We start from the raw sequence: 108,430 nt of genomic DNA, 5'->3' as shown, positions 1-108,430 counted from the left end.
TCTGGCTAATAATTCTTCGGTTCAGCTCCAAGTCCTGGCTAAATGGAAATGTTTGGTCGAAAAAAAACAACACTATTTGTTCGTTATAAGGTTATTGATTTGCTAAACTTGCATAGTAATTTTTAAAAAGCTTTTCGAATTTACAGACAAAAATACAACTAAAGTAGCATGTCCAAGGGTCGCGAGAAACCACCAAACAAAATTTTGGTAAGTATTTGGGTCGCGTCAAAAAAAGGTTGGGAACCACTGCAATAGAGCACTGTAGAGCACATTAGTGCTCTATGGTGGTACGCGTGGCAGTGCAGAGCGTCCAGGTGGTACGGGATCGTAAAAAGGTTGGGAACCCCTGCTCTAACACCACTGGTACTACAGGTTGAGAACCGCTGCTTTGGTGTAAATATGTTGCTATGTTTTAAAACAAGTCAAGCTCCCGAAAAAACCTCCAAAGTGGTGAAAGTATTTTGGCTTCAGTTTTTGTAAACCATGCAGTACTACGAATTATTGTGTCGACTGTAATTGTTTCGTCCCAACTTTGTTGTAGTGATTTGGGGGTATTGTTTTTAGGATGCTGAAAACCCCATGCAATGAGTCGAAACATTGGACGTGAAATTTAAGTCGCCATAGAAGAAACAAAATTATGACAATTTTGAAATAATTTATTTGTGTTTAGATAATATTCGTTTCATAATTGTAAGAAAATATCCTAAAACGCCGGGAAACCCCAACTGTTAGAACAAAAGGTCTTATCAGCCGCGCATCAAAGAAACTATAAACTGCCCACGTGTGAGTTACGCGAGGTCCTCATGTCAAAAAAAGGAAATCAGGCCATCGCTAAAGATATTGGAAATCACTACACAGAACACAAATAAACTTTGGTCGTCAGAAGTGTTTTGTGATCAGCACTATACAAGGACGCTGAACCTTAAGCATAGAAACGTCATGAAACAAATCATCGTCATCCGGTGGAAACTAAGGTACTGTGACGTAGACAATGATTGGACAGTGAGTGTATTAAAAATAGGTCCTAACCTAAAAACATTTCACCACTTGTGCATTTGTAGTCTGTTGTTAATCAAAGGTGGACGTAAGATTGATAGTTTGTCGTTAACATTTTAAAGAACATTTTGCAGTATCAAGATGGAAAAACTGTTGGTTTCGTTTGCTTTGTGTTTTATCTCTGTTGCAGGTATGTACATGCCTTTTAGATTTGCACTGTGCGCGCTAAAATCAATTTTATTGAAAACAATAATAATTTTTTTAAACCCAAGGCAAGTTTAATCCCAAATATAAAATTGCAAATGTTAAAGAAATAGTAAATTAATAATGTTTCAACGTGATATTCAAAACGTACGTTGTTTTCTTATTGATTATTGTTTAACCATGGTTGTACCAAAACGAAACTTAAAGTAGAGTCATTTTTGACCATCATATTATTTTTATGATATAGTTCTTATAGTTGCATAATTTATCGATTTCAGTGACTTCGGCGGAACTGGCACCACCCCCACCACCTGCACCACCAGCACCCCCAGTACCACCATCTCCTTACCATGATAACCGAATGGCTTCAGTTGGTAAGCGACAAACAAATAGCTGTAATACTAAAGACTTTGCAATTTTGGCAAATAAACCAGAAAATGACTAAATCACAAACTTTTAACCTGCTAAACACAGTTTCCCATTTTTGGTATGCAGGTTAATATTCGAGGTAAGAATAAGGGTATTTGGTTGCAATTATTATATACGGCTGTACAACAGTTGTAAAATAGGTGATATGACATACAAAGATGATTAAGCAAAGTAGGTGATTGCAAGACATTACGCGCCATTCGAAGTGACTAAACATTCCACAAACAACAACAACAGCAATACTGATCATATGACATCACATCACACATCAAAGGTGTAAACTGAAAATGTGGGGTCACAAATAATCCACTTATATTTTAAATAAATATATTTTGTGATTTCAGAACCCTGCGAAGACACTTCAAAGTAAGTGGCAATAGTGTTCAAATGTTTTGTGTGAAAAGTTAGTCATTACAAAAAAATCGGTGGCTGCTAAAAATCTAATCTACTTGAAGATCCATAAAATTGCAGAAATATCCTATCTTTTCTGGGCCCCGAAAAATTGTTGTTTAAAAATGATTGCCAACAGCCTAATTAAAAATTAACCGTATTTTTATCCGCGTTTAGATTCTGCCCCTACTTTTCCATGAGCGGCTATTGTAGCAATCAAGCATTTGAGGCTTACATGAAGATAATGTGCAAAAAAACATGCGGAAAGTGCGGCGTTTGTGAGGATGTCAGTGCCAGGTAACCCTCTACGATTTTTTGTACGGTCATATAAGGCAGTACTATTTAAACTATATGAGCTAAAAAAGCAGCTAGATTAACATATGTTCGCATGTAAGTTGGCCGATTATTGAAGTGTTTAGGCCGAAGTTCAACCATTATCCACCAATTGTGCACTTCACTGTTTCGCGCTCTATTACGTTTTAACGTTGCGCAGCTATTTCCGGTTTGGTGATTGTTTTAGTGCTATTGTGTCGCTATGTTCACCAAGCGAAAAAAACATCTTAAGTTCAGATCATTTGCAAACACCTTGGCAACAGATAAACAAGTACCAATTTGGACAAAGTTTAAAACCAACTTTGTAAATTTATCAACATCAACACAAAACTTCCCTTTGTTTTTCAGGTGTGCAAATTTCGCAACTTTTTGCAACCTTGAGTCGATGAAAAAGCATTGCAAAGTTACTTGCGGCCTTTGCAACGTGGCACCCGAACCTGAAATCCCTATGCCACCTTACTTTTAGGCGGTTTATGTGAAATATTAATAAACTTGTAAATATAATTTTTAATGTTGATCTAGTTGTGTTTGTGACATGTAATAAACACTTGGTATACAATATGCAGCTGCATTCGTTTTATCCTTGTTTTTGCGCCAGTGTCTTTCTCGTGTTTACCCTTTGGTGTTATAAGAACGAGCTGACATTACCCTGATGAGGACCGTAAAGAACGTCGAAACGTCGGATGACTTGATAATATTTTCCGGATGAACAAAAAGTAAAGTTTATGAAATATGCCTGGCAACAATAAGGACATTTTATCAAAGACATTTGTTATTTATTTATCATTATGAATAAACAAAGTGTAGTCAAAGTTCAAAACTGTCAGTTTATAGGTCATGTATTGTTTACACAATCTAATGATCATTAACTTAATTACTAACAATCAAACAACTGGTTGCCGTTTCCGTACATCCGACAAACTCATCATGCGAATTTATAAACATGTTTACAAAGAAGCTTCAAAAACAGTAGTCTCAAACTTTGCTCAAGACCAAATAACTTAAATGTAGAGAAATCCGAGGGACACACCATCATAAGTTTAGTTTATTCGGTACAACCAAAAAAGGCTGTTCTGACCTATAAATTTCAGTTGGTTTACAATATTATGCAACAACAAGTACGAAGAAATTTCATGGAAGCTTAAAATGTATACGATGGCTTAGGTCCTTTTGTTAAGGGCTAATAGGTAAATCTCAAACGTAAAAGATAAGAGTGACAACAAATATACAATGTAAACCGCAAAATCCAAAATACAACAACCATACTACTGTAGCGGTCTGGGGTGAACCGGTGCAAGGTTTTATGGACCTTGGATTACAGGTTTATCCGTATCGGGCAAGCGGGAAATTTTGTAATCGCCTTTGCTGTGACGTGGGCGGGCGATCTGGTTCCGAGAAGGAATCAACAGCAAAGGCTACAAAAGCAAAATCATGCTATCGCAGAAGCGTGTACACTGTGTTTTGCAGAAGCGTTGGTTTGTTTGCTTTAACCAACAAAGGCCCTTGCAGAAACTTACAAAGTGTTTCTTACACTACAGTATTGAATCTGGATCTGCATTGTCAGAAGTAATCATTTTTCTGTAAAAGTTGATTAGTTCAAAGCGTTGTGTAACCTGTTAGCACAGAGAGTTTGAGAAGGGTTGAAGTATCTTCATTACATCGAATAAGCGAGCAATAACGCAAGATTTGTTTACGCACTAAGCTGTCTTGTTGAACAAGCCAAAGCGCAAAAAGCTTTAATTTGCGATGAGATTGCCGGTTGCTGTCTAATGTGTTACAGAATGGGAAGCAAAGCTTTTATTTGGCAAAAAGGTTAAACAACTGCATTTCATGGCGTTTCCACAATGCCGTACAACTAAAAAATTATGTCCTGCCAAGTTAAAATATGCCAGTTCATCACTGTACATTCACGCACGGCAAAACTCAGGTTCTAAACCAACATGTCAACTTGGACTTGCAACAACATTCAAGAATACAACAACAACAACAAAACCAGAAGTGCCCGAGATCAACAATGCCCTATAAAACAACCGTAAGAGTCTCCGGCAACGAACGAGAATGAAAACGTTGCTAAATTTCATTTCCTACTCATCTTCACAGCGGAAAATTTACGACGTTTACTAAACAATACTTCAGGAAACAAGTTTTTATGACATCACAGGCCTCACGCGACTTCCATGTTTACGCAACAGGCATTGTGGCGTCACAAAGGTAATGACCGTCGAATGTCAACAAGACGAAGGAAGTCTAGGGCGCGCGCGATTAATCACTTTCGGCGCAATGTATTATTTAGACACGGGCAATCTGTGAAACGCGAGTTAGCGCCTAATTACCAGACTTCCCGCTGCGGAATCGGCCAGGAGAGACTGCTGTTTCCTGCGGCATAGCACTGAGCAAATATTTGAAGTCGGGAGGCAGCGAATAAAATGCCGCCCTATACCTGTGGTTATCGTTCAAATGTGTGGCATGTCGGTGGAGAAGGGGTGGTTGGAACTAGTTTTTGAAAAGTGTACGAGGTAGTGAGAATTTAAAGAATAGGGTTAATGCAGTTGGTGGTGTTGTTCTTTTTTTAACATGCCAGAAAGGTTGACATAAAAAATGCTGCTCGTTGATGGTAAAACTAATAGTCGAAGGGTGCCTTACTTTCTAATAGCAGTGGCAACTACACAAAGAGTATCTAACTGAAGGAATTCAGAATAAAACCACGAAGCAATAAATGTTGTGGTCGTGCAAATACATTTTGCATACAATAAGAAAATTGTGAAGGCTTCACAATGTTGCACGTATTAAGGAAATGCGATATATAAGTTTATACATCAAAAAAATAAAAACGCGGTAAAACGCGATAGTTTTTTAACAAGCGCACAATGCCACGAAAACGATTCGGAATTTTCGTCATGACATTCCAGGCTCTTAGAACATTTCGGCGCACATGCATTGTTATGCATTACAACAAGTTTCCAACTGTCGTGTTCGCCTGTTACAGAGTAAAACGTGCGATTCGGTTATGTCCTCAAAAATATGTTTGTTTGTTTCATGAAAGTCAGTGTGCGGTGCCGATAACCTTATCTAAACCAACAAGTCGTTATCCTCCTATATTATAAGAGGTTCGTCCATATGTCAAAGGCAATTTACGAGCGGTTTATTCCACAGTAAATACTCCTACTCTTACCAAACAAACAAAACGCTTGCGCGCCACTTTATATTTTTAAACAATGCGAAGAGTTGCACTGGGTCGCGTAGCAATTACCTGTAATAGCAATTTGTTGATTACCATTAGTCACACCTTTGACTTTTATTGATTTTTTAATGTTTTGGCAATGAAACTGTGTTAGGTCAAGCAGGTTGTGTGATTTTCCTAGCGCATCTTGCAAGTTGGTCAGGTAGGCACTGTCTTCTTGTTAACACTATGTTATGTTGTTGTTGAGGAAATAACCATTATTTGAGTATTGCACTTGTTTTATCGGAGTTTGGGCAACATCATAACGACATACACATTAGCATCCGTGTAAAACTAAATTAGCTTCAAAAACGTAGTCTTGTAGGCAACATAGGAGACAAGTTATCCATTCTAACAGTGTTTTTTTGTTAGAGACAATATAGTTTGAAACTGAACACATGCAAAAGAATGTTAATTTAAAAAAAAACAGAACTCTAATTAGTTTTACCCCGTAATTTATACACCCACCAACCGACGGTCTTGTTCAGACTTCAAGCGATAACAATGTAAGCTGGTATGTTGTTGATCGCCTGACCTGCCTGTTGGTTTAATGGCGCAAAGCCGCATGTCGTCACCGTTTGTTCAAGATACCAGTATATATAGTTGCAACAGCGAGGCCCTTACCGAAAGGCTAAGTATAAATTACGACTCGTGCTGTGCTAACTAAACGTTGCAATTGACATGGTTTGTTGTTTATTTGCAACGGATTGCAGTTAATATAAGATCAGTGAGCAATTGTGCGAGAACACGTATAGTTAGTCTTTGAGGCGTTTTTTTCCTATTTTACCTTTAAATTCGAACCAATGCTGTTTTTTCAATCAACTGAAACTACAGCATCACAGGGTAGCCAAGTATTGTTTGATATATTCCACTTTTAGATAATTTTAAAACTATGTCTCATTTAAAGCGTTTGGCGGTCTTAAATTTGTTTTCCAACACGCTTCAAGTGGAGATTATAAACAGGTCATTGTGTGCAAGATGCAGTATAAAGGTCAGTTCAAAAATAAATCGACATTTGATAGCAAACTCGTGACGCAGTTTGGCGTATCTACTGTATCAAAAGGGATTTTCGTTGTGCGTACGAAAGGGCAAAGATACCGCCTGTATGATGCACTTCATTGTGTGAAGTGAGGAGAATTTCAACACCTTACTATTTCGAATAGGCAAGCAATGTCATGACTGTTTGTGTCAATAGTAACGCGCGAAAACAAATAATGAAAAGTGCGAAAACTGTTGTCGTAAGAGAATGTTTCAATTATAAAGTAACATTATAAAGTCCAAAGAGCGACCGAGTTAAAAATTTATTTGAAACCTATTTGTAAATGTTTGAAATAGATTTAGTTGCGAAAATTGTGCCCGTAATAGCAAACAGGAAAAATGTAGCGCATGTAAGCATTTCTATCAAGTAAAGGAAGTTGGGTGTAAAACGATACAACACACCTGTGCATTGATTCCTTCGTTGTCACGACATATTACTTGGTAGCGTGTTATGAAGTTAAAACCAGAAGTAACTTTTCGTACTCAAAAAGGCCTTTAATAAGATTGACAGCCACAATTTGATACATGTGTAGCGTATCAGATCAGTTTGATTAGGTTTAATCCTTATATCGTAAGATTTGGCGTGGTCAATGGTTTTAGAAATTGGTGCAGTGACTTATGAAGCAGGTGGGCATTAAATCCAACAGTCACTTGACCACTTTTGCCGTCGTTGCTTTCTCCCAGAGGTGAACCGCAATGCAGGAGGGATCAAAGTTGCCAAACAGATTACGAAATCGTAGAGATGGATTGTAGCCTGTGGTCGAATTCATGGTTGCTGGTATAGGGCACTTTAACTTTTATCATTTAAGCCAAGCAGCGATAAGTGGGCAAAAATGTACCTTGTTTCAGTACCTTGTTGGTGTTTAGGAAATTATATCCTTTTGGTGCATATCATGGCAAATAGTTTAGGGAATCGTAATGTCTTGCTATCGGATATTATTAAACGGTTCGTCGCTTTTGATGAGGTCAGACGCGTTAATGTGTCGCCACTCGTCACAAATTAGTTTACCCACGTGACCGGCAGATTTCATGCATGATTAGACGCATTGTTACCGAAAGGAAATACTCAGTAAGGAATGTTGTTCAGGAGGATATTTGGCGCCGAAAAGGTATTTCTAACTAGACCTAAACGTGTTGTGCCCAGTAGGTAAGTATATTTGACGATAATTCGTTTTCAATTTAAAAGCCAAGTTCAAAATTAAAAACTAGTCTACAAGTCGATAGCGTCGCGGTGGCATTAAACAATATTTTAAGAAAAAATGCAAACAAAAGTTGGCAGACAAAACGCGCTGGGCCGCGGTCCCTTTAGACGCCCCAATACCAATTGTTCTGATCCCAGTGAATTCAGAATCATTTGTTGGAGCACGGCAGCGCGCACCACGCTGCAGAGATTTTGTTCTCAAAGTTTGGAAAAGACTTAGCAAAGTCTCCATGTGGCGTCCGACGGGATAACAAGCAATTATGGATCAAGGAAAGTTTTGTGCGAGGCAGCGTTTTTTTTTTCTTTTTATCAATGCTAGCTTTTGGAACGGACAAAGCAAAGGTCTGTCGCCTGGATTCAAACACTCAGCGTGTGGTGGTTTTGTTGGTGGCGACATGTAGGTTACGTTTTAGGACAAAGTTTTACTTGTCTGGCAAATGTGACAAAAAACGTTTCGTAAACAGAAAAGGACAATTTAACGAAGGCAGAGCAAGAAGAAACTGTTACAAGGTAGTTGTGGATATGTAAATACCTTATAAAATTGCATTGCTATGTCTTTTTGGTTCACACAACAATGGGTAGAATTTCAGGTCAGTAAAGTATAGTTGAGAAAAAACTTTTTGAAGTCCTCGTTTGCCTTTAAAAGAAAAAAAAATAAGTTTTGTGTTAAATATTTGTCAAATTATTGCGATTTTAGTGTTCAACTTTACATTGGTTTTAAGAACAGAATGTTGTTTTTAGGTTCAAGTTTGTATTAGATTAGATGGTAGTGGAAACAACCACAGATCGACAGCAACAAAATTCAACTATTATAGGGTCGTGCTACCGCCAGTAAAACCCCAATCCAGTTTAACAACCAACAATACAATAAAATTGGTACTTTTTACTACGCTATTATAACGGTATAATAGAAGGGTTTAGTTTAGTGTAAACAGAAACGAAACAATCGATTTGGGAATACTAAAAGCCATTGCGCAGGACAAAAAGGCTCTTTCAAAGACAGTAAAGTACAAAAACATTTACTAAGTCGTAAATAACAAAGCGTAACCTGCCAAACCTAACAAACATGACCTTACGTTGCAATGGCCAAGCGTCATCACGGATAAATACAGTACGGTAATATATCAGTTGTCAGCGTGCGAGTCGCGGCAAAGGCTTGGTTATTGGCAAGGGGATAAGGAACTGTATTGGTATGACGGGTATAGGATCGCGATTTCAATGAGTGTCATTGCGATCAAAGGGCCGTGGGGAGAGGTCCTTGGTCGGTCAAAGTAAACAGTTCAAGCGCGTGCGCGGCCTGTCAAATATAGCGCAGATTCGCAGAACAAATATGCGACATTACAAAGGCAATTCTTTTTTTTACCAGAGAGTCGAGAGCACTTTGTTGTAAAGTCAGTACAGCTGTTCAGCATAGTTTAACCGTACCCGACCAACCAACAGATTTCATATACAGTCTCATTTTTTGGTATAACCATCTCTTAACGACAATCTTTTGTATGTTTTTTGTGGCACTATGGCAAAACTTTTTGACTGAAACCATCATTAGTTTTTTTACGCATAACGGTGTAGAATGTATCGTAGTTCCTTAGCAGAGAAATAGAACATTAGCCCAAATCAATCTAAGGTCGCACAAATAGACTGTGGTGATGCACATGTGCAAAATCACAAGTGCGCTACTTCTGACAATCGTAATTCGATAAAACGTTTTTACAATTTTTAAAGCAAAGATTGAGATAAACGTTTTTATCGCATACCATTGGTTACAATTTACACGCAGCGGTTAAAAGTAAATGACAATCGTTCTTGACGGCGCCTTGGTAACATTTGATTGACATTCAGTACCAGACCTTGATTATTCTCCGTTTCGTTTACCAAGAGGGCGGTTACGCTTGAGTCCAGTTTGGAAAGCTGCATTGGCTCTAAGTGAAACCGCCAAACGCAATTACAAACATACTTAGGTGGTCCGCGGGATGCGAAAGAACGCAAGAACTCTCTTATCGCTCGAATCTGTAATAACGTTGCACACGTGAAGGGTTTATTATTAAAACCGCCGGTTTCACGCAGCTGGATTCGCATTTTTTAGTTGGAACCCTGGTGTGGGCATTTTTTATCATTGGAGTTTCGACTTTGTTAGTTTTGTTAGTGAAGTTTAGCTTAGAGCGTGTTAAAGGATATTTTAAGTTTGAAAAACATAGAGCGATATGATCTATAAAAGTTGGAAATTATATTTGCTAACGTAGAAAACGATAAGCGTACTTGATTTTTGCATTTTATTCAATACTACGTAAATAGGCTGTTTTGAAACAAACGGTAATTTCGATATCATTAAAGCAATTTTAATTTGCTTAGATTAAAAACTTGAACGCATTCTATTGTAAATGTGCGTGGAATAAAACTTTAATGCACTTACACTTTTACAACATCATTCACAAAACTTTTTGCACTATAATTGCATTTGCATTGACCGCTGTACTCACGTAAACCCAGGACACAAATAAGCAAATCCGTCGGGCAATTAAACGGACAAATGTGCCAATATAAATCCACGTCAAGGTGATAAACCGTCTGATTACATGAACGCCGATTGAGGTCGTAAATAAAAAAAAGTTGACAGCTGTGACTTATTCCATAATAGTTAAGTTTACATGCAAGATTTAGTACCAGAACGTACGTCCTTAAGTTTGCTTTGAGTAGCCAAACATTTATGTTACATGTATGGAAACTGTTTGATGTGGAGTAAAGAAGAGGTTTGTGCTTTTCATGAATATGCCTAAATAGAATCTAAGCTTGGCAACGTTTTTAGATGAGGTTTAGTGCTACCTAGTTCGTGAACGCGCTTCACCCATGCAAATGTAACAAGATTCAATCAAAAACAACATTTTTTTGCAATTGATTTGCAACCGTATGCCAGTCCAAATGCACAGGATTGAATTAAAAATCAATAACAAACATAACCAGTGCTAAAAGTATTATTTTTCTTTACAGGTTGTTTAAGTAAAAAAACACTGTTTGTTGTATCTGACTGCCGCTAATTACTATATACTGGACATGACGACCGTGATGGCACACACAACAGCTCCATTCCCCGTTGCCACAGAAACATGCAACTTTGAAGAGAATTTCTCAGATTTTGACAAACTCAAGGAGCTATCTGAAAAACTACAACTCACTACGCGCCGACCATCAGTAGTGCAATGGAAACAGGTACAAAATTTTGCAACTATGTACTTTTACGTTTTTTTAACATTTTCTACAAATACACACGCTTTCATTTTGTTTCCGTTGTCAATCGTCAAACGAGTTTAACAGTATTGGATTTCAAAAATTAAACGTTTTACTCATGTTTGGTCAAAACAAACAAATGTTTGGGCTTAGTGACGTCATGCAGTGCGAATGTGACAAAACCTATTTGACGTCATTTTATATTACAGATTATCGAGTACCGGAAATCACGTGGCCAGTACGTCACCGCACCCAAACAGAAGCAAAATTCGGGCCCTGCAGCTAGACCAGAAATTTGCAAGCATTTGGACCAGAGGCAAGAAACGGAACAAATAAAGTCATCCTCAGAGAAACCGTCCAAAGAGGTAAGCGACTTGAATTTTCGAAAATTGTTAGTTTTTTGCATGATGATCTTATTGTGTTATCACGAATTTTGTAGATGACCTCAAGTGACCTTCACCGGACCCTATTTGAAGACAACCAGCACACGCCCACAAAAATGACATCACAAGGCCCAATGTCGACCACGCCCACTCCGACGCGGCGATTTCGGCGAATCGGGCGCTGTATTCCAGAGCTAAACGAAGACATCACAAACAACGACGACCAGCAAGTGACGTCAATTCCCAAGGATGCGTCATCACAAGGTGGTGACGTCACAAACAATGACACGAGCGCGAGATACAGAAAGGTGTCCCAGATGCTCGAACAATTGCGCACTGATCTGGTAAGGGCAAGTTTAGAAAAACAGTTGGATGTAAGCAAAGGGATAGGGCATTGAAAATCTTAATATATCATCGACACTTAATGCAAACTAGAATGCAAATCGATTAACATCTGTCTTTGTTGTGTTGTAAACACCGCCATCAATACGTGATGATAAGGATTGAACAGCTAAAAACAAAACTGGCAGCGCAAACAATAAGTGCAAATTAAAAAACGAATGGTCAACATTAAACCATATAATAAAGTTATAATATGCACCGAAGCTAAAGTAAGAAGTTTCATCAGAGGTTCAGCAACGCGGGCTAGACTTAAACAATGGCTGCTAAAATACCATCAATACAAACATTACAATATTGGAGTTATTAACCAGAAATCTCATTTTTCGCTAGATGATTATGCGCATTGAGGACAACAAACTCGCACGGAAACTTCTCGACGTTCGCAGCGATTTAAACCTCGTAAGGGCGCAACAGAGCTGCCAGGAGCACGCCGAAATGATCGACGACGTCACGTATGAGATGGAAGAGGAAGAGGAAATAACTGGACTCATTAAAGGTAAAAAATGATGGAACTGTTAACACGTTAGTCCAGTGGTTCCCAACCGGGGAGGAATTTTATGAGTTCAAGGGAGGAATTTCATAAAAACTGTAAAAAAAATTACATTGGAAATGTTACAGAATATTTTTGCACATATACATTATTATGTCCATTATAATTAGGACCCGGTTCACATTGGAACCGGTTGTAAAGGATTCTGAAATGGACAGCCCTAATTATAAGGTATATTTCAAACTGCTATAATTTTTTATGTTATATTTGTTTTTCGTCTGATGGGGGGGAATGAATAGTTCGAAAATGGGCAAAGGGAGGAATGTAACAAAAAAGGTTGGGAACCACTGCGTTAGTCAAAAGCTTGCTAAATACTGATAGGTGGCGCAAATAGCCAAATGATTAAATTAGAGTTAGGGATGGGGCTAGGTACTACGTTTACTCAAGTTTTAGTTGGAAACTAAAATTTAAAGTTGGTATTAATGTATGTATATTTATTAAAAATCCTACCCCAAACCAAATATCCACAACCGGAAGCATTTTACATAAATATCCTTTTAATTAAACGCCAGTGTTCTGCGCGTCACTTAACGGTATTTAAAAAATTTTAGACTGACAAATTGCAAACACATACAAAGGTTCCTTATCTCGATTGAAATCACAACTATTGCAATGATTCTGAAATTGTTACTAATAATGTAAATGTTACAGCTTGCGACCTGCCCGACCATCGCCCAGGATCCCTACTTTCCGCTTTTTCGCCGCTTCGACACATCGGTCTGAGCAGAATGAACCTCAACAGACGCCGTTTCTCGATCAGATAAAAATATTATCATTTTAACGGGTGCCGAACGTACTGCAACAGTTTAACCGACTGGTAAATGACTAATGTGAAGAGAAAACGTAATTCCAAGCCTCAAGTCAAAACACCAGGGAATCTCGAGATTTGTAACGATTTTGTGATTGCTGTATTGAGTGCTTATGTTTTGTGTGCTATCGATTTTTGTGTACCCTTCCACTTTACGCAATCATTGAATCTATTTTCCAACAGTTTCATTTTTAATAAACGCCTCCTTTGGCAACATTGGTGTTTCTATTACTAGTGTACTTCCTCTAAAATTCGAACAGCTTGTACACTTCTGTAAAATTAAGGAACTAAACAAAAATAACCAAAGTTACATCACTGGGCTATCGGGTCAAAACACAAGTTAAAGTGTCCCCTCCGATCAACATATGAAATGTGAGACTTAACTGACCAGCAATGAGATCAAGAGTCCAAAAAAAAAAGTTTAGAAAATATGGTGCACAAATAAAAAACATGCAATTTTCATGAAGTTTAATATATTTAATGATTTTACCAGTCTAACACCACACCAGTATGGCTTTACTTTTCTAATGAAAGCGTTTGGTTGAATATCGATGGTATAAAGTTCACAATGGTTGCAATAGATTTAACAAGTAAACTGCACAAAATGAAATAATAGGAAGTATATAAGTCTTACAAATATGAAACTGCTGTGACTGTAGTTGTATAAAGCATAGTTGTGAAGAATATATAGATATGCAACAATGAACAGTGACATAATTGTAAATTGCACTTGTGAAAAATGAATAATTTTGCATGATTGTTTTTGTTGTGAAGCACCGATTGATTATGATTCAGTTTTAGCCACTAAAACACAGCTAGGATCACCAATCTAATGAAATACACAAATATTTCACTTTTCTTTGATAAGATTCTGCTTAAAATCATGACTTGTGCTTTCCTTCAGTGCATCAGCATACATGTCATGACGAGCAGTCATCTGCAAAATATTAAATACAGATTGCCAAAAAATACAACTTGTTTTTCAAAACATTCAATTGTTACTTGTAAACAAATATATTGTTTAGGTTCTAACCTTTTTGTATACAGGATAAACATCTGCCCTTTTGCTTAAAATATGCCTTCTTCTCTTTTTCCACTTTACTGGTCCTTTTTTCTTTCTTTACTGTTCCTTTTACTTGGTAAACTTTTTTCACACATAACCCAATGTTATTTAGCTTGGCTATAGTACCACTGAATGCAAACCTAGCCAAAACACCTCTTTTCCTTGATCATAAACTGCACAGAATATAGCCACTTTCAAAATATCTTAGAATATGTAAGTGTAAACTACAATAAGTACAAAAATGTACATAGAACATATCCATATTCTTGTAATACTTACGACCAAAACCTTTAATCAAACACTTCATCGCTGTATCTTTAAATGCATGTCAAATCTTTGTGGCCAAAATATCTTGATCTTTAATTATCCGTCTCCACCAGTAATATTTTAGCTGCTGTTAAGATTTTATATAACTTGCGCAAATAGTCAACAATCTATACACGCAGTATATCTGAGATAGTGATTCTGGCCTATCTAATATACACAGGTGCAAAGTGCTGCAAATAAACTGTTCACACACAAACTGTGAAAAACTTTAAATGGGTGGTGCAACTTACTCTAAAACACCATTTGTCTGAAATCTGCTGGCACATGTTGAGGTCAACGGTGGTGACAAGCAATCCATCTCTTGTTCTACATAATCCGGGTGTCCTTGTCCCATCAGGTGCAGCAACGTAACTTGAACCTAAAAAGAGCATTGGGATTAGATCCGAACTATTGAAATTGTTCTGACTTCTGTGGTCAATGTATTCATTTAGTACACAGTTTGTCATGGTCACGAAAATATAACTTAAAGCTAACCAGTGCATTAGGATTGGACCCAAGCTGTTGAAATCTTTTTGACTATTAAAGTAAGTGTATCCAGAACATTTTTATGGTAAGGAAATTATTCGTTATGTATATTGCATTTACAGTTAGTTTGGCATCCTTCTGTTTTTTTTTTCATTGTTACACTGTAGTTTCTGGATTTGCTGTTAAATGACATGCAACAAGATGTAAAACATACAATAGAATATTACAAACTATGTCATGCAGGACAAAAACCATCCTTTCACAATCAAAAAGGTATGTTACACCAAAGAGTTAATAGTTTTACCATAGAAATGACCGAAGTCTTTATGCGCAGCCTTTCCATCTCCAGAAGTAAACTCATTTGGGAAAGTTTCCTACAAAAACACAATGCATGATAACAAAAGTGGTACAAAAATAATTCACCACAAACTCACAGTGCCAACTCGATTTATTGCACAGGTGAAGTAGTGATTAGCAATCGCAGCACATCTAGCTTCAATGGGCCACATAGGCTCCGAAAGAGCACCAACGGTTGCTGAAGGGTTGAACACAATTTCAGCACCATGCACTCCATACATCATCCTGCAAAAAGTGGTTAAGATTCTTTTTACTTTATTAAATGGCAGTCCGGCAACTACCTTATGATATAATGTTAATGCTTTGTGCTCAACCTGCTATGCTTAGTACTGGTGTGACGCCACACACTAGTGTGCTGTGAGAGATTTTCAAGTGTGTAACGAAATATTCCCTATTTTAAAGTTCAAACATACTTGGTGTTTAAGGACCACATGACAAAATACTGGTGTGCATAACAAATTTTTAAACCTCATATGCTGGTTTTTGGTATTTAAAAACATTCTTACCCATCACAATAAAGTTATAAATTATAATTTTTAAACAACTTTGTTATGTTTACCTTTGAAGTGTGCCACAGAAGAAAATTTTAGTTCTTTAATGACCCATATGCTTAAAAATTTTAACCACTGGTGTCGGCCCTCAGTAGTGACAACCACCAACGAACAAATGCTTTCTGCATTGTTTACATTTAAATTTTTGCATTGTTTACATTAAATTTTGGTTACAGAAAAAAGTTCAAAAAAATATTTTTGTCTATTTTAAACTTGTTTCTAAAATGAAAGAAAAAACAGCAACATGAAAACAATGCTCTAACCAATTTAGTGGGTGATGTCGACCATAGCATATGTTGACAGCAATTTTTCCAAAGGCTGTTTGAAAAACTCTATGCCCTGTGTCTCCTTCCATGTAATATGTTGACTGTTAAAAGACAAACAATGGCTTTAAATAAATCATAAAAACCTCTGCAGATAAAATTAGGTATTTTATGAATTTAAAGGATAAAAAAACGTAGTCACAAAAACATGTTTTTGGCCATTTTCAAGTGACACCAACGATAACGGATAGCTCAATGATACAGTTGCGAACATTTTGTCAAAAATTGTTTTCAGATAAGTTTGATCGTCATAAGCTTTTTGTGTTTGTTTCATTGTTAACATAAATAATAATAAGGATACCTCATTAAAGTCTCCAACTCTGGGAATGTGGTTCTTTCTTGTTTTCCCCAACACAGATCCAGTGTTAGAAATTACAACAGCAGTGTTCCATAAAACTCCACCATGTGTAGAATCTCTCTCGAGGATTGGTGATATTATAACCATATTGAATTTTTTTGACAACTAAAAACAACATTTGTGTTACTATTACTTTACTATAACTACAGAGAAAACAAATTGTAAGAAACGCACTTGGAGCAGTAATATACAGTATGCTGACATTCCTAAAGGGTACCAAGTGAGTTACTGTCACGGTTTGCCTGCCTTGCATACACGTGAGAGTTCGGACACCTTACTTCTTAACTTGTTCTGTTGTATTTTATATCAAGCCACACAGTTACAACACGTGGTGTTTTTAACAACTCAATAATAGAATGAATGTCCCGTATGTAAACAGCATCACACCACATATCGGCACAATCAGCTATGTGACGTAACAACGGTATGACGTACAACGAAGGGAAAAAGGCAGAACATTACTGTAAGGCAGAACATTACATTACTGACACCGTTGAATATGTGACATCACCCCCCATTTTAGGACAAAATTTCAATTTTCGACAAACACAACAACACAATTCAACGACTTCGTCACATAAACGTTTAAACATCAGGCAATCTACTCAAAAAGTCAGCACCAACATTGTCGCGACCTTTTATGCTTTCAAACACAATACGATAGTTTTGCAAAAACATGGCCCACCGCATCACTCTGGAATTCAAAAATTTGGCGGAGTCAATATACACCAATGGTTGATGGTCGGTTTGTAACTTAAATTCAACACCATATAAGTACAATTCGAACTTGCGAATCGCCCACACAATAGCTAAACACTCGCGTTCAATAGTAGAATAATTTCGTTCCGGCGCGCTCAATTTGCGACTTGCATAACGAACAGGGAACAACTTGTCGCCGTGCTTCTGTAATAGAACGCACCCGATGCCGACGTCTGAAGCATCCGTACGCAAGACAAACTCCTTGTGCATGTCAGGCAGACGCAGAATTGGAGCTTTCGACAAATTCTCTTTGAGTGCTTTAAATGATTCTTCTTGAGCAGCACCCCAGCGGACGTTATTCTTTTCGCCCTTTTTCGTTAGCTCTGTCAATGGCGCTGCAACTGTGGCATAATTCTGAACGAAGTCGCGGTAATATCCGGTTAAGCCCAAGAAGGAACGCACCTCAGTCTTGTTGACTGGTCTGGGTGCTCTCTGTATCTTCACCATGTTATCATCACTCATACCCAGTTCATTGAATTTAACGGAATGTCCCAAAAAACTCACTTCTGTCGAAGCGATCAAACACTTTGAAGGCTTTGCTGTTACCCCCGCATGACGAAACCTTTCCAGAACCGCTCGAAGTACGGACAAATGCTCATCCCACGTCTTTGTGTGCACTATGACGTCATCAATATAGCTTTCCACCTGTTCCAACCCATGGAGCAATTTCCGCATGGCTCTCACAAATGTTGCGGATGAATTCATCATCCCGAAAGGCATCTTTGCAAACTCGTAGGTGCCCCCATGTGTCACAAACGCAGTCTTATAGACATCAGATGCTGCAACCGGTACTTGCCAATATCCCTTAGCCAGATCAATAGTAGAGAAATACTTGTCTCCACTTAATTTCCCAAAAATCTCATCTGCAGTTGTCATCGGCTCGGGGTCAAATAATGTGATCTTGTTCAATTTTCTGTAATCAACACAGACCCGATTCGTGCCGTCTTTCTTGCGAACCACAACCACCGGTGAGGCGTACGTCGATTGTGATGGTCGAATGATACCGAGCGAAAGCATATCCTCTAAATCACTGTTTAGCTCGTCACGCAACTTGTACGGTACTGGGTACGGCTTCGAACGTACAGGCTGGTTGCTTGTCAAATCTATCCTATGTTCCACCAAGTTTAAACTTCCTGGAACGTCACAAAACACTTCTTCGAACTCCTCAACCAATGACTTCACTTCTTCTCTCTGGTATTTCTCCAGTGATTCACCATATTTCACGTCCCTCACAGTTTCATTGGCCGAAGTACAAACACACTCGATCAAACTGGATTCGTCTTCCAATCCCGAATCACCAACTTCGCCAACAGCACTCACGACCATGCCTTGGGCAAATTCCTTATTCCTGTCAAAATATTTTTTCAGCAGGTTAGCATGCAGCACCTTTTCTTTATTTCCGATCTCAAGTTTGTAGTCGTTGACTCCACATTGCTTGAGAACCTTGAATGGACCCTTCCACTGCATCAGTAATTTGTTACTGTCATCAATCACCAAGTCACCAGGGGAAAAAGTACGTCGCTTCGCTTTTCTGTCGAAGTACTTCTTATACCGGTTCTGTGACTTTTCCAATTCTTCCTTTACTTTCATAAAAGCTTGCTCCATCCTTTCACGAAGTTCAAAAACATATCTGTAGCTGGTCAACACATCTTCATCCGTATCTGGATTCGACCACATTTCGCGTAGAACGTGCATTGGTCCCCTTACAGTTCTCCCATACAATAATTCAAATGGGGCGAAGCCGGTTGATTCCTGAGGCACCTCGCGATATGCAAACAGCACAGCATCAATATAACGGTTCCACTGCGTTGGTTTGTCGCTGCACAGTCGTTTTAACATTTTCTTTAGTGTCCCATTAAATTTCTCCGTAAGTCCATTACATTGTGGATGGTAAGGTGTCGTGCTCAAGTGCTTTATTTTCAGCAGGCGCTCTATTTCTTTCATGCAGTCAGACACAAACTGTGTGCCGAGATCACTTAAAATTTCCCCGGGCATACCGATTCGGCTGTAAATGCTGACCAACGCTTCTGCAACAGCTTCAGTTGTAATCGATTTTAAGGGCACTGCCTCGGGGTATCTCGTAGCGTAGTCAACTAGCGTTAATATGTAGCTGTGACCAGATTCACTAGCAGGCTTTATCGGCCCAACCAGATCCACCGCAACCCGCTTAAAGGGGACGTCAATCACTGGCATGCTTTGTAGAGGCACTTTCGACACTGTACCTTTGCCCACTGTCCTTTGGCACACATCACAGGATCGGCAAAACCTTTTAACATCTTCTCTAAGTCCTGGCCAGAAAAAGTTGCTCATGATTTTGTCAGCAGTTTTGTTGACGCCTAAATGACCACCCATGATTGAGTCGTGAGCAATTTCCAACGTTTTCAATCGCAATTTAGTCGGCACGACCAGCTGTCGAATCCACTTTCCATTCCGCATTTTCGGGTGACTGAAAAATCTATACAGTAACCCGTCTTCTTCGCAGAAGTATGACTTATAATCCCCCTTTTGACGAATCTTTTTCATTTCCCAAATCTTCTTCAATGTAGTGTCGTCTCTTTGATGTTTTCTGAACTCTGCTTCATTCGAAGCTGGCCATTCTGTTTCTTTGGCAATTTTCAAAGGCTTTGCATCTCTGTTGAATCTTCCCTGGGCACGAGTAGTCACAGCCGACACCTCAACACTTAATTCCATAGGGTTGTCAGGACCACGCGCGCCATCCACGTTGCCGATCACCAAATCGTGGATCGCATTCTCAAGACATAGTGCTTCGACATATCCAGATAAGTAAGGCGTCTTCACTTTAATCTTCGCTATCGGGGCTTCGAGTACAGTACCATCTAAAAGCTTCACATAACCCACCTCTTCAGTAAGGTCTTCGTCGCTCACAAACTTCCGCTTGACAACAATTCCCGTGCAGCCAGTATCACGTAGGGTGTCAACCACGAATGAGCCTACATATCCTTTTTTCACCGGCAACCTTTTTGCCTCTGGTGTCTGGTCGCACTTATTACTCAATGTGGAACGTTGTCTTTTGATAGATGCCGCCGCTGCTGACTGCCCCGAACCTTGAGACTTGGGCAACGTCACTCTTGCCCTGCAATCTTTCGCTAGATGCCCTGTTCGGTTACAGATGAAACATCTACGAAAGTTATTTGGCGGCCCCTGCATGCGACATTCTTTTGCCTGGTGGCCTGTCTTTTTACACTTAAAACACACGCCTTCTCGATTTTCTTCCTTGGCAGGTTTTTTTCTTTCTTCTAAAGTCGCCAAAGTCGCTTCATGTGCATTTAAGAATTGATCAGCAATTGCAGAAAGACCAGTGATGTCTTTGGGAGCATTTTCTTTTAAATGTACAGCCAGACTGCTTGGGCAAGACTTTATAAATTGTTCCTTGACGAACAGATCCCGCACTCCATTCCAGGAAGTGCCACACCCTGCCATATCAATCCACTTCCCCAAGTAATTCTTCAAGCGTACTATGAATTGCTCAGAGCTCTCTTCTGCTTGAGGACGCGCTTCGCGAAACTTTAGGCGATACCCTTCTTCTGTCAGGTCGTATCTATTAAGCAAAGCTTGCTTCAACATATTATAATCATTCGCTGACTCGTCAGACAATCGCGAATATACATCAAGGGCTCGACCAGTCAGCAACGCACTTAATGAAGTTGCCCAGTCGGCCTTATCCCATTTACTCACAGCAGCAAATCGCTCAAACCGAAGCAGGTAGCTGTCTATTTCATCCTTGCCGTCAACAAACGTCGGTAACTTCGGTGACTTTGCTTGCACAACAGGGTTTGCCACACTCGCAGCAGAAATCTCTGCCAGATGAATCTCCATCTTCTTGAGCTCTAGCTGGTGCGCCCTTTCTGCCGCTTGAGATTCCAGTTGTCTCGCTGTCTCATCTGCTTCGAGCTTTCTTTCCTCAGCTCTTCTAAGCTGCTCATCTCTTTCCAAACTCTGTTGTTCGTTTACGAATTCTTTCAGTTTTTCGCCTTCTAGGCCTAACTGCTGTCCAGCTGCAATTAATCTGTCAATGGAAGACATAGCCTGATATAAGCACTAACAAGTTCTGTTTGAAGTGAAAGATATTCCCGGACGAGCCCCCAGTTGTCACGGTTTGCCTGCCTTGCATACACGTGAGAGTTCGGACACCTTACTTCTTAACTTGTTCTGTTGTATTTTATATCAAGCCACACAGTTACAACACGTGGTGTTTTTAACAACTCAATAATAGAATGAATGTCCCGTATGTAAACAGCATCACACCACATATCGGCACAATCAGCTATGTGACGTAACAACGGTATGACGTACAACGAAGGGAAAAAGGCAGAACATTACTGTAAGGCAGAACATTACATTACTGACACCGTTGTATATGTGACAGTTACCAAGAACTAGAAAAAGACTTACACACTTTTTAAGACCTATAACCGATATTTAAAGCTGCTATTTTGTTTTCAGTAAAGGCCTAAATGAATACCCTTTTACAGCAAAACATCCACTTTTTAGTAAAACGTGAGCGTTAGGTGATTGTACGATAAACTATCAAAAATTATAGTTCCAAAGGTCATCCTTTACTTTACGTACAAGCGTAAGTATTAATATGTAAACATAGAACTAACAAAAGCCAGACCATTAAAGCTCGGCCAATCTCTACCAAAACATTAAGTGTCAATTTATTGATATCATGTTTAGTGATGGGACAAGTACCCGGTACTCAGTATCAAACGATTTCAGTGGTATCAATACTCGTACTCGGTATCGAAATATTTTATCTCAGTTTTCGATACCATAGTTCGATATCGAAGGCCGGTTTACACCATAAGAATATGGGCAACTTTTTGCCTATATTTGCTTCCGACAGCACAAAATCGGAAAAAGGTTCCACAAGGTTACTGATATTTTTATGCGCTTTTGTGTGGAGATTACATTTTTCTGCATGTGTGTGTGCATGCTTGTACACCAACACCGGTATCGGTACTCGCTTCAAAACCTGGTATCGTCCCATCACTAATCATGTTCATTGCAAACCAAGGCATTGGCATTTCAAACTTCTTTATTTAAACAAAGTTACATTTTTCTACTTAAATAATTTATTTATTAAATAGAGGTCAATGGGTACTTTAAAACAGATTTAGCAAAACATGGGCAAAAAAGTTTGGGACCCACTATCTTGGACAATTTCTAGTTAAAACAAAGTTTTATTACCTGCTGACAAAACTTAGTAGTAGGGCCATCCTCAGCAGATTCTGCAAAATCAGTCCATGGAATTTTCTCACGAGTACAAAATGCAAATGGCATCGCTGCAATTGTGATAGAAAGCAAGTTCATTGCAATATTTTAGAAGGTTTGGGTGGTTAGCAAAATATGAATGCTTTAAAAAATTGCTAACAAATGTTATATATATAAAAAATAATAATTTCAGCACTTACTCCATGCTTCTTGGAAACAAAGAATGTTCACACCACATAGAGCTGCAGCTTCAGTTATGTCACCAATGCGCTTGTGTAGTTTTTCGATCTAAAATGACATGAAAACAAATAAATGATGAAGATGATTACACAAACAGTCCAAAATGCATAGGCTATAAGCAGGGTTGCCATACCATACTTGTTTCTAAGATTTGTCCTTAGTTCGAAGGGTAATGACTTAAAAAATATATTTTTCTTATTTCCGAGAAATGCCCTTGTTTTGACTAGAGTCCTTTGTCTTAGTTTCAACATCTTTTTCCTCTAGCATCTGGTGTTGCGTTATATACCAAAACATGTTTTTGCAGGGATTTTGTCATGTCATATTAGAAAATATAAAAAATTAGGGCATGTGATACGTCATGACCTGTACAAATGCAAAGATTTTTTCATAACATTTGTTTCGCTTTGTACAAAAATTTAGTTCTTCGGTTTTTTTTTGGGGGGGGGATCCATGTTGATGGCAACCCTGGCTAAAAGCAAGACTTGTCAGTTGTCAATTAATGCCATAAAATACCACATTCTACAACCTATATTAATTTCTGTAACTACATTAGCCAATACTGCTTATCAGTTATCACCAGCTGCACTGATGAGACCTTATAGGTCAAAACAGTGTGCACTGTCTGCAGAAAATTTCACTGCCTAATAAATTTCCCATTTTAGGGGTTAATTGGGTAAATGGTGGGGCTGCAGGCTGAAACACAACAGACACCATCTAAAACTGGTATATGTATTGATTTCAAATTTGACACATTAAAAGGGGATTGCAAGGTTATCCTGCAGGAGTTGTTCTACAGCCAAAGTCAAACACTAACCACAATGACCCATACATTCCACAAATATTTTGTACTATTTAGTCATTGTGTAAAAAATTGACCACTTGAGGTGTTTGAATTTCAAAGTCACATTGACATGTACTATAAACTATTACATATTTCAGAAATAGATTAAATGTTTGACCAAATTTGATGGAACAATAGGGTGTAAAAAAATTAAAAGCATTTAACGAAACCACTGTACCAATCACAGTTTGGGTTTAAATGCATTGATATTTATCAACGTTTTTACACAACTACCTATAAATGTTTAGCAAATTGCTACAATACTTGTGAAAAAAGTCAAGGTACAAGAACACAGTGTTTTAATGGTTAAACACCTGGTCAGGTATAGGAGCATCAGTTGGTGCAACAATCTGGTTTTGGATAAGGCCAATTGTGACTTTGCGTGGAGATTGTGTTGAAACATTCGGAACTTCATAACCTTGTAGTTCAAAGATTTTGTCTTTTGACAAAGATTGAGCTTGATCAGGAATCTTTAAAGGCCTAAAACAAAAGGTAAAAACAAATTAGAAATACACCATTTGAATAACAACAAAGTTGACGTTTTCCCAAATATAGTCAAATAAGGTAAAATAAAATTTGCAGAAGTTGGGGTAAAAAAAGAACAACACCGTCACAGCTAAACCAAAACTTTTTTTAAATGCGTTCTTTTTCATAGGATGTATTTATTCTGTGCCTAAACAATAAGCCATAAACCATTCTCAGATTTTGTTTCTGACAATGTTCTGCAGGTTGAAAGAACAGTAGTTAAATTTGTATGTTAAAAAGTCTTCAACAACCTTTAGAAACTTTCCTGCAGATTTTTTATTACAAGTTTGGTGCCAATGACCTTTGTTCTGTGTTGTGTCATAACTATGATCTATTAAACAAAAAAGACTCCACTTGGCTAGCTTCTAATTTTTTTCAGATATCTTGTTGTTCGTTTTTATCCCAAACGGTTCTATAGGAATGGGGTAATAAAAAACTATGTATTTTTTACACCTTTATGCTGTAAGTTTGGTTTGCAAAACAATGTGACTTGTGTTTTTTGAGAATATTCATTGTAACAAAGTTATAACTGAAATTTTTGTCTTATCTTTGACTTTAAGATGGTTCATTAAGTTCATGTATTTGAATTGAAGTTCCAAATGCCACTTTATTTTTTAATGGTCCTAGGTCCACTTGTTTTTTTTTACCCCGACACTGTTTTTTTTAACCTTTTTCGGGTTAAAAAACAACAACACTTTTTGTCAAATATTTTGTTTGTTTTTTGGTAAAAACAAAAACTTGTCACAGAACTATAAAAGTAGTCCCATCAGCTTTGTTGGGAAGAAAAACTGACCTTCTGTTGCCTAAAATAAAAGTTTGGCAACAAAGTTTCAAAAAAATGTTTTTTTTTACCCCACTTGACAGTCTTGACTAGGGATGTTCAAAGTAGAATAGCGAATCCTTTGGATTCGAATCCAGTTAGATTCGAATCCATTTTTGCCGTTTATATTGGGTAATTGGAACCGATATAAATGTGTGCTCTCGTCGTTGGCAAAAATGTAAACACATGTGTTACGTTTTTACGTCGACGCCCGGTCATTGTACCAGTTGCAAAGACGGCAAGTGTATCGTCGCCGTCAAATCAGTGAGCGCTATACAACGTTATAACGCCAAGTCACGAGTCGCTATAACAACGCCATACCGACGGTTGTGCGTTGGAGGCATAATTAACGATTAGCGCACTTGTTACGCATCTGATCACGTGATTATGCTTATGCCATCAAATGACATACCGGCGACTTTTTTCAACGTCCTACCAGCATCTAATTATTTCCGACTTTTTTTTCGACACAACAAAAATTTAACGGTCATGGGCGGCGTTAGGCAGCGATTGGAAGCATGGGATTGTCTGGTAATATCGCAAAAACATTGACGGAATCCCATAACATATGACGTTTGCCTCATTTTTTAACCCTATACGAACATAAGAATGCAGTTAGTACACACTGCAAAGTTCACATTTTGTGTTGCAAAATCGCTGGTAGCTTAATTGGAATTTCAAATCACCCAATGTCCCAGCTTCACATCACCCAATGTTTTAACTTTGCTAGGGTGCCTGTTTTTGCAGTTGTTTTAGATTAACAAATGTTATATATTAGTACACTATTGAGTCTATGTCAGTTCTCTACCATCAACAAATCAAATTACCACAGCATGCTTACAACATAGTTACTTCTACTGAAGGCAATAATAATCACTAAATAAAATCGTAAAAGTTGTTTTTTAACCTTATGCTAATTTTTCTGGCTTAGTGGATTTTGGGTCATTGGATTCGATATTCTACATTCGCATCAATTATTCTAGAATACCCAATTATTCTACTTTGAACATCCCTAGTCTTGACTATACTACACTTCAGCTAATAAGTAATAACATTTTCGATAAAGCTGTGCATTAATAAATAAAATAATACGATCAAAATGGCAGTTTCATTACTCAAAAGTACATCAAAAAATCCCCAATAACGTAAGTTAAAAAACAACAATAACAAGATGAAAGCATACTAAACTTAAAGGAATAAAAGCACACAAAAGCTCTCACAGTTTATGTTATATCTGCAACCGTAAAAAAAAACTACACTACAAAAAATAATGGCTCACTAACGAGCCGATTTGGCATATATTAATGCATACTGGCTCAATGTTCCGACATTGTGCTCATTTGAGCACAAAGTCTTATGGCTCAGAAGCAGCCATTATTATTGGCTAACATTGAGTCGGAAGGTGGCTAAATCTCGAGCCAAATATTTTGTTCTCTAGACTAGCCATAATATTTTGTTCTCCAGGCTAGCCATAATATTTTGTTCTCTAGACTAGCCATAATATTTTGTTCTCCAGGCTAGCCATAATATTTTGGCTCATCATCCAGTTTAGTGCTTACTATTAAAAACATGCAAATTGTATTTGGTGAATGTTTATTAATACCCAATCAATAGTTTACACTGAAAGGCAATATTTAAACAATAATTTTGTGGTGTCCTAAGGACTGGAAGATATTTTTTCACAAAAAAAGTGGTAAAATTATGTTGAAGCAAAGCACAATGCCACACAACAATAAGTTAACAAGCAACGAAGTCAGAATCGCTGTATGTACATTGTGAGCATCAGATATCACCTATTTCTAATCATCAGGTAATAATATTAGTTATACTTGGGACATATTTTTTAAGAAAAAGTGGCAAAAGTATGTTTAAGCAAAGCTCTGTGTAACACAACAAGTAAAAAAGCAAAGTAAGAATGGCTGTATGTACATTGTGAGTATCAGATATCACCCATTTTTAATCATTAGGTAATAATATTACTTATACTTGGGACTTGCTTTTTTGTGGAAACATGGAAAAAAGATGTTTAGGCAAAGCACTGTGTAACACAACAAGTAAAAAAGCAAAGTAAGAATGGCTGTATGTACATTGTGAGCATCAGATATCACCCATTTTTAATCATTAGGTAATAATATTAGTTATACTTGTGACATGCTTTTTTGTGGAAACATGGCAAAAGGATGTTTAAGCAAAGCACTGTGTAACACAACAAGTAAAAAAGCAAAGTAAGAATGGCTGTATGTACATTGTGAGCATCAGATATCACCCATTTTTAATCATTAGGTAATAATATTAGTTATACTTGTGACATGCTTTTTTGTGGAAACATGGCAAAAGGATGTTTAAGCAAAGCACTGTGTAACACAACAAGTATAAAAGCAAAGTAAGAATGGCTGTATGTACATTGTGAGCATCAGATATCACCCATTTTTAAGAGCAAATAGTCAGAGAGGTAATGTTGTCAGTTATTATTGTACATGAGCCAATAACAGATTGGCTTGTTTTAAATGGCTCATACATGAGCCAATAACATATTGGCTTATTTCAAATGGCTCGTGTATGAGCCATAATATCTAAGACAGGCTTAAGTAGAGCCAGCAGCATCATTTTTGGCTTATCCTGAGTCAAAATTTTCCATTTTGGCTCGTGAGTGAGCCATTATTTTTTGTAGTGTACAAACTGTGTTTATATTTCGGTTTAAAAATAACAATAAACTTCACAGTTCTTACCGACACGGCTTTCCATACAATACGCGATTGACTTCGACCAGCTCATTTTCAGGAATATATTTTCTTAACGTTTCCTCTACGCTTGCAAATTCCATTGTTTGATTGAATATTCTCTTGAGACCAATATGAATAAATGAAGTGTTTACAAACACCAAAGTTGAGGAAAATAAGATCTACATGCGGACCTTTAATTATAAAATCCGATGAGAGAAAAGTAACTTTTGCGAAAATATATTGTAGCGATTTTAGCGAAACGTAGTGTCGTACATTTATTGTAGTGTAAGTGGATTGCAAAGTGGCGTGAAACTAAAACAGGGGCGGGCAACATACGGCCCGCGGGCTGGATCCGGCCCGCAGACAATTTTAGGTCTTACATGATAAAGTGGCCCGCGGCCACATTTTGCCGCAATACCCCACTACTTGCTTACTGCGTCAAATTATAGTTGTAACGGACAGTAACGCTCCCCAATAGCAAAAAACTTGCCCGCCGTTGTTACCATTGCACCATAAGTCCTTTGTTACGACATAACCGCCAACCATGTGTGTGGCCTGCTTTCACGGTTTCCTTTGTTTCCACACGTGTAGCCTAGCTAGTGTTTCAGCAGTATCTAAGTCTGCGGTGTATGCATTAAATTTGCTGTGGTGAATCATTTTATGTTATATCAGTTAGATTGTTTGGACTGTATTGTATTTGTGATGTTCTTGAATGTATTTGGTTTAGGTGGTCAAAAATCCGTTTTAAATCACTGGATAAATACGCGATTAATGTTTCGATTCAGGAATCCGGCCCGCCAAGTACTTCATTTTCCCATACCAGGCCCGTCGACTGGAGAATTTGCCCGCCCCTGTACTAAAACTATTTGTCTCGAGCAGAAGAAACATACAAGACAACTTGTGAACATCGGGTGGTAACGCGTGAAAACGACTTTTTTTAATTTAAAAAATGCAAATACAACCTTTATGTTATGGGCCAGAAGAGTTCCTATTGTTATCATTAAAAGTCCGCATTTGTAATCAGGCCGAAAACCCAATAAAAAAGGTTAAAAATGTCTCACAGCACAGTTGGAATTTTCCTGCGGCACAAAGTGCAAGATTGGAGCTGATTTCGGACTGGAAGCTACATACCACATGTGGGTAGTACCAATTAAATTACTAACGATTTACTGCGGCAGGATGTTGTGATGTAGCCAGTGGCGGCTCGTGCTAGGGTGCTGCGGAGCTGCAGCACCCCCTAGATATTTTCACCTAATATTCCTACCACAACAATACAGATAACTTTCATGATACTTGTTTTTTTATTCCTAAGTATAATTTTTATAAGTATAATTTCCGCCTTGATCGGCATTTTTTTCATTAAAAAAAAATTATGGCATTAATATGTTATCTATGGTGGAACTGCAGCTCCAGTTTCATGACGAATCGTGACGTTTCATGACGTTTTGCACTTGTGCGCATGCGCACTTGGAAAAGCTACATGCCGGGCGAAATAGGCGACTGGGTGCTGCGGCTCGCGCAGCTCCACCAATCACGCAGCGTGTGAACCGGCCGCTGTAGTTGTGTTGTCTGTTCCGGGTCTATATTGTGCTCCAAAACCAAACCCGTTTGCTATATTCTAAGTTCGACAGTGAGTACAGTTAAACATTTTTTTGCCATGTTTTAATTTATTTGTTTGAAGGTTAGTCGTGCATTTTTAAGATGACTGTAAGTGGGCTTCAGTTTTTGCAGTTATCATTGAATTGGAAAGTGTATCTACCACCTTGAAAAAGAGAAAGGTCATCTAACACTTTGAAAAGTCACGATTAACCTTTATAATAAAAACCTGAATAAAAAGTTAAGAAAAATTGGGATAAAACATCTTCTATTCCAAATATGTCATGCAGGAATAAGCAACCACAATTAAGAACTACTCACACTGTGAAGTTAAATGCCTCACTGAAATTGAGGCAATATTAAATGCAGAACAAACAATTGCACAAGCAACAGGAATTTTGAAATACCTTAGTGATGACAACACAGGCAACAGGAATTTTGAAATACCTTAGTGATGACAATTTCAAGTTTTGGTTTCTTAACACACCATGTGGACAGTATTTGCAACCAAGTGCAATCCTGTGTATTGATATAATGGACATGTTACGGTATGTTTCTTTAAACAGTAGCTGCTAAATTGCTTCACAGGAAATGTTTCTTAAGAATGAACATTCTACAGGGGAGATAGTAGTGACCACCAAACATATCCTGTTGTTAGAAAAGTTACTGAAACTTTTAAAGGAAAAGCCAGTTAGCCAGCAATTTCCATGAGTCTCTCAAAGGCAAAACGGTTCTTGAAAAGGATGTCAACACTGAAAATGATGCAAACTTTTCTAAGGAACACTATTATTTCCAAAAAGACTTGCACTTGCAGTGATGGCACTAAATAGAAAAAAACAGTTTCTTGGTTGTCACTTGGAAATCAAGGAAGAAGCTATCAATTATTTTGCTTAAACTATAGCTTTATGATTCATTTTGGTTCTAAAATAGAAGCACAAGGTTTAATAATATGTTTTAAGTTGATGTGAGAGTGTTGTAATTTTCAAAGCTTGCAGAGTTTTGTACTTCAAAAAAGGAATTATAAGCTATTTGCCACCAAATAAAGCAGCAAGTTTAGCAGTTGAGAAACTTACAAACAAATAATAGTTGTACACAAAAATTAAGTAAAGATGTTGAATAAACAAGTTCTGACACAAATGTAATGTGGTTGTTGAATTTGTCAATTATGATACAAATAAAAAGCTTTATGGCTATTTTTTGTGTGGCAATTATAATCTGTGACGTGTAATGTAATATGTTGAAAATGCTGACGGTGGCTATAAGGTACTTAAATGATACATGACCATATTAATGACTGAATAGCAAGTGTGTTAGTTAGTGGTCATTGTTATAACCAGTTTTACTTAAATGTTGTCCAATTGAAATACTTCGACCTTTTTCGACTTATTTATTAATATTTTTTTCTATATACTGTTGTTGTGTTTTACCGTATTTACAACCGCTTTGTTTCGAGTCTGTGTCACGTGTGTTTTTGTGCCACATTATTACTGCATGTTATTGAGTTTGACCCGTCGCTGTGCAAGTAAACAAAAAAAATTCCCCCAATGATACCGTCTGCTGTTTACACCCGTGTGCATTATTGCGTAACAACCATTACGTCACAATGGAGTTGCTAATTAAGATTTGTATTACTTGTTTTTCTACACAAACAATGACTAGAAAACTAGAAATGTGGCTTTTCTATATATTGGCAACTTATATTTGTCCAATAAAGGCTAAAAATTGGAGCAGCACCCCCAGAAATTTTAGGCACGAGCCGCCACTGGATGTAGCTATGAACTATAGGTTTTGTTTGATTCCTCGTTTCAATGAGCCAAAGTGTTGCACACTGTCAAATGATTTAAGCGCATGCATGGTTCCTCAAATTGTCACTTATCTCGATTTTAGCACTATGCAAGCAAGTGGTTTAAAAAATGTTTTACTTTGACACGGTAGTGTTACCCTTTTTAATCATAATTAGTGCCTTGAACCGGCGCATTTTTTTTCTTGTAACTGTACATTACTACACAGCTATAGAGTTTAACGACGTTTATAAAAGTACTGAAGGTGTTAAGTCAACAATGCGATCGCTGACAATAAGCAGATTCAGGATGTGGTCTTATATCGCAAATGGACGCAAAAATGTGCACGATTATATAGGCGTACATTTCCAGAAAAAAGCGTATGCGCACCATTGTGTGCGCATTGAACAATGGTGGTTGCATTAACTACTTAATTTTGTTTGGTTACCCGCAAGTGTTTAATTGTTTCGGTAGCGTTGGTACTATCTTTTAAAATTAATAAGTTAGGTTACTTCAAAAGAGTTTGATAGCGAGCTGACCGTTCCGAAGTTTACATTGATCTATGTTTGCTTAGGGTAACTATTTGTGTTGCAATGCAAATGGCCAGATAGGCGATCGCATAACGTAAAACTGCAAGCTCAGACATGCAAAGAAACTCTATTGACATTCAGGTTAACTAGTTGCGTACTCAGTATATGTCTTGCAGAAAACTAAGTTGAGTGTAATAACAAAAATTCGTAATGATCGAGTTTGACAGAATTTTGGACCGAATCGGTCATTTGGGAAGATATCAGTTATTTTTGTGTTTTCTGGTCTATTGGCAAGGCATACCTGCAGGCCTTCACAGCATTGCTTCGGTGTTTTACGCGGCCCCAGTTTCATACAGGTAAGCGATATCGCCACTGGCGCAAACCTGATTTATAATAATGAGCTACAAATACGGGTATATTGTTTCAAAAAACATACGCATTGACCGGTCTGCGCGAGAAAACTATGTTGACTGCTGTTTTCTAACTGTTGTACAAATGGTGCCATTTGTTTAGCGTAGTTATTTCTAGCTTAGTTGTAGAGCAATTGTGTCGCTGTGTATTTTTGCTCAGCGAAACAAACTTAACTTAAATGCTTCATAGGCTAAGTCTAAAAAAATTTTGAAATTGTATTGTTGTTTGTATTTTGGCAGATGCAAAGTCCCGCCTCTGGATAACTCGACATTGTACCCTAATCTCACTGAAGCTGAAATTGTCAACTACACTGTTCCCAACGGGGACACATGCTTCAGGTAATGCATGATCTTTGGAGCGTTTCTAAGGTGTTCCTTGTGGAATAATTGCTATTTCTCATTTGATATCAACGTTTTGGAAATGTTGGTGTCACCAAACGTATTCACATGAAAACGCTGCGAAATCACGTTTTTGTCTTTTCCCTTCAATCCCGCTTGGATTTTTGCTGTCTTCTTGGGATGACATCTTACCAGCAACTCCTAACTCTTAACCGCTCTTAGCTCGTGTCCAGGGGCGTCTGTAATTGTTTTTATCACATGGATAGGTGTGTTGAAAGTGTTACACCAAATCAAGTCGGCCTTCTAGGCAGTGTGGCAAGAAACTTATAGTTGCTGTGTTTTATTTAGGTAAAGTAAACTTAGTCATTTGTACTTGTACGGTATGTACGACCAGGTCGTTTGCCGCAACAAGCACCTATCGCTATTTTTTTAATGTCAGAAAATCGTAATGTATGATTCCTAATTTAAGCTTGTAAAAATACGATGGCTATTGTTTTTAGATACGGTTACAATCTGTCAACGTGCGAACCACCATCAACATCATGCGTGAATATGTCGGCATCGGCAATGCGCTGCGACCAAGGTTACGAATACGACCCAACACCATTTTCATCCACAGTTGATATGGAGGTAACGAAAACATGCATTGTTCAAAGTCAAACTAAATACAGTTGATTGTTTCGTCAAGGTTGCACATAACCTAGCTCAGAGGTCGGCAACCTTTTTTTCACTGCGGACCGGTTTGAAACTGAAATTGTTGTCACGGACCGGCCGTTAAAAACCACAAATGTTCAGCACAGAAAACTAATTACGATTATTACAACTTTATTCAATGTAAACTTTCAGAAAGTTTTCCGCGGTCCGGTAACGAACCCCTCGCGGACGGCACTGGGCCGCGGCCCGCTGGTTGCCGACAACTGACCGAGCTGAAATTTAAAAGCCTAATTGCAAACTTGTAATTTAATAACTTCTGGGGCAATGGTCATTTATTTCCTAAAACATTTTTGGGTTATGTAATCTAAAGGGAAAGCCGCGGAAAATTTTCCCTAAATCGTTTCCAGGTAGGAACCCTAGCTGCTAAGTTTATGATGTTTAACGACTGGAAATAGCAATTTCCTTTTCGTGTCAGCAGCCTAATATTTTTAGCAAAGTAAAGACTTCATTTCCCACAAAATAACCCAGTTGCAAGTTTATAGGCAAACAGTAGCCTATCTGTCGGGCTAAGGCTGTTTTACAACGATTGTACAGCACTAGCAAACTGCCCTTCGACCCTCAAATGTTAACCTGTTCAAACACCCAAAATGCCAGACCTCATCGTCACTTTAGTTTTATCTGCGTTTTAGCGTACCCACTCCTCTCTTGGTCCAAATCAAACACATTAACAAGTGAGCAGCAAACACTTCCGAATTAAGTTGCAAACACAGCATGTCGTATCATACGGAAGCTGTTGTCCATTTGTTTCATCAAGCAGGTCTAGTGCCGTGGAAACGTTTGTTTGCGATGCGACAAGGATATTAACACTGATCCTTACCAATTGTAAAATGATTGTGCTTGGGTATAGAGAACTAAATCTATTTGTATCCTAAATTTAATCTTAGAAAAACTGAGAGCCTAAGTTCAATGTTATCACACTTATAGCGTAAGTTTATTTTTGTTGCAACATTCCTATTTCATTGTAGTGGAACCTGGTGTGTAACAGAAAAATCCTCGGCACCATGGCAACGTCGTTCTTTTTTGCCGGGATGTGGACAGGCGCGGTGGTGTTTGGATATCTGGCTGATCTGTAAGTTGCCAATACCAACTTTTTATCTATTTGAAGACCAAAAGTTGATTAAACCGTTCGATGCCATTACCATAGTGGTAAAATATGACATACACATGTAATACAAATTTACACTGCAGAAAAGTTATGTGGCATATGTTTTGCCATTTGCCATGCACTTAATTAATTGATACTTCTACACTTGTCAGTAACGTAGTCGCAGTAGCCCATTCTTTAATTATTGGATTAAGATACTGCGGATTTCACCGCAACGAGGTTTTCTCGCGCTTTGTTTTTGCCGTGTTGACATTCATTTATTACTCAGTCAAAGTAAGCTATATGTCTGAAAGTATGTAAGAAAGTCAGTTACCACAATGGGTTATTACACCGTTTAAAATGGTGGCTTTTCCATATTTTTTAAACATAGAATTGGTCGGAGGTACACGATCCTCATTGCAACAATCGGGACTCTTATATCTGGAGTTGCAACTGCTTTTGCACCTTGGTTTGAACTGTTCGTTGTGCTGCGTTTCTTCTCGGCTGTTTTCTCGCATGCTGGCTTCCTGTTCATGTTCGTATACGGTAAGGTCTGCTACCATTAAGTGTATCTTCTGTAGAGCTTTTCAAAAATTCAAAACGTCTGTGCCACATATACCCATACTCTTTTGACGGTCGAAGATATGAATTTTCTCAAAGGAAATGGGTGTAAAACAACATAAATAAAAAAAACTGGAGTAAACAAGAGTTAAACAATGCTTTATCCGATATATCATTCATAACACATCCCCCAGGGCTCTTGAAGAGGAAAACAATGTGCAGACGGGAGACATTTTTTTTACTTTATTGAACATCAGTTATATCACGATGCCCCCTCATTTGTATCAAACATAGAGAGCCAAAATGCTATACTCGGCAATATATTTTAGCTATAAGGCACCTACAAACATGCATATTCACAGGCCCCTTGGACGCCATAGGCCCTACTGCAGCGTACCGGCTGCAGGCCCGCCGAGGTTTGCCACATTCCAAAATCAAATTTATTTTTCACAAGAACAACAGTGTGGACAAAAAGAACTGCACAAAGGAAAGTGCAAGCTGGCTTGAATTAGTAAAATAACGTAGTCGCCAGTTGCTTGCACCGCAGGGTTTGTCAAATATTTGATTCAAGTCGCTGCAAAAAGAAAACGGTCCGGAACGTGCAAGAATAATGGCAGAATTGTTTTCTTAAGTGCATGATTCACGATTGGCAACGACAATTAAAGTGCAAAATCATTGTGTTTTAACTTCACTATTTTTAAATATTTAGACCAGGGGTCGCCAAACTACGGCCCGCGGGCGAATCCGGCCCTCGAAGTCTATTTATCCGGCCCTCGACCACCTGTTTTGGTTTAACAAATCGTATTGATATTCACTCCTTACGAAAGTTTTTCTGTCGCAGTATGTAGAATTGACATTACTTAGTTTCATAGGATTACAACGCCCAGGATTGAGCCAAAACCAGTTTGTTACATCACAGATAAAACTACAAGTGTTAATTGTGCGCAAACAACTGCCTTCTTTTGTTACTTGTGACTTAATACACAAGCATTGCTCAGAACGTTAGACTAACTATACAATTTAACAGTCGCATTAACAGATTTTAAATGGAATTATAGAAAGACCATACCAGCCCCTCTGAAAATCGCCTCGCATGCTAAGTTGTGAAAGGCGTCGCTAGGGCTTGTAAACTATGCGGCCCTCACGAATCATTATTCAACTTAAGTGAAAAAAAAAAAAAAAAAAAAACTTAACCGGCCCGCAGTAAAAAAGGTTCGGTCACCCCTGATTTAGACCATCACTTGATGTTAATTAATGCTTGCATACTTATTTCTCATTATAACTTACTTAAATAAACATACTATACTGTGTCAAAATACATATATTTCTCTTCTACGGCGTTTTTGTAGGTGTAGCTTATATGCCACAAAAAAAAAACATAAAGCAAGAGCATCTCCAAACGCAGATTTTTGAATCAATATCAGTAGGTAAAGGGTTAAATATTTCTTTTTTGTGTTTCCAGTGGTTGAGATTACTGGCGACAAACGAACGCTCACTGGAGTCCACACACACACAGCGTTCTGCGCCGGTTACATGCTTAACTCCCTGTTCGCATATTTCTTCAGAGATTGGCGTGACTTCTACTTTTATCTGTCATTGACACCTATTCCCTACTTCCTTTTCCATTTCTTTGTAAGTGAAGTCCGATTCTTTTAAGTTTAAATATGTTATAAATTAAAACAGTTTTGTATCTTATCGGAAAACCTGATTATTTGTGCAGCAAATAATTAAATGATACGTGTAAGCCCCGGAGATGATGGTACAATGAACAAAAAATCGTCTTTAGAAAGCATTGAAATTTAATGTTTACCCTGAAAAACCTAATTAAAGTAAACATTAAGGTGCCCGAATCTCCCCGTTGGCACTTCTCTAACGGAAGGGACGAAGAGGGAAAGAAAATATCTTACAAGTTTGCAAAAAATAATAAGAAGGAGATCACAGAAGCTGACTGGAAAGAAGCTGAAGTGGCTGCGGTGAGTTGAAATTTATAGTGACCATTTGTGCAGATACTGACAATACCCATAAAAGTAAAGCCGACTTGTTTCAATAATGCCAAGTAAGCATTGGTAACTAGGTTAGAACTCTTTTGACTGTTATAACTTTCAGACCGATGCTCAACTTCTAAACAAAAAATACAGCTCTTTGGACTTGTTCAAACCACGGCTCATGCGACTCATTACATTCAACTGCATGTACAGCTGGTAGGTATAGAAACCACATATAACTTACAACCTTTTTTCTTGTGTGAAAACGTAAACAAATTATTTCAACGAATATTACATTTAAATTTTAAAAGGTTGGTAACAGCTATGGTGTACTACGGTTTGTCGTTGAATGCTGGAGCATTAGCTGGTGATATTTTTATCAACAATTTGCTCAACGGTGCAATGGAGATTGTCGGTTACCTCTTTTGCCAATTCACTATGGACAGGTAACCGAAATAGACCACAAAATTGCCTCACGGTATCAGAACAGAACATTTCCGTTTGCATATATAGACCAAAACCACCATTACGCCAGGCTTATCAAAGGTGTGTAGCTAAATCAAGCCGTTTTCCAATCACATGCAGTAAGGCCAAAAAAACCTTGCACTGACAACGCACTACACAACAAGCCTGTCTGAAGCTTGTGCTTAACCGACTGCCAGTTTTTAAGGCGTATAATCGCTATCTGCACAAATGCTTCGAACCGCCAAGCTAGAATACTTCCAATCAAACCGTTTTATTTTGACACTACTGAACTCATACTGATTCTGTTCATGAATCTTCGGGTATCTTAAAGTTTAAAAACTGCTGAGAAATGAAGCATGGTATTAGGTGATGGAAAAAATTGCTTGCAGACTTGGAAGAAAGACCTTGCTGACAATGATGATGTTTCTCCAGGGATTTTCATGTCTCATCAGCACGGCTCTTAACGAACTTTCAAATGGCAACGAAGGCGAGTAACGTTACGTCGCTGATACTTTTACGGAAGAAAATGTGTTTTGAGTACCTTTAAAACCCTAGCAGTGAACCAGTTTGTCATTTTTTAGCCATGGTCACTGCTGGTGTAGTTTTTGCTTTCATCGGCAAGATTGGAACCGCTGGGTCGTTTGCTATTGTGTACAACTTTACTGCTGAACTGTACCCTACTGTTCTCAGGTAAATGTATTATTTTGTAGTGCCAAAGCGAAGGAACGCCAAGTCCTGGCCGATTGATTGATTGGTAGTGCCGCATAATGAACAAACTTGCTTTTACCACACGTAAAGCCGTTTGGTGCAGAGAGTACACACTGTTTCGACCAACCAACAAGTCATAAGAGCAACTGGTCACAAGGCATTGACCATGCGTATAGCCTAGCTTAGCCGCATTACGGCACTCCAGTTTGTTGGGAATTACTAAAAGGAGCCATGACCTACAAAACTGTCTGATGGCACTACTGTACAATAAAATAGGATCGTTGCGTTAGATGTGACAACTCCTATCATTAGCACAATAGCACATTTTAAATAAATAATTCAACTTATGTTAGGGGCAACGCGGTGGGAATTGGATCAATGGCAGCAAGAGTGGGAAGTATTTCCTCTCCCTACATCATTCTCCTCCAAGATTATATATCATGGCTGCCATTCGTCATATTCGGCGTGATGTCAATCATCGCGGGCGGGTTAGGATTCCTCTTCCCGGAAACGATGAACAAAACCATGCCACAAACTATTGCAGAGGCTGAGCTGTTTTACGAAGAGGCTTACAGCAGGCGAGAATCTCTTGGCTTTTTTGGTTAAGAGCTACCTAATTATTACAAATTTCCTGGTTATTAAATGATTTATTTTGAGTGTTTCGCAAAATATGAAACCAAGTGGTTACAATGTCCATGGGTCAGGGAATTTTACAAAACTCAATCAAAATATTTTTGAGCCGCTTAAAACAGATTTTAAACCATCGTTTAAGGAGATGCTCGTACACATTATTTCTTGTTGTGCTGAAACTAGAATCCTATTGTCTTAGCTGACATAAAATGTTTTGTTTAGGAAAAAATCGACAGACCATCTGAAGGGAGAAATCAATGAAGCAATGGACAACTCATTTGACTCAAACGAGTCCGTCACCAAATTCTGATCACTTGTCTTTACGTTGTGTATTGTCACCGTAGTTCCGATTTCGTACAGCATCGATTATTTTCGGTATAACACATGTACTTAATTTGCACGTGGAAGGTTTGTGCAAAAGATATACTACTACCATCTTCACTCAAACCACACCGCTTTGGGTGTTGGAATTTCCGGTATGTGGCGCAACGGAGCATAGGGTTTGCAATGGCAATATTTGCTGACTCAGCGAATTGCATATTTAGCAATTGTTGCCATTGCAAACGCCTATGCTCTGTTGTGCCACCTACTGAAAATTATCAAACCCATGGTGCGAGTTCCTGTGTTAGTAGCTCTACCTTGGGGTCAAGGGCCGAGAGTTATTTAACACAGATCGTTTTATTCAAATCTACTTTCACAAATGCTTTTGTAATTGTAGTGCACAGACTCATAGTTATAGTAATACAACACCAATTTAAAACAGTAGAACAAATAATTAAGCATCGATTTCAAACATTATTAACATTTTCATGAACAATTAGATAGAATGTGATTCAACCATAAAACCTTACTTTTGTATATGTCTCAGTGCGTAGCTGTAGCCGAATACATATTTTATTGTTCAAAAAAAGATAATTTGTCTATTTTACTGAGTGACATGATTTGGTGACAAGTAATAAAGTGAAATGGTTTGGCAAGTTTCGAATCTTGAGGTATAGTTAAACTTCTTATGCATTACAAGGATCATTTAAGCTTTATTTCAAAACTTGTGTATGTTTGCCTATATGTGATGGTAACTTAAACTACAATAAACCAAAGAAGTAGGTGATCAAACAAGCCTGCACTTTTACAAAATACAGTCAAGCATAAAAGAACCAGGTAATCTGGCGTAAAAATATAGTGTAAAAATGTATTCATGTGATATTACAAATACTTCTTGAAACAATAATCTAACAATTAGGTAAATACTGAATTATTCATATCAATTATTATATTGTTTGCCATTTTTCTAAAAAGAACAGTGTACATAAGTGTTCAAAACGTAATTAGTATTACCTCATACAAAAAGGAATCATGTGCTTTCCTTATTTCTAAAAACTTGAAGCATTATTTGGTCAAGGATGCTTTACATGACACAATAATCAGAAAAACAGGTGGCTTATTTACACTAAATTGATATAAATGCTATGTAGTGTTTGTTAACTACAGTGTACATATGTGACAATACTGAACATTTGAAGTTATATCCACACATAAATAAATATTTGTACCACCCACTGAGTTTGTGCATCATAGCTAACAAAGCCATGTTTTGTAGCTGGTCCCTCAATCATGGCAATGCTTGACAAATTTCTAAAAATCCCAATCATCGCAACAAGCTTTGTTTATGTTGTTCAAAATTGTGACATACAACTTCTCATACCGAAACCCACCATTATATTGTATATACGTGATTAACACGCGGTTGTCTTCTAGCAGCTGGTTTAGAGAATTAAAATGTCTTAAAATGTTGCTGCTCCTTTCTCCTCGAGCAAAATTAACTTAATTGAACAGAAATGCCGAGGAGAATGTTGTTTGCATACGGTCGGAGAAAGTGTAACTTTTACGGGATTGAAAATGGCGGGAAACATCATGGGGCTGAAAAAGCAAAACGCAAGGCAACTGGAATTTCTTAACCCGGAACAGGAATCGGAATTTTTTTTTGAGAATCACATAACGGTAAAGTAAACTAAGATTTAAAACTTGTAGTAACTTGATGTACACTATTTGTAGTCATTGTAATAGAGTTTAACTTGGTTCTAAGTGATTAGTTAGCTATTAAATTAGACAAGAATTGGTGATTTAACGTGGTAGACACGTGAATGAATCCGTAAGTGTTGCATGCAGGTTGCACACTTGTAACGCATGTGTGGATTAATCATGAATTTGTGTTATGCCGCAAGTGGGACTTTGTTGTTTCAGTAGTAGCCTAGATTCGCTGTTAATGACTAACAGCAAGTTGTCCTGTTAAAATTTTCCATTGACGTGTGTTTGCCTCAAGCAACTATAAAGTCGTTGTGTCGTGAAAAAGTCTCAAACAACGTTGAAAAACAGACGAAAGGAGTTCCATGCAAGTTTAAAATTTGGTCAACCAATTGCATGTGCTTGCTGAATGGAAAGAAAATCAAGTCCACTATTGTATAGCTTACTCTTTCCGTAATGATTGAGTTTGACAGAATTTTGGACCGAATCGGTCATTTGGGAAGATATCAGTTATTTTTATGTTTTCTGGTTTATTGGCAAGGCATACCTGCAGGTCTTCATAGCATTGCTTCGGTGTTCTATGCGCCCCCGATTTCATACAGGTATAATATCGTATATAAGGAAACTATGATTTACACTTTTAATAAAAAATTCGCTTTGTTAAGCAAACGAATACGATATTTTGCTACCTTTGAAAATTGTTTGGTACGAAATGCTGAATTCGGGCGTTTACATCAAAAAAACTTCAAAAACTTTGTCTGCATTTTGGCAGATGCAAAGTTCCGCCTCTCGACAACTCGACATTGTACCCTAATCTCACTGAAGCTGAAATCGTCAACTACACTGTTCCCAACGGGGACACATGCTTCAGGTAATGGCGTTATGGTCGCGTTGACTTGAGTTTCTTTCGCTGGTGAAAGAAAACATAGCGACACAAATGTACCAAAACAAACACTAAGCGGGAAATAGACGCACACCGAAAGTTATGGAGCGCAAAACAGTGCAGGACACAATTGTTGGATAATGGCTGAACGGGCAGGTCCACCCGTTTTTAACTGAGTATGAGACTTGTATTACAGGTTGCAATCATATCAGCATATAAATAAAACTTAGTTGAAACTGACAAATTAACTGAGTCATTTACGCTTGTAGGTTATATACCACTAGGTCACTTGCTGCAATATACACCTATCGCTGTTTTAGTTATCGTTCAAGGTCCAACGTTGAGCGGAAACCAATGTAGAAACATGTGTCACTCCCAAATAAAACTTCGTGTCTCCTTTTAAATTGTAAATGGTATTCTGAATGTTTAATGAAAAGCAATTCCCAAATTTTATGATTCTAATATACAATTATTGCCTTACGATTCTTGATTTAAAATTATGATATGTATGTTTGTAGATACGGTTACAATCTATCAACGTGCGAACCACCATCAACATCATGCGTAAATATGTCGGCATCGGCAAAACGCTGCGACCAAGGTTACGAATACGATCCAACACCATTTACATACACAGTTGACATGCAGGTAACGAACGTTGTACTGTTTTGTAAAAATAAACTCAATGCCGATTAACTTAATGCCGATTAACTACTTAGGATAATTGTCAGTGTCCCAGGACTTTAAAACATTTTTTGTACAGTGATTGGCTGTATAGACATTTCCTAAAAAACTTTCGTTTAATAAATGGATGTAAAACAAACCATAGGTATACTATATTGGATGAGTTACAAAATCTGTAATTTAGACTATGCATTTCGCTCTCACATAACGCCAGACACCTTCGAATGATTAGCAGTTTAGCGGTGATTAGCAGCAGTTTTCGAGCTTGAGCAAACGAATTTACAACGCTAAAACAACAGTTACGGTAAACTAACAATTGCCCTTTCACCCTATTTTATGGACTCGTCAGTGATGCTTGCTATGCCACGTCATCGTTCATGATTTAGGACCGTTCATCAAAACCTCTCACCCCAATAAAGCGTAAGGATTTAGTTAAACAACATGCACTTTTCGAAGAAGTTCATTAGTCAAATGCATTGTCAAACACAAGTTGACAGCAAACAAACTAATCTAACTTAGTAGTTTCACGCCGAAGCTGAAACGATCCATTTATGTTCGCATTATCACGTTGGGCTAGGTTTCTTTTTACCTCAAGTGTCGACCGTGAAGACTATAACGCTAGGTCATGTTACATGAGTGAGTTCATTTCGCTAGGTGAAAAAATCGTAGCAGCACTACCATCTTGCGATCAACCCAAAACGCTGTCGTTTAATTCAGCGTAACCAATGGATAATATATTGTATCCACAATCAATGAGTAAGATGCAATGTCGATCGTGTCGTGTTATTAAACTAAACCAGCACTTTTTTAAAACCTTTAACACGCATTTATTTGCAAATAGGTCTTTAATTAAAAACGCAATAGAAACCTGTGCTATAGGCCCGGTTGCCATCAACATGGACACCGAAATATTGAATTTTTCTCACCAACGAAACCAGCTATTTTGAACAAATCTTTGTATTTATACAAGTCCTGACATATATTTTTTCCCGGAAACAGTCTGTTCCAGCAACTTCTTGTTCGCAGAAACTACTTAGTGCATCTCACGTTAGCCCAGGTCTAGGTTTACGTTTACTTGTGGCATGGATTTGACTTGTAATCGTTAAAAATAAAATAAAATAAGAATTCAAGTCAAAAACAAGGACGTTTCTTAGAAATAGGGACAATATTCTTTTTCTAAGACATTGGCCTTCAAAATAAGGACAAATCTTAGAAATAAGGACGCTAAGGCAACCCTGGCTTTAGGATTATTCGTCATTGCAATACTCTGATCTCGTTGCAGTGGAACCTGGTGTGCGACAGAAAGATCCTCGGAACTGTGGCAACGTCGATGATATTCGCCGGAATGTGGACAGGCGCGGTTGTGTTTGGATACCTGGCTGATCTGTACGTTGCCATTCTCAACAAATCCGTACAACGAATTGACAGTCTTTAGTCTAAAACAGTGGTTCCCTACCTTTTTGACCTTGCGGCACCCTATCAAAGAGATAAATAGTTTGCGGCACCCTGGCAAAACTGGATCAATTTTTTGAGGTTTCTGTATTTCAAATAACTGTATGAAATAAGGAGCCGGGAATAACTGCGAGACGCGAAACTTGATACGCACTGAAACTCGGTTAGAAATAAATAAATTCCGCACTTAACGGGTTAAAAATAAATAATGGACTGCAATATTGCAATATATCGCGGCACCCTTGACCACTTCAATTGGCACCCCAGGGTGCCGCGGCACCCCGGTTGGGAACCACTGGTCTAAAACTAATCCTTTCATAAGTTTGCAACCAACAAACATCGAAAACGTTTGTGGAACTTATACTGTTAGCAGTTCAGACCAAAGAGTTTAAATGATTTGAGTTCTCCTCAACATTTTCCAGCACTTGTTTCTTCCGTAAAAGAAAAAAAGGGCATGTTTACAAGCATATTTGGTCCGGTTATCACTATGGAGATGGACCAAATTTGATAAATAGATGCTTTATTATTTGCAGAATCGGTCGTAGGTATACGATCCTTATAGCAACGATCGGGACTCTTATATCTGGAGTTGCAACTGCTTTTGCACCTTGGTTTGAACTGTTCGTTGTGCTGCGTTTCTTCAGCGCTGCGTTTTCGCATGCTGCCTTTCTATTCATGTTCGTATACGGTAAGTTTTACCACCGTTAAGAGTATTCTATGTACAGAAGTGGCAATATATGATTTTTCTTTATCCTTATATGTCCTTAAAGATAATCAATACTTATTGAAACTAACATGGACGTTTCGTTTTGTTTCTGTTTCTAGTGGTTGAGATTACAGGCGAAAAGCGAACACTCACTGGAGTCCACGCACACACAGCGTTCTGCGTTGGCTACATGCTTAACTCTCTGTTCGCATATTATTTCCGAGACTGGAGATACTTCTACTTCTACCTATCTCTGACACCCATACCATACTTTGTTTTCCACTTTTTGGTAAGTACAAAAACAATCCAAGTTGGTTTTAGGAGATAGGAATATCTTTTAGTTTGTTAAATGGTTGATTCAGCAATGGCTGTTCAAAAAAGTTTTTGATTGTGAGAAACATCTTAAGTATTGATTAATTCATAGAAACCTAATATGAATCAGGCCCCAGCAGTGCACCACTGCGACATTTTTGATAGACCACACATGCTGGACATATTGCACCAATTTATATTTACATGAGGAGTTGGATGTTTTTATATTAAGGGAAAATAGCCTACAGTGGGCCACAAAACTATTCCAACAATCACATATCTAAAATATTGGAAACCACTGGTCTATGTCGTATTTCAGGTGCCGGAATCTCCACGTTGGCATTTCTCCAATGGCAGAAACGAGGAGGGAAAGAAGCTTTCCTACGTGTTTGCGAAACACAACAAGAAGGAGATTACTGACGCCGATTGGAAAGAGGCAGAAGTGGCGACAGTATGTCAGTCATTTTACCATCAAGTCGTCCACACGATTTGATCGCAGGCAGTAAAATACAGATACAGACCAAACTGATTAGGTCTATTGCCTTTAACCGACTTAGTTTCTCAAGAAACGATAGACTGAACTGATTGGGTTTCGCGAAACCGCTTCGATTACCCGAATTTTCCGATTAACAGGTTTCGTCTGCATTATCTATAAAACCGTTCTACTATTATAGACCGATGCTCAACTTCTAAACAAGAAATACAGCACTTTGGACTTGTTCAAACCTCGACTTATGCGTCTCATCACGTTCAACTGCATGTACAGCTGGTAGGTAAAAAGTAAAAAAAGTTACATTAACGTAAAGTCTTTTTCCCGAGTGATTTTTATGTCAAGGTGTAAGAACGAATAGTAGCCTACTTTTAAATGTTGGCGTCGCTTAAACTCAGCACAGCGATTCGTCAATTGATGTATTTCATGTTACACCTGAAATTCAAACTTGACAAGTGCTGTAAATAAAATACTGTGAGTCGATTTCTGGCCGCTTAGTAAGAAAAAGCTTTAGCAAAATGCACAACGTATAATTGTATGCTCGGTTTCTACATACCGTATGCAGTAATTGTTAGCTAACATGACATTTACTTTTGAACGACAGGTTGGTAACATCAATGGTGTACTACGGTTTGTCGTTGAACGCTGGAGCTTTAGCTGGTGATATTTTCGTTAATAATTTGCTCAACGGTGTCATGGAGGTTCTTGGTTACTTTTTTGTCCAACTCACCTTAGACAGGTAAGATAAAAAAATTAACTTGGAAATCAGCAAAAGTTTTTTTAAATATATTTACAAGCAAAATTGTTTGAACCGATGATGACAAGGGCATTGTTCAAATGTCTGCAATAATATTTAGGATATTCACTACTGCATGCATAATCTGGCAGTTTGATCCTTGTTTTAACAACTTTGTATTGATCAGTTTCGGGCATAAATCACCAAATGTTAGAACGTTTGTAACAAGATACAATCGATTTAGCCAACATCGCCTATAATGTCACATTAAATATTAGTATTTCATGTTATATAGCGCAACTAAATCCAAGCAGGTTTAAAACGAGCAAACTTTGAGAACTCTATGCATATTTTTCCTCTTTGAAAAACAACTACAAGAAAGTTGTGAACTGGAGTTTGCTTGTAGACTTGGAAGAAAGACCTTGCTGACAATGATGATGTTTCTTCAGGGATTTTCGTGTCTCATCAGCACCGTTCTCAACGAACTTTCAAATGGCAATGAAGGTGAGTAAACTAACGTCGCAGTACCTGTACTAGGACTGTTGCTGGCATTTTCATGACAAAGTGCACAAACTTTAATCTGTGTTAAGATAGCAAAAAAATGTCAAGTTAGAAAAAGGTATACACGCAACACATCAATCCAAAAAATAAAAAAATGCATGTGTTTTTAGCCATGGTCACTGCTGGTGTAGTTTTTGCTTTCATCGGTAAAGTTGGAACCGCTGGATCATTTGCTATTGTGTACAACTTTACCGCCGAACTGTACCCTACCGTTATCAGGTAAATGTATTTGTTTGTAGTGCTATCTAATTAACAAACCATTAGTTTTACCAAACGTATAGACGTTTGGTGCAGACATTACACACTGTTTGGCTCATAAAGCATCAGAGCGACTGGTCACAATCAGGCATTGACCAAACAGACTAGCGTTACCGCACCCCAGTTTGTTTACAATTACTGAAAAGAGCCATATGTCTCAAAAACTGTCTGATGGCACAACCGGACATAAACCACAAAAGAATTGGATTGCTTGAGTTAGATCAGAGTTGCAAGTCGGGCCGGGCTTTTCGGGCCGGGTTCGGGCATAGGTATTTGTGGGAAAACGGGCTTAAAATGGGCTTAAAACGGGCCTGACTTTACGTTCCGTGTCCGCCATTTTTTGAATAAAATCACTCAGCAAAGTAACAAGTCTCTCGCTTTGACCTAATGCCCACCCTACTCCAAAACGTATTGTTTACCCCATTGTCTACTATTGTTCATTGTGTTTGTTGTCTTTCTGTTTTTTTCTTTCTCATCCTTTGTTGCAAGGCTTTCGTGGACAGGCCCGTCAATCGAAATTTCGGGCCTAAACGGGCTACACAAAAACGTTTCGGGTTCGGCCCGGGCTCCGGGCTTATACTTTCGGGTTTCGGGCAACTCTGAGTTAGATATAGCAACTTCTATCATTAGCACTAAAGCACTTTCTTAGTCCTCAAAACCTATGTTAGGGGCAACGCGTTGGGTGTTGGATCAATGGCTGCAAGAGTGGGAAGTATTTCCTCTCCCTACATCATTCTCCTCCAAGATTACATATCATGGCTGCCATTCGTCATATTCGGCGTGATGTCAGTTGTCGCGGGCGGGTTAGGATTCCTCTTCCCGGAAACGATGAACAAAACCATGCCACAAACCATTGCAGAAGCTGAGCTGTTTTACGAGGAAGCTTACAGCAGGCGAGAATCTTTTAGCTATTTCAGTTAAGGGCGACGTCGTTGCAGAACATTGAATATTCCATTGAATATAATATTTTGAGGGTTCAGCAAAATATGAAACCAAGTGGTTGCAAGCTAATCGTGACATATCCACATAGTCACGGAAATTCATAAAACTCAATACAAGATATATTGAAACGCTTGAAAAAAATTAAACCATCGCTTCAGGGGTAGCTCTGTATATTAATTTTGTTTTTTGCGCTAATACTAAGATCCTATTATCTTAGCTGACATAAAATGTTTTCTTAGGAAAAAATCGACAGACCATCTAAAGGGAAAAATCAATGAGACGATGGAAAACTCATTTGACTCGAACGACTCCGTCACCAAATTCTGATCATGTGTCTTTATCACTGTACTTCCGATTTCGTACACAACTAATTTTTTTATTTTCGGTGTTTCGGCAACTGTTCTGATTTTAAGTTACATTACTACTATCTTCACTCAAACCACACCACTTGGGGTCAAGGGCCGCGAGTTCTTTACCACAGATGGTTTCATTCAAAGCCACTTTCACAAATGCTTTTGTAACTGTAGTGTACAGACTGAAAAGTAATTTATAGTGATGCAACATTAGTTTAAAACACTACAACAAATAATTAAAGCATCGTTTCACGGTAGTGCAAACATTTTTTACATTTCGTAAACAATTAATTAGAATGTGATTTAACCATAAAACCTTACTTTTGTAGGCTATATGTCTCCGTACATAGCTGTAGCATGTTTTTCTACATCATAAAGTTTTGTAATTAAACAAGTAAGACAAATCTACATTCTATTTTTTATTCACAAAAGAGAATATGTTCATTTTACTCAATGGCATGATTTGGTGACAAGTAATAAAGTGAAATGGTTTGTCAAGTTTCGAATCTTGAGGTATAGTTAAACTTCTTATGCATTACAAGGATCATTTAAGCTTTATTTCAAAACTTGAGTTTGTTTGCCTATATGTGGTGGTAACTTAAACTGCAATAAACCAAAGAAGTAGGTGATCAAACAAGCCTGCACTTTTACAAAATACAGTCAAGCATAAAAGAACCAGGTAATCTGGCGTAAAAATATAGTGTAAAAATGTATTCATGTGATATTACAAATACTTCTTGAAACAATAATCTAACAATTAGGTAAATACTGAATTATTCATATCAATTATTATATTGTTTGCCATTTTTCTAAAAAGAACAGTGTACATCAGTGTGCAAAACATAATTATTATTACCTCATACAAAAATGAATCATGTGCTTTCCTAATTTCTAAAAACTTGAAGCGTTATTTGGTTGAGGATGCTTAATACATGACAAAATAATCAGAAAAACAGGTGGCTTATTTACACTAAATTGATACAAAGGCTATGTAGTGTTTGTTAGCTACAGTGTAGCCTACATATGTGACATTACAGAACATTTGAAGTTATATCCACACATAAACAAATATTAGCATAACCAACTAAATTTGTGCTAACAAAGCCATATGTTTTGTTCCTGTTGTAGCTGGTCCCTCAATCATGGCAAGGCTTCACAAAATTACTAAAAATCCCAATATCGTCGCAACAAGCTTTGTTTATTTTTGTCTAAATTGTGAGAATTTGTGACATTCAACTTCTCGTACCGAAACCCACCCCTTTATAATATACACGTGATTAACACGTGGTTGTCTTCTTTCAGTTTGGTTTAGAAAATTTTGTTGTTCCTTTCTACTCGAGCAAAATTGACCTAACTAAACAGAAATGCCAAAGAGAAACTTGTTTGCATACGGTCGGATGAGAGAAAGGGGAATTTTATGGAATTGCAAACGACGGGAAATATTCAGTGGTCAAAGTTGTTTGACTAAGGTCGTGAGGTTGCAAAAGCAAAACGCAAGGCAACTGGAATTTCTTAACCCGGAACAGGAATGGAATGGAAGAAAAGTACTTGTTTTAGAATCACAGAAAGGTAAAGTAAACTAAGCTTGGAAACTTGTAGTAACTTGATATATAGGCTACTATTTGTAGTCATTGTAGCAAAGTTGATCTTTGATCTATTCTAAGCGGTTAGTACGAATTTAGCCTCGCATTGGTGATCTAACGTGGTAGACACGTGAATGAATCCGAAGTGTCGCATGCAGGTTGCACGCTTGTAACGCATGTGTGGTTCAACATAACCATGAAATTGTGCTATGCCGGACGTGAAACTTTGTTGTTTCAGTAGCAGTCAAGGTTCGCTGTTAATGACTAACAGCAAGTAGCCTTGTTAAAATTTTCCATTGAAGTGTGTTTGCCTTAAGTAACTACTTGAGATGCCATTGAAATACACAAAAAGTCATTGTCTCGCAAAAAAACGTAATCTCAAACAACGTTGAAACAAAAACGAAAGGAGTAGCCTACAAGTTTAAAATTAGGTCAACCAACGAGCTGTGTTCCAGGGGGGGCACGGGTGTAGATTCACCAGAAACACCCACTAAAAGCCATTTTCTTTTTAACAATATTTCCTTATTTGATCGACTGTTTCACATACTATTTGTCTATATTGAGGTTTTTCACGATTACGGACTCTTGTTTACTCTATTCGACCTGTTTAAAGCCGAAATTAGTACCGAATTCCAACACGAGATTGCTATTTACATTTTTAAGGGGGGCACAGTTCCTACAGGGTTACTTGAAGGGGGTCACGATGCCCAAAAGTTACTTTTAGGGGGCCATGTTTCACGAATGGTTGAGAACCACTGGTATAGGTCAACTTAAAAAACTTTAGTTGTCTGCGTTTTGGCAGATGCAAAGTCCCGCCTCTCGACAACTCGACATTGTACCCTAATCTCACTAAAGCTGAAATCGTCAACTACACTGTTCCCAACGGGAATACATGCTTCAGGTCACGGCCTTATGGTCGAATCGACTTGAGTTTATTTCGCTTGGTGAAAGAAAACATAGCGACACAAATGAACTAAAACAAACACCATGCCGGAAATAGACGCACACCGGTAAAACGTTATGGAGCGGTTTTTTTGCTTTTTTGCCAGCACGCTTGTTTAAAAGCAAAATTTTTCCCAAATTTCTTTACATTTTACGATGTTTTGTACGATACCGCTAAAAACAAAACAAAATATCCACGGTGGCCGCCACCGTGCTTTACACACTCAAGGTGGCGGCGCCACCCCGCCATCGCTTACTGGGCGCCTATGCTTGCTATTATATACCACTAGGTCACTTGTTGCAATATACACCTATCGCTGTTTTTTTAATGTAAAAAAAAAGTAGTTACCGTTCAAGGTGCACCTTCGAGTGGGAACGAAATGTAGAAACATGTGTCACTACAAAAAAGTATCACCACAGAATGCATCACTACAAAACAGAACTTTGTGTCTCCTTTTGAACTCTAAATGCATTTTCTGAATGTTTCATGACACGTCCTGCTAAAAGCAACGTCCAACTTTTATGATTTTAATATACAATTATTGCCTTATGATTCCTAATTTCTTGCAACAATATGATGTCTACGTTTTGAGATACGGTTACAATCTGTCAACGTGCGAACCACCATCAACATCATGCGTGAATATGTCGGCATCGCCAATACGCTGCGACCAAGGTTACGAATACGATCCAACACCATTTACATACACAGCTGACATGCAGGCAACGAATGCTGCACGTTTTGTAGAAATAAACTTAATGCGGATTAACCAGTTCGGCTAATTGTCAGTGTCCAAGGACTTTAAAACATTTTTTGTACAGTGATTGGCTGGACATTTGCTGGAAAACTTTCGTTTCATTAATGGATATAAAACAAACCATTATAGGTATATTGGATGAGCTACCAAATCTGTAATTTAGAATATGCATGACGCCAGACAGCTTTGTGTGATGAGCAAACGAAAATGCAATTATGAGCAAACGAATTTATAACATTAAAACAACAGTTAAGGTAAACTGGCAATTGCCCTTTCACCCTAATTTGTGGACTTGTCAGTGATGCTTGTTATGTCACATCATCGCTCATAATTTAGGACCGTTTATCAAAACCTCGCACCCCCATAAAGCGTGAGGATTTAGTTAAACAAGTTCATTAGTCAAATACATAGTCATTAAGTTGACAGCAAACAAACTAATCTAAAAGCAAGTATACTTAGTCGTTTCACACCGAAGCTGAAACGACCCCTTTATGATCAGGTCAGGCTATGTTTATTTTTACCTTAGTAACACCATCACACTTATAGGTTATGTTACATAAGTGAGTTAATTTCGCTAGGTGAAAACATCGGAGCAACAGAACATCTTGCAGCGATTAACCCGAAACGCCATCGTTAAATTAATCGACAATCCAACATAATAACTCCATATGAGCAATAATTTGTATCCACGATCAATAAGTAAGATAAACTGTCAGCCGTGTGTTTAAATTAACAAGCCCTTTTTAAGCAAGAAAAAACCTTAAACGCGCATTTTTTTGTAAATAGGTCTTTAAACTCTAATTAAAAACGCATTTGAAGCCTGTGCTATAGGGTTATACACCATTACAATACTCTGATCTCGTTGCAGTGGAACCTGGTGTGCGACAGAAAAATTCTCGGAACTGTGCCAACGTCGATGATATTCGCCGGAATGTGGACAGGCGCGGTTGTGTTTGGATACCTGGCTGATCTGTACGTTGTCATTGTCAACAAAACCGTACAACGCATTGACATTGTTTAGTCTAAAACTAATCCTTTTTTAAGTTTGCAACCAGCAAACATTAAATTTGTGGAGATTACACCATAAGCTTTAGACCAGTGGTTCTCAACCGGGGGTCCGCGGACCCCCAGGGGTCCGCAAAGCGTTTTCAGGGGGTCCGCGACAACTTCCTAATTTTGCAGACAACGATATTGATAAAGCGCTATTTAAAAAAATATGTCTCAGCGTTTCAAAATAGCATGAACCTTGTTTAAAATCGTTCTTCATAGGCTACAAACAAAAATGCATTGTGACATTTTAGCCCCATTGGGATGCAACAGAGGTAAATTTTCAGTGGCAAACAACGTCACATCACGATGTAATGGCTCTTTATTATTGAGTTCCGATGTCGCAGTGCAGTCAAAGTGATTGAAATTTTGGTCCTGGACCAAACGTGGTTGGTATATTCTGCACCTTTTTTGGGTTGCTTGTTAATAAAAAAGGACAAAAAATACCAAAACCTCCATAGGGGTCCGCGATTAGCTTGACAGTACCAAAAGGGGTCCGCAAAGGCAAAAAGGTTGAGAACCACTGCTTTAGACCGAAGAGTTTAAATCAGTGGTTCCCAACCTTTTTGTAGTCACGGACCCCTTTTAGAAATTTTATAGGTCCGCGGACCCCCAACGTAATTTAGTCTTGTTATGTTTTTCGTTTCCTGCATTATACTTTATTATACTTTCGTTTTGGGGGCAGAATTTTATTCAACGTCCACAGTCCTTTAATCTCAATAAAGTACTGTACTGTAGCAGTCAAATGCAACAAGAGCCTTTCTGGTGTACAATACTTGAAACAAAGCACAATAAGTTATGTTGTTAATGTGTGTTGTGATGTCACACTGGAGGTAACAATCACAAGTTTTTCTGATCCAGAGGTTTGATAAATGGTTTGCACTCATACGCAGGAATGGAAAAACGCTTTGGGAACTTAAAAATATTGTACTGCTGTTAATGCTACAAATGTTTGCCTCCACGGACCCCCTGAAAGCAGCTCACGGACCCCTTGGGGGTCCGCGAACCCCAGGTTGGGAACCACTGGTTTAAATGATTTATTTCGTATTTATGAGTTCTCCTCTAACATTTTCTGGCACTTGTGTCTTCGGTAAAAGAAAAAATGCATATGGTGGCAGTCAGCCGGTTCTTTCACAACAGTCATATTTTTCAGCCGGTTCATTGACAGTAAATCCATAGACAGTAACCCGTAATGCTAACCGGTTTGCTGATCTCATAAAATTTAGTGAGACAGTTCCAGTAGCGGCTCGTGCCAAAAATTTCTGGGGGTGCTGCTCCAATTTGTAGCCTTTATTGGACAAATATAAGTTGGCAATATATAGAAAAGCCACATTTCTAGTTTTCTAGTCATTGTTTTGTGTAGAAAAACAAGTAATACAAATCCTAATTAACTCCATTGTGACGTAATCGTTGTTACGCAATAATGTACACGGGTGTAAACAGCAGACGGTATCATTAGGGAATTTTGTTTACTTGCACAGCGACAGGCCAAACTCAGTAACATGCAGTAACAATGTGGCACAAAAACACACGTGACACAGACTCGAAACAAAGCGGTTGTAAATACGGTAAAACACAACAACAGTATATAGAAAAAAATTATTAATTTTCTTAACTGCTAAACTTGCTGCTTTATTTGGTGGCAAATAGCTTATAATTCCTTTTATTAAGTACAAAACTCTGCAAGCTTTGAAAATTACAACACTCTCACTTAAATTTACAACATATTATTAAACCTTGTCCTTCTATTTTACAACCAAAATGAACCATAAAGCTTAAGGCTAAGCAAAATAATTGATAGCTTCTTCCTTGATTTCCAAATGACAACCAAGAAACTGTTTTTATTTTATTTAGTGCTATCACTGCAAGTGCAAGTCTTTTTGTAAATAATGGTGTTCCTTAGAAAAGTTTGCATCCTTTTCAGTGTTGACATCCTTTTCAAGAACCGTTTTGCCTTTGAGAGACTCATGGAAATTGCTGGCTAACTGGCTTTTCCTTTAAAAGTTTCAGTAACTTTTCTAACAACAGGATATGTTTGGTGGTCACTACTATCTCCCCTGTAGAATGTTCATTCTTAAGAAACATTTCCTGTAAAGCAATTTAGCAGCTACTGTTTAAAGAAACATAACATGTCCATTATATCAATACACAAGATTGCACTTGGTTGCAAATACTGTCCACATGGTGTGTTAAGAAACCAAAACTTGAAATTGTCATCACTAAGGTATTTCAAAATTCCTGTTGCTTTTGCGATTGTTTGTTCTGCATTTAATATTGCCTGAATTTCAGTGAAGCATTTAACTTCACAGTGTGAGTAGTTCTTGTGGTTGCTTATTCCTGCATGACATATTTGGAATAGAAGATGTTTTATCCCATTTTTCTTAACTTTTTATTTAGGTTTTTATTATAAAGGTTAATCGTGACTTTTCAAAGTGTTTAGATAACCTTTTCTTCTTTTTCAAGGTGGTAGATACACCTTCTAATTCAAAGATAACTGCAAAAACTGAAGCCCACTTACAGTCATCTTAAAAATTCACGACTAACCTTCAAATTCAAACAAATAAATTAAAACATGGCAAAAAAATTGTTTAACTGCACACACTGTCGAACTTAGAATATAGCAAACGGGTTTGGTTTTGGAGCACAATATAGACCCGGAACAGACAACACAACCAGGTTTTTTTTAAGGTTTGGTTTGGGTGACCGCTAAGTAGTTTTAAGAGACCGCAAGTGTTTCATTTAAATACCAAAAAATAGCCATTTCCAAATTTTGGGAAACCGCTGGAGAAATCAAAACACCTTAAAAAAACACTGACAACTACAGCGGCCGGTTCACACGCTGCGTGATTGGTGGAGCTGCGCGAGCCGCAGCACCCAGTCGCCTATTTCGCCCGGCATGTAGCTTTTCCAAGTGCGCATGCGCACAAGTGAAAAACGTCATGAAACGTCACGATTCGTCATGAAACTGGAGCTGCAGTTCCACAATAGAGAACATATTAATGCCATAATTTTTTTTTAAATGACAAAATTGCCGATCAAGGCGGAAATTATACCGATCAAGGCGGAAATTATACTGTAAAAATTATACTTAGGAATAAAAAAATAAGTATCATGAAAGTTATCTGTATTGTTGTGGCAGGAATATTAGGTGAAAATATATAGGGGGTGCTGCAGCTCCGCAGCACCCTAGCACGAGCCGCCCCTGGACAGTTCCATAGATACGGTGCGAACCGGCTGAATTCCACCACTGCATGGTGGTAAATGCTTGTGGATTTGTTGATTCGGTATGGCGCCTTAACTAGGCCTGGTGTACTGTGATGTTTACAACCATGTTTGGTCATTCATATGGAATTGGACCGAATTTGATAAATAGATGCTTTTTTATTTTTGGCACAGAATTGGTCGTAGGTACACGATCCTTATAGCAACGATCGGAACTCTTATATCTGGAGTTGCAACTGCTTTTGCACCTTGGTTTGAACTTTTTATTGTGCTGCGTTTCCTCAGCGCTGCGTTTTCGCATGCTGCCTTTCTAATTATGTTTGTATACGGTAAGTTTTATAAACAGTTGAGGGTGTTCTGTGTAAATGGCAATAATTTGTTTGTTTCTTCTTATTTGTACCAAGATAATAATATACATTGAAACTAACATGGACGTTTCGTTTGTTTTGTTTCTGTTTCTAGTGGTTGAGATTACAGGCCAAAAGTGAACACTCACTGGAGTCCACGCACACACAGCGTTCTGCGTTGGCTACATGCTTAACTCTCTGTTCGCATATTATTTCCGAGACTGGAGATACTTCTACTTCTACCTATCTCTGACACCCATACCATACTTTGTTTTCCACTTTTTGGTAAGTACAAAAACAATCCAAGTTGGTTTGAATATCTTTTAGTTTGTTGAATGGTCGATTAGGCAATAGCATGTAAAAAAATGACTGTGAGATAAATTTTAAGTAATGATTAATTCATAGAAACCTAATATGAATCAGGCCCCAGCAGTACATCACTGCGACATTTTTAATAGATGCGACATTTTAACACACATACTGGACATATTGCACCATTTTATATTAACGTAAGGAGTTGGATGTTTCCATATTAAGGGAAAATAGCCTACAGTGGGCCACAAAACTATTTCAACAATCACATATCTAAAAAGTTGGGAGCCACTGGTCTATGTCGTATGTCAGGTGCCGGAATCTCCACGTTGGCATTTCTCAAATAGCAGAAACGAGGAGGGAAAGAAGCTTTCCTATGTATTTGCGAAACACAACAAGAAGGAGATTACTGACGCCGATTGGAAAGAGGCAGAAGTGGCTAAGGTATGACAGTCATTTTACCATCAAGTAGAATACGCGTTTGATCGCAGGCAGTAAAATACAGATACAGACCAAATTGATTAAGCGTTTTGCATATAACCGACTTATAGTTTCCCAACGTATGATAGACAACTGTTAGGGATTCGCGAAACCCGATTTGATTATCCGGATCTCCCGATTAACAGGTTTCGTCTGTCTATACTAGTGGTTCTCAACTTTTTAGGTGGTATGCGAGTAGGTTTACTGTGATACCTAATTTGAGTCCGATCTGAAACTGCGTCTCAACTGATCCAACTAATCAATCCTGGTTTGGGCGAAACTCGTGTTTTGGACATTCTTTTGAAATCGCCAGCTATACTCGCCAGGTCGAGAAAATATACCTATTTCTTGGTCTATCTATTGCAGCGTTTCTCAAAGTGGGGTCCGCGGTGCCTTAGGGGTCCGACACGCGATGTCCTGTTGTGACGTAAAAATGCCATCAAAACATTTCCACGTTAAGTAATCTGATGTAAGTAAACTGAATTCATCCATCGTGTTGTTGTGGGAATAGTTCGCACGGAACAAATTAGCTTGTAGTGGTTAACTACAGGTTTTCGCTAATGTACACACTTAGTTTAATAAATTTGCTAAGGGACCGTTATGACAAACAATTAAGAATGTTTAGGAACCACTGATCTATTCAAACAGGGTTTAGGTCCAAAGAAGTCCTTGAAATTGTTCAGGGGGACTATGGAGGCAAATATGTGTAGTATCAAAGAACTGCGGTAAATTACGCTGGAGGTCACATACCTACACAATTTATAAAATGGGTCCGTGACTACAATTGGTTGGGAACCACTGGTTTAGGGGATACGCAGCGATGGTAAAAGTTGTCAGGTGGTACGCGATCCGTATAAGATTGAGAAAAACTGGCATGTACTATAAACCGTTCTATTATTATAGACCGATGCCCAACTTCTAAACAAGAAATACAGCACTTTGGACTTGTTCAAACCTCGACTTATGCGACTCATTACGTTCAACTGCATGTACAGCTGGTAGGTAAAAAGTAAAAAAGTTAACGATTCGTCCATCAATGTATTTCGTGTTAAGGTGACGGTACACAGACTGCGTATTGCGTCAACGCATGCGAAAAACGGTCCATAATCTGACGTGCGTAAACGGACCGAATTTCCGTTCCGAAAGTGGGTGCGTTTGGTGGCATACACAGGATCCGAACGATACACCTGAAATTCAACTTTGACAAATGCTGTAAACAAAATAGCTTACTGTGGGCCGATTTTGGGCCGCTTTAGTAAGCAAAGCTTTAGCAAAATCCACAACATATATGCCGTAATTGTTAGCTAACATGACATTCACTTTTATATGTCAGCTTTGTAACATCAATGGTGTACTACGGTTTGTCGTTTAACGATGGAGCTTTAGCTGGTGATATTTTCGTTAATAATTTGCTCTACGGTGTCGTGGAGGTTCTTGGCTACTTTTTTGTTCAATTCACCTTAGATAGGTAAAAAAAAAACTTAACCTTGAAAATCAGCAAAAGCATTTTTCACAGATGTACAAACAAATCGAAATTCAGGTGAGAAAAATGGACTGAAATAGATTTTATTATTAAAGCAGATTTGATTGTTTGAACTGATGATGACAAGAGTGATTGTAAAAATCTTTACAATAATATATATTCACTACTGCATTATATGACAGTTATTTTAGATTAAGCTAGTACTGTTTGATCCTTGTCTTGTAATCTTAAACCCAAAGCGGCCTAAAAACTTTGTGTTGAGCGGTTTTGGGCATAATTAAATCACCAAATGTTAAAACGTTTGCAACAAGATACTGTCGATTTAGCCAACATCGCCTGTAATGTCACATTAAATGTAATATTGTATTATATAGCACAACTTCATCCAAGCGGGTTTTAAACGAGAAAACTTTGAGAACTCTATGCATATTTTTCCTTTTTAAAAAACACCTAGAAACTATAAAGAAGATTGTGATCTGAAAAAAAGTTTGCTTGCAGACTTGGAAGAAAGACCCTGTTGACAATGATGATGTTTCTCCAGGGATTTGCATGTCTAATCAGCACCGTTTTCAACGAACTTTCAAATGGGAATGAAGGTAGGTAAACTCTCCAGAGTTGTAAGTCGGGCCAGTATCAGGCTTAGGTTTCTTCCACAAATTTTCCTGAGGCTTTAATGTATACGCATATCAATCAAACTTTCGAGCCTAAACGGGCTTCTCGAAAATGATTCGGGTTTAGGCCTGTTTACAACTCTGAAACTTACGGCGCAGTGCCTGCACTAGGTGTGTCGCTGGCATTTTCATGACAAATTACACACACTTTTATCTGTACAAAGATTGCAAAAACATTGTCAAGTTTTAAAAATGTCTACCTCATCAATCCAAAAAGCAAAACAATTTGCATAAATATAAAATTGTTTTTTAGCCATGGTCATTGCTGGTGTAGTTGTTGCTTTCATCGGTAAGATTGGAACCGCTGGGTCTTATGCTATTGTGTACAACTTTACCGCTGAACTTTACCCTACTGTTCTCAGGTAAATGTATTTGTTTGTAGTGATAACTAATGAACAAATCGTATACTATACAAACCATACGAATGACAATACACACTGTTCGACCCAAAAAGTCACCCGAGGAACTGGTCGCAATTAGGCATTTACCATTTAGGCGAGTGTAGCCGCAATACGGCACCCCAGTTTGTTGGGAATTACTTAAACGAGCCTGTCTCATAAAACTGCCCGATGGCACATTTGGACATAAACCACAATGGAATTAGATCGCTTGAGTTAGATGTAACACAAAAGGCACTTTCTTAGTTTTCGAAACTCATGTTAGGGCAACGCGGTGGGTATTGGATCAATGGCAGCAAGTATGGGAAGTATTTCCTCTCCCTACATCATCCTCCTTCAAGATTATATGTCATGGCTGCCATTCGTCATCTTCGGTGTGTTGTCAATCATCGCGGGCGGACTCGGATTCCTCTTTTCGGAAACAATGAACAAAACCATGCCACAAACTATTGCAGAAGCTGAGTTGTTTTACAAAGAGGTCTAGAGCAGGTGAGATGCTGGTTTGTTGATGGATATGTTTGTGATTCTACACCAGGGGCGGGCAACTTCTCCAGTCGGCGGGCCTGATAAGGGAAAATGAAGTACTTGGCGGGCCGGATTCCTGAATCGATACATTAATCGCGTTTTTATCCAGTGATTTAAAATGGATTTTTGACCACCTAAACCAGGGGTGGGGAAACTTTCCTAAACCAAATACAATCAAGTACGTCACAATTACAATACAGTCCAAACAATCTAACTGATATAACATAAATTTATTCACCACAGCAAATTTAATTCATACACCACCGACTTAGATACTGCTGAAGCACTAACTAGGCTACACGTGTGAAAACAAAGGAAACCGTGAAAGCAGGCCAAACACAAGGTTGGCAGTTATGTCGTAACAATGGACGTGTGGTGCAATGGTAACAACGGTGGGAAAGTTTGTTGCTATTGGGGAGCGTTACTGTCCGTTGCAACTATAATTATAGTTTATAATTCAAATTATAATTTGACGTAGTAAGCAAGTAGTAGGGGATTGCGGCAGACTGTGGCCGCGGGCCACATTATCATGTAAGACCAGAAACTGTCTGCGGGCCGCTCAAAATCACGTCGCGGGCCGGATCCGGCCCGCCCCTGTTCTACACCCTTCAATGCACCATGCATCCACCGTTTTGGGGAAACTTTTTTTTGGGAAAAACTTATTTTTCTACAAAACAAAACTTGAGAGACAGTGGTGATATACAGCAGCTCATAGCAAATTTGGTTGTTGAACTTTACTGGTTTAATGAAAACCATACCGGTGAGGTAATCTTTGTTATTATTTTGGTTGGTAAAAATGCATTAATGATTGGACTTATGTCTGGCGTGGTTAATGCTGGCTTCTTAAACAGTGCACCCTGGAAGGCATGGCCATATGTGCAGAGGAAACGGAAAAGTTAGTTTAACTTACATCAATCTTACATTATCGGTTGAATTTTTCTACATTAATTTTAATAGTGCGTCCGAAAATTGCAGTTATTTCATAGGTGAATTTGGTGTAACAAGGTTTGTGAGGCAGTACTACTTTAGCTGACGGCCCTATGCTATTGTGCACGTGTTTGCATGTTTAATTTGTACACTTGAAATGTTGTGTTCAAAACAACAACAACAAATGATCTTAAGGGAGAAATCAACGAGGCACTGGATACCTCAATGGACTCCAACCATTCAGGCACCAAACTCTGATCACGTCTCTTTATGTTGTCGTAGCAATATACTTAAACGATTGGAATAACATCGTGCTTTTTTCGGTATCGCACACGTTTACATGATTTGTGCGTGGAAATTGTGCAAATTGTCCTTGTGTAAAATGCAATAAATTCTAAATGTTTAATTATTACAAACTGGACAATCCTGAACATTTTCGGACCAATTGGATTAAAATGAAATTTGACAATCACCTGTAAACTATACATGATTTATAAACGTGATTTAAACCAGCGCATTTGTCTGTGATTTCTAATGAAGAAGATACATTATGTTAAAGATATTGTTACCTGATCATCAAACAAGAAAACTGCCGAAGAACTAATATGTGGTGAATAACTTATACTCTACCGCAGCGGTTTTAACAGCCTGCTGTTAACCTTTGTTTCAAATTTCCATTGTTCGGTAAACCGTTTTTAAACCACAACAAAAATAAGGTCGATTCCTCGTAAAAAATTGTGACTTTTAGAAATAAAGCGTGCAATTAAAAGTGTTCTTGAGTATTTTTGTAGAAAGGAGGGTTCTAATCGGCTAATTCAAAAAAAGTTAAATAATGTGTCGGCAAGGATAGCCATCTATCAGAATCTGACATCTGATGTCCATACCAATATAGTAAAAATTTCCGCGCTTACTGGAAACAGGCTCCCAGACTGGAAACGGCGAGTAAACAAAGCACTTTTTGCAAACGGGGATTATTGAAAAGAAAGAGCTACAAACTCGGATATCTTGTCTTGTAAACGTTGTTCCAACAACGCTTTTCCATGATCGAAAACTCCTTCGTGCAGAATTTAATAATAACGACAACGAACACGGCTTGTAATACACGAGCCCAAACACGTCACAGTACATGAACGAAAAAGCGGTTTAAACCAATATTGTCGACGGATGGCGCTAAAGAACAACTTCAACTCTTCTCAATAAAGCCGTAGCACCGCGAGGGGCAGTATAGAGGAATTTAATTGCAGCATTACGTTTGTCGGAAACCGCAAGTTAAGATTTTTCCTGTAAATTCACAAACGCAAATGATCGGTGGCACAACCACGCATTTCAAGGGGGCAAATTGCATTTTGCGCCCATACAAAAGGAACAAAACGTACATGCAAAAGCAACGAAGTTATACATGTATTTGCATCAGGTAATTTAAGCGCATAAACCAAAAACGTGCTTTTTAGATTTTGATCATACAGGGAGTCTTGTTACCACCAACTTGGCTAATTTGACTTCAATTTCGACCAAGCAGCTTACAATATCGCTTTGCACTTTTTGGTTTCGCCAAAAAAACTTGCACAATAGGAAAAACCTTTGCATAACATAATTAAGTATCACACACAAAAGTATGAGTGTTGATAGGTATCTAAAGGAAATGCCTAATTATGCATGGTACTTACCTTATTTCCGTTATACCAATGGTCTCTTGCTGTACTATAAATAGATGTTTTACTTTCTCATGGACTAATTCAATCCTCATCTGCATCTTGGGAAAAATTAAGCGGTACCTTGAGACCAAATACACGCACACAGCACACACATTATAAATATGTCAATAGGAATCTGAAAAATTCGACTTTAAACAACTAGTATTATGTGTTTTTTCGCAACATAAGGAAACCAATGCAGGCTGCAGCGGCAGCAACGCCTACTGATATATGGGGAATGTAGTCTGCAAGTGTACTTTCTTCTTTAATTGCAGCCGCAGAGGATACAATTGGCTTATCGTAACTTCGAGACAATGATGGAGAGACGGGTGCATCTGAAGTGAGTTCAGAATCAGGTGGCATGGACACCATTTCTTGACTTGGTTCTGGAATTTTCTTTTGTCCGCCTGATACCATTTCGAAACCACTGCTGTCACTACTTGCACCTGTATACAAAAACATTCAAAACTAGAATGGTGGCTTTCTGATATACTACCATTTTATATATTCTATACGATATTTACCAATTTACTATACACATCATTTGATCTACACATATGATTGTTTTTGTAAACAAAAACGAATGGGTCCCCACACGCGTGTTTGTGCGGATTTACGGTAAACAAATGTTGCGGTGATTTTAGATTTTAAAAAATTTTTAGAATGCATTAACCCAACAATAAAAAAAATTGTTCGTATTCTTTTTGCACTATTATTGTCATATAATTACAAAAACTTAAAAAAAAGAACAAAAAAAAAATAATTTCAATTGATTCTCTTGCTTTGACCCAGATATTGTGGTCCAAGGTCAGGTTTCAAACACATTTTTTTTTTCTAGAAAGCTGTACCTGTTGTGTTACAGACACTTTAAATTAAAAAGCAATTTGCTACAAGTGTATACGTAACAAATTGTTTTTCATTTAACTTTGTTTCGCAAATCGAGTACCATTGACCTGTAGTAACCTCTCATGGTGCACACGCCAAACGACTGTTTGACCTTTTGACACCGTTTTCAATAGCACGCAGTCCTTGGTGTTCAACAACACCGTTTAACCTAATTTATACATGCCTTGAGTATTGATTCCTAAATCGATTGCAAAAAAACGCTACGTTATGACGAAAGAAAGTTCTGAACTGTGTTAGTGATACCTACTAGTTGACCTTAAGTAACCCGTGGTCATGCGGCGGCCAACGTGACAACGAGCATTTAAAAAAACATTTTTCTTGCAAAAATGTCAAGTTTATTTTTTCATCTTTATTTTTATTAACAAAGCACGCTTATTAGGTTTAAATCACGTCATAGGTGTGAAACCTTTGCCAAAACTGAAAATGTGAGTGATAACTTAATAAAACGAAATAGCATTGCTGTGCAAAACAGCTGATTTCTAATCACCGAAACGACGTGTCGTGAAACGTCTGTCCGACGTCAAGCTGAGCCCTCCTGCTATCGTAAACCAATGAGTTACTCTCTTGGGACTTCTGCCTACAGTGTCTTTCTTGACCAAACGAGCGTTAGACACATTTACGTTTCGGGGGCCTATGGGTGAACCGCTGGGTCAATCGGGGTCAAACTTCTGGAGGATCAAGTTCAGATTAATAACTAACATGTGTCCAAATTTAAATAAATTAGAAGCACTCTTTCTTTACCACATAAGCGATAAAAACCAGCGTTAAAAATTTACGTTTCGGGGGCCTGTGGGTGAACCGCTGGGTAATTTGGGGTCAAACTTTAGGTGGACCAAGTTTGGATTAATATCTAACATACGTCCAAATTTCAATAAATTTAAAGCACTCTTCTTTACCAAACGAGCGTTAAAAATTTTACTTTCGGGGACCTGTGGGTGAACCGCTGGGTAATTTGGGGTCAAACTTCAGGTGGACCAAGTTTGGATTAATATCTAACATATGTCCAAATTTCAATAAATTTAAAGCACTCTTTCTTGACCAAACGAGCGTTACAAACCAGCGTTAGACAGAAAAAAGAAAAAAAATACGGACAAAAACAATATGTGTCCCCTTCAGGGAAGGGGACCCATAATTAGTCTACAGGCAAAAAATAAGCACTTCTTGATTCAGCTAAGATGGACATTATTATATGCATTACTGGGATCAGCCCTGACACGTTCATGCAGACAAGCAATCACACCATACTATATATAAATCATAGTATGTCAGGCCTAGGGAAGGCGGTACACAGAAAGGTTCAATAATTTTGAATCAATATGACCATATTACTTAAAGTAAAGATAAACAAGAACATATGGGCCCGAGTAATTATGTAATCAGTTCCGAACATTGGTATTCTTAATGTTTAAAGTTTAACCATAGTAGAAGAAACTTGTATCAGGTGAAAGTGTATTCAAATTCACAAGAAAATCTAAGCTTTAAAAAAATGTGCAAGACCAAACATAAAATGCACTGTTTGCTTACATCTACCATTAATCTCATCAGAAAAACTGATAAAAACAAACCTGTATTTCCATTGTCTACCATGTCCCCTCCACCCATCATTTGCATTAGTGAGGCAGTCATAGGTGGTCGTTCCACCATCTCCGGTGGTGTAGCTGAGTTGAGACTATCTCTCTCATCATCGGGGTTGCCTTGTAACAGTGAAAATGGAGGGGAAGCAGGTGGAGACAAAACTTGTGGCAGAGATTCTACAACATAAAACAAATTTTATAAACCATATGCTTGTTTGTATGCATAACTATAAAAATGAAAACAGAAGTCTTTGTTGTGTTTGCAAACTGATAAAAGTAAGTATGTCCAGCAAAGTACCGTGATTTGGGTAGGTTAGCCTGTTGTCAATGTAGCCTATGCTTTTATTTAAACAGGTTGGTGAGGAATGCCTTTTTAGCTTGTTGCTTCCAACAAACTGCAGTGCTATAAGGTGACAACATTAGGTTATCTCTTGTCACCAGCTTAACTGACGAGACCTCATTGGTCAAAGCCATATGCACTGCCGCTAACTAACGCAAAAAATTGAATCTGATAAAAAAAATATCTGTTTTTAAAACAACTGATAATGTCTATTAAGGTAAAAAACTGACTTATTTTGTTTTAAGAAGAGTAATAATGTTAGTTGGTTTTGCTTTTTTAAGGTGATAATATTTTTTTATATCATACATGAAATAGACAATGTAGACAATGCAGTTTCCATAGCTTTGAAGATGGCTTTCATAAAACAAAACACAATATTACAGTACATATAATCCTTAGAACAATAAACCAGCAAGCAAATGCTAAATCACCAAATGCCACTATTTCATACAATTTTGACTTGTTTGTCTATTTTCTTAGGGAAATTATTTACATTCTTTGTAAACACAGTTAACAGGTAAACTACCTGTTTGAAAATGACTCATCTGCATTTCCAAGTTCTGAAACCAAAACAATAAGTATATACTCCAAAATGAAACAAGATTGAAATTTATGTTCAATAAAAATTAAGCACTCATTTAACCAAAAAATAATTTTCAGAGTTAAAAAGAAATAAAAAATGTTTCTATAGGTTTAATGTACAAATGAAGTGGAAACAAAGTTGCTCTACATGTCTGACATTAAGAAATATGTTACATCATGTCCACACAAACAAAAAAAGCAATAAAAGTTAAACAAATATTGGCATCGTCAATGAAGTTTTTGTTTCACAGTCAACAAAGATGTGTTTCTTACCTCAGTAGTGGCTGGTCGGTCAACCATAACAATGCTCGACAGAATCCCAGATGAACTCATTTGATCACCGGTAATTTTCTGCCAAAAATAATAACATGTTTCATGGTCTCAGCAGCTAATAAACGTGGACAGTTTATGCTGTATCACAAGACCACAAAATATTCAAGTGACATCAAACATGGTGCCTCAATTCAAAGCAATTTAGTACAGTATTTAGTAGTGAACTATTGAGTTACATTAAAAGCAGGCTTATCTAAAAATATATATAACTGTGCTAATGGCTTTTGAACTGTTATGTTACTTATTATCTGAAACAAAAAACACTAACCAACTTTTATAAATAGAACGTTTTTGTGTTAAAGGGCTGTAAGTTAAGAAATGTGTGAGTATACAAACAAGGGATTTATTTAATATCAAACCTACCCAGCCACCCTGGGAATCAATGAAAGGTCTACATTCAGATCTCAAATAGCGAGCAGTAAGATCTACCACATCAACAAGTTGAGACAGGTCCAATTTCCCAAACAGCTTGTAAGAAACAAATAGCAGCAACGAAATCTACAAAAAAACACTGTGTAATTTTTCCATCATGTGCCAAGCTTACAAAAAAGGTAGTTAAACATGTAGTTGTATGACCTTAAACTTACATGGTCCCATGTTTGGTGTTCAGGAATGACTTTTCCAATGCAGTCTTGAAAAGAATCTTCATTCAATGACCTATATACCATATTATATTGAAACATTATATATAACAAACAAAAAAGATAAAACACTGCATTAACAATAAAAATACAGCAACTTCAGCATCTCATGTAAATCCTTTTGGGTGAGCAATGTTACTTGACAACAAATAACAAGACAAATAACATAACAAAATGATGGAATAACCACAACAGCAAAACACAGCACTCTAATAATGAAAAGAGGGCAATAGAATAAACTGTTTTTTTAAATGCCTAATGGTAATGGTAAAATAACAAATATATACTGGCTACTGCATACAGTTACTTTAAATTAGGCTTACTGATGAGATAAATCCTCCACACAACTAACCACAGTTGATACAATGGGCTCTCCGAAGGTCAATGACATTTCAGCAAGGAACTTTGATGTGATTAACAAATCTAAAAAATGTACAGTTTAAAGTGATGCAGCATACAATTACATTGGTGCAATTTTGTTATGTTTTTAAAAATACTTTGTTGCTATATACACTTATTACATTTATGCAAATATGCATATTCTGTTTTTAATTAAACGCGGAAAGTAGGAACAGTTGATGTGTTGCATTTACTTAAAAGTGAACAAATGTTGGACATGGAAAACAATAAGTTTGAAACTAGCATATACATAAACTACATGAAAAGAATTGATCCGCTTTTGAGCTCTACATCGCTTATAGCTGTATGTTTGTGTACCTGCTTTTGCACACTCAAATGCATCCATTTCCTTCTCAATAACATTGTGAAGTTTTGTTTTTTGATCATCGGAAATCTCGTCAGAATCAATACTGATTTCCTTGAAGTAACTCAAACATACAATTCTGCATTGATCCATAAAGGAGGCAGTGCTTTCCATTTCAGACATTTTCTGAGTTGCAATTTATTAAACTTCTGAATGAAAGTCACTTAACTTATGTAAAAGGCACAAAAATAGAGCAAGTAAACATACAAAATTGTGTGTAATTATTCTAAAAGGTGCACAACACATGCACACATGTTTCTTACATGGGTTTAAATGGGGTTACTAGATGTCCGGAGCTATGGCATGAAATCTGTTCAGGGAAATAAATTTCAAGGACACTCAATAAAGGTCAAGCCAGGACAACTAAATGCAGACAATAAGGAACTTTTTCGCTACTTAAATACTTGAATTTTACTAATCTACGTTGAAAATTGAAATAACATAGAACAAAAAATAATCTTGTGACAATTGCAACCTTGCATTCAACACAAAGTCCTAGAACATTAAAAGCCATAATCCGGATCGCTGGAGGGCAATCAGCTGATTTCATTTTATATTGCAAAACTTAAGACCTCGACGCATTGGATAAAACTATGCTTCCATGCATGATTGCTTGTGCAAATAAAAGGTTTTAAGATTTGTGTGATTAAGAAATGCATTGTTTGTTTTGCATCAAAACGTTTGTGTCAAACAAAACGTGAAATTGACGTTTATTTTATCAGAAAATTATTCGTATGGCATCTTTTTCATAAGCTTGCAGGGGTCACAAACACAAATTTCAATTTAGTTTACTGCATTACAAAAGTCTTTTTATATCCAGACAGTAAATAAAGAAAAGGAGAAATGCACCCATTGCAGAATCCCGGTTGATTTCTTGCCATAGATTGATTTTACAATTCGTTAAACATATGCAATTTCCAAACCATTTTGATGCTTTTGAAAATGGCAGACAAGATTGTTACAGTTTATTTTGAGCAATTTATTCCACATGGCTTGTATGATAAGGAGAGAATATTTCGTCTGCAGGGCGCTGACAAAATGACTTTTACGTTGAAGGCTTTACAGAAGATCAGTTCATAATAATAATAAAGTAAAAAAACTATGTTATTAAAGTAGAATTTTTTAATTTTTTTCCTCAGTACAGACTACACATTTTTACACGAATTTAGCTGAAAATCCTGGCTTCATCAGGCGCCAAATTCTGTTTAACAGGAAAAGCACGAGAAAGTTTGTTAGTTTCATGTAGGCCTTTAAGGCGTAGGCGGATGTTGGCCCTGGTCTGACGAACGAAATGCTATAGTTCCCGCGCACTGTTGTACGACACTGGACCCAGAAAGGGGCAGTCTTTGATACACCCATCCACAAGTTGAGGGGATGTCGAGTCACTTCAAGCATTTTGTGTTCTATTTTCAAAGTTTTTTTCAGTTCTTTTCCAAATTATTTTTTTATTTCATTTATTTATGAAAGATTGTTTGGATCTACACGAAAAGACGGTAGACCTTTTCGACGTGCGACCAAATATGTATTTGCACATATCTGGACAACAGCACGGCAGCGCCACAGACTTTCCAGGATTTCCTCTGTTGTAGCTGCTTTTGTTTTGTAGCGTGCATCCGGCTTTATTTAGCATGTTTTTACAAGTTACCAACCCAAACAGTTTCACTGAAATTTGGTTACAAGATTCGGAATTCTTTGCAAATACTACGTTTTTCAAAACAAAGCGCATAATATCTACAGTAGAACAAAACAGTAGAGGACTGGGCCATGGCCCACAGTTTGGGAACCAATGATCTAGACGCTAATAGAGCCTTTATTTTACCAACTATAGCCTTTTATTAATGCTGATAAGTTGATTTGCATAAATGTAGGTAGCATCATCCATTAAAAACAGTACAGGCAAGTTGAGACAACAGTTAGAACTTGAACTTTTTAATCGCCCTGGAAAAGAATTGTAAGAACTACTGTGGGTTACTTACTACTTACTAGGCTAAACACGAAAAAATCACGGAGGTCTGGCAACCCTAGTGTATGCATAAGAAAGTAATTGACGAAGGAAAAACGACAGACAAACTATAAACGTTACTATAGTGTGTGTTTTCCAGTGCGTTTAAAAGCCACAACCGTGAATAATCGCGTTTGTTTTGGGTACAGTTATGCCGATATTCCGATAAGTAGCGGCAATTTCCTGACTCGCAAGACCGCAGTAACCTTGTACTCACGAGTGACTAAAAAGACTGTAACTGTATTAAAGCGACTTTACGGTTCAATAGAAATTAGCCTACCTGCTGGCTTAATTACCTGTTGTTATGTGGTAAGTGCTGCCAGTTAGCCTAAGGAAGTCCTTTTCTTCTTGCCAATATTCCTAATAAACGGTTTGGTGGCATAAATTGAACGAAAATGTCTTTTAGGTTTTGTAGTGGGAAGATTTCGTTGTGCGCTGAAACATTAAAGCTTGTTATGTTGAGGGTTTTGTGGAGAATTGTTATGCTCGACAAACAACTGAAGGAAGGTGTTTATTGAAACCATGAAATAAGTGAGTTTGCAAGCGCTTTTCTGACGTTAACAGTTGGGCATACGAAGTTGTTATATTTTGTGCTAACAATAAATAGGTTTTGGTTGTGACAGGGTCCCTAAAACCCGTAAGGATGTCACGATCTGCGAACCAAGAAAAACCACAAAAAAATCATCATAATACAGAATGCAAATTTACAAAACAAAACTGAGTTAGTCTTATTCTGGTAAAATGGCTTTTAAGCTGCCAGGATTAAAATAACAAAGGAAAAAAGTCAGGTTTTCGTTGCAGTTGTACGGTTTGTGGTGAAGGTTATAGCAATCATTGCACAGGAGTAGGTTCAATGTGTGATAAAATCATTATTAACTGTGGCGCAAAGGAGAAAATGAACTCCATTGAAAGACAAAATCAGACAACGAAGCATAAAACAAAACTAAAACTGTGCGGAAAAAGAGTCAAAAAGAATGATCTGTTAACTATCCTTACTTTAACAGGTAGGCTTTAACAGTTTTTTTAGAATATGAATATGGAAATATAACTCGGCAAACTTTCTAATGTTGTATAAAGGTTACACGACTCCAAAATCTCAAATCGGCATGGCGGAGTCTTTCATAGCGTTTTTCGTGTAAACCAGGGGTTCTTAAACTGGGGGGCGTAAGGGGTTCGGAAGGGGGGCGCAGCACAACCTGCTGCAAAGTTTTCACTTGCAAACAATTATAAATGAATGCATAGGAATAATGTCGGCGCTGATTTCGAACATATTGTTTGGAAATTAAAGTAAACTCTTTATTACTGTGAAATGGATGTCCAGCCCACGAGGCGATTTTTATATGGACGCCAAGATATGGTCGTTCTAAAAATCCATTTAAAATCTGTTATATTCTATAGTTAGTCTAATCTTGCAAGCAATGCTTGTATATTACGTCACAAATAACAAAATAAGCCAATTGTTTGTGCACAATTAACACTTTGTGTCTTGTCTCTGATATGACAAAACTGGCTTTGGATCAATCCTGGGCGTTGCAATCCCATGAAAGTAGGTCCGGTAATATTAATTCTACATGTCGTGACAGTAAACTTTCGTAAGGAGTAGATTAATTTTTCAATGTAACAAAGTTATCAATACGATTTGGCAAACCAAACATTGGGTCCCGAGCCGGATGAAATGACCTCGCGGGCCGTAGTTTGGTGACCCCTGTGCTATATAGTCGGCGGTACATTTGTTATTTGTTCTTAATTTCGCATCAGAGATTACCTTGACTTTTAGAGCATCAACAATTTCTGGGCGATATATGCGTAATTTACAAGAATATTGGCAACGTGGCTCTGTGCGCACGATTAAAAAGCCTTCTTTTTCGCAACTTTTCAGTGTTGAAGTGTTTTTTTTCCAACGTTCTGAAGTAACTTGACAGTAGCTTAAAGCGGACTTACGATGTATGTTGTTTCCGAAAAACAAGACAAACATCATCGGTGCTAATATTTATTAAGGGGGGCGTGAGATTAAATACATAGTGTCAAGTGGGGCAAGGCCGCAAAAGTTTAAGAACCGCTGGTTTAAACACTTCCAACCTAATCCAAAACATGACCAAATTTACCAAGCCTTGTGAAACGACGTCGCAACAGAAACAGCAACCACAATATTTATTAAAAAAGACAATGAGCAGTAGCTTGTTTTAAATGAATTAATTAAAATGATTGACATGTATGTATACAAGTCAGTGCAAAGGCGCAGTTGGTTAAACCCTCCAAAAACGAGAAAATAAATAAAGGTACAGAACTATTTTTTCTACACTAAAGGCAAACCGTTGTAATTTCACACAATGGATTAATAAAATGATTGTTTCAAATTGCAGGCGTATTCCTTGGAATTGTGTTTGGGATCACATTACGTTATGCCAACCCGTCTGACAATGCAAAAATGCTAATTGCCTTTCCTGGTGAAATTCTACTTCGAATTTTAAAAATGCTTGTGATACCGTTTATATCTGTCAGCATTATCACAGGTACGTGAAAATAAACTAATGAGCTTAAATTAAACCATTTGTAGCTACATTTTTTAATATGACATTGTAACAAATTGATCAGTACTGCATGGTTTGTTTCCATTTCTTATAAGGTGTTGCTGAACTAATAAGAAACAATAATGGAAGAGTGGGTTTGCACATAATCATCTACTATATCTCGACCACAATATGCGCTGTTCTTATCGGCATTGCCATGGCTTGGGCGATTAAGCCAGGCTTACAAAATGCAACACAAGCAGTTGGAAAAAACAGCGTTACAACAACGAAGAATTTAGGTTATTCTGCACTTGATACTGTGTTGGACTTGATCCGGTAATTAAACAAGGAGTTAACTTCTTAAACATTTAATTTTATATTACATACTACTTTTTGTTGGTACAGTTAACATAAAGTGTAATTGTGGTATGTTCTAGATGTATAATTTTATGTGGTTTTCACGGTTTAACTCTATTGTGTTTTTTTAGCAATCTGTTTCCAAGAAATCTGATTGAAGCTTGGTTTCGCCTGGTATGGTTAATTACAATACTTGTTTTTTAATTGCTTCTTTTGACTTTTTATGCTGAGGTCTTTACAGGACGTAACCACTGCAACATTTGTGACTGTGGAACAAAAAAATGTATCTCAAAATGCAACAACAAAATTAGTGAAAACGTTGACAAGTACTGACGGATCAAATGCACTGGGTAAGCAGATAACATTTTACATTGCACTACCACCCCACACATGCTTTATGTACACATGCAGTTGTAGACCATGAATTACAGTTTACTTCGAAAATTGAAATCCCCCTTAATTGTCAGAAAAACTTGTGTCACAAATATCCTTTTGTGCATTTTGTGAGCGCTTAAAGCAATTACATATCCTATATGCAAAAATTTTCAAAAAGTTTTAAAATGGGTACATCACTATCCCTTTACACACAAAAAAACATGTTAATGAGAACGGCATTTAAAATGCGCAGATATGTAACCATATTCGGTAAATATATTCATGCCTTTGTTTACATTCAAAAGAAAATGTAATGTGCAATTACAACTGTCATAGCATTTGTCGCCCTTCATAGGAAATGATGTTATTCAGAGCCTAATGTTGACAAAACATTTCTATAAGCTACAATTTATTAATGCAGAGAACTATTATACTTTTCGCAAAAAGTATCGATCACGTCCGTAATTAAACTAATTTCCCCTACCTGTCTGTTATTTATAACGGCTTAACCTTGATTATTTAGGTCTTATAACGTTTTGTGTGATGTTGGGAATAACATTGGGGCGACGAAAATCCACGAAAACTCAAGTAGTTAGTCAGTTTTTCAACGAGTTGTTTGACCTTTTCATGGATGTCATCATAAGCATAATGTGGTAAGTTTTATGATTTGGTAAAAAAGCTTAAACAAACTTGCTTTGCTTACACACAAATAACTTGACCATTAAAAGTTCAAATTACAAGAAAGGTTGCAATTTTATAATAGGAAGCTGCATTTGATTTTGTTTACACTAACAACACAAGAAATAGAATTTATTCGCACTTTGAGCGAGAAAAATGAAAAACTCCAAAGATGCTTTGACTTTATCTTAATCTAGATATGACACGAATTAAGGGCCAGGCAAGTCGTTCGTTCCCCACGGCTAAAAGCTGTTTGTTATAACGGCGGTTTCGATTTAGATAACTTTGTGACGGTGTTTCATACAGGTTCGCGCCGATTGGAATTTGCAGCCTTATTGCGGGTAATTTGCTCCAAGTCGACAACATGATGTATACACTCACCACGCTCGGACTTTACATAGTAAGAGTTTTTAATTCATTTCTCACCACTTTTGACAAGTTTCATATAGGTTGACTTCTTCACGTTGTTTCATTTTTATTCTTCGAGGGCGGCCAACACATAAATGCGTACGTTTGTCTGTAAGTCCGTTGAATGTTTTTTTGAACCCACAAACTAGTAAACACAAAGAGATTTCCTCATTTTGACTAATTGATGGAAATAAATACTTTATTAAAGTCCCATGTTATGATTTTTTGCAGGTCACAACGTTTGTTGGAGCATTTATACACCTTGTGTCGGTATTGCCTTTAATTTATTGGGTTGTTACTCGAAAAAATCCATACAAGGTTTACGCGGGATGTCTGCAGGCCGTGCTAACAATGATCGGGACCACATCAAGGTAGTTGATAAAAACTGTTCGTACACGAGTTACCTGCGTTGAGCTTTTACCCACACATGCTTTCAAACGTTTAATACGAGAAGCAATGATACACGAACCTAAACAGCCCTATAACTTTTCCGAGACGACCAGTGATACTCTTAAACCTTTCCTGAGAAAATGTAATGGTGAAATCGTTGATCTGGCGCTTGCTTATTCGTAAAACGTCGGTCGTTGATTACATATCAAAAATCAGCAAGTTTTTGAGGTGCTCTATCTGCAACATGGCATAATAATTTGAAAGCTATTAAACCAGACACATCGTAACTGTCCTTATTATTCAAGCACGTAATATGTTTGTCAACAAATCCTATAGATACGAGGCAATGCCTTTTGAAAAGTTTTCTGTGTAACACCCAAAACATATTATAGTCCTTTTAGGGAACTAAACCTTGTTCTTATCTTCTTTACAGCGCTGCCACGTTACCCACCACCCTACGTTGTGCAGAAGAGAATCTCGGTATTAACAAACGGTTTACAAGAGTTATGTTACCGCTTGGTGCCACCATAAATATGGACGGCACCGCTTTGCTGCAAGGGATCGTGGCAATTACAATCGCACAAATGAACGGAGTAACCTTAACCGCCGGTCAAGTCATCACAATTTGGTAAATAAACAACTTCGTACTTTTTGTGTGCTTGAAAAGGATATTAACTTTTATCTCATTTGTATCTACATGTGTGCAATATGTTTATCTGAATTACACGTGCGTGGCAGAAGGAAAACATATTTTTTACACATTTGCAATTTTTAAATAGATTTTATCATTTTAACATGTTTTGGTCAAATTGGTAGTATAGTTTAGGGTCAGGCCTAATAGGCTAACAGACAAATATATTGTGTATCAATTATTCTCCTATAGTCTTACTGGATCCTTAGCATCGGCAGGAGCAGCAGCTATACCTGGTTCTGGCCTGGTTGTTGCTTTGTTTGTCATTCAATCTGTCGGATTACCAGCAGAAGGACTTGGGTTTTTCTACGCTGTAGATTGGATGCTGTGAGTAAAATAATTTGTTACTATATACACAGTTGCTTTGTAGTCTCTCGATGCAATAAGCCATACTCAACATTGCATTTATTCACACAAAAATAGTGTTTGTATGCTAATTCCGTTAAGTTTTGCAACACAAAAACGTATTATCGTTTAAATGTGTAAAAAAACATTTACTAGAAACATTACAACTAACCACTCTTCAAAAATAAACTTTGTGAGGTAAACAAGTTACAAATTTTACATTTTTTTACCAGCGAAAGATTGCGAGGTATTATAAACATCCTCGGTGACGTCATTGGTGTTTGCGTCATCGCACATCTCAACCGCGAAGACACACTGCCGAGCGAAACTGAGCTTTTGGATGTTGATAGAAACTAGGAAATCTGCTAAAGGAACATAAAAATAGATATACTCAATAATTTACAAATCTTTTTCTTGATGTATTGTATTGCCCATGAACAAAAGTTTATTGCAGTTAATTTGTGACTGGTACATCAAAAATATCACAAACTTTAAAATCACAGCATTTCTATCCTTGATAACCATATTAACAGGAAAATCTTTATCCACCATATACACCAGGATTTTATCGTGACAGTCATCTCCTTTTTCGTTTAACTGTAAAATTTTGCACATTTACTTTACCATAACTACTTTTCTTTAGGCGTGTACGGATGTAACATTATATTTGACATCGTGAAAAAGCAGGCACAGAAGGTGTTTGCAGAAATATCAACCTATTTTTTAAGTTACAGACAAATGAAATCCATTAAAAATGTAAACAAATCAAACCACCGACCTTTGTGTTGTCAATCAACAACATTTAGAACAAGAACAGCATCAGCCAAAACAGCTGAACTATCCAGTCGTGCTTCAAGCACTGATGACGAAAAGCGCGCGAAAATTTTTCCACTGTAACATGTGTGCGTTTAAGCGTGACTGCCCAAAGAAAAAATGAACTTTACTGTGAAAGAGCTATTTCTAAATTTGTCCAAAAGGTGGAACAATTGCGCCAATGAGGTAGCCTACAAGTAACAGTATAGTTGACTAGCAACTTAGGGTATTTTAATAAAATAAGTAGCTTGGTTGTTGGATTTTAGGCAAAAAAGCAGTGGTTATATTAAACATAGTGGTAATCTTTTGCTAAAGCCAAAACTAGGTTATATTTCGGCGTAGTAGATGGTACCGAAGCGATGATTAAACTAGACCATAGAAGGTGTCACTCTACTGTACATACATAAAGCTAAAACTTGATGAAAGGAATGTCATTCTACAGTTTGCTGATCTTTATGGACGGTAGGCCTACCAGATGTGTGACATGTAAATAACATGCATATGTTTAAAAGAAACCACTTTAAATGGTTGAGACAAAACAGCACCAGCACTAAATGGTTGAGACAAAACAGCACCAGTACGTATCTAAAATTCATAAACGGAAAAAAACGGCCAAAAAATAGATCTGTGCTTATACGTGATTTAAATTTACATGTGTTTTATGTAGGCTATATCCAGTGAGAATAATACCAGTGACATGAAAAGTTTTGTAATGTGTATGAGCTAAAACTTAGTTTTGTGTTAAATAATGGCCGTGAAGTGGCATTACGCATCATGTTATTTCAGGCTTGTTCGCCGCCATGTTATTTCAGGCTTATTTACTCCAGGCTCATATTTAATGGTAAAAAAACCCATTTGTAACTGTTGGTGATACTTGAGTAAAACAAATAGCTCTCTTATGTATCAAACACACGTGAACCAAGTTTGTGTGGTGAATGTGGCAAACAAGTTTGGTTCAATGTCACCTAATTATTTTGCATACAAGGAAAATACAATTAAGAGACCGAGACTCGATTACAATCTAAAACCGCTGTGTGGTAACCATTGAACTTTTAGCATCCTGCTATGTTTTAACGGAAAAAGATTAAACAGCTTTGATTTGTTTTTAGAATTTGAGCATTCAAGTCTACATACTAACATACAGTCAGCCAGGACACATGTAGTCAAACAATATCACAATTTTTCTTGATACTGCGAACATTTCTATTGTTGTGCCATGTAGTGTTTTCAGTTATTGCCACGTAAATGCAAAGTTTAAAACTTTATGCGGATCAAACCGCGTTATTAATTGGTGTTTTCCGCTAACAATCTTCTTCATCAGAAGTGCATCTGTGGAAGTTGACATAGAATTTAACATTAAGTTAATGTTCTTCTTATTTTCGTTTCGTTGTAGCACTATAACTTTCTAAATTAGGTAGTTTTTTGTGTTTGTGTCTCAATGGCAAATTGGGAAGTTGCTGTTGAGATTCAATGTACCGACGTTTGTAAAATGATGTGGTTTTGTTGGAATTTGTGGTAGGAAATTAAATTGGCCATATAGGAGTGGGCTTAGTGTGTAACAAAATCACAGTAGGCCTACATGTGAAGAAATCGTCTCTGAAAAGACAAAACCAAACAATGAGGAAAGAAACAGAACTTAGATTGTGTGGGAGAGAAATCAAGAAGGATAATCTATTGGCTGCGTTTATATTAACAGGTACTATGCGTAAAATAACATGAAATAAAGTCCTGTGTAGAGCTAACTTGCCTTACATTTTGGTACCTATAAGACGTAGGTAACATTCAGAAAGTCGCACACAAAATAGTGTCGCCATTTTACATAAAGTGAAGCTTTACAAAAACCTGTTTTAATTGCAGGCGTATTTCTGGGAATAACATTTGGTATTACATTGCGTTATGCCCAGCCATCTGACGATGCAAAAATGCTGATTGCCTTTCCTGGGGAAATTCTACTTCGAATATTAAAAATGCTTGTGATTCCACTTATATCTACCAGCATCGTTACAGGTGTGTTTCGATTTACCCAAGTAATCGCCTAAATGGGTAGTCACTTTTTAAATGGAAATTTCTATGGTATGAATTCAGTACCGGTTTAAAACTGACAAACACATTTTTTACTACAACCTTTTTACATTCCCTTTTACTGAACCATTTTACTGACCCTTTGAAGCCAAGCGAATGGTGTACGCATTTAATTTGTATGAATTTATTGATTTAAGGTGTCGCTGAACTGACGAGGAAGAAGAATGGACGGGTAGGTTTGCACATCATCGTCTACTACATCTCCACCACACTATGTGCCGTTCTTATCGGCATTGCCATGGTTTGGACGATTAAGCCAGGTTTACAAAAAGTGACCAACGCAGCGGCTGACAAACTCAGTTATGAAGGGGACAGAAATTTAAGCTTTTCAACGCTTGGTACTGTCCTAGATTTGATCAGGTAGTTAAACTGCTCATTGACCAAAACGTTTGTGTTAAACATTTCTGATTTTTAGGTTTCATCTAAATTTGTTTTTCTCAGAAATTTGTTTCCAAAAAATCTTGTTGAAGCATGGTTTCGTCTGGTAAGAGATTTGTTAAATAAAAAACGACTGTGCCTAATTATGGAGCTTTGATGTTTACAGGACATAACGACCACAACTGTTGTAACCGAGGAGCATAATAATTCATCTCAAAACGCAACAACCAAGTTAGTTAAAACCCTCAAAGTGTATTGAAGGTTCCAATGCATTGGGTAAGCTTTAACAATTTACGTTAAACAACAACTCACTGACAGTTGCTTGTTGAAATAAAATTTGCATCGAATTTCGAAATCCGAACAAGTTCCCGGAAAAGCAACATTATTAATGCGATGAAACATATGGCTTGCGCGTTTTGGTGTATCGGGATGCTAAAACTCATTGTAACTGTTTCCTGTTTCGTATATTGACACAACTGACAGTAATATTGGTATATTGACACAACCACTAAAAGCGTACTGTTTGCTACAAAATATATTCACCATGTACTTTATCAAGCTAATTTTGAATTACAGATCTGTAGTGTTATTTACAAATTTTCTCTAAAATTGTAAACGTATAGGACTCATAACGTTTTGTATCTTGTTGGGAATAACATTGGGCCAACGCGCATCTTCAAAAACGCAAATTGTCAGTGATTTTTTCGACGAACTTTTTTATCTTTTCATGGATGTGGTGACAAGTATTATGTGGTAAGTATCATTCACAACCTGCACTGATGATGACAAAGCGATTGTTGAAACGTCGGCATGATGTATTCTACATACACAATGGTTCTCTGGCAGTTAACTTCATGTGGGTGTTTTATAGGTTCGCACCGATTGGAATTTGTAGCCTTATTGCAGGTAATTTGCTTCAAGTCGACAACATATTTCATGCACTGGCAACTCTTGGACTTTATACCGTAAGCGTTTGTGGCAATTTTCACTGCGTTTTTGCTGCAATTGTTTTTTTTTCTTACTTCTTTTTTTAATATTTGCTTTTAAAATTGATTGCGATACAACACCACAACAGATTACATTAAGTCAAAATATTCATTTTAGACTTGTACTACCGTTAGTGCAGTGTTATTAACACAACACACTTTATAAGTATGCGGTTTATAATGGCGGTTCCATGAGTTATTTTGATAATTTAGTGACTCTTTTTTCTGTAACTTATTACAAAAATAGGCTTATAATTCATCAGGTGAAAAATAAAAATACTTTAATTTGCAGACAAATAAATTCTATTTTTGCTTGACAGATCACAAATGTTGTGGGATCATTAATTCACATCATACTACTGTTGCCATTTATTTATTGGGCTTTCACACGCAAAAATCCGTACAAAGTTTAAGCAGGATGTCTTCAGGCAGTGCTAACAATGATTGGGACCACATCTAGGTAAATTGACTTTTGTTGCATTTGGGAATACAAGGTTATGTTACTTCGTACTGTTTAAAACTACAACTGCTTCTTTTTAGTTTAAAGGAGTATTTTTAAGTCCAAACCTTTGAGGATTTACGATTTGTGCGTTTCATTCTTTCCAGATGTTGCTTGAGCTTTTTGAGGCCATATTTACATCATTTCAAACACATTTATGATTGAACTTTTTGTTAGGTAGCTTGTTTGACGTTGAGAGAAATAGAGCCGTGATTAAGTTTTTTTTACGTTATTTTAATCCAGGACACTTTGTACACTTGCATTAAGATTCGAATTTATAACCGACGCCATTCGGACGGTGACCAAATGAAAATGGCTGCACAGAATCAGCTAAGTTAAACTCGCAAACCACCCTACTTTTATCGCTTGTTGCCGTTGTTTTGACGCCTTTAGATAACACAGATGCAGATTACTTGTTGAAAACGTTGCCGAGATGAATTATTTGCTTAGACGTGAGGCCTTCAATGCATTTTTTTTGCATTTAGATTTAATAACCAAATGATGGTTTCCAAAAACACATTTTAAGTTATACATTAAGTCATATTGTTTCAGCGCTGCCACATTACCCACCACCCTACGTTGCGCAGAAGAACATCTCGGCATTGACAAACGATATACAAGAGTTATGTTACCGCTTGGTGCCACCATAAATATGGACGGCACCGCTTTGCTGCAAGGAATCGTGACAATTACAATTGCACAAATGAACGGAGTAACCTTAACCGTTGGTTAAGTCATCACAATATGGTAAAAGTGATTTGTAAAAACTGATCTGTTTGATTCATTATAGTTACACAGAGGCAGCTTCTACCAACTGGCCCATGTTGCTATGAGAAAAAATGCACATTTTAATACCCTTGAAAGGATTATTGTGTTCTTAAAAGCAATTTTAAAGTAAAAAGTTAGGAGTAAAAAAACAAGAAATTTACCAACCAACAAATTTTCTCACTTCGAAGTATTTTTATTGTACTTTAAATTATCACTATCTGATTTTTGCAAAAAAAGCTGTTGATCTTGTAACAGTATATTTTCCTAGTCTTACTGGATCCTTAGCTTCGGCTGGAGCAGCAGCTATACCTGGTACAGGCTTAGTTGTTGTTTTGTTTGTCCTTCAATCTGTCGGATTACCAGCGGAAGAAGTTGGATTGTTTTACGCTGTCGACTGGTTGCTGTAAGTACAATCGAGTAGCCTACAGCACGTGAAAAGTTAAATGTTACCACTTGTTTTTCAGCGAAAGACTAAGAGGCCCTATGAACATCCTTGGTGACGTCATTGGTGTTTGCATCATCGCACATCTGAACCGTTGTGACGCAATAACGAACGAACCAACCATCGAAAGTGTATAGAAATGTTTCAATATGCAGAAAGGAATGGTTTGGGAAATAACTTGTAATTCTTTTTTTTTGAATATGTGCATTGTTTTATTTTTTAACAGTTGTGGTACTGACAATTTAAAATACTACAGTAAAAAATGAATAATTTATATTAATGGGGAATGGGTGGCCTCAACATTCAAATCCAGCCACTATGCTTAAACCCAGTGGTAGGATTCAGCCGGTTCCCATCGGTTTTATAGAACCGTCTCACGTCTAACGAAAGGCTAAAAAATATTACGTTTGTGATAGAACTGACAAAAAAGAAAAGACTGACAAAACATTTGAATCCCACCAAAAAAACGTATTTAAATGTGCAACTTTGCGCAAGGAAGTAGTGTGAAATGAGGTTGTGTTTTTTTATAATGGCAATCAACAATATAAGCATTCTACTTCATGTTATGCTGTTCTACAATTTATTACATGAACGCGAAATTAACCTGTCAAGGCGCTGCTTATTTACGATCGATGGTGTCACAACAGAGAGGCGACGTCTAAAAATTGAAAATATTTTCAACTACCACGTCGTTGACCTTTACTCTTTTTGGTAATTATACGCATTTCGCTCCTTTTTAAGTTGCGTCAACAATAATTGCACGCTAACCCATTTTGCTTTATGCGTATGTGGCTTTGTGTAAAACGTTTTCACACCGGGTAACTAAATACGCAAGATGTAAAAACGTTGCAAAATTTTAATATTGCTCACAAATCAATCGCATGGCAAAGTGTTCGAGACAGCTTGGACCACCAACCTCGTGAAAACAAGGTTGCGCTTACCACTCTACCATCTTGGTAAATGTAAAATGATTTGCAAGAGTTCAGTTATTCAGAGAGTTGGACCAGAACTGTTTGAGTATTAGTACGCAATAAACTCGAACCGTAAACCAGAATTCAGTGCACAAAAATTGTTGATTTCAGAGAAAAGTATTGACATAGCAGTTATAGGGTGTGTCAAAAATGACGGATTTGAAGATGTCGCGCAGGGTAGAGCTACTAACACTGAGCATTGGCTTTGGGCCGATCTGGGAATTTCTGGTAGGTGGCGCAACGGAGCATAGGCGTTTATGGTGCTGGTACAGCAATTTGGGTTTATAGTAAGAATAATTGCTGAGTCAGCACCATAAACGCCTATGCTCCGTTGCGCCACCTACCAGAAATTCCCAGATCGGCCCAAAGCCAATGCTCAGTGTTAGTAGCTCTACCGTCGCGCAGTACACCGGCAAAAGGTCGTGTAGATAATGGGTAGAAATAAATTAAACAAAAAAACATTTAAACCAGTTTAAAAACTGCAAACAGGCTCGGATCGACTAATTTGCATGAACCCTGATATATACATGTTTTTGAACTTGAACTGAATCCGAAAATACATATTTTTGAAAACCTAAACCAAACCCAATGCCACTAAAACAATAAATATTAACCTATACCGGACCGAGATGACAAACGGTTTGACTCCTTGCCATAATTGTTAAAACAGGATTATTTTCAATTCAATCAGTAGTTAAAAACCGCAAAAGCATGCCACATGCCTTGTTGAGGCGTGCGCGCGTTTCACCGCAGCTGACATGAAAAAAAAAACGCTTTACTGTAAAGCTAATGATTTTGTTCAGTGAGCAGAATTCTAAATGAGCGACGCAAGGATATCCTGGAAAAGAAAGTCCCGGCGAACAGCAAAACATATTGGGTAAAGTGAGAAGCTTGAGTTTGAAACCAATGTCAACAAACAGTAGTTTCGTTGACAAATAGTTTTTGTTCAACGTTTGTGATAAAAGTGTGATATGGATTTCTAAAACTTAAGCGGCTAATAATCTGAAAAATCTTTACAAATGCTACAAGCGAATCTTAAATAGTTTAATTTAGTGTTTGATAGTTTAAGTGGAAATACTTATACTAAGGAAATGGAAACAGTTGTATTACTAATCTTCTGCACTGTTGATAGTGAGTTGAATCTATTTTGCAAAGATGAACTATTCGTAACAGCTCAATTAATACAAAAAAATCATCAACACGGAAATAGCTGCGAAAGTTGCAACAACAGTACTATATGACTGAATTTTTTTCGTATTATTTTTTCTAACGCGTTTTATCTTTGCAGAGGTTTCTGTTGCTCATAATTTAAACATTTGAAATCACAGTTGAAAAATGGTTCGTGCTACCTCTAATAAGCACAGCAGGAATCACAAAAGCCAATCAGGCGTGGAGAAAAACAAGAATTGCAATGTTTTTGGTTTCCAAAACACCAAGGACACCGCTCTGGTCATTTTCACAATGATTGGTAAGTGTTTACATTTTGTTAACAGTAGAATAATACAAATTAAAACCATTGAAGAGAATTTAATCATGTGACGAAGCCATTGTTAAGTTTGAAAATATACACTTTTAGTTTTGATAAACACAATTATAAAATGAGCCATCTTATACAATTAATTTTGTGTTGGACTCTTTTAGCAAACTTTCATTGAAACATTTATTTATTTATGTTTAAATGCGCTATAATATAAAAATAGAGGCAACAAAACACAGTTTTTAATAAGCTCAGAAAATACTGTTGCTTGAAGATATCTTAACTCCGCATTCTTGTATGGTTGCCAATCTTTGATTCGCATGAGATGCCTTTAGCTGGACAACTAAAATTAATGGTATAGCCCTCAGGCGTCAGATTTTGTTTCTGCTAGCAACTCTTTCTTCTCGTCTTTTCTTCTTACGCAACGCTAGTTTCTCTTACTTAATGCATGTTTCTTTATGTTCCTATGAAATTGCGTAATTGGTCGACTCCAGTATATATAGGCAGTGGTAGGATTCAGTCGGTTCGCACCGGTTCTACAGAACCGTTTCACGAAATTTTATGAGATCAGCGAACCGGTTAGCATGACAAAAAATTTGAATTCCACCACTGGAAACTTGAATCCCAACCACTGGTGTTATGAAATCAGCGAACTGGCTGACAAAAAAATTGTATCCCACCGCTGTATATAGGTATAGGATTTTTCTTGTCCTGTAGAGAGGAAGTTGCATATGATATGATTGCGTGTTCAGTTGCGTTTTTAGTTTACGTTTACCTTACGTCTTAATACCTCTCAGTTGTATATTCGTTAACAGATGTGCGTACTTTTACATAATAATAATCGTGTCTTACTAACCCAAACAAGAGTGTATTTTTGTCAGACTTTTAAGCAATGTCAGGTTAGGGAACACATAAAATAGGACTCACGTACGATCTAAGTTCAATTGCCATCTCAATTAACTTTTTGGTAAACTTGGTGCGTAACAGGGCGGTATATGAGCATTTGCCAAAACGCTTGAATAATAAAGCATCTGACATTTGACGTCTATTTGTGGCTTTATATTTGCCATTAAATCTTAATATGTTTGAACAATTACCAAAAAATGGTGCTAAATGCTTTTGCATCTATATTTTATATTTGCATCTAAATTTTAGGAGTGTTCGTTGGCATCACTTTGGGCTTTGGTTTACGCCAAGCGAACGTGTCCGCCGACGTAAAGACGGTCGTAGCTTTTCCGGGAGAAATCCTGCTGCGAATGCTAAGAATGCTTGTGATACCTCTAATAACGACCAGCATAATAACAGGTTTGTGTACAATTTATTGCATGTTTTTCATTTTCTATTGATCATTTACTGTCATGCAAATTTAACGAGTATACAATTTCCCTTCGTTAGTACATTTAATATCATATTCGCATTGGACTTACCCAATTCGTGACTTTGCGATGGACTACAGCAGACTACAAGAAATCTATCTCGAGGGGATGTAACAAAAATTTGAACCTTTTATAACAACACTGCGTTTTGTAATTACGTGTAGTTAGATATGTAAAGTTTTGTAAAAAATACTGACTATGCTAAAACAGGACGCTAATTTATACGAAGCTATTGAGGATATATTAAATTTGTCACATTTCCTTATTGAGAGATCATGCCAGTCCGGGATCCTTTGTTTGTTGTTGCTGCGGACGTATATACTCTTGACTGCTTGCTGTGTACGGTTTTATTCACGCCTTTGTTGCTATACAATATTTTCATTTGAGAGGTGTTACACAACTGAGCAACGGCCAAAATGGGCGAGTTGGTCTACACATCGTCGTATATTACGTTGCTACTACCTTTTGCTCCGTGCTCATTGGAATCGCATTGGTGCTCGCCATAAAACCGGGTTATCAACCTCATCAGGTCGAAGCAACGGACATGTCGAAAGGTGCTGACCTAACGTTTTCATGGTTGGACACTTTCCTTGACGTGATTAGGTATATATGTCTCTTTGCTGCATGTTGTGCGATGGCAAGAATTTTATGGTACTGCAGAGTTGTAAGTCGGGCCGGGTTCGAACCGGGTTCAGGCCGGGTTCGGGCCGGTTCGGGCCGGTTCGGGCCTAATTTTTTTTTAATTTACTAGCTAAGTAGCCAAATTCTGGACTCGACCTAAATTCAAACAGCCCTACAACGCCCTATTCAAGACCAATTGTATCTCGTGTTTGTTGTCTTGTTTTTTTTCCTGGGGCTTCAATGTATATAGGTCAGTCAGTCAAATTTTCGGGCCTAAACGGGCTTCTCAAAAAAGATTCGGATTCGGGCCGGGTTTCGGGCTTGTACTTTCTTTTTACAACTCTGTGATACTGCGACATAAAAACAAGATGCCAATCAAACAATAACTTATATTTTTCTACACAGAAACCTATTTCCGAAAAATCTGGTTGAGGCATGGTTTCGCGTTGTAAGTAATCCCGCGACTTTCTAATTTTTTAACAAGGCGAACAATACGTTGTTTTTTACTTGTCCCGCAGGACCGCACAAAGGTTATGGAAGTCGTCCAGTCCGGTCAAAATTCGTCGGAGAATGCCACAACCCTGGTGGTAAAAACCTTGGAAAGTGCCGATGGTTCAAATGCCTTGGGTAACATTTGTGGATTTTTTCGTCTTGTGTATTGTTGTGTCAGTGATACACACTGAATTACGTAGCTATGGTTATCATCGTTTCACATATTTTGTCACTTCTGTTGCTTTTTTCAGGGCTCATTTCATTTTGTATAATGTTGGGAATAACTTTGAGCAAGAACAGTGGAAACAGTTTACTGATTCCATTTTTCGAGGAACTTTATTCCGTCTTTATGGACATCATGATAAAAATTATGTGGTAAGCGTTATTGTTCACCTAACGTTAGCCTGCAGTTTGCAAATAATATTTCATCATTTTTTTAGGTACGCCCCAATCGGAATATGTAGCCTAATTGCGGGAAGTCTCGTCCAAGTGGAGAACATTTTATTTACATTTCGAGCTTTGTGTTTGTATATGGTCAGCACAGATTACCAAAACACGATAAACTAACACTTACTAATGACCCTCTACACTCTACAGACTACTATGTGTGTTGGTTTATTCATTCACTCCATGGTGGTTTTGCCTTTGCTATACTTTGCTGTAACGAGGAAGAACCCATACAAAGTGTATGCCGCAAGTCTTCACGCGCTTATAGCTGTTTTTGGTACAACGTCAAGGTAAACAACATCATATTACCTCATTTTCTTCAAACTTGGTTTGTGTAGTAGACAAAGGCTCAGTAAATTTACCTACCTAGCCGATCAATTCCAATAGTCAAACATAAAAGTATATTTAGGGGCTTTGTGAGCAGTGTAAAACGCATTTGCTCATTCAACGGATAAAAACTTTAGTGTATTGTTTAGTTTTTCATTTCAAAACTCTTTACTTTTAGCAATTATTTTATGTTTTGCTTTTTAGTGCCGCAACGTTGCCGCTTACTATTCGATGTGCAGAGGAAAAACTCGGCATTGACAAACGCTTTACACGAGTGATGTTACCACTGGGTGCCACGATTAACATGGATGGTACAGCCATGTTTCAAGGCGTAGCTACAATAACTATAGCTCAAATGAGCGGAATTTCACTGTCATTTGGGAAAGTCATTACAGTTTGGTAATCGAGACTTTTTTAATTTTCGTAGACTTGTGTGTACAGATGACAACCCATAGTCAAGTTTGTTTAATCTGTTCAGCTAAGCTATGTTACACAGATGTCAAAAATTTCCTGAAACAAGGCTTACAAAGCTTAACAAATTCTGTATTCTTACTTGCTTTGAAAAAAACCTTTCAGTGCAGCATTTCTCACTCAATTCTAATTAGGCCTTGCAGGCAAACTAAAATTTGTCAGTGATATTCTAAAGCAGGGATGGACAGCCTTTTGAAAGCCACATCCCCACGTATGGTAATAACATTTTGATGTGTGTAATGTCCGAGATGAATCAGAAGGCGGACGAAACTGTTAGTATAGGTTGTCGTTTTAGGACTATATTATAACTTACATCACAACGAACCAAAAACAAGCGATGTAATTCAAATTACATCATAGCAAAACAAATAACTTACTTGAATATGAAATCGAAAATCACTTGGCGTGCTATGAAAAATCTCTTAGGGGTAGCCGACCTCTAATCTAAAGTTATATTGCACTCGATAATGTAGAAAATAAGTAACGTGTAGCCTACTGGATATCATTGTTTTGCTTAAAAGGTAAACAGGAATAGAAGAGAACATACTATAAAAACTAACAGACTAGAGTAGCTTCATTACCCCTTGGCAAACCATAAACATTAAAACTTATAGCTGTAGTAACAAGATATTTTGCTTTCTCAGGATAACAGGTACATTAGCTGGCATTGGAGCAGCCGCTGTTCCGGGTAGTGGTATGGTTGTGGTTTTGTTCGTGCTTCAATCGGTTGGTATACCAATAGAAGCTTTGGGAATTTTGTACACCGTCGACTGGATTGTGTAAGTTTAAAGCACTATTTACTTAGTAATTCTGTTGGTACGTCTGTGCGTAGCACTTGACTGGATTTGCAAAGGCACACCGAAACGAAAATAACGGACGTAACAGAGTACAAATTTCAATCAAAGTTCGATGTTAAAAAGGTCGGACTGGTAATGCAACAGCGATTATCGAAACGTTTTTACTGTAACGTATTCACTGCATGCAGAATCTTAATGGCAGTTTTGTCTTGCCAACAAAATGGTCAAATTTTCATATAGTCAGGTACCAATTAACGTCGGTCAACTTTGTTTAGTGAGAGAGTGCGTACTCCGGTGAACATTATGGGTGATCAGATTGGAGTTTGCATTGTTTCACATATCAATCAGGGCAGCGACGATAAACAAGGAAGCTCAGAAGAAACAGTGCCTCTTGAGGACATTGTTACATGATCTTTAAAAATGTATTTGCTGCTGTATACTCGAAATAGTTAATTAGATTCAGATAGCGAATTTCCTATTTCGTCTGATAGTAAACAAACGAAAACTTTTTGTTCATCGTATTGCTGCATTTTTGTCTGGGAGTAATCAATGAAAGATACACTTTGGTAAAAACAATTGTAAAGCGGTCTTTTTTCGCAACGGAAACTGAAAGCAATCTTAAAAACATGCATGCAATAAATCGACATAAGCAAACGATAAAGGCTCAAAAGTGCTGACGCTTCGAGAAAAATGTGTGAAAAAATGTAACTCAACATACCCGTCATGTGTTGTTTCACATCACCGACGATGCACACACAGTCATTTAGCCGTAGCAACTGAACTAGATTTAGTGCCCAAAGGCCTGTTTACACCGGACGCAGCGAAACGTAGCAAAGGGTCAATGGGCATGTTTCACCATATTGATACCATGGTTAAGACAAGTGTGACATGTTAAAGTGGTATGGCATTGCTAAATTTAGCGCATGTACGTAGGCTTAAGAAAGTTCCAGCAAATATGTATTTACAGTGTCATGAAATTTAAATGTTCTGTTAATTTTCCGATTATTTGATAGAGTTAGTTATAAATATTTTAACTGATGGAGACGGCACATGGACAAACCACGAGCGAAGAAAGAAAAACTACAGAAGATAAGGAGAAAATTTTCAGATGTTTTGGATTTCAAACTAGTAATGACAATGCCTTAGTCATTATTACTATGATTGGTAAGTTGATAACGACAAATTGCCTGAAAACATTTTTGCAATAAGTATGTTCGCCTTTGGGGTAGTCCTAAAGTTTATAAACATGATCGGGCATTCCTGGTCAAGATTGTGGTTGAGGTTTCAGTTGTTCAAAGTTTCAACTCAGCCAAATTTGCATCGTAGTGTAGCGTTTCTTTGCATTATAAATTTAGGGCCTTGTTTGAGCTTGTACATTTTTTAAAGATTTAAATTTTGTCCCGCATTAGGCCCTCGTGTTCCCTACACGTGCAAAAATGGAGCCTGGTTACGTTTGCAATTAAGTTAACGTTATCTTTGAGTAAAATTTGTAGCGAAGATTTAATAATGCAGGTGTTGTTATGGGAGTTGCACTGGGTTTCGGGTTACGACAGGCGAACTTGTCAGCAGATGTTAAAACGGTCGTAGCTTTTCCGGGCGAACTTTTGCTACGGATTCTAAAAATGCTGGTCATTCCTCTTATAACTACAAGCATAGTGACAGGTTCGTAAAAATTTTGAGATTTTTTCAACTGGTGCAAAAAAATACATTTGTTGTGGGCTATTGTTTTCTTTTAAGGCGATGCCATTTTTCCTGGGATGTTTTTTTTTTAGCTATCAAGCTATACATAACCCACAATGATTCGATTTAGTGTTATGTTTTCTGTAGACCCATTATTGGTTTTGTTTGTTTGTTTACAGGTGTTGTAAAACTAAGCAGCGCCAAAGAAGGACGCGTTGGTCTACACATTGTCTTTTATTACGTTGTTACCACATTTTGTTCGGTCCTGATTGGGATCGGAATGGTTCTTGCTATAAAACCCGGTCACCAACATCAGGTTACACGCTCAGATGAGTTGAATAATGAAAATCCGACATTTTCAACTTTGGATACATTTCTTGATGTAATAAGGTAAATATTAAAAGAAAAACTTAAAGGCAGATATAGACTACAAAGCTACTTTTAATTTTTCACCTTTTAATATATCTTTGTTATCCCAGCAAATAATATCAAAACAAAAATATGAAAGCAAGTGTAGCCGCGTTACACTTTTCCACTTAACTCCAACACATACTGTGTTAGACAATACACGAGAATTTTCACATGCTTTAACTCCGGTCTAGCGAGATTTAGACATGATTCATACGTTAACACCAGGAAAAGCATTTTAACCTCCATTTTTACCACGAAAGTAAATTACACGAATAGGTTTATTCACACACATCGTTCATGTTTTAATCACCTGAAATCAAACACTCAAGTCGCTTTCGGACTTAAGGTAGATTGATTAAAGTTTTAAACCTTTCATTCGACGTAACGTTAAAATTAATGCTAATGGGAATACCTAGTTAGTACAAACAACATCTTGTTCACCCAATAGCCGTGATAATTACAATTTATTGAACTCTTAAAACACCAAATTGTCGTTTTGTAACCGTTAATCTTATCTTGCTTAGAAACTTGTTTCCAAAGAATTTGGTTGAAGCCTGGTTTCGTGTGGTGAGTATATTGTAGTGTTAGTGTCGCATTTTAACCAGCTTGACAGGAAAGAAATTGTTTTCGCAGGAACATACGAAAATAACGGAAGTGAGCGAGACTTCGGAAAATAATTCTTCAGCAAATTTAACAGTTACACGAGTGAAATCTATAGAGAAGGTTGATGGATCAAACTCTCTCGGTTAGAATTTGTTGTGTTTTAGTCACGAAAAGATAAAAAAGTAAATATCATCCAGCAAATGTAGCCATGATTAAACTAGCAGACGGTAAATCTTGACTCGATCATTTGCGCAGGCAGGTGCAAGAATGTTTGCATGGTCCACTCTAAAAATCCAAAAAAATGTAAAAACGCACTGATAATAGCAACTATAGAGGAATACCGCCCCGCCAACTGCATTTTTTTATTCTCAGAACATCAAAACAAATATTTTTAAAGGTCTGATTATGTTTTGCTTGATGATTGGAGCGACCCTGGGTAAAATGGAAAACAAACGGGATAGTTTATTGACGCGATTTTTTGATGAACTTTATTCGGTGTTCATGGACATCATGATGAAAGTTATGTGGTAATTTTATACGTTAGAAATGTGCCTCATTGTTGCAACAGAAAAAACAAGGTGTACAAAACCAATAATACTTAAAACAAAGCTAACAATTTAACAAAAAACCATAACGTTGCACATAGATTCGTATTTCTATTTATGCAGGTATTCACCAATTGGCATTTGCAGTTTAATTGCGGGAAGCCTTTTGCGGGTTGAAAGCATTTTGTACACTTTCAAGACTCTTGGTTTGTATATGGTACGGTACACACAAACGTCTTCTACGAATGCATTACGTTACAACAGCCAAGTTATTTTTCGCAAGCCTTTTGACATTGCTTTAGGTAACAATGTTCACTGGTTTATTTCTTCACTCGATGATAGTGCTGCCCATGATCTTCTTTATTATCACAAGAAGAAATCCATTTAAAGTTTATTCTGCCAGCTTCCATGCTCTTCTCGCAATTTTTGGAACCAACTCAAGGTAAACAAATCACCTTTGTAAGTATTGTGTTGTGGTCAGGCATATTGTTTTTGACAATTTTCATTTAGTCAAGTCCGTATAACACCGAGCATTACATTGGTTCGTGCAATTTTACTTCATCAGTGTAGCGACGTTGCCGGTTACTATTCGATGTGCCGAAGAAAATCTCGGAATTTGCAAACGCTTTACACGAGTGATGTTACCACTGGGCGCCACGATTAACATGGATGGCACAGCCATGTTTCAAGGCGTAGCAACAATAACTATCGCTCAAATGAACGGAATTTCATTGTCATTTGGGGAAGTTATAACTGTTTGGTACGTTTATAAACGAAAATGATGGCAATTATTTAATTACCATAAGTGTCTATTGCAACTTGGACATAAATGCAGCAATCTATAAAGCGAATTTTACACTGCGATTTTAACACCTTCACCAACATTGAAGTCTATGTATCTCGGTCAGCATGTGCAACTTTTACAGCCATACGTTTCTTATATTTCCTGTAGGCTAACCGGTACGCTGGCTGGCATCGGTGCTGCCTCGGTACCTGGCAGTGGCCTCGTCGTTGTTCTGTTTGTACTGCAGTCCGTCGGTATACCAAGTGAAGCTTTGGGTATCTTGTATACTGTCGACTGGCTTGTGTGAGTGACTTTATCAAGTGTAACACAAAATTACGTACATAAAGGAACCGTTGTTTGATAATTCAGAATAGCTTAGTTCTACCTTAAGACTTTAATGATGTTGTAGTTATATTGGGCCAAATAATTATAACTTTACACTGTTGTACTTTTTAATTGCAACACTGATAAACGTTTGCCGAGTTGGTTTCTTGATTAGGTTGGGTCACGGAAAAACTATGACAATAAAGGCCCTTTTTGTCGAATTGCATTCATATTTTACTACTTTAAGTGAAAGAATGCGCGGTCCAGTAAACATTATGGGCGATCAGATTGGAGTCTGCATTGTATCCCATATCAACCGACAACGTGATGAAATAGGAGACCACACAACTGAAGCTGTGCCTCTTGGAAACAATATTGTATAATTGTGTGTCGCTCTACCAAGCAAATTGATATTTTTGACTTACACATGTTAGTATGCGCTCGATCACTTTAGTATGTTTGCAAAATCGTAGCATAGAATATATGTTTAGTATTCTATGATCGTAGGAAATAAATTTGCAAAATATGCATGAATCTGTGTTAGTCTAAAGTAAACATTAGTGGCTGGCGGCAAACTTTGACAGATAATTTTTTTAATGTCGTTGTCGTAAACAAAAAGTAATATAGTATGATAACATGTGTTAGTTTGTTTTACGCGGTGCACTCTATTGACATTTTAATTTATTTACAGTTGCATTTTAAAAAGTCTGCAACCAATCGTGTTGTTAGGGAGAGTTAGATTTATATTGTGTTGTAAAAGTTTCGTGATACTTATTTCAATGGCGCAAATGTCGTTGTTTTGTCGCTTGAGTTGATTCCCCCTTGGCCATATTTATTTGCTGTATTTTATTAAAAGCATTGCCCAAAATTAGTTTGTAGCAAATTGAATAAATTTGTGAAACCTACTGCGTATATGTCTAAGTATGCATTGTTTACTTGTGCACACCTTGTTAGCTTTTACTTACTTTTTGATACAAAATATATTTAAATTAAACTTGCTATATAAAACATTGGATAAAACTTTTTTTTATGTTTATTTCTATACAGGCTTGTCTCACAATAAAACTAACAATATAGTAATGTTAAAATCCTTAAAAAAAGGTTATTTGTACAAATGTTGTGGTACAATACAATATTGGCAGCAGAATTGTAAAAATTGTTAGATAATGAAGAAATTGGCCGGGAACTTGGCCGAATGGCCTGGCGCGCCTGACCCGTATACAAAACCTGATCTGGATTCGTCCCCGGGAGTATCCTGGGTTCGAACCCCGTGTACCACAAAGGGCATATTTCAGTTCTCGGACTGCCGCCTGATTGTCGAAAAATACAAAAAAAATGAAGACATTGTGCAGTTAACCTGGTGGATAAGTCATCCAATCACTTTGCACTTTGTTTCAACATAGTGGCTTGGTAAATTAGTTGTTCTACTCTAATTACACTTTGAGATTGAAATGGTTTTAAAAGTGTTATTTGTAATGTCACAAATAAACATTTCACCATTTGCCTAATTAGACCATTTGTTTATACACTTCTTCCCAAGAACGATGACTTGATCTGAATGACGTTTGTAATTTTAGCTTAAGTATTTGCTTTACATGGTAAAACATTCCATAAACAATTTGTAATTGGCCAAATTCTTCACTGTTAAAAACAATCGCCAAATATTTTTGTTATCTGCCCTTGGTCCTAATGTTAAACTTTTTTTTACTTTTACTCATTGTTTTTCAGACAGCTTGCTTGACAAGTGCACATTACAATATAATTTTGTTACAGATACAGAAAACTGTGTTTTGCAAACATGTTTTATTTTAACAATGCAAGTGTTTTATACAAAAGTATGAGATCACTCACGTCAACACAAAAATGATGGAGATTAGGTAAAATACATTTCAATTTCTGTCCATGTATGTTCATGATATGCAAGCAACTATATAAAATGAGTCCATTTCTTTGAAGAAAATGTTAAACTATAAATATTAAGAAATATTGCATTGTCATGATTAAACTATTTTTTTATATTTTGCTTCCTATAAAGTTAATGGCAGATGGTTAGAAACAAAGACCAATTTAGTCTTGTTTGTTGTATGATTTTTGTGGTATGTCATGGATGTTATACATTCCAATCTAATACTCAAGATAATGGAGTTGTTTTATCACTGTTGTATCAACAAAGCAGTTCATAATAAAAAATATCTTAAAAGCAAAGAAAAAAATGTTTAAAACATTTTTGGTTGATGCAAAAGAAAGATGGCAAACAATGCTTCAATAGCACACTAATGAACACTTAGTCCTACACTCACACAAGTTATTTCAGTGTTCTTATATGTACAAGATAAGTGGATTGATGTACAGAACACAACATAACTGAGGTCATTGGGTTCACAACACAGTATTACTGTCACACAATAGAATCACGTTTATTATCATCCATACTCAAACCACTGTCAGTTAGTGGGGCTTCTTGTGGGGCTTTCAGATGTCCAGAGTCATCGCTGCTCTGGCTTTTAAGTGATTCACGTTTTTCCTCAGCCTTAATCTGCTTCAAGATGTCTTGGTTTAGGTGTTGTACAATGCCTGCACCAATACAGTCACCAAATACATTGACAGCTGTACGGATTCTGTCGCTGTAAACAATAAAATCAAAAAAATGTATAATTATGTATGGAGTAATGCTAGGCTTGCAATACAGAATTTATGTATTGAAGGTTTGGTTGAATGTTAAAGCGCAATGTAATTTGGTGCAAAACTAAACCACATTAATTTATTTCCATTGTAATTGCCTCGTTCATAATAGAAGCAGCATATAGCTTTGTATTGATTATGAACGTTTTTTCTATATTATGTGTTACTTTATACTTACAGGAACCAGTCAATGGACCACAGCAGTCCAACAGCTTCAGTAGGAACACCAATTGCTGTGAGCACAAGAAGCAATGTAACAAGTCCAGCACTTGGGATTGCAGCGGCTCCGATGCTAGCCATTGTGGCTGTTATGCTGTAACAAACAATGGAAAAAAATTAAAAAGGTGATAATTTGTCCAGCAAAAACTCACATAACTTTTTTGCAAGTTTGAAAATTCTGTTTTACACAAATGTTTATTTTCCTTTGCATGTTAAATAAAACTGTCAACCCTAGATGTCTCCAACCTGCATGTTGTGTCACACCTTTAAACAGTTTGCATTTTTAAGAATAAGTCCCTTTTCATACTAAATATATGGGATTGTTTTAGTTTTTAGTACCATGGATAGACGACAATTTCAGTAAAAGCTTTCATTAAAATGCAAAAACAAGATGGAAACCTATGCTTTACCCCTTTTTTGCTTACCTAATTGTGAGTATCTGACCAAAGGACAAGGTGTACCCGTACATCTGTGCAACTGTAATGGCAGCTACGCCTTCCAACAAGGCTGTGCCATCCATGTTCATTGTTGCACCAAGCGGCAGTACAAACCGCGTAATTCTTTCATCAATGTTCAGATTTCGTTCAAGGCATCTGATCGTTACAGGAAGAGTCCCAGCACTAAAAACGAAATAAGTTTTTGTTCAAGTTTTAATTAGGACAGTTGTGGATATTGGGACTAGTGACAGCATGAGTTTTGAAAAATGTATCTAGTTAAATATTAAAATAGGACTGGTATGTTTGTTCGTTTTGACAGTTCTATTTTGTAACTACAAATTAGGTATATTTGGTTTGGGCCAGTTTTTGCACAGAAACTATCTTCTTTGCCGGTATTTACTATTTTTTGTCCCAATTTTCGTACTACAGTTAATTTTTATAATCGCAACGTTCAAATACTGCATCAGGTTTGTCAGGAAGTATCACAGTTAAAAATACCCGGTTTAAAGTCCGATTTTGAAACGCTACGTTGCAGTAATAAAATGCAATTCCATATTTTTTATAAAATATTTCCTAATGTACCATCGCTATTCTTGGCAAATCGTCTCTATTGGTTGTTAAATCACTTTAATGTGCAGACCTGGCTTGTACTAATATACTTGTTACGGAATGTCGTAACGCCACCATTGCTTTTGTGCAGGATACAACATGTTTTATTGCAAGGGGTGTGCAGCCTGTTATCTTTAAACTAACAGTTACGTGACTTCAAGAGAGGAGCATAATATGTGTGGCGTGCGAAAATGTTTCTTTTTTAGTGACCGATCAGTTTTTTCTGGTCGTAACAGCGTAACAATTTGTTAATATGTTAGCATTGTACTTGTTAGATGAACATACTGCGTTCGTATTAAGTTGGTATTATGTAAACCTCCTATGTCAAATGCAACACACAGCCGTATCGCATTACACTTGCTTTTTTCACAGTCAAATCATATTGTTTTAGCCTACCTTGATCCAGTCCCGAGCGCGGTCAAAAAAGCTTGAGCGATTCCCATGAAGAATCGGAATGGATTTTTGCGTGTCATCAACCAGTAAATGAGTGGAAGCACCACAACACAATGAATCACTAAACCGCTTATCACAGTGACCTATGAATATTTGCAAAGATAAGGTAAATCTGTGTTTTTTATGGTTTGCCAATTATTTAAAATTTGCATAGAACTTGCTGAGACATACTTAAATTTTTGATTATTTTTTAATGTACACAGTATAAAGTAGATATTTTTAGCCGTTTTCGCAAAATTATCAGTGAACCTTGCATCAGTACATGCAGGTTTTCTGCCAGTTTTGTGTTTAAGTTAATATTAAGGTGTTTGAAATCGTACTTACCACATATAATCCCAATGTTTCGACGAGGATTTGAAAACTTTTCATTTTAAGGAGATTGCCAGCTGTTAAACTGCAAATGCCGATCGGGGAGTACCTGTTACGATTTCAAATTAGAAAGATTTAGATTTTTTAACAAAAGTTATGAACCAAATAAATATTGCGTACTGTTTTCTTACCAAATAATGAACATAATCATGCGCATGAAAATGTGGTTAAGTGAATTGAAGAAATCTTTGACGATTTTGGCTTCTTCTCCGATTCGAGCTATTACAACTCCAAACAGGACACAAAATGAAATAAGACCTGTAAAGTAGAATATTCTCAAAATTGTGGTTTGTGTTTTAAAAAACTTTGTTTTACATGTTTGCATTTAAAAAAGATACAGATGATGCCGTGTTTCAGACGTATTCCCATGTTTGCATTTAAACAAGGCAAACAACACGTAGAATAGGTAATCCGACATTTAATATGTTTTATATTGCCATACTCTTGGTAATTGTTTTTTGCAAATACATTTAAGTACCCGAATTAATTTTACACAATGATTACGCAAAAACGAAATATGGCCTCAAAACGGTCTTAAATTACGTAAACTTTATGTCTTCCAAAATCTCGGAGTATTCGTTCCCGTCGTTGTAGCACGGCTATAGGTCGGTCTAGTATGTAGATGGGTCCCATCATATATATTCTGTGGGCACATTGATAATCCAAAATAGATAATTATTTTTGATTTATATTTGATCAGTGAAATAGATGACTTTTGTTTTCCTATACAATTGTACTTGCGTTGCGACAAGTGGCCTAAATTTGCGATACAAAAGTCTTTGCAACGCTTTGGTCTTTTGAAGACTTTACAAGCTAGGCTATGCTTACCAAGAACATTGGTGCTGCCAACCTTTTCAAGTTCTCGTTTGTATCCGACTGGTACATTATATGTTACGTTTCCCGTCAAATTCACGACCGCGTTTTCATCAATTTTTTTGAAGATCGGCGTTAGCTTTGTTCGATCCTGAAATCGAAAACACAACGGATTAAACACGTTATTTTTAGATTTTTTTAAAAACTGATCGCCTAGGTATTGATTCAATTTTATCGTTTTTAGGATGATTTAGCATCATCCTTCATTGTTTTGATAGATTTATTTCTGTCAAGTTTGTTTTATACGCATACGAAACTGTTTTAGCAATAACTTTTACTTTTAACCGTACAAGAACCACATACGAGAAAGAGACACAAAATAAACTGGATTTCGAAACCATTCAAAATGCAAACGCAGTCTGCCACTGGAGGTCACTAACAAGTTTCTTCCAAAGAAATAGATTTCTGCTTAAGTGAGCTAAACCTCCTGGGAGCGTGTGCAATGTTGAGTCCGGTTAGAGCGGACCTGAGCAAAAACAAGGTTGCACAAAAACACCACAGCACCACACATAAGCGTTAAAATCTGCGATGAAACTTCCAATTGTTAACACTTCGTTATTGTACCTTAACTTATCGTAAACAGAGGAATACAAAATCCGTGAATACAAGTAAATTTGCCTGGAAAATGAGGAATACACTGCTGTCTTGTCAACTTACATACATCCAAATAACGTGGATAACAAAACAACAGTATTATTATGGACACACCGAATATGCATAAACGCCAAAACCGCTTTATAGCATGCAACAAGTAAAACACAAAAAAGTGAAAATTGCAACTTACCAATTGAAAGCAGGCAGCAATGATGTTGCTTGGAAAAATGTTTCTGTAAAAAACAAAACAAAATGTTCATGAGAATTTAAGTTTACTGAATCTCAACAATATGGAGATCCTTAAACTCACATTCGTTTAATACGGCAAGTAATACGATTGTTTGAGCAAAGTTTGCTTTTTAAAGTCGCAAAGTTATAACGTTTTCGTTCCTAACCAATAGCTAGGTGTTCGTGGTCAGTTATGCTTGTTACAATTTCGTATCTTTGAAATGTTTATCGTGGTCGTCGTTAACGCAAAAAGCCTTATCAGTCCCTGATCAACTTGTTAGACTCTCATTTATTTTCAAGTCCTTACCTTATCAAATCGAGAAAAGTGTCCATGGTCGATATAACACGATCTTCGTTTTCCGCCTGGACATCGTCTTTGTTAAATCCGCCGCGGCCTGGTTGAATAATGCTGACCAGTGTAATGCCCAGGACGACTGCCAGTGTTGTGGTTGCCAAGTAGTACGCAACTGCGTGGCCACCTATTTTTCCGCTTTTTCCTGTTTCCAAGTTTGCTAGCCCTACAACGATAAAAAGAGTTTTTTTTTTAGACCTGGTGAACAAGTTTTTTGGTTCGCAGTAAAAACTTTGTTCACAATCAAAAAGCTTTGACGTTTTATATGCCTGTCCATTAGCTAACTGATATCGTGGAATGCTGTATTCAGGGTTTAATAAGATTAGTTTTTTTACATCGACTTGTTAGAGTGAAACATTTGTCTGCAGTTTTTTTGACATTAGCAAAAGTTTTATTACTGTTATGGTGACACCTCTAAAATGCCAAATGCACCCTATTTTGGAAACCGTACGTTTGTTGTTGACTGAATGGGCAAAACAATTTAGAACAGATGTCAAGATAATATTTTTCTCATATTGTATTGTTTACATAGCGAATCTACATGACAAAACACGCCTTAAAACTTCAAGATGTAATCTTTTTGGGTTTGTCAGTATCGTTATGTGTGGCACCGTTGGCATCAGGCACACGATTTCCGTCCGCCTGGCGCGTATTGAAATTTAAAACCTTTCTTAGAAGGCAATCGCCGCTCCCCGTGCGCTACAGAAGCGATAAGAAGGAATCTAAACCGCGATAGCGGCTATTCCAATTACAGTCCACCCATAATGTTTCACGATGATACGTTGAGCTACCGCTAAATTATAGTTGGTGGTGGGAGTGAAGTTTTGGATGTTGGGTATTCATGTGTGGGTAATTAGCCATCCGTTTATGACACGCTTTCGTTTAAAATCTAACTAAAAGCACTGAACAAATTTTAATATTGCGGGAATTATGTCCCTCCCAAACGTTCGGATTTCACCAGCATTATGCCTTAGTCACATCAAGTATTTCTTGAAAAAGTTTTGAAAGCAAACGATTAGTAGCAACGTTACCTGTGACAATGCTTGTGATTATAACTGGAATAATCAGCATCTTTAGCATACGCATTAGCAGTTCTCCTGGAAACATTACGATCATAATGACTTCGGGTGATGGGTCGCTTGTTCGAATTGAAAAGCCGAGAATCAAACCCAGAACAACGCCTATAACATACAAAGCAAATGGGTTAACCGACTGGGGTTTTCGATTTGCACAGTGTTTCTTAACTTTTTTTTTATATCCCGGACAATTTTTGTGTCGAGATAACCGCTAGCGGACTGGATAGAAATGGAAAATAACGAGAAAGTATAAAGTTATTTTTTTTTGTTTTTCGTGATTTGTTTGCGAACTCATTGTAACTTTTCACAGACTTATTTGCGTCCACGGACTTGGCAAAATATAACACTAATATTGTCGAATTCATTAGGTCCGATACATCACTTTATTGTTTAAATCGCGATTTTTCCCTTGCAACTTCGATGTTTCTTGTTGACGGTGCTGATTTTTGTGTAATTGTTTTGTAACAAACTGCTATAAGCCTGCTAATGAGTGCTTGAATACCCCCAAAAGCATGTTTGCATTTTATATTAGAAATTTTAACAAGGTAAAACAGTTCTTTTTCATCACAAATTCTATTTGCTGACATAACCAAAAAATATCCCGTTTTTAAACCTATTCCCTTATGACACTCAATGTACGTTATGATGGCTACTTTCACAAGTCAGAACTTACCTGCGATTGTTAGTAAAATGAGCAGAGTTTCGCTTTTCACTTTCACTGGTCCACATGATATCTTCTCATCGTGTCCAGTGTGGTGCTTTACTTCCCTTGTACTTTCAGAACAAGTTTCGCCGTTGGAAATTGCCAACAGATTTTCGGTCACCGGTTGTTCAGGGTCGCTCGGTGCCATTTTATGTGAAAGTGCAAAATTTCGTTCAAAGCAAGATTTGTAGCAAAAATAAATTATATATCTGCGGCATAAAAAAACAACTGAACGTGTTTGTTTAAGATAAGGTTCATTGGGTAAGTAAAACTTTCGTCAATATACGTGCCACATATGCATACGGGCAGAAGAAGCAAATTTGCTGTCATAAACCATACCATGTCTAAGTAGCCGACTGTTGTTTTTCAACTTTCAAGCTGCCTTACATCAGGTCATATACAAGCAGTTTTTGCTTATTCCATTAAACTGCCGTAAAAGCTTTTTTGTTGTACTTAATTATATTCCAAATTTTACAATCCACCTTCATTTTACAACGAATTTAACGAACCATCGCGGTTGAGTTTCCTTTTTGGATCACAAAACCTATCTGAACCCGAGTTATCAACACGAATTTTACAAACATCTTTTTACACTTGCTGCCAACAGAATCTCGCCTTAATTCAGGCCAAACCCCGTAGGACTTTGCGATACGCAACGTCATCAGCTCATCATACAAATCGATAATAGATGGCAAACAAAATTCGTGACATGTCAGCGAAAATAATTGGCTGAAATTTGGAAAAAATGAGCTTTGAGAGATTCGCGATTGCAAATCCAATCAATGACGTTATGTGTATCGATTCAGTTTCTGTTTCGATCAATAAATTAAAGCATGTTTGTTTGTTTTGATTTGCCCTACGCAATACTGACGTAATATATGCTCCTAGCAGTTCCTTTTTTGACTTCAGTATACGTTGACAAGTCATATATTCGTATAAGTCCCCTTTGGTATCCTATTATATAACCTATATTATTAACTAAAACAAAACAATATTTTGCTTAAAACCTGTTTTCATCACCTTTGGTATTGAGATATAAACGATCTAAATTTTTTGGGTTATTTTTTTGTTTCATTGTGGAAAGGTCGCTATGATTGAATACTGGTACAGTAAGCCGTACTTATAGGTCGTGGCACTAAGTTTTACATATTAAACGGACTTGCTGACTCTCGAAGGATTTCGCTACTTCACCCTTGCGCATATGAAAGTGTGATGACGTTACAATCAACAGATGCCATTATGACGTAATACTGTAGGACATAGATGTTGTATTCGAACCAGCTCTTTAACATCTTGTCTCGATCTCTCGGGCATTTCTAGCGACTTTTTTTCTGTTGATAAACACTGTTTTAGGCGTAAATCTACTGACAACATACACAAATCCTCACACTGATACGGCGCAGTGATACTTTTTTCTTGATGCTTCTCTTCGATATTGGTGCAGACCTTCGCGCACCTAGCATTTTTTTCATAAAACTATTTTGGTTTGCTAACTAATAGCTGCTTCAGCAAGTGCATTTAGCTACACTTATGAGGTTAAAATTAAGAAAGTTTCAAGAGATTATCTTCAATGCTTAAAATGTTTTTTTGCTGTTGTAACTTTACAAACCAATGTTGGAAACGCACGTTTTGCCTTCCTGCTTCAAAACCGCTGATATATCTATTTGCAAAGTACGACGTTATTGACTTTAGGACGGTGAACTTAAAGCAAAAAACGTAGATGATTCGGCATTTTTTTTGGCCAGTCGTTCTCAACAACAACGTTATATACCTGCCAGATAGGAGAAATGCCTTCCACCTTTTTTAGAATGACGTCACAATTTAAGGAATTTACCCCGTGACTTGACAAAACGGTTTTGGCGAAAATTCTCTATTGGTTCTACCAGGGGCAGTTCGCACTTGAATAACACACCTGAGAATTTTTCGGTTCGACAAACACAGTGGAATCAATCGCCTTGAATTGTTTGGCGGTGACGCAAACAGCCTTGGGTCGGGGAATTGCATTGGGCCGTAGTATAGTACGTGATGTTTGTGTATGGTAAGACTCGAACGTTTGTATTGTGACGATTTTTTGTTCGAAGACAGAGAAACTGAATTGTAAAACGGTAACCCTGATGACATTCATGCATTTCTGGTTATAGGTGCGTCAACTAGTAAACGTGTCTAATCGCAGCATGATAAAATACCTACTTCCCACTTCAAGGGACTTCCTAAATAAATTATCATTCAATCGTCAACTGAATCATTGGTACTTTCTAAGTACGGAAATCCTTTAAACCATGCAAACCCTATTCAGGATTGATATTGGACAAGGTCAATCATATTGACAAATGCTTAGAGAATAAAATACACAGAGGGTAAGACAACTTGTTTAGTAAAAAACATGTGGTACAAATTAAACAGTGTAATTCTGTGATATGAATGAGACCACCAAGAGTGCCCATCCGTTTTCTAGTACTTGATTGGCAGACTAGGCACGGTTGCATGTTTTTGCGGAAGAAAAACACCACATATAGTGTGTCCAATTTTCCACACAGGAAATAGTTGAAGTCTGGTAAACAGCTTGCGACGCTGCTCGAATTCCCTTAAAAGCGACACAAACGCGCATTTTTTGGAAACGACTAAAACGAGAAACAGACGCCAAGCTGTTCGTTTGGTGCTCACAACACACGTTACAGCAACAACACATTCCACAATCGCATAGTCCAAAGCTATACAAAGCAAGGCGACTGGTTACGCAAGTGTTGTATTATACGTATAGTCTTATTGGCGACACGTATAACTGTTCACTGGTCGCAAAAGCGTAGTGGTTTGGGCGTTTCCTGTGCTGACGTTTTAGAGTAGACGTTCTTTCCATTGATGCAGAACCTTAACTAAACCATGTCACGTAGCAAACATTTCAGGCATTTTTGTGTAAAACGAGTCGCAAAAAATTCCGATTTTCCAACAACAACGTACAGCCCTGGAAAGTCAACAAGTTTGAACTAGTGGTCTCGTATGAATAGGGTTTGATACTTCAGTATTACGCACGCGGTTAGCTATTTAGATCTTCAGGAAAGTTTGCTTTTTCAGTTTGTAGATAAAAATCCTTGCATGTTTACGATGATCAGTGAGTTATACCGTTTCTTTAAACTAAAGCTACCAACTTATTTCATGTTCTCAAACAAACCATATTCTTACACTTTCACATCATGATTACGTAAACTATCACAACAAAACACGAGGAAACTGATTCAAATAATTTTAGCACTGCACCACAAATACCACTAATTAGCACTAACCAAACACACGCTTCCATACAAAAAACGACTGTTCTGTGAACTGCTTGAGACTGCCGCTACATTCACAAAGCGGTTCCTACTACAGTCATCCATTCATAAAAAGCACGTGGCAATTCGAACGCCTTTTTCTTGTGATGGTTCGCGCACCAACGATCAGACAGAAGCGATTTCGCTTAGCATCTGTTTAAAGGTTTTTTGCGTTTTTTAGTGCGTCACGTGAGACAACAAAACATCTGACAACACCTTTGGTAACAACAATAACATTTTGACCCTTTAGCAATAGATACCGACACCTTTGTCCCATTTACACACTTTTGTGACTGGTTTCGAAGCGATCTTTGTGAAATGTGCACCTTGGTCGAATATTTTTTTCCTGAAATTTAGGTTCGGCGATACTGTATTACAAGTCGTGTAGGACAAAAAAATAATTACATAGGGTAGAAAATTCAAGGGTTCGACGAAAGCTTTGAATGTGACGTTGTAGGGATTTGCTTCGTCTGTTAAGGACCATTATCTACTGTTAGACCTCCGTTTGTCCATGCTGTTTTTAAAATTGTCTGCCATCGTCGTTAAAGGTGCCTGAAGGAGAAAAAAAATATGGATGTGAAACGATTCCCGCGCGCTGATTGGTGGAACTCGCACAAAATTAAACAATGACGCATTTTGCGTCATTTTCCAAACACAAAACTCACGTCTCGAAAATTCCTAAAAACTTGCGAACAACAGAGTCGTAAAACTGATCAGATTCAATTTAAGTTGTTGAGCCGATTTCTAATAACTTGAAGCATGACTAAGATGTTTAAAAGTGAGGAAATTAAATTATCTTAATTCCGATGTCTCATTGTAAAATTGCTATTACTGCGGTGTTTCGGGTAAAGTGTTTGTTTTGTGTCTGTTGTCTGAGTCGTTTTAACCGCATATCAGTTTTAAAACCGGATATCTTTTTTATGCCTGTTGCACAAACGTAGCAACATTTTAATATAACACGAACTCTTATAAATATTCTAAAATCATTTTCTTTTGAAAACTATTTCCCAGTATACAGTGAAGATTTTGAACTATACGTGACATCTTAACATTTACACCACCAAAAACTGTTATTTTATCCAAAGCTAACTATAGTTTATAAGATTACAACTGGGCTACATACCAACAATTTGTTACAAGTGAAGTTGTCAAACGATCACAGAATACAGCAAAATGCCACATGTTCGACAACACCGCACTCAAGTACCTTTAAAAACTTATCACTCTTGACCACTGAAATACCGTTAAGTGTTAACAATGTGTGGAGTGGAAAAGCACACGTACACTGCCATTCGAGGGTGTTTTAAATTTTTCGTTCAATCATATGTATATGAGGCATGGGTATATGTAAAAAAACGCACATTTATGTTACGTTTGATTATGGATGAAGTGGTACAGGTGCATTTAAGAAAATCTAAATATTCAAACATTCTGCATAAATTCACCATCGGTTTAAAACCATATCCTGTAGTGGTTCATTTTGTAAACATGCACTTTTTGTTCTTGGAAATATAAGAGGGAACTTCTGTCCCTTTAACTACGCCATTGGAATGTGAAGCGGTTTTCAAAGTGGTTAATTGGTTATGGCTGTCGTTCAGTTTGTTATAACTGCCTTTAGTTCACTTTAGGTTGTTGGTGATTGCTGTGAAGTGTCATTTTGTATTTAAATGGCTTCTTCATTTTTGTTTACATTTGTACATATGTCCTATGTTAACTAAGTATCGGATTGTGTTTTGTTCACGAGCATTTAAGCGCAACAAACAGATTAACACATTATGGTAACACGCAAGTCTTTACGAAAGAAGACGCGTTTTTTGAACGCAAAACTGTTCGCGTCAAGTAATTTGTGCATTATACTGTTGCAAGCATCAAACTTCCAACACAAAACTAATTAACAACAACTACACAAGTTCATTGCAAATCATACTTACAAGTTCCTGAAAATGCAAATCTAGACCGTATGTCCGATTACGGTCAAATATTTCAATAACAAACAGATACAAAGCCTATTAAAATGACACGATTGCAGCTTGGCTGTGTGTAACATATCTATCCACAAGTCTTTCGATAGCTTTTTGTGCTTTGATTTGCAGCAAACAAAAGTTATATTTAGCTGAACCATTCGTTGCCCCCTACAGCTTACATGATCTATTGTTTAGGGCCCGTTGTCCAAGGTTGTTTAAAAACTGAAAACAAAGACAGTAACCAGACTTTTCTTTGTTTGCCCTGAACTTTACCCAGTGTGGCCTAGGTTGGCGCTTTTGTCGCCCAATTAGGCTCTTTTAGACATATAGTTGCTCGTTGTTATTATAAGATGCGGTTTGCGCTTTATTCAACATGCATGTGTTATACTAAGCAGTAAATTTACAGTCGAATTGAAGTAGTTTTTGGTTTGTTTTTGGTTTTCTCTTTAGTTGCGCTTTTGGAGCTAGTTTTGACGACCAGTGTTGCGCTTATTGATAAGTTGAACTGACAACACTACTTTGACCCCCACCCTATTGACAATGTTCGGCCTTCATCAAAAAAGGCCTTGTCATTGTCTGTATTATAGATTGAAAGAACTTTCAACCTGTGTCGTTTAATTGTTTCATTAAACCTGAGCATAATTGTAGCAGATAGCCTACTGCCTTGGCGACGTTTTCCACTATTTATGTCGACATAAAGCCGTAGTTAAACATTGTACAACTGTACTTAACCAATATTGGCCGTCTGGAATTTTATGCATACTTAAATAAACGCCTGGTGTTACTGCTTAAAACAGGTCGAATAAGTGTAGAAGCAATTTAATGCATTACATTAGGGACAGGCACTATAGCCAGTGAAAAAAATCGACATATTAATTTTATATTAAAACCACATTAGCAATAATGAAAGGCTACCACCTTTAAAAGGGCACCGGCCCTGAAACGTTTTACAGTAATAACAGGGATTGATTTTTAGATTGCGGCTCATTTGCGGTATTATTTTCTTGCATCACGCTAATCCTAACAAGGCGACAAACCGAGCTGCTATTCTGTCGCTAAGAGATATTGTTCGTTTTGAGCAATATCGATTCTCGTGACGTAGTTACGTAAATGGCATTACGAACCCTTTAAATTTGAATTAAGCGTCATATCAGTGGTGATAAAAAAGTTGCCGAAACAGCCTAAAGTGTGAGATCTAATCTCCACTTTTCTGTCACTTAAACTTCAGCGACAGTTGGGGCTCAAAAATGTTAAAAATAAACTGTTTGCTCAACGTTTTAGACAATTATTGGCCGCGCATAACAATTGACGGACTTCATGAACATGTGAAATATTGAAAACAGAATGAAATTATAAACTATTTTTGTATAAATTGATATCGTTAGTTGCATAGTCGCGTATTTATTACAATCGTCTATAATAGGCTCCGGTGTAGAAAAACGCCGAGAAAGCAATAGTAGTACGTTTGTGTATTTATACAAAAAATCCTTGTGTTTTTAGTTGTAAGTTGATTAAACCTTTGCAAAAAAGATGGCTTCGTTGACCATCAGTACATCGGCGTGAACCCAAGTTGCGTAATCTCGTATAGATGATTATAACGCGTGCGCGCAGACGTTATCACATAGCAAATCGCATAGAGACAGCTGGTTGATATTTAAGTAAAGGTTGAAGAAGGGTGTAGCCTAACTGCGAATTATGGTTTCATTCTTGTTTTCGCTTCATATCTTTTGTACGGTTTTCCACTTGTGAATGTTTTAGTGCTTCTTTTTTCCAGGTTTCTGTAAACAAGCGTAGTCTTATTGCTCAACCAGCAATTAAATACAAATCATAAAAACCTTAATCAACTTTGTCTATGTGTTTACGTTACAGTTAACTCTCACACCTGTGCAAATAGTCTACAACAAACCTACACTGTTGTGCAAAATGTCCAACTTAAACATCGTCTACGACTTTTCTATCGTACTTATCAGGGTAAACGCCACTCACTCGCTAAAAGATAAACTTTTCATGCTTTAAAGGT

The 108,430-nt window shown here is 37.3% G+C and overlaps 11 protein-coding genes and 1 pseudogene across 18 annotated transcripts; 9 read left to right on the top strand and 3 right to left on the bottom strand.

Annotated features, from left to right (window-relative positions):
- The first annotated feature begins 1,072 nt into the window (after positions 1-1,072).
- Positions 1,073-2,913, top strand: LOC145202631 (uncharacterized). The gene is made up of 5 exons (XM_080075630.1): positions 1,073-1,186; positions 1,479-1,574; positions 1,974-1,995; positions 2,197-2,316; positions 2,701-2,913. The coding sequence occupies exons 1-5, from the start codon at positions 1,138-1,140 to the stop codon at positions 2,816-2,818; spliced, it is 405 nt and encodes a 134-aa protein (XP_079931756.1). The 5' UTR covers positions 1,073-1,137; the 3' UTR covers positions 2,819-2,913.
- A 466-nt stretch (positions 2,914-3,379) lies between these two features.
- LOC145202629 (beta-ureidopropionase-like) lies at positions 3,380-27,982 on the bottom strand. Of its 4 annotated transcripts, none has more exons than XR_013853301.1 (11): positions 27,770-27,982; positions 24,010-24,175; positions 22,815-22,902; positions 22,591-22,685; positions 16,564-16,725; positions 16,203-16,306; positions 15,466-15,613; positions 15,336-15,405; positions 14,797-14,924; positions 8,344-8,448; positions 3,380-7,364 (listed from the first exon to the last, which is right to left on the bottom strand). XR_013853301.1 is itself a non-coding variant. In XM_080075628.1 (10 exons), the coding sequence occupies exons 1-10, from the start codon at positions 27,862-27,864 to the stop codon at positions 8,398-8,400; spliced, it is 1,107 nt and encodes a 368-aa protein (XP_079931754.1). In that variant the 5' UTR covers positions 27,865-27,982; the 3' UTR covers positions 3,380-8,397. The 4 variants fall into 4 exon arrangements, 2 of the variants coding, with proteins under 2 accessions (XP_079931754.1, XP_079931753.1); XR_013853302.1 differs by having other exon boundaries at positions 3,380-3,767; XM_080075628.1 differs by having other exon boundaries at positions 3,380-8,448.
- On the top strand, positions 10,797-13,390 carry LOC145202630 (uncharacterized). Its single transcript, XM_080075629.1, has 5 exons — positions 10,797-11,015; positions 11,243-11,398; positions 11,473-11,760; positions 12,149-12,314; positions 13,020-13,390. The coding sequence occupies exons 1-5, from the start codon at positions 10,860-10,862 to the stop codon at positions 13,130-13,132; spliced, it is 879 nt and encodes a 292-aa protein (XP_079931755.1). The 5' UTR covers positions 10,797-10,859; the 3' UTR covers positions 13,133-13,390.
- Positions 27,983-31,426: 3,444 nt separating the features above from the next.
- On the top strand, positions 31,427-39,664 carry LOC145202628 (organic cation transporter protein-like). The gene is made up of 13 exons (XM_080075625.1): positions 31,427-32,026; positions 32,321-32,419; positions 32,920-33,049; positions 34,099-34,202; positions 34,609-34,763; positions 36,241-36,410; positions 36,620-36,751; positions 36,885-36,979; positions 37,075-37,209; positions 37,618-37,715; positions 37,810-37,918; positions 38,290-38,514; positions 38,789-39,664. The coding sequence occupies exons 1-13, from the start codon at positions 31,881-31,883 to the stop codon at positions 38,874-38,876; spliced, it is 1,686 nt and encodes a 561-aa protein (XP_079931751.1). The 5' UTR covers positions 31,427-31,880; the 3' UTR covers positions 38,877-39,664.
- Positions 39,665-41,021: 1,357 nt separating this feature from the next.
- Positions 41,022-47,798, top strand: LOC145239609 (organic cation transporter protein-like). Its single transcript, XM_080102975.1, has 12 exons — positions 41,022-41,190; positions 41,361-41,459; positions 41,990-42,119; positions 43,438-43,541; positions 44,141-44,295; positions 44,433-44,602; positions 44,945-45,076; positions 45,300-45,394; positions 45,720-45,854; positions 46,258-46,355; positions 46,523-46,631; positions 47,339-47,798. The coding sequence occupies exons 1-12, from the start codon at positions 41,045-41,047 to the stop codon at positions 47,589-47,591; spliced, it is 1,626 nt and encodes a 541-aa protein (XP_079959101.1). The 5' UTR covers positions 41,022-41,044; the 3' UTR covers positions 47,592-47,798.
- Positions 47,799-55,587: 7,789 nt separating this feature from the next.
- On the top strand, positions 55,588-58,736 carry LOC145238173 (solute carrier family 22 member 3-like; annotated as a pseudogene). The gene is made up of 5 exons (XR_013862083.1): positions 55,588-55,846; positions 55,980-56,149; positions 56,489-56,620; positions 57,560-57,654; positions 58,638-58,736. The product of XR_013862083.1 is annotated as a solute carrier family 22 member 3-like (transcript).
- Positions 58,737-61,711: 2,975 nt separating this feature from the next.
- On the bottom strand, positions 61,712-67,924 carry LOC145238172 (uncharacterized). The gene is made up of 8 exons (XM_080101256.1): positions 67,448-67,924; positions 67,054-67,153; positions 66,677-66,746; positions 66,453-66,587; positions 66,030-66,107; positions 65,701-65,734; positions 64,826-65,011; positions 61,712-62,800 (listed from the first exon to the last, which is right to left on the bottom strand). The coding sequence occupies exons 1-8, from the start codon at positions 67,614-67,616 to the stop codon at positions 62,520-62,522; spliced, it is 1,053 nt and encodes a 350-aa protein (XP_079957382.1). The 5' UTR covers positions 67,617-67,924; the 3' UTR covers positions 61,712-62,519.
- A 1,253-nt stretch (positions 67,925-69,177) lies between these two features.
- LOC145239415 (excitatory amino acid transporter 2-like) lies at positions 69,178-76,191 on the top strand. Of its 3 annotated transcripts, XM_080102732.1 has the most exons (12): positions 69,178-70,026; positions 70,297-70,499; positions 71,859-72,008; positions 72,122-72,341; positions 72,494-72,536; positions 72,604-72,712; positions 73,261-73,390; positions 73,722-73,815; positions 74,055-74,194; positions 74,647-74,841; positions 75,097-75,231; positions 75,483-76,191. In XM_080102732.1, the coding sequence occupies exons 2-12, from the start codon at positions 70,349-70,351 to the stop codon at positions 75,604-75,606; spliced, it is 1,491 nt and encodes a 496-aa protein (XP_079958858.1). In that variant the 5' UTR covers positions 69,178-70,026; positions 70,297-70,348; the 3' UTR covers positions 75,607-76,191. The 3 variants fall into 3 exon arrangements, with proteins under 3 accessions (XP_079958858.1, XP_079958860.1, XP_079958859.1); XM_080102734.1 differs by lacking the exon at positions 70,297-70,499; XM_080102733.1 differs by lacking the exon at positions 69,178-70,026 and having other exon boundaries at positions 70,081-70,499.
- Positions 76,192-77,580: 1,389 nt separating this feature from the next.
- Positions 77,581-81,089, top strand: LOC145239416 (excitatory amino acid transporter 2-like). The gene is made up of 10 exons (XM_080102735.1): positions 77,581-77,758; positions 77,920-78,069; positions 78,282-78,504; positions 78,586-78,628; positions 78,689-78,798; positions 79,146-79,275; positions 79,394-79,487; positions 79,829-79,968; positions 80,560-80,754; positions 81,044-81,089. Exons 1-5 carry the CDS (start codon positions 77,680-77,682, stop codon positions 78,779-78,781), a joined length of 588 nt encoding a protein of 195 aa, XP_079958861.1. The 5' UTR covers positions 77,581-77,679; the 3' UTR covers positions 78,782-78,798; positions 79,146-79,275; positions 79,394-79,487; positions 79,829-79,968; positions 80,560-80,754; positions 81,044-81,089.
- A 2,324-nt stretch (positions 81,090-83,413) lies between these two features.
- On the top strand, positions 83,414-88,706 carry LOC145237680 (excitatory amino acid transporter 2-like). The gene is made up of 11 exons (XM_080100630.1): positions 83,414-83,656; positions 84,821-84,970; positions 85,431-85,644; positions 86,068-86,110; positions 86,181-86,289; positions 86,406-86,529; positions 86,595-86,688; positions 86,752-86,891; positions 87,133-87,327; positions 88,044-88,178; positions 88,472-88,706. The coding sequence occupies exons 1-11, from the start codon at positions 83,524-83,526 to the stop codon at positions 88,605-88,607; spliced, it is 1,473 nt and encodes a 490-aa protein (XP_079956756.1). The 5' UTR covers positions 83,414-83,523; the 3' UTR covers positions 88,608-88,706.
- Positions 88,707-88,771: 65 nt separating this feature from the next.
- Positions 88,772-94,312, top strand: LOC145237679 (excitatory amino acid transporter 2-like). Its single transcript, XM_080100629.1, has 11 exons — positions 88,772-89,360; positions 89,709-89,858; positions 90,056-90,266; positions 90,812-90,854; positions 90,921-91,032; positions 91,288-91,417; positions 91,559-91,652; positions 91,738-91,877; positions 92,001-92,195; positions 92,388-92,522; positions 92,791-94,312. The coding sequence occupies exons 1-11, from the start codon at positions 89,234-89,236 to the stop codon at positions 92,924-92,926; spliced, it is 1,473 nt and encodes a 490-aa protein (XP_079956755.1). The 5' UTR covers positions 88,772-89,233; the 3' UTR covers positions 92,927-94,312.
- A 17-nt stretch (positions 94,313-94,329) lies between these two features.
- Positions 94,330-101,374, bottom strand: LOC145237678 (excitatory amino acid transporter-like). 2 transcript variants are annotated; one of them, XM_080100627.1, is made up of 11 exons: positions 101,109-101,374; positions 100,391-100,540; positions 99,315-99,525; positions 98,970-99,012; positions 98,141-98,276; positions 97,444-97,570; positions 97,268-97,361; positions 96,887-97,026; positions 95,870-96,064; positions 95,404-95,538; positions 94,330-95,167 (listed from the first exon to the last, which is right to left on the bottom strand). In XM_080100627.1, exons 1-11 carry the CDS (start codon positions 101,284-101,286, stop codon positions 94,942-94,944), a joined length of 1,635 nt encoding a protein of 544 aa, XP_079956753.1. In that variant the 5' UTR covers positions 101,287-101,374; the 3' UTR covers positions 94,330-94,941. The 2 variants fall into 2 exon arrangements, with proteins under 2 accessions (XP_079956753.1, XP_079956754.1); XM_080100628.1 differs by lacking the exon at positions 100,391-100,540.
- Positions 101,375-108,430: the final 7,056 nt, after the last annotated feature.

The sequence above is a fragment of the Phallusia mammillata genome, chromosome 7 (genome assembly GCF_965637545.1).
Source record: "Phallusia mammillata chromosome 7, kaPhaMamm4.hap1.1, whole genome shotgun sequence".
In the NCBI taxonomy this organism is placed as follows: Eukaryota; Metazoa; Chordata; class Ascidiacea; order Phlebobranchia; family Ascidiidae; genus Phallusia; species Phallusia mammillata.
This window is presented reverse-complemented; position numbering and strand designations above follow the sequence as displayed.

What these genes read in the sequence shown, in the direction of transcription:
- LOC145202631 (XM_080075630.1), top strand. Translation starts at nt 1,138, where the DNA reads ATGGAAAAACTGTTGGTTTCGTTTGCTTTGTGTTTTATCTCTGTTGCA. An exon ending in GTGTTTTATCTCTGTTGCAG is followed by an intron (nt 1,187 to 1,478) that starts GTATGTACATGC and finishes TATCGATTTCAG; the next exon opens with TGACTTCGGCGGAACTGGCA. An exon ending in TAACCGAATGGCTTCAGTTG is followed by an intron (nt 1,575 to 1,973) that starts GTAAGCGACAAA and finishes TTGTGATTTCAG; the next exon opens with AACCCTGCGAAGACACTTCA.
- LOC145202630 (XM_080075629.1), top strand. Translation starts at nt 10,860, where the DNA reads ATGACGACCGTGATGGCACACACAACAGCTCCATTCCCCGTTGCCACA. An exon ending in CAGTAGTGCAATGGAAACAG is followed by an intron (nt 11,016 to 11,242) that starts GTACAAAATTTT and finishes TTTATATTACAG; the next exon opens with ATTATCGAGTACCGGAAATC. An exon ending in AACAATTGCGCACTGATCTG is followed by an intron (nt 11,761 to 12,148) that starts GTAAGGGCAAGT and finishes ATTTTTCGCTAG; the next exon opens with ATGATTATGCGCATTGAGGA.
- LOC145202629 (XM_080075627.1), bottom strand. Translation starts at nt 27,864, where the DNA reads ATGGAATTTGCAAGCGTAGAGGAAACGTTAAGAAAATATATTCCTGAA. An exon ending in ATGCTCCTATACCTGACCAG is followed by an intron (nt 22,903 to 24,009) that starts GTGTTTAACCAT and finishes ATGTCATTTTAG; the next exon opens with ATCGAAAAACTACACAAGCG. An exon ending in GAGTTGGAGACTTTAATGAG is followed by an intron (nt 16,307 to 16,563) that starts GTATCCTTATTA and finishes GTCTTTTAACAG; the next exon opens with TCAACATATTACATGGAAGG.
- LOC145202628 (XM_080075625.1), top strand. Translation starts at nt 31,881, where the DNA reads ATGATCGAGTTTGACAGAATTTTGGACCGAATCGGTCATTTGGGAAGA. An exon ending in AACGGGGACACATGCTTCAG is followed by an intron (nt 32,420 to 32,919) that starts GTAATGCATGAT and finishes TATTGTTTTTAG; the next exon opens with ATACGGTTACAATCTGTCAA. An exon ending in CATCCACAGTTGATATGGAG is followed by an intron (nt 33,050 to 34,098) that starts GTAACGAAAACA and finishes ATTTCATTGTAG; the next exon opens with TGGAACCTGGTGTGTAACAG.
- LOC145239609 (XM_080102975.1), top strand. Translation starts at nt 41,045, where the DNA reads ATGATTGAGTTTGACAGAATTTTGGACCGAATCGGTCATTTGGGAAGA. An exon ending in AAGAGGCAGAAGTGGCGACA is followed by an intron (nt 45,077 to 45,299) that starts GTATGTCAGTCA and finishes CTACTATTATAG; the next exon opens with ACCGATGCTCAACTTCTAAA. An exon ending in ACTTTCAAATGGCAATGAAG is followed by an intron (nt 46,356 to 46,522) that starts GTGAGTAAACTA and finishes ATGTGTTTTTAG; the next exon opens with CCATGGTCACTGCTGGTGTA.
- LOC145238172 (XM_080101256.1), bottom strand. Translation starts at nt 67,616, where the DNA reads ATGTCTGAAATGGAAAGCACTGCCTCCTTTATGGATCAATGCAGAATT. An exon ending in GTGGAGGATTTATCTCATCA is followed by an intron (nt 66,747 to 67,053) that starts GTAAGCCTAATT and finishes TATGGTATATAG; the next exon opens with GTCATTGAATGAAGATTCTT. An exon ending in AACACCAAACATGGGACCAT is followed by an intron (nt 66,588 to 66,676) that starts GTAAGTTTAAGG and finishes GTTTTTTTGTAG; the next exon opens with ATTTCGTTGCTGCTATTTGT.
- LOC145239415 (XM_080102732.1), top strand. Translation starts at nt 70,349, where the DNA reads ATGTGTGATAAAATCATTATTAACTGTGGCGCAAAGGAGAAAATGAAC. An exon ending in AACTATCCTTACTTTAACAG is followed by an intron (nt 70,500 to 71,858) that starts GTAGGCTTTAAC and finishes TTCAAATTGCAG; the next exon opens with GCGTATTCCTTGGAATTGTG. An exon ending in TTGAAGCTTGGTTTCGCCTG is followed by an intron (nt 72,537 to 72,603) that starts GTATGGTTAATT and finishes AGGTCTTTACAG; the next exon opens with GACGTAACCACTGCAACATT.
- LOC145239416 (XM_080102735.1), top strand. Translation starts at nt 77,680, where the DNA reads ATGAGGAAAGAAACAGAACTTAGATTGTGTGGGAGAGAAATCAAGAAG. An exon ending in GGCTGCGTTTATATTAACAG is followed by an intron (nt 77,759 to 77,919) that starts GTACTATGCGTA and finishes TTTTAATTGCAG; the next exon opens with GCGTATTTCTGGGAATAACA. An exon ending in ATCTACCAGCATCGTTACAG is followed by an intron (nt 78,070 to 78,281) that starts GTGTGTTTCGAT and finishes TATTGATTTAAG; the next exon opens with GTGTCGCTGAACTGACGAGG.
- LOC145237680 (XM_080100630.1), top strand. Translation starts at nt 83,524, where the DNA reads ATGGTTCGTGCTACCTCTAATAAGCACAGCAGGAATCACAAAAGCCAA. An exon ending in AACGACCAGCATAATAACAG is followed by an intron (nt 84,971 to 85,430) that starts GTTTGTGTACAA and finishes TTCATTTGAGAG; the next exon opens with GTGTTACACAACTGAGCAAC. An exon ending in CGATGGTTCAAATGCCTTGG is followed by an intron (nt 86,290 to 86,405) that starts GTAACATTTGTG and finishes TGCTTTTTTCAG; the next exon opens with GGCTCATTTCATTTTGTATA.
- LOC145237679 (XM_080100629.1), top strand. Translation starts at nt 89,234, where the DNA reads ATGGAGACGGCACATGGACAAACCACGAGCGAAGAAAGAAAAACTACA. An exon ending in TGATGGATCAAACTCTCTCG is followed by an intron (nt 91,033 to 91,287) that starts GTTAGAATTTGT and finishes ATATTTTTAAAG; the next exon opens with GTCTGATTATGTTTTGCTTG. An exon ending in TATACTGTCGACTGGCTTGT is followed by an intron (nt 92,523 to 92,790) that starts GTGAGTGACTTT and finishes TACTACTTTAAG; the next exon opens with TGAAAGAATGCGCGGTCCAG.
- LOC145237678 (XM_080100627.1), bottom strand. Translation starts at nt 101,286, where the DNA reads ATGGCACCGAGCGACCCTGAACAACCGGTGACCGAAAATCTGTTGGCA. An exon ending in ATGATTATGTTCATTATTTG is followed by an intron (nt 97,362 to 97,443) that starts GTAAGAAAACAG and finishes AAATCGTAACAG; the next exon opens with GTACTCCCCGATCGGCATTT. An exon ending in TGGTCCATTGACTGGTTCCT is followed by an intron (nt 95,168 to 95,403) that starts GTAAGTATAAAG and finishes TATTGTTTACAG; the next exon opens with CGACAGAATCCGTACAGCTG.